This window comes from Genypterus blacodes, unplaced genomic scaffold, assembly GCF_046128005.1.
Source record: "Genypterus blacodes isolate CSIRO-AG114 ecotype Tasmania unplaced genomic scaffold, CSIRO-AGI_Gbla_v1 ptg000094l_1, whole genome shotgun sequence".
NCBI lineage: Eukaryota > Metazoa > Chordata > Actinopteri > Ophidiiformes > Ophidiidae > Genypterus > Genypterus blacodes.
In genome coordinates, this window is record NW_027466898.1 from 1,395,642 (window position 1) to 1,539,820 (window position 144,179).

The 144,179-nt window shown below is 40.5% G+C and overlaps 3 protein-coding genes across 7 annotated transcripts; 2 read left to right on the top strand and 1 right to left on the bottom strand.

The window, feature by feature from the left end:
* The first annotated feature begins 13,386 nt into the window (after window positions 1-13,386).
* On the top strand, window positions 13,387-26,609 carry klf15 (Kruppel like factor 15). Its single transcript, XM_076159253.1, has 3 exons — window positions 13,387-13,618; window positions 15,558-17,154; window positions 23,229-26,609. Exons 2-3 carry the CDS (start codon window positions 15,659-15,661, stop codon window positions 23,395-23,397), a joined length of 1,665 nt encoding a protein of 554 aa, XP_076015368.1. The 5' UTR covers window positions 13,387-13,618; window positions 15,558-15,658; the 3' UTR covers window positions 23,398-26,609.
* Window positions 26,610-69,841: 43,232 nt separating this feature from the next.
* Window positions 69,842-88,043, top strand: LOC143007872 (solute carrier family 41 member 1). Of its 4 annotated transcripts, none has more exons than XM_076159368.1 (11): window positions 69,842-69,995; window positions 70,528-70,843; window positions 77,328-77,435; window positions 77,976-78,047; window positions 79,185-79,329; window positions 80,238-80,384; window positions 80,796-80,940; window positions 81,059-81,138; window positions 83,406-83,540; window positions 84,138-84,286; window positions 85,056-88,043. In XM_076159368.1, exons 2-11 carry the CDS (start codon window positions 70,577-70,579, stop codon window positions 85,227-85,229), a joined length of 1,422 nt encoding a protein of 473 aa, XP_076015483.1. In that variant the 5' UTR covers window positions 69,842-69,995; window positions 70,528-70,576; the 3' UTR covers window positions 85,230-88,043. The 4 variants fall into 4 exon arrangements, with proteins under 4 accessions (XP_076015483.1, XP_076015482.1, XP_076015485.1 ...); XM_076159367.1 differs by having other exon boundaries at window positions 69,842-69,879; XM_076159370.1 differs by lacking the exons at window positions 69,842-69,995; window positions 70,528-70,843 and adding an exon at window positions 74,506-74,820.
* Window positions 88,044-88,680: 637 nt separating this feature from the next.
* Window positions 88,681-102,658, bottom strand: LOC143007867 (carbohydrate sulfotransferase 11-like). Of its 2 annotated transcripts, none has more exons than XM_076159359.1 (4): window positions 102,116-102,658; window positions 93,009-93,085; window positions 91,872-92,036; window positions 88,681-91,647 (listed from the first exon to the last, which is right to left on the bottom strand). In XM_076159359.1, the coding sequence occupies exons 1-4, from the start codon at window positions 102,207-102,209 to the stop codon at window positions 90,958-90,960; spliced, it is 1,026 nt and encodes a 341-aa protein (XP_076015474.1). In that variant the 5' UTR covers window positions 102,210-102,658; the 3' UTR covers window positions 88,681-90,957. The 2 variants fall into 2 exon arrangements, with proteins under 2 accessions (XP_076015474.1, XP_076015473.1); XM_076159358.1 differs by having other exon boundaries at window positions 92,952-93,085.
* Window positions 102,659-144,179: the final 41,521 nt, after the last annotated feature.

A 144,179-nucleotide genomic window follows, 5' to 3' on the forward strand; every position in this document is an offset into this window, starting at 1 on the left:
ATGTTTTGGGCAATCCATGTGTATGTCACAGGAAAGAAAAGTGTGGAGGACCTGGTCAAATGTTCATTGCAGCCAGTAACACTTGAGCATGTACAAACACACAGCAGACACACACACACACACACCTCTGTTTGCCGCACCCACCCCTCTCGCACAGCATGGTATCAGATTCCCCTCCTGCTGTTAGAGAAATGCCAGTCTCTCCGGCTGCACCGCAGAGAGGAGAAGGAGGAAGGAATCAAAGGCAGGACGGAGTGAAGAAGACGGAGGGAAGGAGTAAAGGAAGGAGCGATGAAAATGAGGTCAGATGTAAATTAAGAGAATAAATCTGAAGACAAGGCTACAATGGTGGAATACGATGGAGAGTAAGAAAATAGGCAGCGTGCAACTATTTAGTCTTTAGTTTGATGAACAGAAGAATAACTGTAGATATGGAGAACACAGGCAGCAGCAGATGAGTTGTCTGGGTTAGAGATAGAAATGAAAAGGAAGACACTGATCAGGCAGTGCATTATTAAGCCTGGGAGGAATGTGAAAGCTCTATGGATATGCATATCTTTGGGAAAGAATATCTCTCTTTCTAAATATATATATATAGATATATATATAAAGAGACATAAATGCACAGATTTCTCTGAAAAGCAATACTCCTGACTCCCGACTCCCAGTGTACTCTTTGCCCTATGCATGTCTCTCCCTCTCCCCTGTCATGACTTGACATTTTCTCCACAGGCAGGTTCACACAGCCACAGCCCTCTACAGAACAGACAAAGCCTGCCGCCTAGTGTTCTTCTTTTGCATAGCAGGATATCTTTATTATGCATGAGTATTGTACAGCACTTACGTTCACAGTGCATAAGCATGTCTGATGCAACCGTCTTTAGTATCCATGGTACACTGTAGGCGTAGCAGTACATTCAGGCACTCCAAAAGTTGAATTAGAACAATGACGCCATCTGTATTCTTATGTGAACTTTGCCAAACGTTTTGTTAATGTCAGTGTAATGGAGGTGGTTAGAGGGGTGTTTATGCTGTTTTATGTGTTTCTGTAATGTAATAATGTGGCTTTTATTTTCTATTTTTATATATCTGTACTATAATTACTTTGATCTTTGTGTGTACAGTATTTCTCAAGTTCTTGCATGTCGGGGTACAAATGTGTTACAGTGTATTGGTCAAGTTGATGTTAATTGTTGTCAACAAAAAAAAGAGAAACAGAGATATCTATACTAATATGCATTTTACTTGTGTTGCTGCACATTTTCATTTGTAAATTATGGAACTAACTTGCATAAATTTAGTAAACCTTTTAGGAAATGTGAAAAACATGTTGAGATGTGTATTTTTGATATATTGATATGATTTGGTTTGGACACAGGATCACGAGAGAGAAACATTTAAGCTCACTGAAAGCCTGCAGTATGTTTTTTGTACAATCAGAGGAGTTTAGTCTGTCTGGTATCTTTTTGTGTCCTAATCATACAATGGGAATACCTGCATATTCAGTACACGGATGTCAGTATTCAAGACATGTATGAATAACAGTATATGATTTGGCACTCAGGCCTTTTCAACACATATACAGCAGATAATACACATCATATGGTATTAAGCATTTTGCCATTCATTTGCTTAGAGTAGAGCTGCAACACACTTTTACAATGCCCTCTATATTAATAAGTCTATATTGTATGTTTATATGAATGTCTATATGGGGCGAATGTAGAAGTTTAAACTAGAAGTTTTAAACTTGTCAAAGACAGATAGCTTGTGTTTACTATGAGGTTTGCCTACTTTGTGTTTACTCATATCTATTAAAGCTCCATTATTATTAAACATAATCTGAATATTGTGAAGTAGTTGTTTGTACAGAGAATGATGATGATTTAAAGTGGCCGCCTCCTCCCGTGAAGAGGATTTTGGCAAGTGCACAATAAAGTAAGAAACATAAAACTGTAAGTAATGGGTACACATTTGTGTCAGAAGTTATTTACAGCAACCAGCGTTTCACAATAGATTCATTTTGTTTGTTCACTCTATCTGGGGCCATCTTGTGGTGCAAATATTTGACTGTGAGTTGCCATTGAAAACAAAAACAAAGCACCAAGTCTGGAAATGAGTGAGTGAAAAGTTTGACGTAATCTGAATTAGTTAGTTTGATCATTTGCTATGTCATCATGTGTCATCATTTTGTTGTAAATGAAATGATAAGCAGAATTATGACCCCCCGGGTCAGTCAAAATATGTTTTTCCCCCTTCAAAGACAAGCACAATATAACTCTGACATTAATATATAGACGGTAAACTGAAACCAATTCCCACATTGCTCCTTGTCACAGCTTGCCTCCCTACTGTCAGCCGGGAGGCGCAAACAGCCATGTGCTACTCCTGTGACATTTGATTTAATCTTCAAGTGGAATAAGTTAGTATAAGAAAAAACATTATTCTGACAAAAGCTAAAAGCTGAAAAAGTTTAGTTTTGAAGGAGATTTTAACCTCTTACTCTCTGGAGTTCAGGTTTCTGTAAATGGAGGAAACAATACATTGTTTGACCTATATGCTCTGTTTCTACCAGTGTTATCACATTATTAATATATGATATATTAATATCATATCATATTTAGTAACATATTTGAGAAACATAAGGAATTTCTCCTAGCCTGAGTAAAACCAACAAGGTTTACCTCTGATACTGCACTTAGAGAAAGGAAATCAGATAATTGTTACATGTTTACTCAAGTATAGCTCTAAACAGCACTAAAAGAAGTAATACATCTGTTTAACTACAGAACTTTCAATATAAGATCAAAGTCTGGGAAAAGAAGGTGGTGATATTCATCAAAGAAAAGGTAAAGTTAATGGGGTTGGCTGTAAATATGCCATCTTATTTTTCCGGAGTTTAGGGTCCACATGTGTTGTAGTGACTTTATTCCTACTGGCTAAAAGAAGAGAAGGCAGCTGGGTGTGCAGAGAGTGAAGGACAATGTGCCTAAATGAAATCATGATAATGTGATTGTTACAGTGGCTGAAACTAACTTTTCCCCTCGAGGCTGGAACGTTTCCTCCCTCCTCCTCCTCCTCCTCCTCCTCATTTACTGTAGGTTGCTACACTTGTCACTCATATCCATGAGCTTCAGGCTGAATATAAATGCACCAAGGCACTGAAAAACTCAATTTCAATTAAACAGTCATATGAACAAGCTTAGAAAATGTCCACGCATGTAGGGATTTTAAACCTATTAAGTGAAATGGTTGTATGTTAATGCATTTTAAATTTAATGGGCCATCAAGGTGGTCATATTTTATGCATGTTAATCATCTTTTGATTTCCCACCCTTATGGCAGTTCTGACTTACATTACATTACATTACATTACATTACATTAAATTACGGTCATTTAGCAGACGCTTTTATCCAAAGCGACTTCCAATAAGTGCGTTCAACAAAGGTAGATAAAAAAACCTAAGGTCACAAGAAATCGACTTCAGTGCAGAAATCATTTTGCATGTAAAAAAAAATGTAATTCCTGCCGTATCAGTATGAGGCAATCACACAACTCTGCACAGGAAAAGCAGGATGAATGGATGGATGGATTGATGGATGGATGGATGGACGGAGAGACACATGGATGGATGGACAGATGGATAGACATCTAAGAAGATGTGTCTTTCTAAGGTTCAGTATGTCCAACATAAAGTAACTGTTGGAGGATCTGATAGCATCTGAAAACTCTTTTCCACCTGTAACATTTTCCACAGTGATTGGCCAAGCAAGGTGAGGTGTGAAAGTTGGTTGGGTTTTAATTTCCCTTGCTTTTTTCTTTTATCAACACCTTTCATTCCTGACTGTGCTTACAACCCAGTGCTGTGCCTTTGTATATTGTTGAGAATACATAATTGTGCACTATTATCATCATTTATGTGGTTCATGGTGTCACAATGAGAAAGACAGAAATAGAATTCCTGTTACCAAACCCTCCTTTCCCTGAAGTTAATGCAAAATCAAGGAACCAGGAACAAGCTAAACAATCCCTGCTCACAACTCCTTCACTATGATAATGGAACTTTAAAATAAAAGAATAAACGTAACAATATGTTGTTTTACTGGAAATAAATGTAAATTATATGCATTTAACTGATAGGCCTTTAATGTCATAATGTGCAGACCCGAGTCTCCCAGGCCCACAACTCCCTGAACTCAACTGGCTGGTTCTTTTCCTGTAGGTACAGTCAGGAGCAAAGGGAAGAAAGGACTGAATAGATCACTGTTGTTACACAGTGCTGTACTCACTGTGATGGACTATTACACATCATCATTGAAAGAAAAAGAGGACCACCTCTCCCAGGATGTAAACACGTGTTTAAAGGAGGTGTTTTTAAGCAGGCGGAGATGAGAGGGGGCTCAGTTAGAGGGAGAGAGTGTGAGGGAGTGAGGAGCACCTCAGGAAGTGCTCCACTACGCTGCAGAAACAGAGTGACAGCAGGGAATCTATCAAAGGCCGATAGTCTTTCATCTAGGCCCACTTTCATAGGATGATTTCATTTTCATTTACTCCACTACACCTCATTCTCCAGCCGCTCTGGACAACAACAAGCAGGTCCTGATGTCATTACAGCGTTCTCGCTTTTTTTTTCTTTAAACATAATTTTTATGAGTACGTGGAAAGAAACAAGGAACAACATCTGGCAAAAACGTGTGTTTTTTAAAGGGACCTGAACAAACCAGGTTTTGTGGGGACTTTGGGTAATAGGTCAGGGAGGCTTAGCTCAGGGAAACTTTGGGCAAATATAAATGAAGCCTTCAAGCTAGACGAAAAAGGAGACACACTACTGCTGCTTTCAGGCTACCAGCATTTGGACTGAGTACTGTGAGACTGTACTGGTGCAGCAATGGCGTAACACTCGTCAAGAAAATTGCACTAAGTACAGGTCTCAAACACAAACCAAGAGCATGTTTTATGTTCCAACGTGGTTTTCTCCGAAATGAACTGATGTTTGAGGGAAGCACAAACAGAGGGTCGTAGGTTTTGTTACAGGAGTATAGAATGACTATGTTTAATTGAAAATGACAGATTCTACTATACACTGCTCTGTAGATATCAAACTAATACTAAGTAATAATCAACAAGATGGAGACGAACTAATGTCGAATTTTTAGAAGACTCAATAAAAGCAGCAGTAGTATTGCCCAATAACAACATTGTAGCCTTTCTGTTTTTCCACTTACCTCACTGCTGAGCACCTTTATAAAACAGGTTTTTGTTGTTGTTATGCTGTCACAGTTTTCAAGGTGCTATTGATGGAGTTTTTAAATGAAAAAGAAACATTGTCAAAGTCTGCACAGTCATGTCAACTCATGCACAGTCTGTCTTGAAGGGCTGATTTATTAAAATTATTGGATCTCTCCACACAATCAATATAGGCCACAAAGTGAGGGAAGGGGGGCTATCAATAACCAGTTCAATTTCATCATTGAGAGAGAGTCATCGTTGGAGGTCTGTAGGGTCTTGGCGGAGGTACACGCCTCTCTAGTTTGTAATGTATACACAGTAGATGTCTTTCACAGGTCAACTCAGTTTCTAGGAACCAAGACTCCAACTATGACCAAAGTTGGGCCAGGTCCAAATAAAACAAATAGTGTCCAGATTGGGTCCACTGCTACTGGTCTCGGGGTCCAAGTAGATTCCCTATCTGCTCCGATTCTTCTCTGGTTCTTCCTCAATTTAGGTCTGCTCAACCACATTTTAACAACTTAAATTGGACTTAACTTAATTTCTGCACAATGGTTTCAGGTAGGTTCTTGACTGGATCCACAGTCTTGAACCCATGAAAACATTGGATACATTGTGGTTCAATTAGGGGTAAATATTGTGATCCTGAAACGTCAGTGGCAAAGACACTTTGGATAAAATCCTCTTCCAAAAGGCCTCTGTGTTCTTCCACCAGTGTAACTGCAATTACGTTAACAGCATACTTGGATGACTTTGCAACTTACGTATTGTTTGTACTTCAATTTAGTCAATTCCCTTTAATCCTCTCAGAACTGATTATCTCATTGCAAGTATTACGGCACGGTCCAACTGGATGTTACATCTCTTCCGCATCATGTAATTGTTGAGTCTCCTGACACTGGAATCTGTGTGCAGACAGACATAACTAAACCATTAAATCACCATGTGACCACCGAGCTTACATATTTTTAGATCTGAACAGACAGAGGACAAAGGGGGTGTATAACAACCCCAGTTTGAATAAAGTTAAAGCTTTGTTCTCCGTGTCTGTAAATGGTTTGCATTAGGACGACAGCAGGGAGAGCAGATCCAGGACTTGGAGGCATAATATTCTCTGTGGAGCATGGCAGAAGCGACAGCAACCCTAAACACTGCAGCCTCTGTTTTGTAAAAACAGCCGTATCTGGGGCATGAGGAGTTTGGGGACATAATGTGGGCGATGATTGAATTGTATTTTCTTTCCCCTTTTGTCTATCAGCCTTATATGGATGCCGCTTTGTACATTGCAGCAGGGTGGGGGGAGGGGTGTTCCTGTTTAGCTGTTGTATGAAAAAGACTTGAGACCTTTGGCAGATAAACTTTTTCTAGGGTTTATAAACGATGTGAGCGAACAGAAAAGGCAACCATTTTTAAGTAAATGCTCTATTTTAGTCATTGGACTAACAAGTTATCGGTGCAGGGGGGGAACTTGGATTGGGAAGTACTGTCAAATGAAGGGAGGCAGACATCTTTTATTGCCACTGGTGCTCTGGCCACCAGCCAGTAGAAAGAATTATGGCAGCTTGACACAGCAAAGGAGGATGATAATTCTCACAGCAGGATTTATCAGGAATTTGCATAGTTTGCTGCCATCCATGAGCCTGGGGAAACTGCCCTCATTCCAAATTAATATCAAGTTAAAGACCCAGCAAGATGACACTTCACCATTAGTTCCTTTTATTGAAATGTCTAATTAATTCTGCCGTTGAGATTATTTCTGTCTCTGTTATTTTGTCAGTGTGACATCTGGTATAATAACAGTTTCCAAGGAACTTTGTCAAGAGTTCGGACTTTCATAAAACGTGCATTTGTGTGTGTAGTGCAATTTAGCTCAGATCAAAATATTGACCCACATCAGACAGATTACAATCTATGTTTGGACAGCTGCAACAATGGATTATCAAAATGCATCTGCCCACAATGTTTCCCTAAAGTGATTCACTGATATTGCTGGGACCTGCAGGTACATTCACCTTCAATGTCAGTACATTTGAAACAGACTTCAATAAATTGTGTTGTAAGACTTTTCAGAACTGCAAGAGAACAAACCAATATCCAAGACGGTCATAAGGTCTCATCTCTCACTCGTACCTACACATCCAGGGCCCTAGGATGGGACTTGTTGTTATCTGGGTGCTGTCTTCATTGTGATCAGATTTCACTGCCCATTCATGTCACAACTCCGCTTCAAAATAACTTTATGAATGAGAGCTAGCGGAGCCAGGAATATGAGGAAGGTGACTCGTGGGTGTATTTTTATCTCCTGAATGCATCCCAATGGTACATATTGCATTTCTACCTTCCCACTTGTGAAAGAGATCCGATGGACATGTGAGCCTAACCACATATGTACACACATGTGTGTGGTGAAGCACTCTGAGTGCACTTCATTAAAACTACACAAAAATGGGATTTGTGTTTATCTGGATTACAAGCACATATGCTAATGCAAAGTGTAAATGAGGCCCACGTGAAGGCCAATTGCAAAAGGATTAATTTGTAACTGCCAGTCAGAGTTGAAATTGGGCCTAATTAAGACAGTATCTGCTTACTGCAATAACAAGACTTCTAAACTATCAAATATGATATACTAGTGTAAACAAAACTCCCTAAAGCCATCTCCTTCATCAGATAGGAAACCTCTCAAGTTCTCCTAATTTAATGGATAACACTTAGAACAAAACCTCAAGATTCTGAGGAGCTTTACATATTATATCAACCCTAATGCAGTGCAGCAGTAGAGATCAGATAATTGAACTGCAGTGTGTGTGTGTGTGTGTGTGTGTGTGTGTGTGTGTGTGTGTGTGTGTGTGTTTGTGTCCGTAAAACCTTAACTTAGAAGGTCTGTTGACAAGAGAATTGTTACACGACCTTGAAAAGCAGCTGAAGAACTTTGGCCCTCTCCTGTTTTTATAGGTTAAACAAATGCAAAGAGTAGAAGAAAAACAAGGATGGGTTGAATGAAACAAGACATTTTTGCTTCTCTCTGTCTTTTTTTCTCAAATATGTAGAAAACTTACTAATGCAGCCATGGTCAGAAAGTATGTTTTAAAAAGAAGTCGTCATCTCTAATGGGTCAAACTGAAGGTAGATGGAGTTGGTTGATAGCAGAGGTGTGTTGAAAAGCAAACACTGTTGCATATCATCTGTGCGTCATCGTGACTAAAGCGGTGTCACTAACCTCTCGCTCTCTCTCGTTCAACCTTGAAACATTTGTGGACAAAAAATGTTCTGTCTTTTTTTTATTCTAATCACATTACCTTTGTGCCTTTTGGGGTTCAGCAAAGATGTCTGTCGCCTTCATGCACACCCAGATACAATACAGTAGACAAGTCTGCATATATGTACCAAACTGTATATCGTGCATTCGGGAAATGGAAATGTACATCAAATGCACAGTGAGAGCATGATGGAAAGACATTTTCAAAAACGTCTCTCAGTCTGAAGGTAACTTGTAGAGCTGTAGGTAAAAGGCAAGCACACTTAATCCATCAAATGGGATGAGACTTGCCAGTGTAACTAAAAGCCAACTAAGCTGTCTAAGAAGTGCATTAGACACAGAGGGGACGTGTGTGTGTGTGTGTGTGTGTGTGTGTGTGTGTGTGTGTGTGTGTTGGTGCTGGTGGTGGTAATGATTGGCCGGGGTGGGGGAAGCGAGACGGGTGAGGGTTTATTAACAACTCATTGCATAATTCTCTGAGGGAATCTTTGTTCCCGGCCACAAGCAAGCTTTTACAAACATCCCATGTTTTTGGTGCAGTGAGCATCTCGAGGGGGGGGAGACTGTCTGAAAATAGATGTGTGTGTGTGTGTGTGTTGGGCAGTTGTCAAAGACTACTTGCAATGGGTGAAGTGTCGTGTAATGATTTTAATCCTGCCAAAAATTTCACTTGCAAAACGCCTTTTTAATATCTGTGAAGCAAAAACAGAGTAAGAGTAAGTGAACTGGTCACAATCTGATTAGTGCATTTTCCTCTGCTTTTAACAAATGTGACAAATCCTAAAAGAGATTTATTGATGTGAAAGGTCCAGCGTCATGTAAGGTGATGGGGTGAATGTAATCAGCTGTGACATGTGAGTGTAAATTCAGCCGGTGATTTTCTCCAAATCGCCCGGTGGAGTGGCAGCAGCTTCCTGTTTACATGGCAGGAGTATAAAGCTGCTTGGTCTGGGTCAGCGGGTGAGGCTAAAGCAGCTTGGCCACGGATAAAAACAAACAAAAACAGCAGTTGTAAGAAAAGCCAAATTAGAAAATAATTAATCGGCATATAGAATTAGACTTGACTTGTCTTTGCTACACTGTCTGTTTGCATGCACACTAAATTCTGATTTAAGCCTGTACTGATATCACAGCATGTAACTTTTACAAAGAAAGATAAAGTGAACTTTACATCCTAATAGGAATCTGTGAATTATGTGCTTTGTGACAGTGATCATTCAGGAAAACGGTTTGAGCTCAAGTGACGATACACTTACTTGACTATGAATGGATTCAAGGACAAAGACGTAACAGCAATTGACAACCGGGTCTGTCAGAGAAATACCACTGCAGTGAGTGCTCATTGCTGCAAATGTTACAAATCCAAACACTACCCAACAGGACTTAACACTTAACTGTCCAAGCCACTCTTCATATTAGGTAACAACCACTCCACCACATTTCTATAACATGTTTTTGACAACATCTTAAGGTCTTAACGTCTCCTGCTCAGCACATGATATCACTTATGTATGAATACAAACTTCGGCAAGGGCAACTCCCATAATCATTACAGCATTGACAAATGTGCCCAAGAAGCACACATTTTCCCCATTCACATTTGGCTTGTTGCATTCTGCCATTACCAGAGGAAATAAATCAATTTGATTCATTAGGTCCATCTGGTCCTTACATAATATGCATATGTGTAGGTGTTTGTGACTTCCAATAGAGCCAACGAGCAGGAGAAAGCAATTACTTTTTTGCGAAAGAGAAAACTACCTCAGTAGACTACATTAGACTCAACATTTCCTCAAATATGACTCAAAATTAGATTATGAATTAGGGGATGGGACATAGGAAGGGTCAGAGAGATGTTATCTACAGTATGTCCTTGCCTGAAGGATACAAGGACTTTATGATGAACTTAACAAACTGACCATTGACACAAGCAAAGACATAATTTGTGTGTGTGTGAGAAATCTTGACTGGATCCAGTGATCAGCAGTGGCCCTGCTTCTCTTAAAGCGCTTTGTTACTTTTGGAGCCCTGGCTGCCTTCAGGTCAGCATCAACTGAGCAGGGCTGATATTTTGGGAAGGGAGCTATGGTCAATTTCACTTGTGGGGGAAGTTTACAGAGATATGCAGAAAACAGGCATTTCAACTGTAGCTTTAAACGCTGACAGCATATTGTTGTAGTAGTAGTAGAAGTAGTAGTATCAACATCTGTGTAGTGGCAGTGATTGTAGGCCAAGTAGAAGCAGAAGCAATAGTAGTGGCAATGGCAGTAGTCAAACTATACTTTGTATATGTTTATGTAACTACTATACATTCTTCATAGTGGTAGTAACAGTAGTACCAAAAGTTGTCCATTACTTTCCTATGGTGTAATAAGCAACTATGATGGATGTTGTTACCGATAATGTGCAACTTGATGAATCCCAAACTTGTAAGATTGACCTACTTCCTGCATGTCCTGAGCATTGGGGTTAGAGAACAAGGTGCACAATGTGCAAATGTGAAGCTACATTTGCCTGGAAATGTGATGCTTGAAGATAGCTTGGGTTTAGCATAAAGGAACGAAAAATCCTGTTAGAATTGTGATCTGCAAGCTAAGTCTCACAGTAGCTGTCCGTGGTTGGTCTTATAAGGTGACAACAGAGCAGAATTTGAGGATACAGCAATATCTTACTTTCTCTTCTCAGGTTCTAGTTTGACTTCTCGAGAATACAATGATTAATAGAATTTCTGAATTTCACTTTTTCAAAACATGGAAGAAAGTTAATAGTATTCCATAACATTTCCAGGCCAGGAAAACACAAGTCCTATTCCAGCACTTTCCCTGACAGTAGAAACCCTTGTAGTAGTAGTTGTAACATAATACTTACAAGAAAGTACTCACAGAGCGCAAACCTCTGCCAGGGTCAAACATTTCTCTCTAACCTGTCATAACACCCACAACATCGTTGCTGTGTACATTTGACTTTTATAATATTCTCCTTAACTTTGAAAACCCATAGTAACTTGAATAATATGTATTGTACTTTATTAGTTCTAGAGATAATTGAGGGTGGAGCTCTATCAATATCAAGGATAAATTATAACATTTTGTACTTTAATGAAACCTCTCAGTCTCAAGTAGTTGCATATTTGCACAGGGATCAAACATTCTGAATGGTTGTCTATGACCTAAACAACATCTTTAAAACTATGATCTGAATCCATGTCAACACACACCCATAATGCCAATAATGCATCATTTCACATTTGAATGTGTATTTACTGCACAATGTTACATTTCACCACGTACATTTTACAAAAAATGCAAAGATTGTCAAAATTGCGTGTGAAGAAGCAGAGACAGCCATTCTTCACAGAGCAGACTGGCGCATTTGCAACTGTATGTGCAGATATTAGTTTCTCTTTGTTTCATTAGTTTCTTATTACATATCAGGAGAGTGATGTGGGGAGCAATTGGGTGTAAAGAGTGCACGCTCGTCTCCAGGAGCTCTTAAAGCAACAGGGGCACACACAGAAATGCAATTCCGGAGGATTTCCTCTTCGTATAAGCGGATAATCAGGTTGTACAGGAATGTTTAAATCCAGCTGGCTTCATTATCAACATTGCATTATCACACAATCTGCAAAATTCAGGAAATAATCACAACAAAAATGTTGAAATCCTAGTAGTAGTAGTTGTTAGAGCAGTAATAATGGATGGAATTATGCCTGCTAGTAGCAACAGTGGTAATTAACATGAGGTTATTGATATTGGTTGAGGATTTTAAGAGCAGTAGCAGTAGAAGCAAGAGAAAAAATCACTCTGTATCCCCAGTGGAACATTGTGTATCCTTTTACACACTATAATAGTCACTCAATGTCTAATATATACACAATCAGAGAGAAACACTAATGTTTACTGAAAGTGTATCATTCATCCAAACACACTAAAAGGCTCTTTTGACTACACATGCAATTCTAATTAGGTTGAACCAGTTAAGCTACTTTAGCCCAACAGAGGTGTTTATACGAGTTCTGCTCAGCTGAGGTAAAAAAAAAAAGTTCTATTGCTGATGTTATTAGGCAGCATGTAAACACACTCACTCATTTACGCAACAGCTCCCTCCCTCACTCACTCACTCACTCACTCACTCACTCACTCACTGAGCCATGGTCACCTCTAACAGGTAACAGCTCAGTGTGCTGTCAAGGTTGAAGAGAAGAGTCATTTGAAGCAAAATGTTGACTTTCGTGCCTTTGATTATACACATTTTATTCAAATACTACACTTACTAGACGCTTGTACTCAGATCCAAACACATATTGTGAGTCGCTGTGGAAAGAATAATTATTATTTTTATCTTGGAACATGATAGTGTCACTTTATGTTCCAAACTCTCCAGATAAATAAACAGATACATTCACATGATATAAGAGTACTAGTAATGCAATCGTAAGCCACTTCACTGGGAATGACTGCAAGTAGTAATGGGAATATTCCAAAAAACATTATACCACAAGCACAACAAAGCACATTAAAGCACATGCCTGTGTGTAGCAAACAAACTATAAACCCTCGTGAGAACACTGTGGTACAGAACAACATCAATAAGACGCATAACAAGACGTCTATGAACTATCTCAGCCTTCTGCGGTCATTATATGTTTATGGAAGTGTGTTGTTTTTTTTTAAACGGGACTGACTAGCACACTTTGTTTCTCCCCCTCTCTCTCTCACACACACACACATACGTACACACACGCAAACATCCACACACTGAGACACACACCCTCGCTCCATTGACGCCAGAGCCCGGGGCCAGCCTTCTTTACGCCGAGAGCCAATGGAGACGCAGCGAGCAGGCGAGCCTTCATAAGCCGACCCCTAATTTGACTGCTATAACATACCCAGCAGCGATCATGTGACAGTAAAGCGAACTGCCAGTCCCGTGTGGAAAGAGAGAGAGAAAACGTGTGTATGTGTGTATGTGTGTGTATGTGTGTGTGTCTGTGAGGAGACGTACAGCTATGCAAAGCCCTTGTCGTGGAGTTATATTGCCATTACGCACGATTACGCACTGACAGCTACTTTCTCCGGGGTGAACGTTCAGCGCAAAGAACTGGAATATTGGCTTCTTCAGATACACAGGTGAGTACGTAAGAGACGTCATCCTTACAGTGGACGCGAGTAGAGACGTGAGTGTTTATGTGTGCGTGATCGGCGGTGTTGTTGCGTTGCATGTGTGGATAGGAAGCTTTGCGTTGCTTGTAAGTTGAGTTTTATTTGGGAAACTCAGGAGCGGAATCATCGATATTACACACATGCGAGTTTCCAAGCTTATCGTGATTATATTCTACTCATTAATGCCAAATGCATCTTCTCACCATTCCGATAGTAACGCAACTGACTGATACCTTAGCAGAGCTATGTATCGGTGTTTCTGTGATCTGAGTTGCAATACAATAATTCTCGAGTTGACTTCTGGAATGTGTGTGAGTCGCACAGCGTGGCGAGGAGCAGGAGCACATCAAGCTGTCAAAGCCTTTTTTGATGATTCAGGGTTACTGCAGGGCAAATGAGTGAGCGTTGGCCCAGGCGTTACCAAACATGCATGAATTGTCCTCTAAATAGCACCACCGCATATCTCCGCTTAGATCTATTTGTTTATTTTACTTAAATATCTAATTCCGCCATTGAGATATTGTTTTCGTAATAAGACAGTCAAACATGAACTATTATCTGTACGATCGTCTCATTGTGATTAGTACAAATCAAACTTTATTTTTTTGCAAGGGACCACCTGGAACCTCTTTGAGGACCCCCGGAGGTCCACAGAACTTTACTTTGGGAACGACATGTGCTTTAGCTCTACAGAAGAGGGCGCACGATCATTTGTTTGTTTTAGTCTAATCTTATTGTTCATTCAACATACACATATAGACATGTTTCATTTTGCAGTTTGTTTTCATCAGAATGCGCAATCATCAAAATAGTGTAGGATAAACCAGGGGGCAGTCATGGCAATAAAGCAGAGCATGTGATGATTGTTTGTATTTAACTTGTGCAAGGACATGCAGGCATTGTTTGTAGGTTGTTTGACAGATAGAAAAATAGAATCTAAATCATTTACTAGTAATGCTGCTGAAATCCACGGAACTTACGGAATGATCCCGGTGAAATTGAATTTCTCATTATCTTGTGTAGAATGTTACTGTGTGTGACTCACCGTGACATCAGATTGATCAACTATACAAATGGATCATATGAGGGGGAAGGAAAATAAAAATGGAAATAGAAACACAATGAAAATGCCAACACCAGTTAAAGCTAACTTTGCTGCTTAGAAGTGGTGAGAAATGGACAGATTGCAGAGTGCAGCAGCTGCAGTGTCCACACACACACACACACACACACACACACACACACGCAGGGTTCTCAAATTCCACTTTCTTCACACGTGGTTGACTTTCTTCCTACCATCAGCTGCAGGGCTCTTAAACAAGCAGCAGGCAAAGAAACAAACAAAATACAATGTAGGAATGCTATAGTGATGTTATAAAGCATGTCCAGTACCATAAGTTCAATTAACTCAACGATGGAAACCACAAACACCATCTAACAGCTTAAAGATGTATTATAATGACTTTATACATTTGCTTAGCAGTCTGTCTTTCTGCTGGTTTACACAATTTCATGTAAACCTGACTGTTGTGTTAATCATTAACCTTGTAGTTTCCAGTAACTTCTGTGTGCATCATGTTAGGTATTTACCCAGGTATAACTGTTGTCGTAGGAGTTTTGGAAACAATGTCCAGCCTGTATTCCATGTGAGTTAAGTCTTCTATTTCGTGTAGCTACAAATAAAGAGCATTATTGTTTTACTTTCATTTGCGGCCAGAGCAGGTATATGTTTGATTTCTGAAGACACCAGGGAGAATCTACGTTTTCCATTCAACGTCTCCTGTTTTAGTCTTTTTTGTTTTGTTTTGTTTTGTTTTGTTTAGTTTCCATCATACACTTGTCTCATATTCAGTCAAATTATTTCAATGTCTCCTCTGTGATCACAACATTCCTTCCTCTTTTACAGGAAGCACAGCAGAGGGATTCTCTTTAACATCCAGCCAGTCTCTACCAGAGCAGCTTGATCTTCAGAGCAGAGCAGAGTTGGGCTGCTTCATCTGCTCAGGAATGGTGGATCACTTGCCGCTTGGTGAGGAGACCTTCCTGTACTATACCACATCTCCTGGGTCTGACTACAACTGCCACTGCCGTCACGGCAATGGCAGTTTGTCACCCGGTGTCATGGTAACAAACAATTGCATCTACCATCACCATCATCATCAAGCAGCGACGCTCTCATCCTCACCTCGGCTCTCTGAGGATGACCTCAGTGACTCTTCCAGCCCTCGTTCTTCCCTTTGCTCTAGCCCGGAGTCGTTGTCAACGTCGTCGCGGCACCTTCTGGGCTCCAGCTATGAAAGCAGGAGCAGGAGCAGCGGAAGCTGTAGCTCCTCTGGAGGAGAAAGTCAGGACAGCCTGCTGGACCTGCTGCTTTCTCAGACTTCCCTCTCCACCCCATTAAGCTGTAACACCAGTAACATCCCTCTGTTGTCTCCTCATTCTTCATCTCTATCCCTGTCCTCGCCACCTTCCTCTTCCTCCACTTCTCCCACTACCCCGTTATTACCAATGGGCTTGGCCTGGGAGTCCAAGAAAGAGCAGCGTCTGGGTCTCCTCCAGCAGCAAGCCAAGGCGGATGGTTACGAGTTCCCTGTCTTCCTGGATGAGTTGCAGGATCCAACGGCGCTCCTCTTTCAGCCAACGCTCGAGGAGATTGAGGAGTTCCTGGAGGAGAACATGGTGGTAGCAGTGGGGAAAGAGGAGGAGGGGAGTGATGAGGAGATGTCAGCAACGTCATTGGACGCTGAAGTGGAAAGTCCAAAGACAATAGCAGGAGAACTGAGATCAGTGTCAGAGAACTCAGATCAGACTGTGCCTGTGGCCTGCAGTGCTGCAGCTCATTCTCCACTCATATCTTACACAGAGACCAAACATGCAGCATCAATTGACAATACACCATCAACACTGGATTCCAGTTTTCCAACTAGTTGTAGTTCTACCTGTAGTGGGATCAAACAGGAGGACTGCGGCTCACCATCGGCCTCAACAGATGCATCCAGTACTGCCTCCAATGTGCCTGTTATCTTACAAATACAACCCATACAGATCAAACAAGAACCAAACCCTAATGTCATATCAGATGCTGCCACCCAGCAAAACCAGTCCCAGCAACCCCAGACCCCAGCGGACATCAAAATAGCCCAGCTCCTGGTCAACATCCAGGGGCAGACATTTGCCTTGGTGCCACAGCTGCTTCCCACAGCAAACATTGCCGGCAAAGGTGGAAGCGCGAGCTCAACCAAATTTGTCCGGATAGCGCCAGTGCCGATTGCGGCTAAACCCATGGGGATTGGGGAAGGTGGGCTAGGAGGTTCGAATGCGGGGATCTTCAGTGGAGGCCAGAAATACCAGAAGAGTGCAGTAGCAGACCTTATCAAAATGCACAAGTGTTCTTTTCCTGGCTGTAATAAGATGTACACCAAGAGCAGCCACCTTAAAGCTCATTTGAGGCGGCACACCGGGGAGAAGCCTTTCGCCTGCACGTGGCCAGGCTGTGGATGGAGGTGAGCAGAAGCAAATGTCTTTACACAAGATCAAATGATTGAAAATAGATGAATCTGGTAATGACCTCTCAATGATAGAGGAATAGATGATTACTCTGTACATCCTGATTTACACATCGCAACTGATGGACCAAACCAATTGATGCATTGATATAAGAACTACTGAGTAACTGTCTAAATGAATGGCTCAATGAATGAATCAGAGATATTTTTGAATGAATGAACAGGCCAACCAACTCAGATAATAAACAACAATTATCTAAACTAGGAAGATTTCACGGGAAAGGGTTATCAACTTCCACTGTGGACTCAGACACAGAGACACTTAAAGGTTGTCTAATGTCTGCAGCTTTTAAGGAAGATAGCATGTCAACCAATAATCCAATAATAACCTAGTTGTCATAGTTTATCATATGACAACTAAGGTGATTATTGGACTATACTGCTCTTTGTTGCTGGACTATTCCTTCAGATAAGAAGAGATTAGACCACAAACAGAAGAAAATAGGACCTAATCTTAAAGCTTTGATTGCTTTTAACAAATTTATAGTTTTGTTTACTCCATATTGATGACTGTTATGGAGTCTGGAGAATGCCACAGGTACAGTATATGTTGACAGAGTTGTCTGTGGTTAAACTTAATTGAAACCAATTTCTTAAGTGATTCATTCTACTTTAAGCAGTGCACATATAAAGGTGTGGTGGGAAGTTGGATAACTATCATTAAATGAGTCAATTTCCTTCTTTAGTTTCCCTTCTGTGATTGCTTTAAAGATGGCTGAGCAGAAACAAGCCTCAGTTTATCTCAGTAGCTTATTCCACACAGGCTGCATCTGTCGGCCATGTTGCTCCTTGTTTTGGCAGAATAATGAGTTGTAGAGCAATGTAGTGGATTTCACTTAGGACCTCATTTAGTGTGCATAGCGGGTGCTCGTGAACACCCTTCGACACCCAGGATGATAAATGGGACACAAGCTGGGTCGCACGTTGACACAGAGGGTGACCATTTGGGACGGGGCAACTCAGTGTGCCTGTAGTTAGAAAAAGGAAACTATAAAAAGGCCTGTACCCCGTTCATATATGGTATCTTTGATGTCTAAATCGTTGCTTTAAGAGGATCAGGATACTGAATTACAGAAAAATGGCTCTACTGTGAAATAAATATGTGCGAGATTTACAATTTGAGGGTTTTAAATGACTGTTGTGCTAGTTTATAGATGGGATGGAATGGGAAATGCAGTGACCCATGTCTACGAGGATGTAATCGGTTTTTATACCATATGCTGGCTCTGTGTCACTGCTATCAGTATGTTGTTGTACCATGGTAAAGTTGTAGATTAGATAGAAGGCCTTTTGAAGTTGTCTACTTACAGACTTTGCCCCTCGCTAGTTATTTCACTTGTTTGCTCTCTGTCTGAAATCGCGTCATGCCCTCACACACACACACATTCACGCAATAGACACACACTGGATTATTGCAGAATCAAGTTCAAAGTTTTTCCTTTAGACAGGCTGTCAGGGAACACCAATTAATTATCAATCCATGATGCATTTTTTTCAAGCCCTGGGTTTGGAAAGTGACAAAATTAGCTTTAGAGTCCGTTCATCATTTCCTTTGCTGTGTATAACATCTCAGGAACAAATCCAAATTTAAAACCAGCCAACCAAAGCACAAACACATCTTTGAGCTCTTTTCAGGGAACAGACTGGTCAGTAGATTCCAACTCTATAAGTGCTACTGCTATTGCACAAGGCGGCGTATAGATTCTTGAGTGTGTCTTTCGGGATGTGCAAACACAGGCAGGGTTAAATTAGGGCAAACATTACGGTTAAGGTTAGATTCGGGTAATGACTTGACCTGAGGATTTTGGTTATAATTAGGATGTTTTTTAGGTTTAGGTGAGAGGAAGGAATGCACTAGAAATGTGCAATGTGTGTGTGTTCTCGCTGAGTGTGTGACTAGGAGAGAGAGTGAATTAGATAAGTGTGACTCAGCTCAGCAGAAAGTTCTCCCTGAGGTTCAGAGTTTATGAGTGATCTGGGTTCCCCTTGCAATGCCCTCATCCAGATCTCACACTAGTCCCACTTACATGCAAAATTAAATGAAAATCTTCCTGTAAGTAACTTTCCCGCAGAAATAAGGAGAAAACATGGGAAAGGGAGGGAAAGAAAACACTAAAAACTGAATTCTACTGGGTCTCTGTATGACAGCAGTCATATACTGTAGTATACAGTTGTCCTTTTCCTGCTCCTTTCCCTCTGAGGCAGGAAATGGAGGTGGGCTGAGGAGTCAGGCACCTCTAACCCTCTGTAACCTCAGAACAGATCCATGTGTCGGAGCCTCTGAAGTAGAGAGGATTGGTATTTCATTGGCTGAACTCCAACAAATAACTCAAGGAAAGTCATAACTTTCCATAGCCAAACTACTCCTTAACCTTTTTGCTCTTTATTCCCCCTTTTCTTTGCTTGTAGTTTATGGTTATGGTTCCTCTACAGATCCTAATGTCACATCTAAACACATAAAGAAACACATGGGCACAACACATGGAGTATTTTAAGCACAGACCTGCATGGAGACTCATGTGAGGTTTGTGTTGGATGGCTGGACTCAAGCCCAGACAGTTTGCTGTTATAACAACATGACGCGTGTACCTGACATCTGTCATCAGGACATTGGGTTGTTGTCCTTGTCAGCTGATACATTCATTGCTACAACACAACAATGTCTGTGGTGACGAGAGGCTAACATGTCTCATGGCTGGATTTATAGGTGCAGTGTTTTACTTTGTATACAGAGGTGTTGAGACAGAGAGAAGGTCAGGGGAAGCTTGAATGCTTAGATGTATAAACTTGACCATAGTTTATTGATCTTGTTGAGGTTTGGGTCATCTGGACTAGTGATTTCCAACCTGAAGGTCGGGACTGTCTGACTTTTGTCAAATGTTTGATTTTTGCAGTGACTCCTCAATTGTTTTACTTCATTAACTGCTCAAGTTAACCAGAGAGGGAAAAGTTACCCTTTCATTCAGATGCTTACCACTCATCATCATGTAGTTTGTGAGAGTTGTGGCCTCATTTAAAGGCGCACTGCACTGATTTTATATATAATATATATAACATTTGATTAGTCATACAGACACTATGGTCACTATTCATCATGTGAACCTAACCCTATGAAGGCTTTGGTGCAAAGTCAAGGAAACTGACCCTCATGACATTGCAAGGGTTACTTTGTGGTGGCTATACACAATTGTTTTGGCTGAACATTGCTTCCTACAACAAACTGACCAAAGTGAATGGTATGTATTAAGTTGGGGAAATTCCTTAATAGTCCCTAAATCACTTATCAAGTTTCCAATTTTGTTAAAATTGTAGACCAGTTTCATTTTTGATAAATGCACAAAAAGGCACATCATGTCTAATTTGGAACTTTCAACCAAGCAATAACACTCATTTGTGTGTGTGAGGAGACTAGAAGGCATGTGCATGTTTGACTGATGAGGTTTTAGTGGCTTTAGCTACACAGTCAAACTTGTGGGTTGGATCAAATTGGTTTTCACAGAATTTATTGACAATAAGAAAAAGGCCCAGAGGCTTCAAGGCTGGGAAGCAATGATCTAAGTGGAACTGAAAGGGCTTGAGTATCATGTTCCAGAACACTTGAGCAGTACAGGAGTAAAAGGAGAGTGGAACCCATGTCCTTTTGGTGGAGGCAAACTAAATAAAACATTTTTATGGTTGTCTCTATATAGGCTTTCATCCAGGAGGCCAACTTCTGTTATTGATTAGTGCAGTCATACATTAAAGTGATTTCCTTTGAACTTAAACGTATTCCAATCTGATTTGTTTATAATAGACAGAAGATGCGTTTGGCTCGAAGAGGCACAGCTCAGAGAACAGAGCCAAGGGATGAAAAGAAAATGTGACAGAGAAGTCAGTACACTATGTATTGTGTTGATATGTGTTACTGTACGTTTCCATGTGTATAACTTGATCACCGCACCTTTTATGAGGCTCTGTAGCCTGCAGAGCTGGGTTAGGGACAAGCTTGAACAAAGCCTGTGTATGGGTTTCCCACATCACCCACACTAATGTATGTGTTACGCTGCACCCACTCCAATCTGTCCCGAGGGTTTAGGGTGCAGTGTGCGAGCAAAACTCACACAGTTAGGAAACTACAGAGCTGCCCTTCACCCCAGGATCTATGAACTCACTGACCTCACCCTCAAATGAGTTGGGTCAGGAGAGGGGATGAGAGGGAGCCAGAGGAAGATACATAGCAGGAGAGAGTGTGGTTGTGAGATACAGATGGCAGGGCTGTGAGAGGGGACTGGCGCATGATCAGTCATCTAACATGCAGGGATTTAAAGAGCCATCAGACTGTCTATTTGCAAAAGTCTTAAATGAGTGTTTGGTTGAAAGAGCTTCCTCAAAACAGTATGTTATAGTTGGGCTGAGGCCCAGTTTGAGTCAGTAGAATAGCTGTACATGGTTTCTATCATGTCCCAGCTTGAAGCTGATATAGTACAGCTTTAAAGTGTCGTGTGTGCACACAGAGATTACAGCACAAAGAGCCAGTATACAGTCTCATAAAGTACAGTACAGAGAACGACGTGGTTTGTGATTTTTCATCAGTAATAATGAGCCTCTTGGCGTTCCAGATTAAGAAACCCTTTAGTATTTGTTTTATTGCACACCCATAATCATTCTCATATGAGAGACGAGTCCTTTTGATATAAAGAACAACACACAGTGGCAGCAAAAACTATTTGGCTGCATTTCTGCGTGTTCTTCATTTCTCTCTTCTCCTTTACAATCTGCATTGAAATAATACAAATGATAGGGGCTTCTACAAAGTAATCATCTTCGGCATGAATTGGCCTTTTGTGCAGAATCTATACTGCATCTGTGTTTCATTAATCACAATGAGACTTAATCCAGGTTGGATTTCTTCTAAATGATTTTAAGTTGAGCGCTACATAGATGGAGCCTGTATAAACTCGTCGCCAGTGAAGTGAAAGAGCAGGATGTCTTTCTCAGAACAATGCAAGGGCATGTGAAAACATCATCTTCTGCATGTCATAGGAATGGACAGAGTCGTTGCTAGGTGTACCTCTACATGAGGTAGAGTCAAAGTCTGATAAACTCAACACAGCCAAAGAGGATTGCTCAGAATTTTGCAGTGGAATAACATTTTTATATATCTTTTTGTATTTTCACAGGCATTCATTGATTCTCTTATCTTTTGACTCCTCTGATTAGAGGTGTAAGTGCAGAATCCTCAAGTTTTAGTATCTTCCAGTCATATTCTCTTCAAATCCCTTAATATTTGTCTTGTAAACCCCTTAACATTAGACTAACAATTGTTTGCATTTGTATTGGTAGGGCATTAATCTAATGAATGGACTGATTGTGTAATCCATGTTTAGAGTAGAAATACTTTGGAATAACTGTGAGTGCCGTCTTTACATCCATGCGAATTATCGCCTACATGGCTTCAGCTTGCTGCCACTTCTGCTGCTGGCAACGTGCCTGGAAATCAAGCCGTGTTACAGCTTAAACAGATCTTAAACAGCTTTACTAATAAGTAGAGATACATGCAAATACACAAATAAATAGATGCACACACCCATACACTATATATACAACAGACGCAGCTTTATCACCCCCTTAACCCTTCAGTGTCATCTGACCGAGACAAGCAAGCCAGAGCTTGTCCCATGGAAACCAGACCAAGAATAGACTGTGCTTGGATTTGCAGTGCTCATGTGTTTGGCTAAATATGGGACAAGCTCCTCAACTTCACAGAGAACAAATTCATAGCGTCACAACTCTCTGATTACAATGATATAAAAGCAGTTTGACATAGCTTTTTTGTTATTTGGCACCATGAGGCATTACTGCATCCTTTATTTTTATATGGGAAGTGCTGCACATGTTGGTTAATTGGATGTCAAATGTTGGCGGAATTTAAAATGTTTATGCAGAATTTAATAATTAAAATAATATTTTTATACCAAAAAATAAATTTATGTAATTATATCTTATGATGGTTTTCATTTTCTTTGCTCCAGGTTTTCCCGGTCAGACGAGTTGTCCCGACACCGTCGCTCCCACTCTGGAGTGAAACCGTACCAGTGCATCATCTGCGAGAAGAAGTTTGCCCGCAGCGATCACCTGTCGAAACACCTCAAAGTCCATCGCTTTCCACGAAGCAGCAGGACAGGACGCTCTGCAAACTGACCCCTCTGACCCCACCCTGACAGACTGACGCTAAACGGGGCAGGAGAGGAGGGGCCTGCTGCCAAATGTGTGTGTGTTTATGTGTGTGTGTGTGTGTGTGTGTGTGTCTGAAAGAGAGAGCGAGAGAGAGGGACAGAGGAGGGGGGTGAAAGTCCGAACATCCTTTAAAGGGCTGCGCTGGACCCTTTTGCTTGTGTGTGTTAGTGCTGTTTATGTTCAAATATGTATGTTTGACGAACATTCATGGTACTGTGATAATTTATTGGGTGGCAAGGAAAAGACTGTAAAAACTAAAGCCCGAATGAGAACAGAAAACTGTTACTTGACACAACACCCTCATAGGTGGAATAAGCTTCTTGTATATTACAACTCTTTTGGTCTCGCTCATATCAATAACAGATTTGAAGAAAGATTTGTTACTGAGAGTATTTTTACACTTTGAGGTGCGTATTAATGTTGGTGTACCTGTTTCAGTCAAAATGGTTAAAGTACTGAGGGGTCTGCAACTATTTAAACCCCCAGTGATTATTTTGGTTGTTTGTTTTACCTTAGTCGAGCCAAATGTTGTTGAAAAGCAATAATGACAATAATTCATTTCGCTTGATGGCTTGAATTCAATGTTTCCCGGCGACAAGAGCTTAACGGACATTGTAGTCAAAGGCAATGGGAACTGTTGAAGCGGTTTAATTCTTTCTTGCTAGACGAGTAAATGATGCATCGACATTCCTTTTGCTTTGCCTCTTTATTGCCAACGGAGGTCATAACACAGAAAAGACTAAACCTCAAACAGTTTAAATCGACATGTTTATCTTGTAGGCACTAATACAACACATACCTCTGCCAAGCAATTTAAAGCCAGATGTGTAAAAAGATTTCTCACCATCTTCTGCTGGATCTACTGTATAACTGTAACTCATTTGAAAATATGCCAAATCCATTTCATACTGCTCAGTCAGCAAAGTTATAGCTACGACTTGGTAGTGTGTGAGCCTTAATCTCTTAAGATACAGCAACGCCATAAAGGTGAACTCTGTCAGAGGATACATTTGAATCAGCCAGATGTGGATCAATTTCTGAACCTGGTAATACTTTTTTCAATCAAAACGTATTTTTTGAGAAATACACAGATATCGCAACAAACATGCTATCTCAAAGGATCAAGCATTAGACAAACGTTGGAGAACATATCGTCCTTGGCAGAGGTAATTGTTGTTAATCAGGATTATGTAATTATATAATCGGCTCCGGCACACATGAAGTATCTGGATGGCTGCCCAGCTACTGGCTAACCTAATGGTAACCCAATACAGAATAGCTATTGATATGTCACATGTCACACATCAGATAAAGAACAACAACTTTAAACTTGGTTATAAATTTGTATCATTTGTACCTACAAACACGCACAAATCATTTCGTAGGTGATTTTATACTGTATGTCAAATGCTGGCCTTCTTATCAGAACTGAGTAATGAGAACGCTTGTAGAATGATGTTTTCTTAACTCGTTCATTATTATGGGGTCAAGAGGCTGATTATCGCCACATCTTTGCCCTTTGAATCCAAACTAATTAAAGTCTGTACTGCAGCTAGACTGAGCAATACTCTTGACGTCAATCAATGTTTTTAAACTAACCTTGATAGCAAATTTGCATAAATGTAGCTCCATCTTGAACTCACGATGGGCTATTTGTCATTATAAATGCATAAATTGTCTTGTAAGGCATTTATTTCATGGTTGTGTTGAGCTCTGATACAACACTAGACAGGATAATGTTTAGTTTTTTTCTTTTTACTTTGTCACATCTGTTGACAAAGTGGCTAAATAACATCTTTGAAATTGAGTTTTATCTTGGCCAGCATTATGAAAAATCTCCAAGGCAGCACTTTTTGTGAAAAAAACAACAAACAAAAAAACAACAAACTCTGCTGCCAATTAAGTTTGCTCACTAGTTTGCTTTGGCTTTTAACTTTGGAGACAGACATTGGAGGCAACATTGGCATTGATGAAATTTAAAGCCTTAGTATCTAATCTTGATGCAGTGAAAAGGATTTATATTTGCCATGGTCTTGTTACAAGATTCCCCAAATCAACTAGTGGCAGAAAAATACCCTCTCAAGTAATCAAAGCAGGCTTACCAGGAGCATTGCTTTTCCCACCCTTGGTCTGACAAAAATTTGGACAGTCCAGAAGTCTAAATACAATTTGGAAGATAGAAAGTATCCCTGATTTCAAGGGTACAGTTATGTAGACACAATGTTTTGTTGTCATGTGATAGCAATTGACCAATCAAAATCTTGCTGTTGGACCACGAGTGGGATGCAAATACTTTCCAGTACAGCTCCTGTTTTGTCCCAAGCGATGCATTTTGGGCCAGTTGTTGATCTTTATTATTCTTAAAGATTCCTTCTTAAAGGTGTTTAAGAAAGGGCCGACTACTATAGGATAAGATGTACAAAAGTGTCAGTGGAGGGAAAGGTGTCACATGTAAAGGCCTAATGACACAAGCTTTAACTGGCACTTTCCTCATGTTAAAATATAAGATTATTTCCTGGATTTGTGCGATAGCAGCATGTCAAACGCTCAATTTGTCTTTGCTGCTTGTTTTCATCATATAATCTTTCCTATTCATTTTTATTTCATCTCGAGGACAAAGTGACTTCATGCCAACCTGGATTTGCTTTCAAAATGTAATGCATCAGGAACACAATTAAGTTTGAGTCGTAACATATCAAATCTCTTGCCAGGAAATGATATTTGAATGCCTTCGTTTGTACTGTAAGGGAACAGAGACTGCTTTGCGTTTTTTTTCTGGTGATATTACTTTTACATGTATAGATTGCTTCAATGTGCCATTTTGCATCTCAGTTGAATAAACAAAATGAGTATGAGGAGGGACACAAAATGCCTGCTGCACAAAAATCACAGATGGTTCCCTGTAAAAGGTAACAGCCAGCTGCCAACAATCATTACAGAGATCATCTGAAGAAAGAGATGGTGAAGTCTGAGTTGTTTTTTGGATGCGATTTGCCGGAAAACCTAAAACGATTGACAAACCACGAGTGTGTTAGGTTAACATCACAGTTTCCACGCATGAGGCAGTGTGTGAAGGGAGTATGCTGCCTTAACACACTTTTTGTCAGGCATTCCTTCCATAGAAGCAGAAGAAATGGGTGATGTATGGAAACCCATGAATGTATGTAAATATTGTATATGCATTCAAAAAGGAGAACATAAGTATTCTTCTAGTGATTTCAGTGATTGTGAAAATTTTTACGAATATGTAAAGACTGTACATAACATGATAATTCAATATATATTGTAAAGATGTGGTTGGTATTCTTGATATGCCCTCAAATTTTCCAGCATCATTCATTATGACACGTGATAATTCTATTTTAAATGTGCTTGGTAAACACATTACAAAGAAAGACTTGCTAAAAATGTTATATTTTTTGCTTTTGTTCATCTACTTAAAACACATTTACAAATAAAATTCCAGAAAGAAAAGTCATGTGTCCCGTTGTGGAATTTTTGTTTTGAATTTTGCTGCAAAACCTTTAGACATCTTCCTGAGATTACCTCAGGAAGATTTCTTTACTTTGGTTGAATTTGTACATGTATGTATGTAGCACAGATCTCTTTAAGTCTAAATGATTTACTTGAAATGATGAAAGTCAATGATACATGTGTTCTCTCTCCATCGCTTACAAGGATCCAGGTTTGCTTTTCAGTTCAGTCCTCCACTTCTACCCCCATGTTCCAGCTCTTCTTCTGGGATTCAAAGACATTTTCAGGCCAGATGGGAAAATCCCCTTAAGGTCACATGCCCAGAATACCGCTGACCCCCTACCCACTGAGGCATCCAGGCCAGGGGGGGGGGGTCTTTATTTGATGCACAAATCATCTCACCTGGCCTTTTGAAATGTGGAGGAGCAGAGCTTTGACTTCAGTGTACAGCATCTTCATCGGGGTGGATGCTACTCATTCACTTGGGCAACATCTGGACACTGGATTCACAGAGTATCATTGCCTTGTCAAAGATCGTAAAAGAAATGACTGCGTAGTGATTCATTGTACTGTGTGATTTAACCATTCAAAATAAGACTTTCTCCATCTCTTGATGACTAAAGAACTGAGGAATATGCTGTGTGGAACATTATAATTCAAAGCCATGCGCTCCTGTTGACTATACAAATACTTGCAAATAAGATCCATCGCCACTGTGGGAAAGCATGGATGTAGTTTTACCGACGGAGGTGCAATTATGTTCTATGACCAGAAAGGTGCATTTTGACCCAATTACCCAAGCCAGTGGAGATTAAAAACATATGACAACAGGCTGGAACCTTTCCAAATCACAGATTTGTCTAGAAAGCGATTTTGTAACATCTGCTCCATGCCAAGAGGCAGGCTGGTGAAAATGGCAAACCTTAAGATAGATCTTACTATTATACAAAATGTTTTATTTTTCTAACAAGGAAGCAAGTATTTGGTGTCATGTATGTGTAGTTAAATGTAAAACACATTTCTTATGGATTTTACTTATGTAAATTACACAAATAGAACACATTTAATCGCATGTTGAAACATTTCCAGTTTGAACAGATGCACCCTCCCCTGAGTGTGCACCTCCTGCAGAGAACCCAATTCTGTTCCGTTTGGATCCTTGCCTTATAAATTCCCTTTACGTTCAGTATGAGACCTCCTTATTATCATCTAAGGATAAATGATTTGTATGTTTTTTGTCATAGAAAAAAAGAAAACTATGTCTTACAACATGTTTCAACCAAAAAGGTCTTTATTAATCAAATTATGATTAATAATAAAGTATTTGTTTGATGAAGACCTTGTATGCTAAAATGTAAATAATCTTTCAGGAGTAAGACATGCTGTGTGACCACGCTTGTGTTTTCAGTTTAACACTGTATTTGTAACCTGATGCACACTATCAAGTTGTGCAATGATGTCATATTTAAGTCAGTGTCCAGTCTTTGTGATTTACTGTACAGAAATGGTGTTGCGTTCAAGTCATAAAAGCACAACCTCCGATCTTATTTCTGCTCTATAATTAATGCAGGAATTCTTCCAGCGTGGCACAAACTGCACAGGCATGTTGCCTCCTCTTTCGCTTCAAGCCAGTAAACTGCATTTAGAACACCAAGTGCCAAACATCATATGAATAGAAGCGAAGGGTCAGTGGTCAAATCGGGATCACAAAGTCAACCATTCAATAACGGGCTTCACATTTCAATGGGCCGCCAATGTTTCGATCAGGTAGATAATGCTTGTGCTTTCCTGTATCCACATGTTGCTGTGACCAAAAAAAAGCTGTTTCCCGTAAAGTTGCACAAGGAACATAAAGCTGGGAAACGTGAGGAATGTTGGTGTAAGATTTATTCCATATGGCAAATCAGCATGGAAATTACAGTCCCATTCTGCGCTCTTCCTTGACTCAAGCTCTGTTTTTCTCCATCTATGCTCCCACCCCACACCACACTTCACAGCTTATTTAAGAATGACTTTGAATATTTTCTGGCTCAAAGCATGTTTGCTGAGTCATTGTGTATAAGCAGAGAGGTAGCAGCTAACAGCACAAGCGAGGCCTGTGTCTGTCTGCGCTGTGTTTGTTATGGATGTAGATCATGTTGATTTATGAGTCGGCCTACTCTTAGAGGCATTCTGGGATGCAACAGCAGGATTTAATTCAACACATATGGATCGGAGCTACACTTCAGCTCTTCTGGCCGCTTTTCTCAGGTTAAGCATTGAGGCTTCCTTTGTGTAGAAGCCTGTGCATCTCATCACCAACACTAACTGTTTGGAAATGATGTGCTATAAGTGTATGCACATGCATCATGGGACTCCTGAGACAATATCACATATGCACATGGGGCACTCCAACTGTTTACATCTGACATACTCATTCTCTCATTTATTGGTTGGTGTTTTGTTGCTACAATGACATTTCAACCTCTTTGATTGATGGAATTAAATCCTCTGGCCAGAGGGAACCTTTGTTAACGATTGTGCAGAGGTGCAGATATCCAACAAAATGAGGAGGTGCAACTAAAATCACAACAGGAAGCTAGAAGGTTGAGGAGAGACAATGTAGGTAGCGGACAAAACAGGCCCAAGAATAGATCCCTGAGGAATGCCTTTAGAAAAAATGGAGAGATGATGAGTTTGAATTTTTGAAAATACAAATGGAAAGCAAGAAACATCTCAGCAGAATACGCCTTATACTGACAAAGTTCATGCAACTTTCATTAAACTATCCACATAGAACAGTATGATGATCCCGCATTCGGTCTGAAGATATGGACAACACATTGAAAAAAACCCAGAAGGCTTTATAATTTAAACAAAAAGGAATGAGATGGAGGAGGACTAAGGCTGCCTGGTGTGTTTACATTTATTTACATACATACACAACGTTATTTACAATAGTGGTTTGTCCAGTACTGCTGTGCTTGCTAAAATGGCCAGAGGCAGAGTTTGTCTCACTAGCAGGGAACAAGAAAGTGAACTTCATCCCTACTGTGCATTACAGCCAGTTATCCTGTTCCGCCAGTTATCCTGCTCACCGGAATAAGTACCTGTACTGAAAAAACATGCCCACCTTCAGCTAGTCACCATGATTGTTTATCATTATGTATACTTTAACACAGATCAAGATCTTAAATATCCAACAATAACTGCAGATACAGACTGATGCAGAAATGATGCAACTGTAGTTAAATCAGAATTTATGGGATTAACTATTTGTCATTTTGTCATTTCAGCACTCCGTTGTAGTATTGTAGTATTTGACAAGTTCATGAGGCAAGTTACCGATAGAGGAGATAAAACTGGATTGAAGAAAAGCTGATTAAATTAGTTTTAAAGTACAATTGCCTGCACATACACTGAAGCAATACTCCAATAATGCTTTTAAATGTTAGAGAAACCCTTTCAAACCCCCTGCATCAGATTACCAAATCAGATTATTTGGTCTCAAGAGAACCCATTTGTGCCTGTGATGGTAAATCTGTAAAAATGTATACTTTGGTGCAACAATGTACCACTGCTGGACCTGTTTTTTTGCATTTGTGGAGGCATTCTAATCGCTCTTCATCTGGCCCCTCAGCTGGGACCAATTTGCTTCGGGAGACCCTACCAGGAGCTAATGCCCCCACAGTTTAGCTCCCAGGGTCACAAAGACACCAAAACCTCACTACCACGATACAGTGGGGAATTGACATCTGATACTCAGTACACTGATAGCTTTGAGTAAATGAGAGGCAAAATACGCAATATGCACTATTATACTGTGACTGAGTGCTTCACATTCCTTTGGCATACAAGAAGTACGCTGCAGGAATGCAAAACAGATTATTTTGGAAGAAGTGCTTTTGAGTTTGGTTTCATAGATTGTGGCTCACTGGTTTGCCAAATAACTTTAACAGATTTTGTTTATTAAAAGTTATAGAAATCAAAAATGAATATAAATTAGTTGGGAGTTATCAGTAACTCTAACGTCTTGTTGACTGCTGTGTGTACTCTTCATACTGTGTGTCAATGTGTTAGAGAGCAGGGGATACAGATACTGTACACACATCTGAAGGTCAGAGGCAAGTTACCTCTCTTTGTGCTTGTGTTTGAGAGTGTAAAAGAAAAAAGAAAAAAGCTTGTGAAAGAACAAAGCATGCAGCAAGTAATTTGTAATATTACAGGCCAGGGTACGGCTTACATTTGATGTTGACTATGCTGCAATGTGCATGTGGATCCTGACTTCTTATGCATCCTCGAGAATTAATGCTACACCTTACCCATTAAAAACACGGGGCAGTAATGTCAACTTTTGTGCATAGCAACAACGGCATTTGATATATTGTTATAAAATATGTATTTAAGCATTATATTGTTCAGAAAACCACCTTTAAATGCACATATCACCTATATAAAATAAAACTTTAATATTTCACTGATCTGATTTATCACAGAGGTTGGATGATTGACCAAAAAGAGTTAAAATGTATCCATAAAATTGCACACATGAACCCATTAGCAGGCCACATATGGAACACAGTAATAAGGTTGCTGGTTACAAAAAAAATGCATTTTTAAAGACAAAAAATGCAACATGTGTTTTTGATACAACATGCAGATATCTCATTTAAAACACATCTGATGTTTGTCTTTCATGATACTATAAAGAATCATAGCAGGAGAAACATGACAAAGTGTTTTCCATATGTTGGCGGATCTCAGGCACACAATGTTCTCCTACACTGCTTGACGAGGCAGCTTAATAACAGGCCAAAATCAGCACACACACACACACACACACACACACACACACACACACACACACACACACACACACACACACACACACACACACACACACACACACACACACACACACACACACACACACACACACACACACACACACACACACACACACACACACACCCTGGGCTGAGATGGGTCTCCCGGGTAGAGCAAAATGCCAGCACAGTTCATTGCTGAAGACTGTAACAATAGGATTGGTAAACGGCACGTACAGGAATGCAAGCAGGCATACCCTCATACACACACACACACATACTCACTAGCAGGCATGCACAGCGCAATATATATAAAGCAAGCCACACACACCTAGTTGCATGCCAGGTATACATGAGTAACCAGACCACTGTACAGTACACAACTACATACATATGCAAAGACACACTCGCAATCACACACATTCAGAGCAGCAACAGCGTCTCCAGTTTCTCAGCAAAGCAAACCATCCAACTGAGAGCCAGGTTTCTGACAGCGGGAGGAGATGGACTCCTTTCTCCCGGGCAACAGCACTGTAGATCTTCACATGTCTGGGTGACCCCTTGTGCCTTGCATAATTCCCTCAGGATACTGCACTACACAATGGGTGGACAGAGTGTAAAGTATGTTCCTGAGGATGGAATCATTGTAGTGGACAAATATCTGGCTCTTACCTTCTCACACATGACTCGAGCTCTTCACTTTCCTCACTGGCGCTGGTACATTTACTGTTATATACATACAAAGTCATGGAAGAAATAATTAAATCCTTGAAGGTAAAGAGTAGTAAAGCTACTAGCATACACTAGCAGTGTACTTTTTGGTGGCCACGCCTTACAGTATTTATTATCAACGCAGGATTTCAATTCTCCTCTTCTGTACAGTTTTCTTTGCAGTGCCAGAAAATATTCAGGAATGTTGATACACTTTATGGCACTGCAAAGGCAGCAGGCCCCATTTTGGCACTGGGAGTATGGATGGATGCTTGACACAGCCAGAAACTGCAGGGTGGAGCTCACAAGACCAAACTGATGACTGGTCAGACACAAGCTTGCACAGGTGGACAAGGGCCCTTGAGTATGTCAGTTTTTGGACATAACCAATCAAACCATCTAGTTTACTACAACCTGGAATTATTACTAATGCAAAGCAGTGCCAAAAAAGACTATTAAAAAACTCAGTAATCACAATAATTGAAAAAGCTTCAACAAATGTAGCAGTGCATAGTTTGACACAACAGAAGCTATTCTGGGACACTGAGCAGCATCGTCTAGCACCATCAGCCTGAGAGAGCTGGCAATGTCTTTGGAAGTGACAGCAGCACTGAAAAGAAGGATGAGGGGGATATGACGGGTGTGTTATCTGGTGGCAACTGTCAGTTAGAACAATCAAGGGAGGCCATCCGAACTGTTAAGGGGTTTATTTGTCTGTTCTGTAATTTAACGAGGGAAACGTGCAAATGTACTGAGTCACTCCCCACCTCTACATAGAGATGAACCAAGAACCAAGCACAGCCGCCTCTTGTGTAGCTATAAACCATCACCTTGTAAAAGTCACTCTGTTGTGTCTTTGTCTGCGCCAAAAAAATCCGAGTTCTTTTACCACACGTGTTATTGTGTGGGCCTGAGGTGCTGCTGCGTCACTTTGGCATCATCGGCTGGTAAAGCAGGTGTGTAGCTCGAGAGATTCTGATCCCAAGGGAGATGACTCAACATCAAGATTCTCATAGATTCTCAAAGATATGTGCACAAATGTTCTTAATCAAAAACTCTTACCTGTAATTATCACACTTGCTTCCATTAAGACTGAGGAAACTAGCCTGAGGGGAAAATGTTCAAGACGTTTTTAGGCTCTTGGTTTGGTTTTGCAAATTAAATTTAAAAGGGTCTGTGGTTTGTACCAAGTTTGCAAGTTTTCCAACATTTTTCTGAGTGTGCGTGCTATTTCTGTTTAAGGATCCTGTGTTCATACATGAGAACCACAGTGCAAACCAGCATTCAGCGGATTTAATATCTGTAGAGGATATAAAATGTCATGCAGGGTTTCCTCTCTCGCTTCCTTAAGCCGCTGTGCTGCTTACATACTTCTCACTTTGATTGACTTTGAGAAATTTGACAGCATTATAGTGAAACAAACACAATCTGTCAACCTATTGTCAACTCCTGCCATGCTGTTATGAATTTTTATGGCTTTTCTTTTCTCACTCTTGGAGCTCTCACATTTAAACATGAGAATGATCCTAGCATTCAAAGCTTAAACAAATAAGAGACAATCTCCCAAATCTGCTAGTATTTTCATATATAGTATACTATGAATATGGTATACTATTTGTATATTACAGGGTGTTAGTATCCATTCATATGAAGTAGAAAAGCACCTTCTGAATGTCAAATGTGACACTTGAGAAAAACTGCCAGCTCCAGTAGAGCAATGCCGGCAATGCCTTTTGCATGGTGGCCTCATAAGGATTACATGTTAACTTTCATTGTGAAGTTTATTGTGAAGTTTATTGTGAAGTTTATTGTGAAGTTTATTGTGTAGTTTATTGCAGCGAGTTCTGAGGTTATTGACTAAATTTCACGGTTGTTGTGATAGTGCCACCATCAAGTCCACTTTCTTTTTTGCATAATAACTGGGAGCAAGTGTGCACAAAACGTGGTGACAGTAGTCTAGAATTCATTCACGAGATTTCACTTTTTGTAGAATGAGCCATACACACTCAACTTTGATCAAATTCAGCTAGAACCCTAAGAGGAAATGGGAACAAGCTTTGATCCAAATCACATTACAACTGTCCAAGTTATTGCTTTGGCAGACAGACAGACAGACAGACAGACAGACAGACAGACAGACAGACAGACAGACAGACAGACAGACAGACAGACAGACAGACAGGCAGAAAGGCAGACAGACAGGCAGGCAGGCAGGTAGGTAGACAGACAGACAGACAGACAGAGGGCACACAGACAAATACCAGTGATTACTGGCATTACACCTGCTCAGCTGTGAAAATGACCCTGCATGTGAACAAACTCAAGGAGAGGTTACATTCATTCAAGTGTCCAACTTTTGATTCTCTGTCCTAGTCTTACAAATTCTAGTCATGATTTCAATTCATTTTCCAGCCTCTTTGCCTTTTGCATAGAGAACACAAGGTGTATTTCTACAACCTCAAAATGTATCACTTGAGAACAAAACTGCCTAACAAATTGAAATAGGTCAGAAGCAAGCAAAGTTATCTATAGTTACTTGTTTCTGATTTATTTTCTAGCATTTGTATTGATTTTATGTCGGATCCCCACATGATATTGACTGATGTACTTTTTGGTGCTGTGGTAAAACTTAGAATGTCATAAACTGAGCACCTGTTTTTTTTTCCTGCAGAGCAACAGACAGCCACAGTCAGGTTGATTATATAAGCTAACAGAGAACCGGTGTGACTGGATAGTTATACGAGTCATTAGACAGATGATCAGACCGTGTTCAGACGGCTGTATGAGTGAAGCCTCAGACATGCATGTCTCAACACTGCCTCATAGTACTAATAGCTCCTTCATATAGTCTTCTCTCTCATACATTAATTGACACTGTGGCACTCTGTTCCTTGAATGATTTACTCTGTTATTTATTTTTTATGCATTATTTTACTATCATGGCCCATTTGGACTTTTGTAACTTTTGTTTTGTGCAGATATGTGTTGCAGTTGTATGACTATCTTGGCTGTTTTGTGTTTTCTTTTCACTACACAGTCTTTACAATTGCCCTTCAGGGATAAATAAAGACACAAACATACACCACAAAAAAAAGGTAGGAAGTTGTGTATCATCTGAGTGACAAGCGAAGGCAAACCTCTTAAATGTGTGCAACTGCGTGCTCCTGCCTCAGTGATCCAACATAAACTCTTGCTAAAGTGTAGTTGAGCGCAGTGACAGTTTGGCTGAGAGAATACTGACACACCTGCTGGGAAGTGAAGCGAAAGTCAATGAAATTTGCAGTTCAAAGCCAAAGGAGGAGAAAAGCAGGGCGGTATGCAAAGCAGTGGGCTGTCAGATCAGGCATTCGTCCCCCTCAGGCCACCTGCCAAGCCTGCAATTCACCTTGTAAACAAGAAAAGCACTCTTCACCTTCACTCACTGCCTCTGCTTTTGTTCTATATATACTATATATTATATATCATCTCTGCGTGTGTCCCTGTCTCTCTGGTATGCTTTGTAGAAGCCGTTTTCAATGGAATTATTTTACACTTATCCAATGCTATGAAAAGTCATACTTCCTGTATATTTCAGCCAGAATCCCACATTGCTAAATAACAACTTCTGTTACCACCATCTCTCCCTACATCTTTGTTTTGCTGCCATCTTTTTCCTTGTATCTTTTTACATAACCATGTGTTTTAGGTTGTAGGCATTTAACAGTGAAGGCAGAGCGGAGAGGGGAAATCAATCATTTTCTTTTTCTTTCCCCAGCTCTCTTTATCCTTCTCCACTGGTTTGTTCTGCTTCATTAAAATCACCTTTAGCTCTCTCGAAGTCAGTGGGCAGAGGGCCAAAGAGGCCAGGCGTTCATGAGGTTGGGATTGAAGCGTGACCGCCAGACCACAGCTAAAGATTTTCAAAGTGTTTTTTGACATACTATAGTAGTATTACTGGGGAATGGAATTTGCAGTTTTACTTAAAACCAGTGAAAGCTACTGTAACTTTAAGTTTGTAAACCATGTGGCACTTGAGCATTAGAAAACCTAATCACCACCAATAGCTACAACAGTTCAACAAGCAATGATTCTATTTTTAGCAGCAAACAACAATGGAGGGTCCGGGCTCTATTACAGATATGTACTTGAGAGAGAAATTAAGTTGAAAATCATTAAGAGGAAGTTTTAAATAATCATCTTTACATTGAGGGGGTATGAGTGTAAGTTCAGGGAAGGACACTCATTACATTGATTAATCTGAAATTAAAACATTTGCTGTGAAAATATATAATATTTATAAAAGAATCAATTTTAATTTCCCCAGAATTTCTTTTCTGTGTATAAATGGGAGAAAATTATTGTCTACCCTGAAGTGTTCTTTCATTGGATTTACAAAATCACGACAAACATCCATCACTTTCTAGTAAATGAAGTAATACACAGAACATAATACAGTGCAATAAAAGTACTAGGTAAATAAACAATGAAAGAAAAAAACAGAGAAAGAAATACCAAAATAAACACACATAGCTAAAGAAACACAAACCTAATGCTGCTTACATCAAAGAGACTCGACAGAGAATATGCAAATCTAAATCCAACAACGTCACAGGATGTGAAAGGACTTAATACACACATCAAGAAACCACAGGAATTAGAATGAGTGTTTTGATATTTAGGAACACACTTCCCTCGTGACATTTGTGTTGTAAACAAATGTGGAATAAGACACGGGGGCCTCAGCTGACCTATAAAGGGAATTACCACAGGAACTTCAATAATGTGCATCAAGGGCATAATGAAGAGCTCGGGATCAGCGTTTTACTATGCACATATTTTAGTATGCAGTATTGGCTGAGGCTTTCAACACAGTACACGTGATATGCTTGATCTAAATAAGTAAATCAATTGTGTACACATAAAAGGGCGAGTCATCTGACTTGAAACAGCAAAATTCTGCAGCACGTGGCAACCCTGGGTGTCATAATCCATCAATCAGACTAATACTGGTGGTGTGACTCTCATCATCGAATGACAAAACATGTGCTTATTGACGCACACGCAGAGAATGGGCAAGAGAGAGAGAGAGAGCTGAGAAAGGGAGAGGGAGGGAATGAGAGAGTGAGACAGAAATAGAAGGGGAGAAAGAGAGAGAGAAAGAGAGAGAGAGAGAGAGAGAGAGACAGGCCCTCACAACTTTTTGTAATGTCAACAGAGACCTTTGGCGTGAAAAGTTCTTGCTGCATTTGCCAGATGTGGAATATCCACATTCTTATCAGAACCACTTTAAAATGACACCTACTGGACTTAATGAAATTTTTGGTGGGTTGTCTAAGCAAGGAAAGAGCCGACATGTCATGAAATGTATCCAAACGTGCTGCAACTTGCTTGTTACCTGCAATCATATAGTGGTTACATGGCTTTGATGAGATCTGTTATATACTGTCTGAATATCAGATTACAAGAGATGGAGATGGATTCTTTTCACTGATTTGATTCTTTTGAGCAATCATCATTATTATTTTTGTATTATTATTTTTACGTGGCAACATAAATGACTTCAAGCGCACCCACACAACTGATTAAATTATTCAAAAAACGTAAGCACACTCACCCACACATTGACACTCATTACCACTTGTCATGTCAACACGGAGGTGTGTGATGTGCAGCTAAAATATGACAGTAAACAGTTTTACTCGATATTATCATTCACGTGTGATTTCCTGCTAAGCCTGCTGAACTCATTGAATGAATGATTGAATCTGACAAAGATGAATTATAGCGGCTCTAATCACCTGGATGTCATTCAGCTGCAGAGCATTCTAAGCCTAGTCATTTTGCAGAGATCATACTTGTAGATCTACCAAGTGCTACCCTCTGTTTGGAAAGATTAAAGAGGCTTACATCAGCCTCTAGCTCTTACAAAGCATCATCGAGTCTTGTTTTAGAGCACCTTAAGATTTACACATCTCAGCATTTTTGTGGTTGGACAAAAGTGAGCCGGGCCTTTTGAGAAACTAAGTATCTGTTAATAAGGAGCGTGACATGTTTCGCAGTCAGGTATCATTGTCATCTGATTCTCCCACACATACAGTACTGTCTAGACAGACAAGTAAAGACTCACTATTATGCAATGTGTTAATGTGAGCGCTGGGTTAGGTTGTGTGTGAATTTAACAATCATGACTCATATTCTTAGAGAGATGTCAATGATCACTATGATTTGTCCTTAAACAAGTGCAGCAGAAACAGACATGCTGGCAGAGGGCAGGGTGGGCCTCTGTTCATGGACTGTTGCATGATTGGTGTGTACAGGTACATCTTCATGTGAAAGCTTTTGTGTACTGAATATCGGTTTGTATGTGTGTGAGTTTGCATGCACAGACTTGTTTGTGTGCACTGTATCGCCTGTCATTGTCACTAGTAAAACAGCGTCCTTGTGTCCTCTGTGAAACCCCTAAACGCATTACAAAGGCTCACTTGGCTTTCACACCATTTAAATGTGCTTCTGATATAGCCAAGTGGTATTTTAAGCTTATTTCTGTGGCCTCCTCAGCATGAACGATTATATTCATATATAGTTGTTTTCCCTGAGCTACTTCTTCTTTTTCTTCAATTCAGTGACCCAAATATCAATGACCAAAGGGGATCATTATTAGTATTCTAACAAAGAACTTATAAAGGGAACTTCACTTTAGAGTATTATTTACACATTAAGTAAGGAGAATATAGCATTTTTTAGATTGAAAGATTGATTTAGAAGTCGTGGAATACATAATTATTGTTGCCATATCAATATACAGTATCTTGTTTGTGTTAAGCAGGTTTCCTTCAAAACAGTCATCAGAAATCTAATGTAATAAGATATAAATAGACCAGAGGGAAAATATCATGAACTCTTTGGAAGAATATGGAGGTGTAATTAAACTAGTGACGCATGGAAAAACATTGGAGGCATAATGTAAGGTGACGCCTCAACCTGTTGCCAGAAGTGATTAATTACCTTCGAGTTTGGATTTCTAGGAAAAGGCAGAGAGGTGGGGGAACTATGGTAGACTGTACAGTATGCTGTTTACAAAGATAAAGGGAGAGGTGGAAGGAGCAAAGAGAGACAGAGCAAATTAAAGAAGACATCAATCTAAATAAGGTGTTTTAGTCAGAATCACAGCACGATCTCTTCATGTAAACCACCCAGACTGTTTCTTCTGGCCTCTTACAGGACTTGTTTCCAAGCGTCAGTGTAATTTATTAGCTCTGAAAAACATACAGACCTGACTGAATGTTAGCTGGCACACAGGCAAATTTGATCTCTTTTATCTCCGTATTTGGAATAGCCAAGTCCCTGTGCCCCTGCAGTCCGGGTCACACTATATAGTCTGGTGTCTCTTGTTACTGTACTATGGCACAGTTCTTGGACAGCAGGATTGAGAACCTCAGATGGTGAAACAGTTCCTTTTAGTTCTGATTGTCTTGCGCAACTCTGTTATTTGTTGTGCACTTTTAACACTATAGATGTAACAACAACACGCAAGTTTGTGAAAACACCATATGTGGATAATCCTCACCCGATAAAAAAAGATGTACTGGGCTGTGTTAGTTCTGTTACAATGCATCTATCAGAAAATATACAGAAATGGTACAATTGTGTCTTAACAATAACAACTTTTCAGACATTTCTTTGTGTTTTGGGGGGATTATCTCATAGCAGACCTCAATTTAGGGTTGCCATGTTTGAGTTGTTGTACTGACAATCATTTTAAATTATTTACAAAGGACTGTGTAGTTGATGAAAGGGGATAAGGAAAAAAAGCCGGGGGGCCAGAAATAGAGAAATAGAGAATGACAGAAGTTGTGTTTAGAAAAACAGTTAAATTGTAGAACTTGAGGGGAGGAAAGGAGTGTAGTTTGAGGTTTTGTGGTAATTTTGTACCTGCAGTGTCTAAATATCCAAAAAGCCACCATGAGACGGAGGACCCTTAACCTCAACAGACACACAAATGCACCGAACCACACACACACATGCACCCACACACACACACACTTGGTCTCTCTTATGGAATCAGCATGTGCCTTTAGGTAGGGGTGCAGGGGTGTTCTCCTAGGATATGTGTGTACATGTGACTGTTTGTCAGTGCGTGTCCTTGTGTGTGGCTTGGCTAACATACATAGTCTAGGCACATGGGAGTCGTATCTATAAAAGCCATACATACACTGCCCTCCAACCCTTACCACCTTTTACCACATGTTATTTACGGCTGCATTGAAACTCTGCGGCTACATTACACTTATTTACACTTACTCTAACAGCACTTTAAGAAAAGGAGCTATGAGTTAGAGACACACACACACTTCTGAAAGGCACAGGAGGGCATTGTAAAAAAGGAGAGCAGGGGAAACATAACACACTTCTGTAGCACGCTCTCATTCCAAGTTGCCCTCAGGTCTTGTGAATGCAAGGAATTCACAGCGAGGGGTGGAGGAAAAAGCTGCTTGCAAGTGCAGTGTGTGCAGATGGCGATGCGTAGACACACATTCAATCACAGACATGCACGCGCACACACACACACACACACACACACATACACACACACACACACACACACACACACACCTGGCATGAATGTACTTGTGTACATTTATGAGAATATACACACAACAACAACACGTACACAAATACCACACAAGTATGCAAAAGTAACTGCGCCTTTACACAACAGGAGGCTTTTTAAACACCATAATAGCATTCATCATCTGGTTTCATCTTGCATGTTGTAACATAAACTCACGTCCGTCAGGTAAAGCAAGATGAGTACAAGGCAAGACATGTTACAGCTGAAATATTTCTTTTAAAAACCACAATTTGTCAACCATTTTAATATTACTATTTAATATTACAACACTGATACTCCTATGCTGTGCTGTTTTTACCAGGCAATACCATGAGCTCATTTTATGCTCTTTAAACTCTTTCTATTTATGTGTTCTATTTTCAGGTGAGGCCATTAGAGTTGCGAACAGAGAGTCCTGATGTCCCCCGACCCACCTGACTCGCAAAAATAGGTTTGTATTTACTCACGCTGGCAACTTTAAAGGGGCAAGACACCCAAAATCTGAACTCAGATACACAAACAAGGATCAAAATATACCCAATCTATCAATTTACCACAACATAAATGAACCTTTGCTGCCAGGGCTTGTCTGCTTTACTGATGCTGTGGGACGGATGAGTTTTGCACGTTGTCTAATATTTGTTTGAGGTTTTAAGTTGTTGTTGGATTAGTGCAAATAATTTGCCCCAGGTACATTTTATCCCTTGGTAGCATTTGTCTGGGTGGGTCAAACACACTTGGACAGGATGAAAACCAAAGCACTTGGGCCGGTCACAAACAAACACTGGAGTAGTTTGTTTGTGGCGTAAATGTGATCCAAACTCATTCAGAACCAACTACATGGGACATTCAGCTATTTTGTGTTACATGGCGCCAGCAACAACAACAGCAACAAACTTTGTATTGGAGTTTTTATTCAATGAGGAGCAATTTGGATTACTCGCACGATTGGAGGACACAAATGCTGTGAACAGATCGCAACATGTCAATCTTGCCTAACCTGTTTTGGGATTGAAATGTTGAAGGTTTCCATATTGTAGTATGTTCTGAGTGAGTTCTGAGTTGCGTAATGTCTAGAAGAGCCATTTCCAACATTGTTACAGGTCCTTTACACCCCATTTACGTTAGTTAGCTAATCCTTCTTGAGTATGTTGATAATGTCTGGCCACATACATTTACACTTGGTCAAATTGAAATATGATAGATACAGTATGTTGCGCTTTAACACTCAAGTAGGCTGCTCAGGGGACATTCTGTATTGCTCTACTATCTTATCAGTTCCTTAGCTAAGCCAGGTGATGGTAATATGATATCACACACACTCACCTCGGAAGCCACCAGCTCTCCGGCCTCTGATTGCAGGGCCGCCAATGCGGCTCTCCACGCGTCAGCATCTGTGCCACACTCCCGTGTGGTAAGGTCGCAGAGGAAGTAAAGACTAGACAGACTCCTTCACAGGAATGTTCTACTCTCTTTACATCTTGAGGTACGTCTAAAAACCATTAAAATACAAGCAAATGTCCAAATTTCCTGCAACAAGACACTTCCTGTCACATGATCAAAGATGGTTCCAGACACCATAGACCTAGAACACCTAGAACTGGAAACATTCAACTTGAAAATGCTCAGTGTAATGACTCCCAGTTCCTTCTAGCTGGACTTTACTGAAGCAGCTGCTCTCACCATTCTTTCATACAATTTCGTTTTGGAAAATGAAGCCAAGGAAAATTGAGCAAGACACCAAATCCAGAGCTTCTGTTTTGCAGCTCCCCCTGACCTTTGACATCACTGTGGAGAGGAACACGAACATTTCCCCATCTGGATCAATAAGGTATTATATCACTCCACTCAACTATTTATATTCCATAAGGTTACATGAACCATTTGATTTTTGTGGCTGGATTGTCCCTTTATGTTCATAGTGTACTTGTTTCCATGACTGCTGGTTTGTTTTTGCTACTGTGAGCCTGAATGTGGTGAAAAATACAGTCAAAACACAAGCGTCCTTTTATAGTACACCTTGGGATGTTTACTTTTCCTGTGTGCCTGTGTGTGTGTGTGTGTGTGTGTGTGTGTGTGTGTGTTCATGTGTGTACGTGTGACAAAGACAGAGATCTGTGTCTTCATGCATGTGTGGTTGTTGGTGAGAGTCTCTGTAGGCAGTGTGTATATAAACACATATGGGGGGTAGAAGGAAGGGAGCATTTTAGCTAATAAATCTCATCTGGTCGACTTCTGTTACGCAACGCAAATTACCTCACAGATTACTGCTGCCTGCACTGAAGTTGAGCGTAAACCTAACCTGTCGGAAATCGCAGGAAAAACTAAGCAGCTACCCGAAACTAAGTCTGTCAGGGGTGAAGTTGTTCCCATGCCTCCACTGAGATGCCTGAGAAAAAAAGTTGTTTATTTTCCTTTATTCAGTTTTTCATTTATAAGTGTGAGCGGGAAAATCAAGAGAGCCGAGATTTCTCAGACCCCCTGCAGAACGGTGCTTTTCTTTGGCTCCGTTTACACAAAGTCTATCATCTTGAACCGCTGCTTACAGTGATTTCTCTCGCAGCGACCTGCCAACAGCAGATTTTCCATTTCTCACTCCATGAATACACTAAAGCTTTAAAAGATAAAACATGAAACTCAGCGACGGGGTTCGCCAACAAGCAAAGCAGCGACAAGACACTAACTGAACATTTTGTAGCCGCCGACTGACTCACATCTCCCCTGTAAAAATCCCTTTTGGTGATTTGCACCTCCTTGCTTTAATTGAAGAATTACATGGTTCTCAATGGATTGCGAGATAATATCACCCTCGGGCTTGTGTAACCAATTCAAGACAGTTGGATAACATCGTGCACTTCTTTTCTCCGTCCCGATAAGCTGATAATGCCGGAGAGACACAAACAGGATTCTGCCACAGCACAATAGCATGTATTGATAAGATGACAGACACAAAGAGATAACGTCTAAAGAAACCTGTAACTCTCCCAGGAACAACAACATGTGGTGAGTGAGTCATACTGATCTTTGATGCCAGCCTCTCTCAGGCTGCACTTACTGTGTACATCTCAATGTCGACAGACCAATATTATCAAAGACGTTGGTTCTTCTTTGTGGTTATGTGCGCCAAGACACATTTCACACACTGCAGCCTCAATTTCCTCTTATCTGTACATCCTTCACTTTCTGTATCGGCTGTTTTTCACGAGCTTGTAATAGCTTTGTTGATACTTGACCATTGCTTCTTGAGACTTCTCCATTTGCAAAACTGTGATGTGCTCTTGATAAAATGTGTGGCTTTGTAGGCGACACTCTTTTCTTCTTCTGTCTGTTAACTTTATGAAAAATATTCATCCCTTACACACAAATGTAACTTTTGAGCTTGGATGAGATTTGATTTTCTATTTTGTTTTTCATATTGCTCAGTCTTTCACTGTGTTGTGAACAGCGCTCAGTGTTGGCCTCCTCCAAACTCTATAGTGTTGCTCAGAATGCAGTCACAGACGGATTGAAAATAATTTAAATGGCTTACAGTTACAAACTTACCAAGGACTAAGGACAAAATCATCATTATCTGTAGCCATTGAGGTATAAGCTGCTGTGCTCTAGCTATTGTGTGATGAATATTATGAATCACCCTGAGTTCAGCTTTCACTCCCTATCTTCAAAGATATCCACACAAGCTGTTTGGAATCCGTTTGCCAAGCCACATGTGCAACATGTGTGATTACTGGTGGAAACACACACACACACACACACACACACACACACTGTGCACAAGAGGAAATGCCACCCACACAGAGTTAATAATGCAAATAGGTTTGATCACAACATAGGTCCTCTTTAATCAGAAATAACATGAACTGTACGAATTACGTTCCATACTTGCAGACACTAAATGTCTTACTAAAAACAAAATAACTACAAAATCATTCGTTTTCCTTACCAGTATGATGCAATCAATGTTTTTACGCATTTCCATGTTATAATACTAAAATCCTGCCATGAAGCTGTTTACAAGCAAAACAGTGGATGTGTGACGCTACTTGTCCGTCTTTATTGACTTAGCAGCTAAATGACAGTAAAAACCTTCATTGAACTCCGTGTTCTCCATCCAGAACGCCGCGCCTAAGTGGTCGACCACACCCGAAGAAACCAATGACAGATTTGTAAGAAGACTCTTGTGGTTCGCTGCGCCCCATGGCCGGACAGGGCCATAATTGAGGTGTTTATTGGTAGTCATTAAGCCCAAAATGGAGGAGAATTATTGGAAATTGCAATAATGAAGGTCATTATTTGGATCTCAAGCTCAGTCAGTTCTCATAACTCCAACAGGGAATCTGGGGCTGACTGTCAAGCTTTCTGTACGGATAGACACAGAAAGCTCGACAGGCATACACGTGTATACACAGACAGGTATAGGTGTCTCAATCAATCCAGCTGGTGTCTTTGTGGGGTTTGAATGTCCTCCCTTTGTCTTAAATTTACTTTAATAAAAGAATAGTCAATATCAAAGTGATTTTACTGTATCATTGAGGTAAAAGCAGTTGAAAGCACAGGCTGATTTCTTAAGTATGATGGCTGGTGCTTTCATGTGCTGATGTGAAATCAAAGTTTGAAGTCCGTGCAGCCTGTCTGTGTTGCAATTAAGAACACATGCACTTGCATCAACCCAGACCTTTCACAACAATCTACTCTTTCATCTGCACAACCAAACAGCTGTAACACACACATTACAACATATTAATGGAATATGAATAATATGAACAAATATGCTGATGATAAGTCTCTGCATGTCGACTGACAAGCAGAAAGCAGAGGCTGTCTGTGAGGAAGAAGAGCGGTATTCAGAAATGTGAAATATTACAGCACGCTCTGGAAAATCGTCAGCACTCATGGAAAGTATGTGAGCTAGATAGATAGGGACTAAAACAAGCACAGCAGTATGATGCTCAACCTTATTTCATAAATGTCGTTAGAGGAAACCTTCAGAAGAAATATCCACAGTTTGGCACAATGCACAAATCACCAAACGAGAGAGAAGGAGAGAGCAGGGTGATGGTAACCTGCCAAGACTGTCATCTGATCAAATGCGAACTGTGTTTGTATGAGTGAAAGGATGTTTGTGCTTGTGTACGTGTACTATGCTTGTGTCCCAAGTATCTGTGTACCGTGTGTCTCTGTGTGTGTGTTTGTGTATCTGTGTGTGTGCAGCCTCAGCGGTGCTTCTGCCAGGTCACTGACACAGTCATGCAGCCAGGAACATTGCAGCCCTCAGACTCTGAGCCGTAGGGCGACACAGCCAATGACTGTTGAAACAAGGTCTTTTAATTTATATTACTATATCGACTGCCATTACACAAAGTCAACAGTCATCTTATCACAACCCAATTTGTTGTCCTTTGCAGTCATGTGCTAACTGTGCTGGCTCGCTGATTCTGGTTACTGATTCAAAGCTGAGGACCTCTAGACAGAGGACCTCTAGACAGAGGACCTCTAGACAGAGCTCAGGGCAGATCTGGGTCTCTTGGAAGCTGAGGTAGACACATCAAATCAGGTTGCTTCCTGGACATGTCCAACTGGGAGGAAGCCACAGGGAGGACACAGAATACGTTATTTAATTCAGCCATTTTGGGACGAGCCAGGAGCGATTAGAGGACGTGGCTGGGGAGCAGGACATCTGGGCTCCTTTACTTTGGCTGCTGCCTCGGTGACCTGGACACAGACACACTCTGGAAAATTGACGGATGAATGGATGTACATTCCAGTTCCTCTCTTTTAATCCAATATTGTGGCATGTCATCATATACCATCTGGTTTCACCTCATCACATTCCCCATCTCATCTTGTCCATGTTTCATCTTACCTCATGTCGTCCCAGCTCACTTCATGTAATCCCAACTCCAATCCAAATCCCAATTTAGTTTTATCCAAATTATAGCAAAGCTTTGTTTACTCTCACTTCATCATATCACATCTCACTCAATCACGTTACATTTTACCTCATCGCAACAAGATCTGTCCCCAGGAGGAGTCCCTTGTGGAGTTTACACCAGGAGCCTCGTGTTTGGACTCTTCTCCCTTGTTTCCCCTCCGACCCACGCTTGGTGCGAGGCACTGCTGGGCACAACAAATTTAACGCTATGCTTTGAACTCCCAGTCGGGTCAAGATACTTTGCAGCTAGAGCTCTATCGACGGTCTTTAAAGCATAAATGCGTTTTTCAGAGTGTGTCATTGAATCTTTTACACCTGGTTGAATACCAGTGATGATTTTGTTACTTTGCATGTTGGCAATACTTTGACAAACTGTTTCTATAAAACAGTTCTGCTGGCAACAGACTACCATGAATATTACATGCTGTTACGGATTTGGAAACATATCGGTATAGTCAGTGGAAATACTTTGCGTGAGAGATAATTAGAGTTGGCCTCAAGTCATCTCATATAGAATGATTTTATGTTTAGTACTGTGTGTGTGTTTGTGTATCTATACTTCTATTACACCCATGTGAATTGTATGCAAACTTCAAATGAGGTTCCTGGCTAACTCCAAACCTCACTGTATTTACGGCTTTAGTTTTAATAGCATTGTTTAATAGGGACAGCAGGCAGTGTGTGTGTGTGTGTGTGTGCTAAAATGCAGAATCACCATAAAAGCATGACGTGTACAGGGCCTGCACATAAGGGCCCCCGTGGACAGTAAACATGTGAAGATTGTGCAGAAGGTTGAGATGGAGACAGTAAACAGGCAGCAGCACTGAGGAACACTTTTATTACAACTGGAAGAAACTCTACTGGCTACTGTAAAACTCAAAGGTACACTCATTTATGATTAATGTCAAGTCTTTAGGTTCCCAGTGGTTTATTGTACAGGCAAGCATGCAGGATGATCTGCCAGGAGCCGTTTGTCTCAATAATTCATGGAGCTAAACTGTCTGTTTCCGATTTTTCTTTAATGAAACAACGATCTGTAGTTTTACATACAGTATATACTCTGCAGCTGACAGCGATTATGCTGATTTATTGTCCAAGAGTTGCTCAATGTACTGTTATGCACCAACATGTCTGCAGAGAAAATGGTAACGAACTGCTGAACCACTCTAACGGTATATTATAAGCGGCACAATCTGCTGTGTTATGGGGCCACGCGGAACCTCCAGCACCCAAAACATCAGACCACGCCTCCCTTCTGTGTGCGGCAAAGCAAGTTGGCTGAATTTGTAGAAGCCTGTGACATTCTGTGTGTGCCTAGGATTATAGGTATACGTCTCCCGTGTCCCCGCAGTCTCCCATAAATCCCCAAACAGGATTTGGACTCGGAGTTTGAGCCTTGTGTTAATAGTTGACTTTTTCAGAATACAGCTCAGGGCCTCCCAGGTGGGTTTTTTTTTTAAAGAGACAGAATCTGGAGCCAAGTCCAAACAACTCCACCCTGCAGTTTAAAGGTGTTAAAGCCGCACACACAAATACACACACACAGTGGAGTTAAGTGAGATGTACAGTAAATGGAATGATTGGGTGATTTTTGGATGCTGCTTTTCTAAAATCCGACACTGTGCATTACATTTCATTACGATCATTTAGCAGACGATGTGCAGCTGATACAGCAACAGATACGCGGTGTAAAATTCAAACCAGCGTAATTATTTAGATTGCCTCGTGTCGGCAACATGCATTAAATCTGATAAATGTTGTCAGTGCAATCTGGCTGTAATTTAAATGTGGTCGTCATTACCAAATTCACTATGATTTGACATTCTTGCTTCGCTCTCCTCAAAGTAAATTTTCCTAGACAACTCTGTATTTGTTTTTCGTCCTCACACATTCACACTGGATTGCATGCACATTTTGCCCCAATGGAGATAAGTATGGGTCAGTTGGTTGGTCAGTCTGCTAGTACATGGTGACCTTTTCCTTTAATGCCACAAGCAGAACAATATTTCTCCCTTCACTCAGGAAATATTAGTTATTATTACCAGAGTCCTGCCAAGAAGGACAAATGAGTCGAATCACCCTGAAATCCCATTTTTACTATTTGTACTGTGTGCATGATTCAAGTTAATCTATTGTATTTATGTATTATTGTATAAACCAATGCAATTTGGTCATGCATTTTGAGTTGCAGTCCATTTTACTCCCTTGGCATGTGGCTGAAATTAAGAAAATAAAAAGTTATGCATCTCTCTCTTTGTCTACTTTATCATTCTACAAAAAATAATGTTGTATAACCTTCCTGGCAACAAATATGGAGATCCAAGAGCTGATTTGGACTGATTATAAAGTCTTCACCTCCATGTTGTAAACAGCAGGGTTTGGGCTCAGAGCAGCAACAACACTCTTTTATTCCAGCCATTAAGCAGAAAGCAACAGCAAATTAAAATCTGAATGGCTGCCATGTTTGCAACACATATTTGTTCTTTTTCATACAGAGATCCTGTCATTATTCTCACATATACATCCAGCATCTGCTTTCCATTTGTGTTGTGTGGAGAAGATGGTGAATGTGGTTCTTCTCAGCTAAGCTTTTTTTTCCCCCTTTGTTTCTGTATTTCTATAGTCGGTTCATTACTCGACAGAATGTGTGTGTGTGTGTGTGTGTGTGTGAGGCCAGAAGAAGAATGACAGCACTGTAATGCTTCTATTCTCTGTTGGCAATCACCACAGAGCAGAAGAAGGAGTGGAGGAAACAGTGGATATTTCACTCAGCAGAACACAAAAGATACTGTGATTATTAAATTTCTCAGCTTTTCTGTCTCCGTCTGTTAATCTGCGCCACCATATAAATACACGCCAACGTTCCAACAAATCGGCACAAACACAGTCGCAAAATACAAAGTAAGAAATAAGAATTCAATATATGGAAACAAATGGAAAAGTGACTTCTCAAAGCAGCAAATCTTGTATCTTATATAACTACGCAGGGAGCCAGAAAAATAGTCATCCAAGGTCTTTTTTCACTCTAAAGAGAGTTCCAGAAGAAGCAGGGAAAGAGGATCATAGTCTAAATGATGATCCTCCTACAGGGAAGCCTTTGTGGATTCTGTGGGAAGTCTGGTTGATTTCCAGCAGTGACACGACTATCTGTTACAGTTTAACAAAATCCCAGTGTGCTTATTTTACACACATACGGAAACATTGAAGGAAGCACAAGCACAGATTCACATATACAGGTGTAGTGCTTCATGAGTTGAGGCTACAGGAACCCAAAATGAATATGGTAACAATAATGGTAATAACACAGCTGGTGTTTTGGTGAAATTCAAGTAGAACATAACTTCATTTTTATGTTTGGCTGGCAGGTTTGTGATGTATGCCCACGTGGGTTTTGTTTGAGCTGGTCTGAGTCTGTTTTTCATTCCCAGTCCATCTCTGCTGTTGTCAGTGTTTGAATTCGGAGAAAGCGTAATTCACAATATTGGCACCAGCTGACCAGTTCGTTCTGTGACAGCAGATGGTGAGCAGATGTTTATCAGCCCGTAATAAGGGAGGAATTTAGTTATTCTAGGTGGCAGGCTGTTCATTTTAAATGTTGTCACATATTGTCATGTAGGAAATTAATTTTAAATTTGGAATGCCAAATGCCCTGCGCTCGAGAAATCTCTGTCATTCCGCACCTGTCCACCAGCTGTCACCACTGAGTTTAATACCCCCACCAGTCACCTGACACAATCACCTGCTTCCCATTCAATCAGTGCTGCGTCTATATATGCTGGTCATTGAAGGTTGTGTTTTCGACCATGTTTGTTCGCCCGCCTGTCCATTTGTCCATCCAAAACTATTTTTGTGAAAATCTTTGAATTTTTGGGGCAAAACTCGTTCTACATTCTTGGGTCAATTATGAATGAATGTCTTAGCAAGCCAAATAGAAGTCTTATCTTTGTGTTTTGCAATTCTTTATTATTTTGATATAATATGCCATGAGCTTTCTGTTGGGGTGGCTCTGCTCTCATGAATGAACTTGGTGGACACTCAATAGTGCACTCACTAATTCTACTAAAAAAATGAAACATCAATCGACTCAATGGTGGCGCTATTGCAACAATATTTTGTCAATAACTTTGGAACTGGTTACCTAGTTTGACTACTTCCTGCACGTCAATTTCTCTCTGCTGCCGCCTGTCTTTTCAGAGACTACTGCAAACCCCACTACATCACCAAATAATGCACATTTTATACTTGTGCATGCACCAGATCAAAAATGGTCACCTGGTGGAAAAAATATGCCCATATAATCCCAAAATTACTGTTTTCTTTGCAGAAAAATCTGAAAACTGATTTCCCCTAACATAAGATCATTTCTGCCTTCTGTTTGTAAAGCTGAGAGGCCAATCAGGAGCCAGTCAGTGTGGCCTAAGACATCTGTCTGGAATAAAAATATGGCACATATAAAAAGCTCTCTATTAATTGTTCAAAGACATGTTGTGAAATACAGTTCATTGGCAACATCCTCTTGGTTTGCTTTTATTTGTTCATGCAAGAATGCGACTTAACGTTTCACTGGTGAGAGAATTCATCAATCATTCATCAGCTCTGTATTTTATACCAGACACAGCAAAGGAAACAGAGGGGGGTTGGGGGAGTGAAGCTCAACTGATGACAGAGAAGCAGCAAACATGGCAACAAGTACTCTCCTACTCTCTTTTTCACAGAAACACACACATAAATGAGCATCCAAACACACATAGCCAAGGTTTAGCAGGCATTTTTCTCTCTCACAGACACCATATCATTTGTGGTGAAATCTAAAAAATGGTCTTCTGAACATTTTTGTCTCCTGCGGAGGGTAAACAGAGTCATATTGTGGCTGGAGAGGAATGGAGGGAGGAGGACGGAGGAAGCACGAGGGAGGCTAAAGAAACAAAAGAAACAGCTGAGAGAAAATCTTGAGAATGAGAGGACCTAAAGAGGAGCTTTCATAAAACTGCTGATGAAACACTTTCATAAGTCGGGCTACTGTTTGTCTGGGTTTTAGCGGAAATGTTTAGGACAGCAGTGGCATCTTTACAATGTTTTGCAGGCTGTAAGTGTCAGGAATGTTAGGAGAAATTAATGTCTCACCATCTTCGAGAATTATGAGAATGAATGAATGAATAACAGGAACAAAAGAAAATAGAAATACAGGATTGGACATTCTAGCTCTGCAAGTCATCGCCACCTTTCGGCTGCAGATTGACCTGATCACGCCTCTGACTGAGCCTGAATGTATGAATGATGTGTTTTGATTTGTCATTTCATGTGACGATTACCTGTGTCAATCATTTTCATCCTTTTGTTTTGCAGCAAGAGTGCTGATGATCAAATTAAACTCATAATAAATCTAATCTAATCTAATCTAATCTAATCTAATCTAATCTAATCTAATCTAATCTAATCTATTTGTACTTAATTGACCCAATCAAATTTGAAATGTATTTAATTAAATTTAAGACACTGAGAATATTTGATCATTTGATTTTCTTTTATTACACAACCTAAAATGGAATTTATGTTCCTTCTCTGATCCCTTTGTCATCACATATACATTACACAGTGTTACTGGTTGTGTCTACATGATATACTGTAAAATAAAACTGTCATCAAATCTGTGTTTGATGATTTCAGTCATTTGATGGAGAGGGGAAAGAATCTTGTTCTGCTCAGATATATTTCATTGTGAGTAACGTTCTGGGATGTCCTGCTGTTTGTTTCTGGTGTATTGTAATCAGAAAAGGTCTTGTTGGACATTTTACAACACATCTTACTGTACATTTCTGATTCCACTGTCTGAGGCTTGCTGTTGGAGGCAAGAATGTGGTTAACCACCGCAGAGTACTGCCAAGCCATTGTAATGTTAAAATAACCACTGCATTCTTTGCACAGCAGTACGAGTGCTGAGCCAGTTTTGGAAAGTTACTGACTTGGGGCCCATAGTTTCCCAAAAGCTTCTTGGAGCTGAGATAATAGCTGCTCTGCTGTTAAACTAATAGATAAAGATCATTTTGGAGGGCAAAGGACTTTGGGAACTCAGAATCTTGTGTTTTTTCCAACTTCATATACTAACAGACTGCAATACAATCTACAGTTTTGACACATTGATGCAGCACTGTACTCACCCCTCTCACTTCAGACAATGCTTATTGACACCCACATCACCGTGCATCTTAGCAATGGACAAGCCATGCCAGATACAAAGTCTTGTTTATGATCCACACAAGTGTGCCAAGTCCAAGAGGCCATAAAACAACAAGACTAAGAATAGCAACCACCTTCGAAATGTCCTTGTCTGAAGCACTAGATAACACTATTTGTTTGAGTTGCTATGAGAGCTTGGGGAACTGCTCTTGATAGTTATTTGTTAAATTGTAAAATGACAACATTATAATAACACTAGGACAATCTTAATCCTGACAAAGCAATTCTGCACTTTTTTCTCATATCATTTGCATTGCTGTAAGCACAAAGAACAGGATCGTATATGATCACATTGTTCTGCTCCTATTATAAGTTTCCATAAAAATATTTGTTTTGTTCCCTCAATATATTGCACCTGATCTTGTGACCTTGGAGTCATAGCGCTGGACCAAACATCTATAGACAGACATCCATATGAGTACCTACAAGAATTCAAAGAAACACACTTGAAATATCTCAACAGAATGAATGCTATTCTGAGACATTTCCCAGCATGCACCAGTACAATTGTTATGAGAGACTTATTTCCATAATCTTCACTTACTTCACTTAATCTTACTTGAAGCATGGTGGGAATATGAGTAAGAAACTGCTTGAAGGAACCGCGTAGCTTCTAGTCCTGGTTCCGGATAAAGTAGTTCCTAAATGAGTTCCAGAGTATACAGGTTTCAAAGCGCCTGTTGCAAGGCTTGAATTCAAGACGAGACAAGCTGCTGTTTCCCATCATTGGGAAAAGGTTTTTACGGCCACTAAATGGCGTAAAGCTTATGGCAACGTGTTTGATACTCAAACGATTTTGGATGAATATGACTATTGTGTCAATTTGGCCACCATTCATCACATTGGGTCTGGCTGAGGAAAAATTGAGCAAGCTTTTCTTTTTGAGGCAGCCTGCAGCCATAGCGCTTATGAATGATTGTAACTGTGTGTGCAGTAGGATGACTTGAAACGAATCACAGTTGTACAAATTGTTCCATCAAATGCAATGAAACTAGATAATTTCATAGAGTAAAAAAAACCTCACTCGGGTAGAGAGTCAAAACCAACCGCAGAAGGGTTTAAACAAGCTGGGAACCTTTGAGTGAAGATACAGTATGAAGGAAGAGTGTGAATTTCTGAAACGCATCGTATTAACAAATCAAAACTTTAATGGGCTAAGTGTGTGCGTGTGTGTTCTCCATCATATAACTTTCTCATTAACCTGGGATTTGAAACTGTGACCTCCCCTCAGTCATATTTCCAGCATGCTGCGCCAGCTCAGCTAAGAGCCCAGCTGACTAACAAGCTCAAGCCCACTTTTTATTACTGGTGTTGGCATCGGCATTCTGCCATGCTGGACCTGGAAACAAAATCTCCTAATCTAAAACTGTTTTACGTATATAGCGGTGTTTACAAGCCACTGGTGAAGTTTTACTGTATTTTGTTATGAATTGCATTTTCTGTAGTAAGTAATTTATTTTCCTATCGTAAAAAGGTCTTTGTTCGGTCAGTGGGAATGTGCTGTGTGTGTAAGACTCAAAATGGTGCTACACAAATATCCAGATGCATTTCTGGATATTTTATCAACATCCACGCTCTATTTGCATACAGTATGATCTGTAAACACATGAATTGAATGAATTACTTTGGATTTGCGATAATGCCATGCGTGTAACTGTAATTGAGCTTAATTTCCTGCTTGCTGTCCAAAATCAGATACCGCAACTTTGACATTACACACACACACACACACAGTCAGAATCTGGCAGGCACACAGTGGTACTTTGTGTCCACTGAAAAACCTGGTCCAAATTTCACTTTAGGTATCAGTTGGGGCTCCTTCTGTCTCAAACAGTGCATCGTTTAGGAGGAAGAGAAGATACGTGTATCTGTTCACCCAACAAATAAACACACAAACTGATCCCTTTCTCTGTTCCTGCCATGTCTCACTTTATCTCTCCCCTTTCTCTCCCCACCATTATCCTCCTATGTATCTATCATGTTAGCCAAGCCCCTCGGATAAGCCACACACTCGGTCCATTCACCAGATCCAATTGAATCTCTTTTATGTAATTGCCATAGCATCGTGTTCTGCCAAGTGTTTGTTTGAACTGGAGGAGTTTTCAGTGCGGTCACAGTAAATGATAGGCAATCCCATCATACCTTCCACTCGCTGCATTCCTCTTTAAAGGCCCAATCCTCAATCCAGACAACTACAAATAAAAACTAGAGAGCATGTACAAAGAAAAGATGTACAATTGTTTGGATTGGCTATTTTTATGATAAAAATCCATGTCTGATCCATGTCTATCTTTAAACACAGCATACCTCTGGCAACCAAGATTTTTGGAAAACACTGACAGTCTGTCTTGGAATATTCAGTATTAAGTTATATATATATATATGCCAATATTAAGTGTGTATAAAGATGTACTTTTTGATAGAAACAAAACAAAGAAGCATTTAAAGGGCAAATCAAACCCAAATTTAGTTAGAGTTACAGAACTTCACCTGTCCACCAGAACAAAGAAGCACAAAATGCAGTAATAATCAGCACACAACATACAAAACTATTTTATCTGTGAAGCCCAATTTTCAAGGACATATTAGTTGTATGTCTATGACAGCAGATGAAATGAAAACACGAGAGTGGTGCTTTAACCATTGCTTTCAGGTAAATTAGCTGTGGGTGAAGAGGCTGTTTGTTTCCTCTCTGTGTTTTGCTTTTAGGGAAATCAGGCTGATTAAGGGGAGTCGGACAGAGAAGCCATATACTTCTCCTCCCTGCCCTTTGCATTCAGAGCTTTGCCTAGACCTGCAATCTAGGTCCATTAGCTGCTCCATTCAAGAGACAGACCCGTATTCACCTTTACAGGATGTCCATTTAAAAAAAGGGCTGTCGGGTATCAGCTCTCAAATCTTTTAACGGCCTACAATCTAAATTAAAAATAGACTCTGTGCCTGCAGTTCATTCTGTAATCTGGTCAAGTGCAACAAAGTTGTCAGATTGTCAAACCGACAACATGGACTCAAGCCATGATTTCCCTCACAAAGTTTTGTCTCATAGTTGGGAACATCAAAGTTGATGTGCTCTTGCAAACTACATTAATTATTGTTGACAGGAGATCACAAGTGACAGTGTGCGCTGACACCCGGGATGTGTTCAACAACATGTCCATGCAGTCTCCAAACCACATTTAGTCATGCAAAGGAGACACACAACAAACACAGGAGAATGGTATCTGAAAATTGGATATTATATAAGATGCAAGTGATCCAAGTGATACAAGAAAGAAGAAGAAGAAGAAGAAAATCTTAATATGGAGCCATGCTTGTTAATGTTTTGTTGCAGGTATCACAAGAGTAATACACAGTGTCTCAGGTTAATGGAGACAGACTTCATCATTGGCAGTCGAAGTGAGTCAAATAGGAAAGTGGGATTAGGAGGAGAATATCACCACTACTCACCAATAAAGATACTTTATTGAATACAACTGCTGGAATTGACACAGTATTGAGGAGCACATGGTATTAAAATCCCTCATCCAAATGTTGTGCAACATTTGGATACACAGCAAGGGGAAGGAAACATTTTAATGCCTTGTGTATCGGAGTGTCTGTTAGTGAGCATAACTATTTCCCTGCCATGCAGACGGGTCTTTCATCTTAGTTTACGGGGCTTTTTACTGGGGTGGCTGTTTTAATATTGAGGCCTGGGATAGTGTTTGTTATAAAGCAGTACCACCTCTGGGATATCTGCTTTCTCTGTTACACAGGAATGTACAGAAACTGAGACCTCGCGACGACTTCATGGTAGGCCATCGAGGAGAAAGGAGAGAGGTACACACACACTTTCTCAGACACACACACACAGGGAAAGAAAGAGAGAGAAAGAGAGAGAGGGCAGGGAGTTCTCAAAGTATAAGTGTGCCTGATTTTTGTCTTAAAGACAGAACTTTAAACGTTACCACATGCTGAGAACCAAGCAAAGAGCAAGAGACAGCTACACTGTGTGTTTGTGTGTGTGCACTTATGCAAGCATGCACACAAGTATCTGTGCATGGCAGAGTGTGTTTGTGTATTCATGTGAAAAAAAGAAAGTGAGTGAGAGTTTACTGTAGTTTTATTATCCACTGTTGAAGGCTCAGACCAATTATAAGACTGATTAGGTTGTGTTTGGCAGTCACCCACAAGGCTCCACTTGCCTGCTTTAGGTCAATAAGAAACTTAGCCAACGAGTTATATTTGTGCTTTCTTTAACTCAGGCGCTTACACACACAGAGACAATATGATAAACATCGAAACGCACAATAGTTCTGTGGGAGAATTATGTAAGAAAATTTGAAGCCACTCGCAAAATGTGTTTTCCAGAAACTGTCATCATCTCCAACATTTCCTGGTTATCGTTACAGTTCATTCTGTGGTCTGACTATTCTCTGGCCTCATGCGTGTGTACGTACATGTGTAAGTGTGTAGTCTCCGGTTAATTTCCCCCTAACTTTTATATGAATGTCAGACCGACCCTGGACATTTCCAAGAGAAACCATTCATTCAGCTAACCGATCCCACATCACGTTCCAGAACCACAATGGGACGGGAAAATAACATCCAGCACATCTTTAGGGCTGATTGTGTTCAATACACTCAATAGTAGGTCCTTTATGTGAATGCAGTATAAAAGTTGGAACATCTAGGCAATGGGGAATGTGTTTTTTTGTGTGTTTGTGTGGGAAAGTGCTTTTGAGTGTTGCACACGCACATACACACATAGTGCTGTTAAGTCTCGTTTGCTTGTTTTCACAGTTTTTGCAAAAAAAATACCTACGTGGAGCCAAATCAAGTGGGTTAAGGCGATCAAGCTGCAGGCAGCGGTGAAACACACCTGACCACACATTGAATATGACTGCAAGAATATCAATCAAGATAAGTTCCCTTTGTTTATGTTGGATTCCTTTACAGCAGTCACTTTGACATTAACAGTTGGAGAAAACTTCTGAAGCCCATGATATATGACATCACCTTCCCCCCCCACACACACACACACACGTGCACACACTGCCTGATCGTGACTTTAAGAAATTGGCCCATGAGACCATCTTGATCGACCAATTGTTGATTGTTTGGGCAATTATTAACAACAAACAACTGCTAGTAACACTGAAATGTGCAGCTACTGCTGAGTCAGGGTTCAAACTTGGCTTCATTTGTATCGTATCCTCTATCCTGTCTGATATCTAAGATCAAAATACAGTATATTCTGAAAAAAGCAGATTATCAAAATAGAAATAGTACATACCTCTGTCTGTATTTAGTGAACTCTATATTATTCAATGTGACTGATGTGTATGAATACTGATCTTTTATTGTGATATCTGACATAAGAGTCATGTTGCAAGGAGCAAAGCAAAGCAACAAGTTGAGACATCTATACAAAGTATCCAAAGAACTCCAGCAGTTTGGACTAAAGGTGTTTTGTGGCACTGATCTACGATATTATACAGAAGAAAGAACAAAACACTTCAACAGATTAATATTGTGATAAAAAAATAGTTTTAGTGCCAAACGTATATTCTGCAGATGCAGTGTTGTTGTTGATAAATGTTTTTTTCTGCAAACACACATTGGGCTTATTGATGTCTGGGGCTATTTTAATTATCTTGAGGTGTGAATGTTACCAAACTGCAAATGTAAAACTGAAGGATGTCTTGCATTCTTCCATCCCTGAAACTGTTTAGACAAAACAGTTGGACTTTTCTGTGGTCAGACACCTGAACTAAATAAGGTAATAAAAACATAACACCATAAACAGCAACTGCTTGGTCTTATTCAACACTGCTGTTGGTTCATTGTATTTGCAGGACCCAGTTGTTCTGAACGTTGTGTTTTTGCTCACTGCTATGTGGCAAATCACAATGAGGAAATACATCTGGTTGTATGGTTTGAGTGAAGTTTGCAATCGACTGTTCAGATCCAGATCTGGTTTTGCCATCTGTGAGAGAGTGAAACGGAGTGTGTATGAGCATTTGCTTTGCCAATGATTATATCAAGTAACAGCCCAAGGTCAGTCTGGCTTTGTGAATGCTGCTTGGCAACATGAAGATGATATTTCTCTTTCACACACACACACACATGCGTGCGCGTGCATGCACACACACTGTGTCTCTCTCATTCTCTTTCTCTCTATCCATTGGCCACATTCACTTTGATGGCTCTCCAAAATGTGAGTCACTGTAGACTGAAAACAAATGTCGGTTCGATTACTTCTTTTGCATCATTTTGTGCACTTTCGCTTGCAATTAAACAAACATATTCAAACACACAAAACAAGAAGCCATTCACATTATGGCACACACATTTTTAAAGGCAGAATCCACTGAGGTCGACCGCCTCAGAATTATTTTGCTTTGCTCCCACCTTGTTTCCTGGTGGTCTGTGTGTGTGTGTGTGTGTGTGTGTGTGTGTGTATCAGTTGGTGCAGCTAAGCTTGGAAGCAAAGGCAGGCACACGTTTGTCTCACAGATGTTGATACATCACAGGCCTTCAGCAGTGGCCCCTCTCCCTCTGGACATACAATCTTTCCATTACAGTATGAGCACGCCTGTGAACAGGAAACACTGCTACCACTGCACACGCAGCAACAAGGGTAGAAACTTTAAACAATCTAATAAACAACATCATTATTCTTTACTGATTCATGATTTTGTTTTGTTGTTTAATGATACTTAATGTTTGTTTACGACCGAAAAAAAGGAAAACAGAACTTCTTTTCTTCTTCTGTTACAGTATTTGTGGTCTCCAGCACATGCTGCCACCTATAGACCTGGAGTAGAAGACATTGCCACGCCACTCAGGACTTTCTGCAGACAAAAGACGGCATTTAAAAAAAACAGAAAAATTCAGGAATTTCACTTAGCTGTAAAACTATGATACACACATTCACCATTATGGGAATATTGAATTTGTCAGTTGTAGTTCTTGCAGTTCAGAACCATGAATGTAAAGTACATTTGCTTTGGATTACTTTAAGTAAAGGAGCTTTAGTACAAGTTGATGCACAGCTGTCGCACAAGGTTGCTTTATCAAGCCTTGTTGACAGCACACTCATGGAAGCTTGTTTGTAGATGTTTTTCCTGTGTTGCCTTTTACAGCCTCTTCTGCTCTCTGGCCCGATTCTCTTTGCTCTCAGCAGGTCGCTTGGTCTGTGGGAGGAATCAAAGACTCTGCTCACTTCATTACAGAAGAGCACTGCTGCTTGTTAGGAGAACCCCTTAGCTGCACTCAGATGTTTGCTGAACAGCAAGAACTAGGTTATTATTACAGGACTGCATCTGCCACTACTACAAAAACATATTGAGGATCTTGGTAGTAGAAGTAGTCATTTGTAATATTGGTAGCAGCAAGTGGTAGTGACACAAATAGCAGAATTAGCTGTAGATGTAATAGAAGTAAAGGCAGTAGTAGTAGTTATTGTTGGTGGTGGTGGCAACGTTGTAATAGTAGTAGTAAAAGCAGCAGTTGTTAGGTCATAGCAAAAGTAGTAGTCGTAGTAGTTGTAGTCATGAGTAATTCTATAAGTAGCAGTAGTAATAGCTCTGGTGTAATACCAGCAAGAGAGGAGTAGATCAAGATGTAAACAACGTTAGCAACATGAGCTGTTATCCAACCACCTGTGTGCTCAGAGCTCTGTTACCAACTGTACAAGCAAGTGAGATTTACAAGGACAGTGGATAGAAATAAATCACATGCTCTCTCTCTCTCTCTCTCTCTCTCACACACACACACACACACAAGCAGACGCACCCGCGCACACACACGCACACGCACACGCACACGCACCCGCACACACACACACACACACACACACACACACACACACACACACACACACACACACACACACACACACACACAGGTTGCTTGTCAGGACACATATGAGATAATATCAAGATTCTGCCAGGCAAGATGTAATGAACGCCTGGATGTGGAATAACCAGAATTTAAAGGCCACGGCTTTGAATAACAGCCCAGATGTTTGTTCAAATTCTTTTCGTCTTTTGCATTAGTTTTGACTCAATGGTAAATCTGTCTGACTTGCGAAATACATTGGTATGCAGTAAAGAAAGAAGAAATAGCCGTTCCTTGGTCTTTGTGCCGTAAGATCTGTGAATTGGAATAATAATTAGATATGAAGTTCTGGAAAAGGGTCAGAGACAAAAACAAAGGTGAGCAGTGAGTAAGTCTGTGTGCGTGTGTGTGCGTGTGTGTTTATGTTTCCATCAATTAACAGCCTCAGGACAAGTCAGATGACCTCAAACTAAACGACTGTGAACTCGACACTTTAGCCTCTCCACAGATGCTTCTGCACTCAGCGCCATAAAGGGACCGACTGGACCTTATGTCTCCAGAATGCAAAACACCAAGGTGAACAGCAACATTGTCACTGCCATGGGGAAACACTGTCAGAGTTAAAGTTCTTGCCCTGCAAAATATCTCCTTGCAATTTTTGTAAATTTACAAATTTAATATCAGTCACAATTGTGCATAGTCTGGATGAAAGCCGACCGATTCTATTCTCACATTGATGATTGACATGTAAGAAGCTTTGGGGTCCTCGTTTGTCAGATTTGTCAGTTGCTGATTTTCAATAAAGCTTTATTTTATTCACTTTTCAGACTTCTCATATTGCAAGACAGCCGAATAACACTCCTGACATGTCAGAAAACCATCCGATTACCCAATTGCTCAGTTGTAGATCATTAGTGAGTCTGGCTTTCGGGCCCTCCGCAGCACATCACACCACCAGCGGCCGACTCATTCAGCAATTGCCAAACCCAATTACAACACAATACTGTACAAAGTCAGTTTTGTGTTGTTACAGAGAATCAACCAAGTGTAATTTCTATGTATATATTTTCTTATCCTTGTTTCAATTGATAATACTTTACTTGGATACATTTTTATTAAGAAAGTAGACTGTGTTTGCTTATGCTACCTTTTTGTCGTCTGCGTCTTGTAAGTTGCTTGGAAGTGTGTGATGAATCATAGGTGTTGGACACAAGGGCCTCAAGTGGGCCTCCAGTGATGTTTTGCTAGTTATGTTTGGAAACTATACATCAAAAAGAGGGTCTCTAGGCCTGAGGTAAGTCTATAGAGACTTCTTAAAAGCTTTCTTATTTTTTTCCTGGAGAAAATGATGCACAGGCGTAAGAACTGGGTCTGCATGAGCAGTGATCACTATCAATCAATCAAAGTAACAAATATTTTTGAATCTTAAGTCAGCAGGGTGAGGTATATGATGTTAAGTAGTAACACTATGAAAATATACTGAAGAAAAAGAATAATGCCTGATGAAAAAGCCTGAAGCGAAAGAAAGAGTTGGCACACACCACAACTGTGAAAGGAGCTCGGGTCATCCATCATAAACTTTACAGGATTATGTAACACTGTGACGCTCAACAGCAGCAGATCAACAGATGGCCCATCTGCAGTCATTCAGTGAAAGCTGACACACACATGCACATGCCTGGTACACAGGCACGTGCGTTTTAGATGCATCCACATGCATGAACACTGTATGTCGTCTATATGTATCCTGTCAGTGACAGCATATGACAGCTGTTTCTAGGAAGAAGTTGGAGGCGATAGAAACAAAAGTCATCATCAACTCTTGTCTTGACAATGTTGAATTTTGCACATCAAGTTTTGATTACAATTTAAATGCACAGTACATATATAGTATATATATATCAATAGATATATATATATTTATGTGTTGACTGTTGACTGTATGATTCCATGTTAATATTAATATTAAGTTGCTGTTGTCAAATTTAAACAAAAACAAAATAATCAGAATTTGGGCTACAAATGTATCCATATAGTTTGTATAACAGAAAAACATTTGAAACTGGAATGCATGTACAGTGTGTCTGTACAGATACAGAGATCAACAAAAGGTGCCACTATAATTTGGCACATCACATCATAATTCTAACTCAGCTCAGCAAAGATAAAGTAGCATACATTGAGGGAGACGACGACTGATGAAGATTCTGGTGACTCATCATTATCTAAAATGGTCCTGGATAAGCAGTTCTCTGAAAACAGTGAGTCATCACTGAATGGATGAGTAAAACATCATTTGCGACAAAAATCAAGGAAAATATATCATAGTTATAAGTAACCAACCCATCTCTGCTGACAACATTTTGGCAACAACTTGGACCCAGATAAGCAATGGAAAATGCTTGCACTGATGGTTGGAAGGATGAATGGATGGATGGATGGATGGATGGATGGATGGATGGATGGATGGATGGATGAATGGATGGATGGATGGATGGATGGATGGATGGATTTTTGGATGTTGTCTTTGTGATAGGGCCATAGTAAAGGATAGTAATATAACCTTTAAACACAGCCACCACTTATAGTCCTGCTATGGTAGAAGCAGTGCTGAATTTTACAACAAATTCTATATTCAAAAAATATGTGCGTGCTGACATTTCCCCATACAGCATTTATTATTAATTTTTACTCTTTGTAGCAGTGACATATTGCATTGAAGTATAATGGCTTTGCTTTAAATAATGATAGAGGTTTTTACCAGAAACAGATCCAGCTCACGTACTTGGCCTTGGTCTGTTCTATCTGTCCGATCTGAATCCAGTGCTGGCTACAGAGCACACAAATGTCTGCTTCTGTGGTTATAAAAGCAGTCTTTCCCTGTATTTCTTTCCTCATTGATAAGTGCATGCTGGAAATAACAACCAAACAAACAAAAACAACACAGAATTTGACATTCTACTGTAAAGAAACTGTCAACAACTTACACACAGAGAAAAGATAGTAACAGTAGACAGTAACAGGAGGCAGTAACAGGAGATTACATCGTTGTGACATCGTTGTAGTTGTGACCATTAGGATGTGTTGTGAGAGGGGAGAACACTGAGTTTGCGTGCATGTGAGCGTGTGCATGTGTTTGTGTGGTTGGGAAGATAAAATGGGAGTAATGCAAGGTCAACAGCTGCTGGTGTGACCTGCAACAGGTGTTTCAGGTGTACAGAGAGAGAGACAGGCAGACCATTGGAAAGAGGGCGAGACACATCCATTGCTTACCTTGACCTAGTTTGACCCAGTCCACCTCAGATATTCAATGCTCCTCCCATACACCATCAAACTGTAGATTTAAGATTTAAGATTTAAGATTTAAGATACTTTATTAATCGACATTTTGCATGCAATTCACAGCAAATCGCATGCAATTGAAATTTATCTTGCACCCCCTCATATCACATACACACACAAACACATGCATCACAGATTAGTCGGCCCAGAGGAATCATTTCACTTACAGGCTTCAGGTGTGACAGACTGTAAAACTATCTCACCTAAAATACTTCTTCAGGCTTTAACAGAGAGCTTTAGTGTATTGAGGTCTAAATGCTGCACAGACTATAATTCTAGAGAAGAAAATGAATCCATTTTGGTATGAAAATGCATTTCAAGTGGATAATTTCAGAAATATATGCTGCATTATTGTAAACATTGGCATGAGAAGGATAAAATGATGAAGCTATAGGAAGTATTGGCATACAGAAATGCTTTGGCCCTTAGGTAGACAGAGGGCAGATGTTTCACAATACAAACAGATGAGAGAAGATAGAAGGGTATGGACGTATGTATGCAGACAAATGGCATAAAGATGGAAAGACAGAAACAGTGAGACCTGATTCTTCCGACTGACTGACTGACTGACTGACTAACTAAAGGAGTGACATGATAGCCAGGCTGGCAACAGAGAAGAGGGACATTTATTTATAGCAGCATTGCAAGTTTCCGCGACAGTTTCCACCGTGCAAGCCAGAGACTCTGAAAACACGTGACTGATCTATCAGCCTGTGCTTATCGACACGACGAGCGCTGGCTCTGCTCTGTCTGCAGCGGCTTAGAAAACACATGCTCACTGACCCAGAGTCAAACAGTATTTATTCATTTTAATTTTGGAGCGGCTTGTGATATGGTTTCGGCACAAGTAAGCAGAGCCAAAATCTCTACTGGAACATTTCATTTATTACACAAGGAAAGCCCCCAACATGACTTGTAGACGTGTGTGTAACATCACGTGGCCACGAAAGTGCAATACATCTCTTTGACATGACCACTTACACAGGATTAAGATCTTGCATAAAAGTGAAATATTGAAGTCCATACCAGAGGTTGCATAGGATCAGACACGTTTTTCTTCCTTGCAGGCAGCTCTATTGGTTTCCATTCATTCCCCAATAAGTTGAAACATGCTTGACTGGTGTGTCAACCTGTCAAAGCAGGTGTGAAGCCTGCATTCATTTTTGTCCTGTGGGGTTATTTTTGTGTGGTTCATCATTTGTATGCGCATATAGATAAGAAAAGAGACCTGTGCATTGTCTTGTAATAGTAAAGTCACTTTGAACATAAGCTGATCTCTGACAGAAAGGCTAGAAAATGCAAAGGCTGAATTGTTTGCGCTACAAAGAATAAATAAATGTATTGTCATTAACAGCGCACTCTTTTCTGGTAGATTGGCTCAACCTTCGACTTGTAGTTGCACAAGAATCCAAAATGTAGGGTTTCTTTCTTTCTGCAACATCATGTCATTCAGCCATTTCACATTTGAGTATTTTTGTGTATGTGCCCGTTTCTCTGACTGACAGGTGTCTCAAAAATGAACCGACTTGGCATTTGTAGCCGCATTTTGTAGATAGGTGGAATATACCATATGTCAAGAAAGAGTTGATTAGATTCTAAGGCAAATCGGATCCAGATGCCGGAACTCTGTCACTCTATTTAACATTTAAGATATGGTGTTTGGTGACATTTTCATCTATTTGCATGTGCAAACATGTGTATCCTCTTATGGACTATCAACAGGCTGCAGTGGAGCTCAGATCCAGATATTGATCCAGATCTGGGGAATGAAAACATATGTCCTGACAGAGCTCATATTTTATGACATTGTCACCACCAGTGTCTGATTCCACAGGATAACTATGATAGCTGACACATTTCAGCAGTTAGATATAGAGAGATATAGAAGAAGACAATGGCTGCAATACAGCTGCACGATGACTTTACACACTAAATACTTGGTGGATGTGTGCTCTGATCGCCCTTGTACTTGTTTTGTTTTTGTTTGGCTTCTTAGTTTCCAGTCGCGTGTTAGAGAAGTCTCAGCCTTATATCAAGTGTGGTTAGAGGGAATATCAAAGTAGAGCTATAAAGCCCACCACCTCCTGAGCTGTCACTGCCTGACTGTGATGCATGTGTGAAAGAGATTTGTTGTAATCCTGTACAACAACTTATTCCAAATCTCAACTTTTTCCTGCAGCACCATTTCATTTCACAGGCCAAAACAGCTCCACAGTGCAAAGAATGCCCTTTATTGTGTGTGCCCGTGTATCTGTCTGTGCGTGTGTGCCTGTATGAGTGTCATGTCTGCAGAAAGGCGTTTTAATGAGGTGCTGAAAATGCCAGGGCTCACTCCGCTGTGCTGAGCCGAGGCCAAAGAACACCACAAAACACACATACTGTACACATAAAACATCACAAAAGGCTGAAATATATCGGAAAACATATGGAAAGATAATCTTTGTCTTTCCTGGTTTGCATTATGGTAAATGTGAATTCAAAATAAACAATGTGGGGCTGTAAACCCGATTTCCATAACCCCCAAGGGTTTTCCACCTCTGAAAGGCGACTTTAAGGAATCTATAAGTATAACATGGATCGTGTTACTTTAAACTCAAATATGACTCGTACTTTCAGTTTGCTACAGACATATCATCCTAACAGACCACCATGTAGATGATACCAACAAGAATAATCACACTTGAATGACTGTTGTTTCTTTATACGTCTTTTAGATCTTGGAAATTTCTCATACATGTCAACTGTAATATGTTTTCGCAAAGTGTCTCTATTTTTGCAGTTTAAATGAGGTCTAAATGTTCTTAGAAACACAGTGCCTCTACTGTGTTATGTTTTAGCTTCAGTATATCATGTTGCATACAGATGGTAACTTTTTTTAAAGTCATAAAACTAACAAGAGACGTTGCCAGAGTGATGTTTTCCTTACCTTTAACCTATGCCACCATCTAGTGGTGAAATAGTATAGTAAAATATCACCCGATGATAATATGATACACCATGAAAAGTTCATAAGTTCATACAAAGTGCTGCGATTCAACTTCATCATCTGGCACTTACTCTTTAAATCCACTTTTTATCCAATTTAGTTAAGTTACAGTCATCTAATGTGGAGTAATGTCAGAAGCCTAAATCTTTACCATCTGGATTTATAGTGACTCACGGCTGCATTAGATGTTGATCCACCTACAGCCAGCTCCACTTTATGTACATTGCCAATTTTGCTCTATTCTAGAACATTAGAGAGTGTGAGAGCTGGTGATTAGGTTACACCATTTATTATAGACTATATGCAGGCGAAAAGGAGATCCAAGATGTGTACTTACATGAAATAAGATAAGATAAGATAAGATTGGAATGTAGACATAAACATCACATAACATAAACCTAAAATGTCAGATTCCATTGTGTAATCTGATATTGTAAAAAGATTCAAAGGTCTTATTATGTGTTTGCATATTACCCCCAGCAGGTTAGCTGACAACAGATGAGACATGATAATAACAGCAAAGAAACACATAAAATATCATAATGCATTGAGAACTATTCTACAGAAATAGTTTATTGCTGTAGATGTTAACTTATTTTTACTTCTTATAAGACAATCGGTCATTTTAAGATGGGATGATAAGAGGTTTTATTTTCATGCATGTTGGTTTGTTGAATGAATTTAGAATGAGACTAGAGGGCTGTAACCAAGACGATGGAAGGTTTGTAGAGCTATTTTTAAAAATGCTTGAGAATGGGCATGCAATATGAATCAATCGTGGTAGAATGAGTCATTCTCTCTTGTCCTACTTTGAGTGATGTAGATTCAAGTTGTCACTAGATGTAATCTAAAATAGGCCGTCATGATTCTGGCCTCTGGAACAAAGGATTTGCGAGTCCAGTGATGAAGTTTAAGCCTAAAGTTGTAATTTTGCCATTTTATTTTTCACTGAATTTGGCTTTTATCTGACACCTTTGAAGTTGTACTAAAAAATTGAATATTTGACATTATGGCCTCATCTGTGAACCACACAGAAAACACATGGGGGGAAAAAGAACAATCTTAGTTTTTTGGTATTTTGGTATATCAAAAAAAAAATTATATAAGAGTCATTTTTAGATAGGATTGGACATTTTGATTTGATAAATAATTTTTTGGGGGGGAGATTCCATAATTAGATTTTTGATTAAATGTTATTTCATTATTATATCTTTTTTATATCTCTAAAAAAAATCTTCCTTCTAGAAATGTTTTGGATTTATATCTAACATTTGCTCATTCACATTATTTTAAGATTTGTTGTATATACGTCTTCCTGATAAGCATTTCTTTCTTTCTTTACATTGGCAATTTTAGGCAGATAATACAAACTAAATTCAATGAAAAGTAATGTTGCAAGAATGGCTTTATCTCTTCAGACAACCGGTCTTATAGATTAGAGAGGAAGTGTGAGAGTTAAGTGTGAAAGAAGTGAGGCTGCTGCTGTCACCGCTACTGGAGAGACGGAAAGAGACAGGAGGGGGATATCCTAATCTGCCAATGCCATGAAATTCAACACGGTGCATGTTGCATACACACAGATTCCTACTGCATACACATACACACATAAGAGAGCTGAACACATACCATATTCACACATATGTGCAAATATACACAGCATAGCAGGCATGTAAATTTCAAGAAAACATAATATCCACATAGCCCACATATAGACATACATTTACACAAACACATGAAACCACAGACACTCACATGCACACACTCTTAGAATAGCAAACATACACATTCACACACACACACTAACACACATACACACACACACACACACATACAGTGTCATCATAGATCAGTTATTCTTGGGAGCAGGTGTTGGGCTCAGCTGTGGACCGACTTGGCCTCACAAGCTCTGAAGGCTAAGGTAAGGAGCAGAATAAAATCTCAACTCCAGATAGATCGACCTGTTTTATCTTCATTTGGGGTGTGTAGTGTGTGTCTGTGTGTGTTGACTGAGCATGCCTCTTTAGTTTCGGCAGACTTGAAGTTGCTCATAATAGTAACAGTGTGTTTACTTAGCTGGTTTCAGTCATTCTTGTCCCTTCTTAGCTCACAGCAAAGTAAGGAGGAGTTGAATTGTATCTGCTGCTGTTACAGCACCAAAAGTAATGTATTTGTTTTTCATTATCCCATTCATTACTACTTGTAGGTTTTGAGAGGTTTGGGCATGAATATAATGTTTTTGTATCTTCTGTTCGAAAAGCGTGTATACTGATTTCTCACCGTGGTGTTATCAGTAATGATGGTGCATAGTGATCAGTTTGTTAAAAGCTGCCAGTTTGTTTACTTTAACACTAACACACACGCCACTGAGTGTAATCAGTCCCTATGTAAAGCAGCTGCTCACGCTCTCCAGCAGGGGGCGGGGCTACACGCTGACACTTTTATACTCCAGTTTTGGTCCAATCAGAAATTGCCTCGTTGTGTAACCAATAGTTACCGGGGCACTTCTATTATGGGGTGTGCACATGGCAGCCTTTACTAGCAGAATGTATGACAACGGGAGATATTTATTCTTAGCTGATGCGTTGTCGTGACGCTCAGTTGATGGATTTGCAGACAAAGTCCGACATTACGCGATATTTCCGGGACTCTGCAGTCGATACTGTGTGTATACGTGTTTTTGCGTTGTTTTAATATCAGGATACTATCGATGATAGTCGATCTGCCAACAAGATGTAAACAGATACGCGGCTCAGTGTGCTGATTAGACGTTTTCCTTTCCAACCGGTTTTAATTAAAAACAAATTAGAGATAATGCAGAGGAATGCAATGTTTGATTTTTATCTATGTTTGTTTATCTCTTTCTCGTCGGCAAATATGCAGTAATAGGGTACATGAATATTGTCAGAAAGAATTTATAAAGTATGTTTTTAGTATTTAACATAGAAATGCACAGAGCTGCACTGCAGTTTAAAGATTTGTTGACAAGTGGTGATGTGGATCTTCTGTTTTCACTTAATCCCATCTGTGTGCGGCTTACTTGTTGGTTATTTCACATTTGACTTCTTTAGTGTGTCAGTGTACCTGTTGGTGACCATGTTTCTCATTCGGCAGTAGTAGTTAGTGTGATTCAAACAACAACTAATGCAAATCAAATGTCCCACTAAATTCACTGAATGTCTCCTGTCCTCCCCAGATTAATCCACCACCCTACTCATCCATCCACAACCATCAGCACTGACATAATGCCGGGCGATAATAAAACCCCACCACTGCCCCGTCAGAGGAAAAAGAAGAAGTCCCACAATAAGGAGAGAAGCCCTGTTAAGAGTTCCAGCCTGGGAGAAGGACAAGATGACCTTATCCTGCAGCCACCTCCTAAAAAGCCAGTGGAGAAGAAGCCTGAACCAGAGGAGGAGTCGTCCATAGCGATCTGTCTTCAGGTGGTCTTTCCTTACCTCCTGGCTGGGATGGGAATGGTCATGGCTGGCATGGTGTTGGATGGTGTCCAGGTAAGACCGCAGTGTTGACAGTGGGCATCAGATGTGTTTTTACTAGTTATGCAAGTTGGAAACATCATGGAATCCCAGTAGAGACCTGACATTACTGTGTATCGGCCACCGGCTATATTCAGACCTGGCTCCTTTGGGGATTATTCACTAACCTGCAGTGCCCCCCCCCCCCCCCCCTCCCATCAGGTATCTATGGATTAGATTAAATTCAAAAACAAAAATGCTAATTTGAGAGTTGGACATCTTTTTCTTTTGCAATTTGTTTTTATTGAAGCAGACATTGTACATGACATTGTGCATACAGGTATAGGATATTTTTGAGATAATTTTTTCCAAAGAAAGGGAGTGGACAGGGGGGGCTGTATCTTTATCTCTGCCAGGTGTCCCTGACATTTAGTTGGCACTCAGCTGTGATAAGAGAAATCAGACACAATGCTGTCTGCTTTATGATGAGCTGAGGTGTAGGGTACCTCTCTCTCTCTCTTAGTCTCTCCACACACACGCAGTCTGTCCTCATCTGTCCTCATGCAGCCTCTTCTTCTCCTCACTCAGTTTGTTCCTCATCAGTATTTTCTCCATTTCCTCTCTGCGTTACCCTCTTGTGGCAGGTGGAGTGGTATTAGACACGAGTTTGGCGAAGCTCTGTGAAACACAAGGACACGGAGAATAGCCTGAGTCTGAGGCGAGGGAGATAAGGAGGAGCACACACAGCAGCAATAAATATGCCTGATAGCACAGCCGGCAGGGTGGTTATATATTCTATAGTACTGTGGAGATGGGCCCCAAGTCTAAATGTTTGTCATCATTCTTGTTTTACCCTACATATCTGGCACTACTGCGTGATAATGCTGCATTTATGTACAACAATTCCAAATGTCTGTCTGGCATATAGGATACAGTAAAGTCATTTTGCACACGTTAACACATGTGCTTTTATCTCAGATCGTTATAACTTGCTGGATCACTTTAGGTGCTGTTCCAAACATCCTCACCATCAAACTATATTCTAAAATAACAGTGTAATTATCCAATCAGAGACCTTATCCAATGGACGTGTGCTCCCAAAACACGTCAGCAGTTTTATGTTATATGTGCTGGGAATGACCTAATGTGACAGATTTGTAGAGGTTAGTTGTAAAGTATGGATCATGTATGGAAATTATTGTTATATATTGTATCATTTTATACAGTCCACTGCCTCTGGTTTTATTACTTTATGACAGTTTCAATTTGTTTTTTATCTTGACAAGAGAGGAGGCTGTGACTTTGCAGTGCCACCAAGAAAGTAATTACTTCCTGATGGAAGTCAAATGTGCTCCTAAGTGGGAAACTGAACACAGGGGTTTGGATTCATCAGGAGAGCCAGATTGGGGTGAGATGTGAGCTAAATGCCTCCTGTCTGTATGCAAACCATCGTAGAATAATTTGTTTTTCTCTTTGCTTGTATGCTATATTCAGAATATTACTTCATCAAGTTATTTGTTGCCTTGAATTAGACTTGGTGCCTTTGATCACTCATCATCACCAACTCTGTAACACTGAATGAACCATTTTCTCTTGACTGTTCAAAAGAATACACCTGGGATAGTATAAGTAATCTTACTGAGCAAAGGGACCAACTGAGCCAAAGACTATGTTTACAAATAAATTATTTACTCATGGATTTGAGGAGATTGATTACTTTTGTCAGAAGGCAGTGTAGGTGAGATAAAGTCTTGCAAAATGGCAACAGAAACACATTTTGTGGATTTGTCTAGTGAGTCTTTTTGGTGTCTTTGGTGTCTTTTGATGTCCTGTCCTGTATTTTTTTTAAACGTGGCGTATTCCAAATGAACGGTGACCTTCAGTGAATGGCCAATGCCAGATTTGAAGATATACTAATAATTAATCACCAGAGAGCTACAAGATGGCTGAAAGTCTGCTCCATGTTTGCAGGGTTTGTGTTTATGATGAGATAAGACAACAAGCATGCGAGATGAGCCATGCAACTCCCCATCTTTATATTCAATGGCACCACCTACTGTTTAGAGGTGTGCGGTGTGGAAATAGGCGAGAATTATTTGCTTAAAGTTCAATCGATGGAAACACTGACAATTTGTGTTTGACCTTTGAAGGATTGGTGTGTGTTTTGCCCAAAACTGGCATTTTAAACCCAGCAGTGATTAGCGGCATAATTAGTGCACAGCTCAGCCTTAGTGGAGGAATACACTCTGGTCATCCATGTGGTTTTAAAGGGATACAAGCTCCTGTGATAGCAGAGCTGTACAACTATAGCACGTAGAATGGACATAAGGAGGGAAAGAAGTGATGGGAGAGAATGAGTCACGATACGGAGTCTGAGAGGGGGAAACGCAGCCGTAACGACAGCAGGGAGACGGGGTGGGGAAAAGAGATAGGACGCAGTGGAGGAAAATGTAGAATGAGAGGAAGACCTCGCGAGAAATAGTAAAAGAAAGAGAGGATCAGCTGCTAAAGCGGTCGTTTCCCTCATGTGAGGCAGTCGCAGACAGCCCTCCCTCCTCCTCTGCTACGTCACAGCGGAGCCGAGCGAAGAGAACAGGACTACCCTGATGGTGAGAGAGAGAGAGGGAGAGCAGACACAGACAGAAAGAAGCAGTCCAGCCTGCCAGATCCTGGCTCATGCCTTATTGCCAAGGAGGATCTTTTTCGTGTGTGTTTTCCTATTCACTCATTCATGTGGAGCGTTCCAGCGGGCTGAATTTAAAGAAGACTACAAGAACTCAGCCAAATAGATTCGACTGCTTCTAACTTCCAGGACCTTTTGGACTCATCATCTTTAGTTATTCAGCTGTCAGAGGCATCCCAGGCCTTTGGATGCTAACCAGTGTCCCTCACAGTGGGTGAAGAGGAGGATTAGAGTTTGTCAGATTTTCATTGCACTGGGTCAAGTGGATTACAGACTGGATCAAAGAGACTGAGGACTTCCTACAACAATCACCAAACTCAGCAGAAGGAACTCTTGCTGGATACTGAGCCCATCAGTGACATTGGGCCTACATACAAGAACTCCAGCCTACTAATACGTATTTGATTACTTCATGAATGAATTTCCTGTCACTGTTTATTTCTCATTAATAGCCTGCTGACGCTTGTATGTGAAGAGAGCGATGCTTGGTCTTTGAGCTTCATGGTAGACAAACGCTGCTCTTCAGGCTGATGTCAGTATGTCTGACCTCAGAGAACATTGTCACCTCTGAGTAAGAAAGAGTGTTGATGATTCTGTTCCCCACCGGTGCTGACAGCCAGATGCCTCATCACGACTCACTCACTGACTCACTCCACCGGGCCAACGAAGTCATGCTCTGCTGTTCTCAGTGTGATTCCTGTAAGACAAAAAAGTGAATCCATTCAACAAGGAAACATCAATTTTGAAGTCTTTTACTTCACTTTTGCCTCTTGATACCTGGCAACTGGATTACACCTGGATCAGTCAATCAGTTATTCAGTTTTCTAACCTTGTGCAAAGTCAAGACTGAGTCAAGAAATATGACATTTCCTTATTCTTCCTTTCTTTCGATTTGGCTCAGTCATTTATTCAACACAATCATCTCCTAGTTGAACTTGATTGATGTGCTCTTCAGCACTTACGCTCATTTTCTAGTCTGTTGCCTGTAATGTAGATGTAATCTGCTCTAGTCCAGTCAATTTGGACATTCCAGAAGTGCGTCTTTGACCTGGACTTGCTTCCCATACACTCAGACTGCTAACCATGGGATAACTATGCCTCAGCAATTTACCGTTTAAGAAAGACCTCAGTCAACATGGTGGTGACTCGTCTGGAGTTGGAGCTACGCTACCAGGGCAAGAAGCTGCGAGGTGTGACCTGGAAGTTGACGCGCTCAGAGCATGGTTTCCTACCAGAGAGCTCGTGGCTCATTGCCGCCCAGGTTATAGTGCCCTACCTGGTGTCAGGTCTTGGAATGGTCTCCGCTGGCATTGTTATGGACCTCATTCAGGTATGAGTACCCATGCTAGATGGGTATATGGATGAAGAGATGCACAGTTAAAGGTGTGAATGTATGTAACTGGTGATTTACAGCTGAATTTTAGAAGTACATCTACATAGATATAGATATTCAGGATGAATATCTAGAGTAGTACCTGCTGCAAATGTGCTATAAATCTGTATATAGAAACACATCATCAACCTGTCCTCCATTGCCCAATAGTTTGTAGACATGGGTGATAGCAAGATTGCAGCAGAGAGATTTCATGGCATAGTCAAAATGTGATCGCTAGAGCTCAAGATTGGCGACATCAGTGACCTCTCAACCTTAAGAGCCTTAGGGGTAATGAGTAGAACTGGTTCTGGGGGTGTTGGAATGGTTTCAGTTTGCATCATTTTCATATCTTAGACCAACCCTAACGAAATGCACAGGGTGCATCCTGTCTCTTGTCCAGTGACTGCAGGGATCAGCTGGATTAGCTCCCTGCAAACATACACTGGATAAGAGAGATTAGAGGATGGATGAATTTTTACCAGGCAGTCTCATCCACCTCCATGATGACTAGGCTCATGTTTGCAGCACAGATAAGTGTTTGCAATTATGGATAGATCATTCAATCAACAGAGACGGGATTTTGAGATTGAAGATGAAGAAGAATGTTTCTTTAACACAGGCGATGGATGGATGCATACAGGTGCATACACTTGTTTTTATTATCCCTGCGCCGTCTCTAATGACACTGCTGTGTTCTCTTCATCAACAGAATAAGCGCCCACCATTCTGAGCTTTTCAAATCAGATTTAGATGGGGGAGAGCGAGGAGAGCCTAAGGATAAAATTGAAGAATTAATTCAATAAGAGCTATAGTAGGAGGAGGATGAGCGGGAGGGAATGGAGAGGATTCAAACTGAATAAATTTGATAATACAGAGAGATAAAGACCTCAATAGTATACCCCGTAGTATTTTTCAATATTTGAGATGGCACTTATTCCCTTTTATGCTTTGTGGTCCATGCTGCTGTGCTAAATCCATTTGTGACCGCTACAACTGCTAACGGCTAATCTGGGTTGCTGGAGTGGGACCAGAACGGTTGCCAGCGACTTCTGTCATCAAAGAACCTAAAATGTTGGACAGACTATTCTAAAAGGTAACAATATTACTTCAGGGGAGACAGTGTTGTCTGTCCTGGTGTCTAGCCAATCAGACGCATGCAGCAGCAAGAGCTTTCGTACAGAAGTGGGCCACATCCCAAGATAGCCTCCCAACACGACAGCCGTCAGCTAGCCACCAGTCTAGAAGCTGAATGCAGTGAGTATAAATAGAAAGGCCCCCGTAGAAATGCCTTTTACGCTTCACTCCCATTCATCCCTCTGTCCCCCCAAATGGTCTTTAAGAATAGAATCCAGCTTATTGTTCTTGAAGTATTGTCCCACTTTTTTTCCTTCTTGGCAATGTATAGTCTGCTATCAAGTTCAGAGGTCATTGTTGATAAAGCCATGCCACAACTCTCCACATATTAACGTAGTAATTTAATTGAATTGGCCTGAAAAACAGACCTAGATTAGCTGTTATAAGTCATTTTTTGTCAAGAATGGTGTTCCTCGTGTACCTTGTCTTGTAAGCCAATTGAGCAATACTTCCTGTGAACAACAGTATCCTGATCATTCCAAGGAGGTTTTGTACTCCACATTTTTGCTTAATCAGAATCATACATTTCTGCACAATGTCTTCACTGTTTTTATAGTAGTCGGGACTTGTATGCTACTTGAACTCGTACAGCACCCAGTAGCCTCAGCAACCAGCAGTAGTTTTTTTTTCAGGCGCACCTGCAGGTAAGCATTGTTTGTGATGCAGTCAGCCAAATTGCAGTATTTAGACATAACTCCTCCATCATTGCTAAAATCTGGTCCCTTTTCCCAGCTATCATGTGTTTAACGATCATTTTCCTCCCTTTTCTCAGGCCCTTCAGTCAGCCCTTCCTCTCCTTTTTCATTTCCTCCCTTCTTCCTTGCCTCTGCACTGCATCTGTCTTGGCAGCATTGTTTTTTTCCCTGTACACATGCATCTGTTTTTGACAGCGAATCCATTGTGAGAGTGCCAACTGGAGATGTAGTCAGAAAATGCCAGGCAGACTCAGTGACCTGCATGTTTTCTGAACCCGTTGATCCTGAGTGGTACGGTGTGGCATCAGACAATGCTCAGAGATGTGGAAGTGAAAAAAGTAGGCTACTGGGTTAGTCTAGAATATATGATGTGCATCAGTGGGTCAAAAGATGGTTTAGCATCTGAAGATGGAATGTGTCTTGTGATGAAAGATGAAAGTATTAAAGTAGAAATGCACAAATCTCCTCAGTTGATTAGGTTGCTGATTACCAAACATGATCATGAGTGATTATAATGACAATGGTGGTTGAGTGTAATTATCTGTGTGTTTTGCTTTCATTTAGATAATTGTTTGCAACTCTGTGTGCCCATTTATGAGGTGTTTAATTTCCTCTGCCTGTTTTGTCTTCCAGCACTGGGAAGTCTTTAAGGTGATCACAGAGATTTTCATCCTGGTGCCTGCACTGGTTGGCCTCAAAGGAAACCTGGAGATGACACTGGCTGCTCGCCTCTCCACTGCCGTAAGAGGAACTTCACATTTAAGCTTGTTTGTAACCCTTTAAAGGTCTCAGCTGGAAAAGCAGATTTAAATATTTTTTACATCTATTTCCATAGTATGGTTTAAAATGGCTGATGGCAATGGAAAATGTATTTTGACACTAATATGTTTTTATTATCTTCAGTGAAATGAAAGCCATTTTTTTCATAAACGCTCCCAGTTCATTTACTGAACTTGGATAGTGTGTATGTGTTAAAGGGCCCTTTAAAGTAACTCGAAATGATGTCAGTGAGGCTAAATTATTTAACGTGCTGTTTTAACTCCCAAAACTCAGATCCACTGTAGCTGTTTCTGTCTGATTCTTTGGCTCAAGTTATGCTTGAGTGGTCATTCTAATGTGCTATGTAGTCTTCCATATTTCTATATCGTATCAACATATGGTATCAGCCGGCGTTTGCAAATACACATGCATCTGACAATTTTAAATTGTTAATCATACACTTATATATATATATATATATATAATATAATTGACACCTTTCTTTTTTGTCAATGTTTATAGTCCAACACAGGTCAAATGGATGACCCTGATAAGCAGTGGACCATGCTGTGCAGCAACCTGGCACTCATACAGGTAAAAACACTTTGTCATCTATCTACCTTATTGGGTTCTGCAACGTGTCTATATGTTTCTCTTCCAAATACTCAAGGATGGAACTTTGTCAGCACTGAGAAATCATATTAGAAACTCTGTTTGAACTGTAATCCTCTGCATTTTTAGTTATATACATTTTATGTGATTTGTATTTGTCTTCTAATGCTCAAATGCACATGCAGCTCTTGGTGAGTCAGCATAAATATAAACAAGCATTGATGTGTTAGCTCTGCACTTTCACAATTACAGGATGAAGACAGATAAGATAATAATTATAATGATCATGATCAGGACAATTGCTTGGTTCATCTCAATCATCCAGTAAAACATCTGGGAGGTTATCACAGTAATCACTGGATGAACGTCTTGACTGAAGACATTTCACTGTTCATCCAAAAGACCTTAGACTTTAGTTCAAACTAGTTTGGGGAAATGGTGCTTGCATTTATAGCCACGAGGCGGCCATAGGCACACTAGGGTCAAGTCTGTCCACTGTGGAATGCAAACGTAGTTGAGGATGGGGACTAAACATGTCCACATTATCACAAGATCCAGGTGAGAGGGCTGCAGATGGTTTGGGGGAAATGCTGGCCAGATGGTACTGTAAGGACCCAGAGGCAGGACTTAGCAACACACTTTTACTTGGACACACCACACAGCACAGACTGGCATCGGTTCAAATGGAAGCTTGCTAATTACTAGAGTCAGGCAGGTCTTTAAAGAAAGAGACTAAGATACAGAGCCCAAAAGGGGCAAGGCAGGATTTGCATTAGAGAACTGGTGGTAATGAGTAATATTCAGATGGGACGTGATAAATACCAGAGGACTGATGTTAGAGCATCCGCTTCCTCTTCCCTCCTTGCATTTACCTCTGTTGCAGACAGTGGGGTTTCACTGAAGAGCTGGCGCCTGATTTTCTCATTGATTGGACACAGAGGCTGTAAGGTCTTACTGCAGGCCAATAATTCATATGTAAGACAGGGAGATCAGATGGTTTGTACGAGGTGTAAAATGTCTTCAATCAAAATGTCAGTCCAGTCCACTTAACCTCCTTAACCATGTTTCACTCTGCAGTAGCTGAACCTTGTATATTGTACTCTGTCTCTTCATATGCAGGTTCAGGCCACGGTGGTGGGCTTCCTTGCAGCAGTGGCAGCAGTGTGTTTAGGGGCGATCTCAAGAGGAGGGATTGAACTTGACCAGGCAGCCGTCCTGTGTGCCAGCAGTATCATCACTGCCTTTGTAGCTGCTCTCTCCTTAGGTTAGTGACCTATCATACACTCTTGCATCTGCAGATGAATCAAACTGTCAAAGTAAATCATACCAGGGGAGTGTGAGGATTAGGCATTTGTGTTTTTGAACTTTGATCTTTGACTTAAACATACATCGTCAACATTTGCAGGGAACATCAATGTAAATTCAAATTGTAATCCTATTAAAGGCTTCTACAGATTTTGTCTGTTGCAGTCAAAAGTTAGCAATCATGAGAGAATCAAGATCAAAAGAAGAAAAAAGATAATTTTGGACTCATCTCTCTGTCTTATCTTGTACAGTGAGAGCTAATATGATCTGTGTTATTACATTTATTGCAGGAGGCAAATATGATTAGAATGATGATGTGCATAGACGAGTGGGTGTATTTTAATCCCAAGTTTTATGGTTATGTTTTGAATTTCCGTGCCGTTTTTCCACAGTTGCCATGCCTCTGAGTGTGGGCATGGCTCACTCTTAGCCTTATATTGTAAAATAAAATTGTCAGGATAGTCATTGTCTGAGCAGTCTGCTCTATAGACAGAGTTACTGGATGTGAGGAAATGATATCTGCACAGTCCACCATTTATGATGAACATGTTGTAGTGTTCAGTAGCTTGACAGCTGAGGAAGTAAACTGGATCAGCTTCTGTTTTCACTAAGGTCTGGAATCAGGACCCAGTGGGAACTTTAAACAGCTGCGGGTGTGAGGGATTCATTTTCAATAAGATTGCTTCCCTGCCATTTTTCTTCTTTCAACTGTCTTTTTCATGCTTCATTTATCAACCTACCACTCTTGAAGGCAAATTATATTCAACTTACTTGGTACACAATAAAGTAGATATTCAATACAAGCTTCCGTCTGTTTTATAGTTTGTGTCAAGTTTAACCTTGATTGACTCTTTGCTCCTCCTTTAGGCTTGGTAATGATTGGTGTGATCGTCGGATCCAGGAAGGTGGGAATCAACCCTGACAACGTGGCCACGCCCATCGCTGCCAGTCTGGGCGATTTGATCACCTTGTCCCTGCTGGCCGGGGTCAGCACAGCGCTTTATGGATACATAGGTGAGGAAAGGAGAGGAGAAAGAAGAGGCCAGTGGGGTCATGAGTGTATGATTGTCTATCTGCACGTTGGTTGCATAACCTTGTTTGGATTAAGAATGTTGGATAATAGTATAATATGTGTAAATAACTGTGATTGAGCACCATTGTCTTGTTTTGCATAAAAGGCAGACATTTTTTAATCTATCACACTAATCCACAGAACACAAGGTGGCAGCAAAAGTCTGCTTTGTGTGTGTGTGTGTGTATGTGATAGGAAGGATGGCTTGACTCTTTTGTAGGATTAATATAGTCCTACATGCTTCTGCTGCCATGCGTGCAAGTCTTCTGGCTTTCTATTTGTGTGTTTGTAAGTGTTTGTATTATAATCTTTGATCTTTTCCTCACTGCTGTTTCCTTTTTCTACCCAAACAGACATCTGGTATCTTTCCCCTCTGGTGTGTGTGGTCTTCCTGGCTCTGATCCCAGTGTGGGTAGTAGTGGCTCGACGGAGTCCTCAGATTAGGGAGGTTCTCCGCTCTGGATGGCAGCCTGTGATAGTAGCCATGTCGATTAGCAGGTACTCTCTCACACACACATACACACACACACACACACACACACACACATACACACTTGACTCATCCATTAGTCAATTTAATATAATGAATTGGCACTGGGTTGTCTGTTCTCTTTAGCTTTGGAGGCCTTATACTGGACAAGACTGTGAGCGATCCCAACTTTGCGGGCATGGCTGTCTTCACACCGGTCATAAATGGTAAGCAGACTTGTGTTTCTGCCATTTAATTGGTTGGTTTTCCTCCAGTGTGACTTGCAGGGGCATAAATTAAGCTTCATTTGAAGTTGTAACATGAAGGACCATGAAAGTTTTATTGTGCTGAGCACTGTGAAGTTGTTTTTGGGCAAACACATGCTGCTCTTCACTGTGAGGCAGTTGCGAGCACAGTAGTAATGCTTTCCACACATATTCAGTGAACCCCCTCTCCAAACAACAGTACGTTCAAGGATTTCCTAACATCAGTAAGTCAAACACTGTAAAGCGTTGTGTAAAGAGTTACTCAAAGCTAAAACAGACCCTGCTCTGGAGTCAACAGGTCCCAATTTTCATATATACATCCAAAAGAAGCTGACAGTCTTTTTTACATGTGCTTATAAGGTAATTATAGAACTCTGGAGTCTAAATCAGAGTATTCAGCCTTGGTGGAGGTATACACTGTGCCATATTGTTAAGAGTGCATTGAAGAAACAAAAACTATAGAATGATTAAACTGGATTAATAGATTGATTTTGTCTATGGAAACCCATTAACTCAAACAAGTTCAATCGTCAATAAAACCGAAGAGGCCAGAGAGGAGAGCATGGGGATGTTGAGTGATTGAATCAAAAATTAAATCTTGTTGTTTTGGCATTGAAGTGACGCATGAAGGGATCTACTGCGAAGTAAGAGAGCAGTTGATATAAACCCCACATGGTACACACCCAGTGTATTAACGCGACTAACAAGGCATTTAATAACCACACATGGTACATTACAGATCATTTGCTAATTCATTAAATCTCTGCCTCTATTCCTCAATCTGTCTGCTGTTCATTTTTCTCCATCTCCATTTCTCTCTCTGTCTGCCTTTCCTAAATCCTTTATTCGCCAGTCTGGTTTGAATTTCCTATCATCTCGAGTCCACCTTCTCATAAAAGAACCCGCATTGAAGTAAATAATTATAATGCAATGAGGCACAGATATTCCTTGTCACCACCAAATTAAAAATGGGCTGGGTGTAGCATTTTGCATAAATGCGACTTTGTACCATGGATGAAAGGCTCAACTCAACACATCCCAGACTCACATGTCCACAGAGACACAGGGCGAGTTGACCCAGCATCTTAAAAAGTAGAAGAAAAAGGTTTATCACTTGCCATTTTGTGAGCACATCACCTGTTCTCTGTGTCTTTCAGGGGTTAAATTCTTACCAAGACTTCTATGACGTTGATATACTTGAATGAGAGCTCTATTAATAGTAATGTGCATGGTAAACTAAGTAAGATCAGGTAACCTCTAGTAGTTCTTTCAAAGATTTTGCAGGATTATTTAGGTAGCACATTTAGGTAGTTCATTATAACTATGATTTGTTTTGTGTTTGCTGTAGCAAAATCCACTCTGAAGTCAACTTTCTATTAACTTGACAGTCCGTAGTTGACAGAGATGAAAAATGTCAACGGATACAACAGCCAAGCTCATTACTGTCTGTCACAATTTCTCCACAGGAAAGTACTTCTGGCGAAGTGTAAAATAAAAACTAAACAGGAGGAAAAAAAGGAGAAAGTACAGGTGGAGTAAACAGCTGTAAGAGAGTGATTTACATCTGTAAAAGAAGAAAGTAAAATCTTACGATACTTCAACCGACAATGCAGTACTTCAGTAAATGTACTTAGTTACGTCACTCTGTACCCAAAATCACTTAATGGGTTTCACACAAGTGGAGTCACATTTCACTGTTGGAACCACTCAGCAGCATCTGGTTGATCTTCTTTCCATGCAGTGTTGCTGCTCTGGTGCGTTTGTGAGCTACTGAGTGGAATTTGATATTAATTTTATTTTTTTTTTTTTCTTCAATGAAGTGACTCCTCTGTGCAGGGTTTAGCTGTATTCCACTCAGTAAATCCCATCCAGATCCTCACTGAGCCAGACTTGTCGCATTACTTTTCATAATTCGTGGGCAAACGCATTGAAGATCAAGCGTTGCTGTCCCTCTTGGAAAAGAACATTCTGTTTCCCTTAAGTATGATAACAAAATCAATATCAAAGTAACAAATCAGTGTGACAGTGGAAACGATCATTCTCACACACATGCACACAATGTTCTTTTTGTAGAAATAAACCTGCAACCACTGAATGAAAGTGTTGTGGATCATTCTACTAATGTGAAAAAGCTGCAGGCAATATTCCACCCCTCTATTCATACACACACTTTTGCTAATCTGCTCTGTCAGTCAGTCAATCAGTCTGTCCTTTTGTCCTCTGTCTAGGTGTGGGTGGCAACTTGGTGGCCATCCAGGCCAGCAGGATCTCTACCTACCTTCACTTCTGGAGCATCCCAGGAGTGCTGCCCTATAAGATGAGGCAGCATTGGCCCAATCCCTGCATCACCTTCTTCTCCTCAGGTAACACACGCAGTGCAAGGCATGTACAGGGAATTGCTCTTACATTGCTTTAATATGTAAGTGTTTGCAAAATTTGTTGTTTGGAGTGAATTTTGTAGACTTAATTTTCCTTCCGTAATGCTACAAGGGAAGTCCCCATGGAAAGTATTATATTGTCCCTTTAATGGAAGCCAAAGTACAGAACTGATCCAGGCATATTACTTCCAACATATTTGTGGACATAGAACTGAAATTATTTTCCCAAACCTCTTTAACAAATTGTTGTGCTTTCTGAAGTAGATGAGACTCATAAGTAATTGTAAGGGAGGATCCGTCACCGTCTGCAAAAGCCCCACAAAATATTGATGAATGGTGGTGAAACATCTATGGATATGACTTCTGCTGACCAAAGTGACCTCATCCTGCATTTACACTCCAAATGATGGGATATCCTGAGTGGGATATCCTGTTAAAAGCCTTATAGGACCTGAGGGGATGGACATACGTAGATAACTGGAAGCACTTGGAACCTTCTTTTTTTTTTTTAAATGTGACAACAATGTCCTTAGGTTGACAGTTTGCCTCTGATGAACGCATGGCTTCTTCTTTGTGTCTCAGGGGTAAACTCCAAGTCAGCACGGGTCCTGCTGCTGCTGGTTGTCCCTGGTCACCTGGTCTTCCTTTACGCCATCTCTCTGCTGCAGGGAGAGGAGGCACCAATCAGTATAGCCTTCACCACCTGCTACCTATGTGCTGCTCTCTTACAGGTAAAGAACAATGCAGTTTGACACACACACAAACACACACACACACACACACACACACACACACACACACACACACACACACAGGCGCATAATCTTTGGGAACGTTTCAATTTCAGTGTTGGCTGCCATTGATGAATAACAGAATGGTTCTACTAAATCTTGATGGCCCTCATTTGGTTGTGCAAACATTCAAATAAGTTTCATGTGACATACAAATTGAGGACAGTAGCTCTTCAGGAAACCAGCTGTCAGATGATTCTCCATAATAGAGTGTAGGGCTGGATAAATAAAACAGTGCCACCTGCAACCTAGCCAAGAAAGAACCTGTGCCAGTCTGTGTTTCAGCGTCTAGGTGAGGAAGAAGGTTTGTTCCAGACCAAAATCAACAGCACACAGCATTTGTGCACGGTTACCTTTCTGACCTCGTCTACAATGTGATCTCTTAGTGTTTGAGGAAACCTGAGAATCATCCTAAGATTTGAAGACGTGTTGAAGATCATTTACAACAAACAGAGGAAGACGTAGAAGGGTGTTAATTAGATATTTTGGTCTGGGCTGTGGCACATTCTGTTGAGGAATCTGGTCTGGTTTGCTTCTAGACTGTATACGCATTGTTTTCCCACTAGCGGTAAAATCTAACATTGCAACATTTTGTCTCAGATTAGCCTGTGGATATCCATTGTCCATAGAGGATTGATACCGTTCACCTCTAGCATCACTCTCAACTATTACTTTATAAAATGTAATGCCGTATATGTTCTCCATCCAGGTGAGCATCCTCCTTTACGTTGCGGACCTGATTGTCCGCATGATGTGGAGACGAAGTCTAGACCCTGACAACTTCTCCATTCCCTACCTGACCGCTCTGGGAGACCTGTTGGGCACCGGCTTCCTGGCCCTCTGCTTCCGCTCTGTCTCACTGATTCATGGTTTAGGTCTCTGAAACAAGTTACTGTGAACTCTTAACCAGCCACTGTCTCGCCGCACCAATTTCAATATTGGATTTATAGAGAGATGCTATAGATCTTGCAAAAATAAATAAATTCCTGAGCCTCATCGTTAGGACAGCTTATACCAAGAAATCTGGACTCGCCACAAATTCGGTACAATACAAAACAGTTGAGGAGACAGCACGGGTTACATATACCTTCATTTCTTCTGCTTAAGGGCAAACAGGCCTTAGAGAATTTAAAAGCGATTCTCTGTCAATTGCATCTATTGATTTGCACAAAATATTATCATTCCTCTTTATCTGTGTTTTGGCTTTTCCTGGGCTCACTTGTCAATGTCTCTAAGCTCGCTTTTTTTTTTTTTGTTTGTTTGTTTGTTTGCCTGAGCGGCGCAAAATATAGCACCATCAGCTTACAACTGACTGTGGCAGCAAGGCAACACAATCATTCAAATTTGTGGAATGTGAACAACATATTTGAAGTTGTAGACCAGACAGGCTTAAAGTAGTCTGTGGTTGAGCTTGACTTGATTCATTGTGGAAGTTCTGGATGTTGGAAAATGTGATATTTTGTCTGCAAATCAGGTCTGTGCATGTATCATAGGGAAATGTTTGTTGTCATCACATGAAAACCCTGTAATTCAATTGTTCTCCATGCATTGTTTATACACTTTAAGAGTTTAATAAGTCTACAATTTCACCATCATACCCCCTGTGCTTTTTGCACAGTTCAGCAGTTTTGCAAAGAGGAGGCTGAGTCAATAATCTCTATTTCTGTAAACACTACACCCTTGCCAAGCCTATGCAGGTGTTAGACGGATTTGAACCAAATCTTAGATAACTCTTTTTGCCAGTGTCCAAAATAATTTTTAACTTTTCGAGGTGGCTCGGTAACAGAGAGAGGACAAACAGATGGGATGGGATAATTGTTATTTCCATTGTACGACACACGTGGCGTGGCAGTGGAGTGGAAATGGACAGATCTGGCACTTAACACACCAACGTTGCCAGATCCAACCAAACCTGCAACAATCAGTTTAATGGAGAAACAGTCGAGGAAAGATCCACCACAAAAACACACCACTGCACCTAAAACATATTAACTTTACAGATAATAAGTCTCATCACGTGGTTGCTGTCAACGTTGTGTCACATGTACCTGTTTCAATGTGACTATAAGAAGAGGTTTGACTGTGGGGGGATTGATGATGTTGGCTGTTTTGGATAAGAATTAATCACAACTTGGTGCAGAAAGTAAATTGTATTCTTTTGAACCAAAATTCACTTAAAGGCATTGTTCCTCTCTACTGCAAAGCCCTGAAAAACTTCTACAGCTCTCAGAATCTGTTAACCTGTCTCATTATTTAGCTTCAAGTTCAGTTTTTGGTGTATTTTGTCCTGCCACACATCTAAAATCTGATAGCAATTTCATGGTGGTTTGATAAATACAGATTTGATTTTTCTGTTCTTTTTATAATTTGACATCATGTGTATTTGACACTAACAGTCCCTTTATTGTGAGAGCTCACAAAGCCTTACTGTTCATCCTGACGTGGTCAAAACCTTAAAACCTCATTGATACAGCAGTGATTGCATATGTTTGCACATGGACTTAACAGTAATTTAATGCACCTTTAAAGTCATTTTACGCACATTTGTACCATGTATCTGCATAGCAAATTAATAAGGGAAATATTATGGATAAAAAAAGACGTACACTTGTTAACATTGCTACTGTATATCCTGGTAACTTATTTCTTGCTATGTGTCCAAAATAACAGGAATTCTCATGTTCTGTGTGTTCTTGCTGTTGGGTATTACTGGTTGCAACTATTTTGAGAGAAAATCCTTAATAACACAATAAATGGGTGTCACACAATCATAAAACATGGAGGGGCTTCATTCTTCATCTTACATACAACACAGTCCAGACTTTAAACAGCAGCAATATATGGTTGTGTTCACATGCTCTCTGCAACAAATCTGTAATTATCGGGGGCATTCACTTATAAAAATGCCCAGATAGAAAATATTTGCTTTTATGAGAACAAACTACAGAAGAAGTGGCTTTAAAAAATAGATGAAAATGTGTCTCAGTAAATGCTCTATCATCTAAAATCATTGTAACTGGCAGTTATTTGAAACCTCTGTAGTAGATCTTCAGCCATGGGGATGTATATGGATGTATTTCTGGTCATCATAGCTGTCCTTGCAGTAGTCACAGCGTATAGTCCCTTGTGCTTTGATAAAAGCTTGTATTGTGACGCTGTTACACAGTAGTTTCTACACTACAGACTAATAAGATATAGACACGTATAATTTGATTTTGCAAAAGCTAGTCTCACTTAATCTTCTGAGGTATCTGTGTTAGTGTGACACTGAGAATGATCCCTCAGCACAGCTTGCCTTATGTCTGCACACGTGTTCATTATGCTGCCTCTCAGAACAACACATCAGAACACAAATTTGTCCTTTTTCCTGAAATATGTTGGTGTTAAAGTTTGCCTTGAAAACAGTTCAAGTTAGCTGTGTCTTATTTACCACGTCAGTGTCAAAAATTGGTAGGTTTGTTTAAAATATCACAATTAATTTGTTTTAAATGTTAACACTGCCACACAGAAACTTCTTAATGATCTTAATGAATGTGTACTATACTTTGAAAAAGCTTTTTTTTCACCTGAGCCTCCACGCTGTTATGTCTTATATGTGTGTCTGTACAGATGAATAGTGGAATCAAAAACATGACAAATCTACTGAGTGTTTAAGTGATGTTGTGGCAATGAACAGTTCTATTTTAATAAAAAGCAAGTGGAATGAAATAAGATTTGTGTTTGTCATGATTTTAGCCAATTTGTGGGGAAAAACTATGAAATTAGTTAATTTACAAATTGTTAAATGTTTTAAATGGCCGGGAATTAGCTTTTTTACACAGTCATTGCCACTTTTGTTTGAGCTTTACAGTATAATGCGTTACTCCATCTCCTTGAGTACTTGAAAATGACAAGTTAAGACATGTCTGTATTTTTAGAAACATCACTACTGCAGCCTCGTTCATCCCAACCATGTGACTGGCCCTAAGTTGCAGACTGGGAAGTGAAACAAGGTCATCTTTGTTTAGTTTAACCAGCCACAGAAGGAAAACTCGACCAGGAGAGGAGCACTGAGCCCACATTTACACTACATGGCTTTTTGACCAATGACAGTGTGTTATGCCTACATTTACAGTCGATATACATTGGCCCATATCTGATATCTGTAATTGGTTCAGATTTTTTTCATTGGTAAACAAATTGTTCCTTCATCTTTAAATGTTCACAAGGATGTAACTACACTGCAAGGCACAGAGGGCTGAGGACATGTGTTGCTACTATGTAGTAGCAGAAGAGATACACATTCACATTTTATGCAGTGTGAGTGAGAATTCCAAGGAAATGAAGATCCTTTGTTTAGATGAAAGTTGCATTGCAGATTTATTCCCACATATGCATCATGTGACCCAAAACAGATCTGACAATAACAATACTTCTTTTCTGTTTACACATTCAAACACATACTGTCTCATGAGAAAAAAAGATACCTTGAAAACTTAATCACACACATACACACACACGCCAACGGTGTTAAGGGATTGCATTTGGTGTAACTCAAATCACAATCAACCATTACATCAGCAAGTGCACATCAGTTATCACATTCATAGTTTTGTGGTGCAGGCAGGCTGGTGCGTGACAGATTGTGACATATTGTGCTTTTTTTCCACTTTCTTACAATAACTCACCAAGTCACAGGGGACTGAAGGTACATTTGAAGAGAAATGGCTGAAGTGGGTCTAGCTGTGTTCATACAGCAGCGTCAGGTGATTTGTGATGAGCGTACGGTGGTGCGTCTCTGAGAGAAAGCAGCTTTGTCTCATTTGTATTCTGTATTTCCCTCCAAAAAGATAAAAGACATGAACTGGTCAAGTGTTGTGCAGTGTGTCACCAAGGCAGCAGGGAAGAAAGAGGATGTAAAGGATGAGACTGAGTTTGTTACGTCACAGCCTCAGACTCCAAATTCTGACTTGATCGGCCCGCTGCGACTCAACAGGACATGAAAGATGAAAACCCTGCGATCCAACCGGGAAACATGAAATGGTACAAATATTAGGCTTGAATAAAAGATGAAGTCACATGTAAAGACACATCGTGTAACACAACTCACAAATATTGCACTTTGCAAAGCATTTCTACAGGCATAAAAAGCATTTCCCCCCCAGTGGGCCAACACAACATACTACATATGTTGTGTTGATGTATAGAATTTCTAAAACTCTTGACTGAACCACTTATCTCATATCATAATATTTAAATCATGTGTTTTATAGGAAAATGTAACAATTTGACATTTGAGTCTATTGGAACACAGGACATAATTGACCGGTCGGGTCGGATATTTTTGCAGAGCGCACCATTCATAAACATTTCTGTCTTATTACCATAGATTCCGTGTCATTTGCTGAACAAGACCCTATCATGGCAAAGTGTGGGCGGTTTAACTCTTGGTGTGCCTGCATTCACCCTAACAAGGGGAGCTCTCACCAGGGCCAGAGCTGGTCTAGACCCAGCCCTTACCACAGCTATGTGGTTGTTTGTTCAGCCGACCTGCCCAGAGCTAAATACAGACACCGATAGAAGGGAGATGCAAGCTGGAATTAGGGAATGAGGGCGAGTTTCCCTGAAAATGACTCTCAGGTATACATGTAACAAAGTTCAAAGGAGAGCCTTGAAAACTCAAATAAGACCACCGCTGGGTTTGATCAAAAACTGTAACTGTGATATGGCTGCAGTGAAGTTTAATTCTCCACAATTAAACATCACTTTATGTGCAAAAGCCACGACAGCAACTGACTATCCAATGTAGGAAGTATTCACTCTGAAAGAGAGGGCCCTTTCATAAGAAATGACATCAATCTATAATAAATACGTTAAGCTTTGACATACATAAATAAAAAACTTCCAGAGATGATCTGAAATAATCTGCCGTCTTCTATTTCACAGTGAGAACATTCACAGGGTTCCCATGTAAGAGAAGAACCTGCTTCTCTTAGGCATGACCTCCACGTGTGGCTCATTCGCTCTCAGAAGAATTAGTTAGGACTGATTTTGGATTGTAGTGGGAACTGTAGGACTTCTGGCAAGGCACATATCACCAGCTCAATCACATGTAACAGATATAAAAAGCTGAGAGCTAAGAGTGAAAGGAAGGCTTGACGTAGGTGTGGAGAGAAATATAAATGCAGAATTCTCACATAAGTGAAAAACCGACCAAAGAACTCATTTGCAAGGAAAAACAGATGTTTCACCTGGATTTTCAGAAATGTGTAAATGAGAAGTAATGGCTGTACAGCATCCCCACCTTTCATCTGAGCCTGACACAGGCACTTTCCCTGCACGTTTAGCTCAACTATTAGGCTTTCCATTCACAGAATACAGCTCAACTCATTCCCTTAGCCAGTTTTTCTTCACTTTAGTTTTCGTCATGGCGACAAGTCAATGATCCTGATAGAGAGAGAACATATTAAAAAGGGGTCAAACAAGGCTACGAGTCCACGGCAATCAAAAAGTGCAAAATGGCATCATTAAAAAATGGTGTGAATGGCAGGAGGAGAGAGATTTCCCCCCAGCTTTTAGCAACAATTGTGGGCAAGTTCCTTTCATGCCATCAATGTCAGCCCTCCTGTCGCTCACCCTACTCGAGTCCTGAGGTACTCTGGCGTGGAGTAGTTGAATAAAAGGAAGTCCATCCGGTACAAATTGAATAGTTTCTTCTGATAAAAGGGACTGATGTGCTTAAAGAAGCGTGCTGCCATGTTGCCATCAGTCCGCGTGCTCTTACCAGAGTTTGGAAATTGAAGTATGTCCTCCACTCCGGCTAACCTGAGCACAGCCTGTGTGTCCGGATCTAGAGTCTCGTACTTCCCAACCACGTCATAGTGGATCTGACATGGGTGGCAGAGGGAGTGCACCCGCTCCCAGTGCTCGTTGAAAGGTTCCTCTCTCTGGGTCCGAGGGTCCACGAGATACTGGACAAACTCCTGGAAGGAAACGTCATTCCCCTTCTCCAGTGCTCCCGCTTTGGGGTCGAGTCGATGCCGACGGATGATCTTGGTCCCGTAGCGCTTGTGGAATGCGGTGTTGTAGCTGCGGGTGAACTTGTTCCGGTAAGCAGACACCAGGCGCTCGAAGGGCTCCCGCACAAAGATGAACTTGAGGTAGCTCCGAAGGCGCTGGTTGATCTCAGAGACGGAGAACTCGGAGAGTGTACGGAGATTACCTGCTATGTGGGCCTCGTTGGCAGGGATGGCAAGAGGGTCAGTGTAGCGCCCGTTACCAGTTAGGACCATGAGGACACGCTTCCAATTGGTGCAGGCTACCTGGGAGTCATAGGAGAAATTGGATTTTTTTTCAAAGGGTCTTCCATATATTGTTACAGAGTAACGAGCTCGGAAAGACATTATTCCGTCAATATTTCAGCAAAGTCTTTATTAAATCCAATTGTAAATAAGTCTAAATGAACTAAGTCAGACTTCTTCCCTTTGACAGACAGATTGACTAAAGGCTAATTATGATATGGCCTATAACCTCAACTGCAACCAACCTTGGGCACGTAGCAGTAAATAAGGTTGTGTTTATCATCGACGATGAGATGTTTGAGGTCCTCGGGCGCAAGCACCCGCCGCTTCCTGGTGTGGCTCAGACACGCCTGCTCCAACGACTCTCTACGGCCCTGCAGAGATCTCTGGGCTGCCAGCAGCTCCACCTGCTAATAGGGATGGGATGATGTTGATGATGATGATGATGATGATGATAATGATGATGATGATGAGAGAGAGTGGATTAATGACGGTCAGAAGAGGTTAATGAAGTTACTTAGCTTGGTTATCTAATTACAAGTGGGTCAGAGTTCAGATCAAATTAAAATACATAGATGAAATGTGTTTTTATATACTTTTACTTAACAGAAAGAAGACAGAGACCCTGCTGAGTCGGTGCTCACGGAAGACTTGGTTGGAACTTGTATCAAAGTTTTGTAAATTGACTTCTGTATTGGTTCTTCCACTAATTCCTCTGCAGTTAACTCCACATTTCTCAAATTAACCACTATGACTGCCAACTCCTCTCTCCATTGATTGTGTGGCTGGTACATCGGGTACATCATGTTCACTGGCCTGATCTTATAAGTATACTGGGGAAACCAATTTGTATGTTCTTGCCAGGCATGGGTAAATGGTAGCAGTGATTGTGGAAGTCGCACTACCCTCTTGTATCAGCACAGGAGTTTCCACATGCTGTGTGGGCGGGTGTAGTGAAGAGGAGGTTGTGTACTCTACTGAGTAACTGGATTTGAGGGAAAGACCTCTGACTACAGTGTGACTCAGTTTCAGCAAAATTACAACCAATCAGCCTGAGTCAACAGTACCAGCTCAGCACAGTTCCTCTGCGTTGATACTCTGTAGCACCAACCTGGACTGAGATATCTAAACTGTCCCAAAGTCATTTTCTGAACAAACAAATCTAGGGCATGGAACGAAATTCAGTCAATAATTGCAACATGGGAAATGTCATGTTGGTGTGTAACATCTGGAAAGACTGACAACTCTGTGATGGCTGAACCTCAAAACAAATATTACTACAGAGCAGGACAAAGTGAACCCTATAGAACCACAACTTCAACTACTTGAATTTGCAGAGATTGTGTGTTGGTCCTCTGGTGCACGTGTGTGTGTTTCCTCACTTGGTCACCATTGTAGAGGGTCTGCAGTGGGCTTCTCCTACTTTTCCCTGGTCTGCTGCCTCTCTTCACAGCAGGTTCTGGATTTAAAGAGAGGGACATTAGAGACCAAAAAGTTACATAATTAAAGCTACTTGTCATTGTTGATTGCTTGTGAAGAATTAAAAAAGACAGGCTTTAGTAAACACCAGAGTAAATGCACCATTGTCAAGAAATGAACCACTGATTTGGGGCCAACAACAAAGCCTTTTGTTTTCACAGGAGGTTATGTTTACCACAAACCAGAAACATTTTTAAAATGTGCATTCAATTACACTATACAGATCTCCATACAGGGTTACAGGGGAGATCAATCGGAGCCAAGTTTCCTCCCCTTCTCTGGTCTGGCTTTGTTGACGTGATCCCCATACTCCTCCCTCCTCTCATCTACAGATCCTTTAGGAACATCTTGTTCCTTTCAAATTCTCCTCTGTACCGTTTCCACTGTGCTTCTCCAGTCACCCCTTTTTCTTTTTCTGACTTTGTTCTCGCTGTCACATTTGTTCTTTTCGTGTGTTTTTCCACCTTGGGAAATTCCGTATTCTATAGCAAATTAAGTCCAAGACAAAGACCAAACAGATTGTGAAAGACCTCCAGAACATACATTTCCCAATTCCTGACACTGATGAGTGTGCATCACTGATTTGCCTAACATGTGATTCCAGTGATGAACGGGGGTCAGTGGGGTTGAAGAAGTTAAAATACCTGGGATGGATATTCATCTATTGTCTGTCCTCCCTCCTCCTGGCTGTATTAACACGTGTCCTCTCCTTCCACCACCCCCTCTCCCCAACACTATGCAAAGATTGACAGCAGGTCAGCGCTGGGGTCTGCAGCAAATGGCACTGAAGTGATTTGTTTTGCACATGTGCCCAAAGATGCCTAAGAGGTACGCTAAAGAACTGGTGGCTTCAAATTTCACAGGGAGATGGAGAGATGAATTGGTGCACACAGAGAGAGACAGCAAGAGATGGTGTATAAAGAATATGATCATCAAGGAAATAGTTTGGAAGACGGCCTACACATACACAAGAAAGAAAAACACAAGATCATATGGAAAATATATCGGTCTGCTGGCAGTGAAAAGCAAGATGAAGGGTTATCCTACACAAGTATGCACTCCAGAAGGAGGCAGAGTTCTCTCTCTCTCTCTGCTGCTGTCCCCCCTCTCTGTGAGCTCTGATTTCACCAAAGCCAAGTTTAATGTTTCACAATGGCTACCAAATGTAAGAAACGTATGGGCTAACTTGAATATGTGGGCTTGAGAATCTTACCCCCTGAAACAAACATATGGTCCCTCTTATCCCGACCAAAGGGCTGAAATCAACCACTGATTCAAACCAGTTTCCTGCATTTTGATGAAGCAGAAAAGGAGAAGGAGAACATGTCAGTAACAGTGACTAAGAAAATCACTGAGGTAAGTACTGACCAATACTTTACTGAGGAGCGACTGAGACGGTTGTGACGCAGAGAGTCCCAGACCTCCGTCTCTCTGCATGAGCTCATATGACTCATCAAAATCCCATACTTCCTCTGGGAACATCTGTGCCAAATAGGCAGGGATAGAGGTACGTACACAATTCACATCAAATCTAAAGCCATGTAGGATATATGTGCTGTACTGTATACGTATGAATGAAGCAAGGGCATAGGTTTGGTTTGAACTTAGTTGTTGTATATCTGAACATGAAACTCCAATAACATTGTTACTCATTTAATAACTTGAGGCTAATCTGTAGCAATACTTCATCTATATGTTTCATTCTGCAGTTTGGTAAACATGCAGTCAATCAAACTGCTTGGTGGGACTGATTTGTGCTGTCTGATTCAGTAGAAGGAGATTGTGGGAGTTAGCCAATGATTAAATGAAACAACTCCAATAAAGCAACTGGCTGGTGGCTTATATAAACACTGAATGGAACACTAGCTCCCACTGCGTTTGAAACATTTGAGAAATGTTTGTGGTTGTGGTTTTTGCCACTGATCACAAGAAAATAACACATCTGCTCAGTGCTTACAAACTCCAGGTAACGGCCACTCAGGTCCCGGTCACATCCCTCTGTCCCTCGCTGCCCAGCTCTCTCTGAGACGTCACCACATATCTCTATATAAAAAAACACATCTCAGAAGCTTCCCGTTTCTTAGGAAAAAGGAAGTTGAAAGAAATAAAATCTGCAATACAATGACTTCTCTAAATACAAGGTATATTCTGCTGTGCATGAAAATCCAGGCACAACTGAATATGAAATGAAGAGGCGTCTACACACTCAGTAGCACTGTAGATCACATCATAAGTAGCTAAGTCCTGTGCAACTTCCGCATGCCGCTGGGAAGTAGGTCAAGAGACATTAGTGAGGCCTCCACTCACATTAACATTGTCTCTCTTCAAATATAAGCATGACACAATGGGAAGGAAACATTAAGAGTATTTGATCCAAAATAGCAATGCAGCTAATAAAAGCTGAATACTTCTTAGCCACTTAAGCCTGGAAGGGGAAATATGACTGTTGTTAACGGTTTGAACAAACTCATCAACTGTGGTTTTGTAGTGAAACCACGTATCGCACTAAGATCATCCGACGCGTCACTCGTCACACATTTCCACACACAGACATTCTGATGTAGGCCGAGCTTGTTTCATTTTAAGATTACGAAAAGTTATCTTGTTATTGTTGTAATGGTGGAGATGGATTGCATCATGATCACGAACAAAATCAATTTGTGTGTACTGGCACCTTAAAACATCACCCAGCCCTGAGGTTTCTTGTTGTGTATACAAAGTTTAGCCCTTTAACTTTAAAGTAATGATTTATAAGAATACATCAGTGATTCATTCTGGATTCACTCTGTCATGTTTTCTTAGTTGGATACATGTTATTGCACATACAGAAACAAGTGTCAGAAACTACCACTTCCTCTCAGACGCAGGAAGTGATACATCACAAACAGCACGCATAAGTGCTCCTGAGTTTTACTACACAGCCAAACAGACCCATGTAGATATCAATCAATTGTCAATCTGTCTGGCGTGTGAAGTGGTGAAGTTCATACAAACAAGGTTCCATTTAGCCTTGACACTGGCCTGCCTCATAAACACACAGCACTTACTATCTTCTGAGGTAACAGATGAGCAAAAGTGAAACACAGATAGGGAGAGAAAGAGTTAAAAATGCTACGTGTGTGGGCACAACACAACACAGCTAAGTACGATCAAAGCAAGAAAGGATGTGAGAGTTGAAAGCACTTTGTTGGTTGAAATCAGGATCTGTCTTTCTGATGGTACTGTCAGGGGAGTTCTTTTTACGAGTTAAAAGAAAACCAGGATGTAATCACGGTAGCTTTGCCCAGAGTCAGTGAGAGTGTGTTTCACAATACAACTGCACAAGGCTGAAAAAGGGGAACTAAGATGATACAAATGATAACAACTAGAGAGAGACAGTGAGGTATTCAGACATGCCGTACAGAGTTGTTAATGACTTTAGAGCTCCTTTAAAATCAGGAGCTTTACTGGCAGTTCCATTTATCCACATTCCTGGGCAAAAATAGCAATAAGAACAGCATCCTTGTACTGTACTACATCAACAGGACTTTTTTTGTTTTCCTGGAGCGCCACTTCAAAAAGTTTCTATTCAAAATATATAGATGACAGAGTTCAGCTTGACCTGTAATAAATCTTCAGATCATTCCCGTTCTCCTTCAAAAAATGTTTTAACTGCTTTGGTCCAACACGTCACACGATGACTCAGGTTTGACATGAGAGGCTCCTCTGAAATGGTGAGGCCCAAACAACTTCAGGCTGTTAAAGTGGAACCAATGCATAACACTCAATGACATAACAGAGCAATTGAGTATAATTCAATGGAGTATGTTGGTTGGAGCCCAGTTTAGTAAGTACCACCTTATTATGACCATTTTGCGATGACCACTGCACTCCTGCCTCAGAATAAAAGCAATTTCTGAAGCAATACCAGGACTGAAACATCAACTGCATCAGTAGAATACACAGATGCTAATACCATACAGACTATTAGAGGTTTCTGGCCTGAGTCACATTTAAATGCAGGAAGCACTCGAATTACAGCATCTTGTTCACGTCTTCTTCACTTTGAACGCCTCTTTACAAACAGGCCTCCAGCTCCAAACAGTCAATTAAGCTTTACTCTTTCCTCCATTTAAACAATCCCTAGTTCTGGCTGTGTGAAAGAAGGGGAAATGCCAGGAGGGGACTGGTATAACAAATCACAAGATAAGACATTCTTAGAATAATAACAAATATGCTTTTGATGTACCCTGCACAGTGAGGACAAACAAATGACCAGCATGTGGTGCACCATGCGCTCTATAGGGCTGCCAAGCATTGTGGGGGAGCCTGAAGGCAACACAACACGCTGTTTGTTTCAACAACCACATTAATGTCTGTCGGATTAAAAATTGCAATGTGCGTGTGTATAACATCAAAAAGTAGTATGCATGCATTTAGTGATTAATATTAAGAATAAATAAGCGATATATAAGGAAATAACAGCATTATTGATTGCATTACAGGAATATTTGTGCATGCATGTTAACAGTTTGCTCCTGACTGACTGTGTGTGGGCCAGACACACTGAAGCCTTGGTGATGCCTTCATGTTGCTTGTTTAGTTCTGTGTGGCGGGATTCATCAGTCAGAGAAAGTAGTGTGGAGCTTCTCTGGACTACATAATTGAGCTTCGATGAAATCAAGTAGAAATCATTTTGATAAATAATAATAACAGCATTTTTCCACTGCTGGGTGAATCCTATCTGAACCAGCTTGAGCCGTACGAAGGCGAACATATCAGTCCTATCCACTTCTTCTGTTTCTGCTTCTGAGCTTTATTCTTTTATAAACCAGTTGTTTTTCTTTTCTCCAACGGCGCTTTGAGGATTTCTCCATCCCCACACAGAGATAAAACATCAAACCAGTACGTGAATTCCATCATTATAACTTACTTTGTAGAATCTATGTCTGCGCCTATGTCTTTGCTTTTCAGGATGACCTATGTGAGCCAGTCAATACCCCACTACAACAGAAATGAGCCCAGATGAAGGCAGACATCAGCACACCTCCACCCTAATGAGAAACTGGGCTGAATATTTGATGTATTTTTGATCCGTTTCTGTAATAACAGCAGCGAAACAGCGTAAAGGACGCCCATTCAATTTAGGTTGAATTGAGTTTTTCCTGTGTGTATATGTGTGTGTGTATTTGGGGGGGGGGGGGGGGGGGGGTTGCCTTGTTGGGATTCACTATTGTCTGTGATTGCTGGGAACAAGAGAAAAGAGTTTTCCCATCCTCTGGTATGAAGAGTCATGTGTAGCTGGCTGCATAGCAAATGAACTGGAAAAATTAGAGAGGGTGACTTTAGAGCAAACAGCAGCATGTACAGAGAAGACATTCAGGTCTGAAATGATCATCACCCCACCAATGGCAAACAAGTTCAGAGACTAGACAAGCCTTGGTTCTCTGGCTTTTCAGGCAATATTAGTCCATGATGCCATGAGACATAATCCACACAGGCTGCACAGGCCTTAGAACATTAAGCAAGTTTGGTTGGGTTAACAACAGAAGGCTGTTTCTATCAGCGTAGACTGGGGAGTTGTTGAGTGTAGATTAGAACTACATGCTGACAAGTTCACACCACCACTGACGATTGCATACCACCGTTCAACAATCATGTAGGATACGGGACGTACGTAACACAGACACACACGCACGACACTGCATCACAGTACTGCATCACGGCACTGCTGAGTCAAGGCAACCACATAAAAGAAAAACTGAGAGGGAGACACAAACTTGGTTTTCATGTGACTATTTTTACCCTAATTATGATGTATCTAAGTACAGACACTGGATAGGAATATTAAACATCAGTAAAATCACCTCAGTATGGCAAGAAATGTTTTACTTTGGCAAAAAAAAAATATGAAAGCGCTTCATTCTACATTTAGTATTGGATTTGCCCCAACCCAGGTGATGAAAATGCATTTTTCCCATTTTATTGTAAATTGAAGGCTGAATGTAAACTAAGCATGTAAAACTAGGTACCATTTCTGTCAGCAGTCCGTATTCTTTATTCATTTCTCTATTGGCCAGCACTCATTTGGTATTTTGGTGACTTGCTGTGAAACTGCAAAGAACCATGCAGGAAATAATCAGCACAGTTATCAGCTATAAGCATGTCAAAGACACACAATGCAAAGCAGAGCCGTGTTCTTGGAGGACTTTAAATCTATGCATAGACCGATCCATCTGAAAGGCTCACAAATCTTTGATATCTAGACGTATACTGTATATAAAATACTGTTTATGGTTGAAACACATATGTCTGTTTCCTTCGGTGGTTTACAACAGCGGTTTCGAGTTACCAAGTCATACGTTAATCTGTCAATTCTATCATAAACAACCATAATTTTAGGCTTTGCGTGCTGTCTTCTAATAAACCTCATACTTTGTGGTCCTCAACATTCAATGATCCTGAGACCACATTTTCAAATTAAAGATAACATAATGTAACATGTGGTAAGATTGCTTCTGGAACATACCATTAAGACCTTTCGTAATGCAGCATATGACATAAGGGGCAATTTGTACTTGTGAAGAAATGATTTATAGTATCAGACATAAGGTTCGCAAACCTCAGAAAGTTGGTCAAGCCCTTACAAAGATCTGTTTCCATGCCTTGCACACTCATCCCAAGCATCTGTAACTGAGCCATGTGTCGCTCATTCACAAGTTTGGAGACCCTTACTGTTTTGGTTTAGATTTTGACACTGTGATTATTCATTATTTTTTGGTCATCTGGCTTAAATGTGTAATATCTTGACGAGTGATTTGGTTTAGACAAGACCTGAAGAAACAATGCATCTCAACACAGGATTCTAGAAAATTTACCAAAAAAGTTACATTTTCATCCCTAAATCACTAACTAAGGAGGGCACAAACAGGATTCCTTATGTAAAATATCAATTGTTAGAGCAATGAAGCTGAACTCGTTTGATTCTGTAATAGCTTATTGGATAGGCTTCATATTCTTTCCTGAGTGCCAAGCCCATGCGTTAGTACAGGAACTCGGCAACGGAAGTTTAACAATAATATGCACTTCCTGTCCTGTATTAAACAGTAGACTTGTAGCTCTGCAAGAGGAGATGGTGCTTGTCTATGTCATGTACTGTAAACATGTGTGTTCCATCCATTTCCTAGTAAGCATGAATCAAGATTTATTAAAATCCTAGTCTAAGAGCATGACTATGTACCGTCCTCTTCTACTCCTGATGTAGATGTAGATGTAATAATAGGAGATGACATGAAAGCATGAAAATGTAGTGTGGTAATGACCCAGCTATTTCGCAAACAACTTCCCACCACGATGACTGGTTTAACAATTATGTCTCTATCTTCATCAATACCTGTCTCCATGCATTGCTTCTTGGCATCTATGTCCATGATTTACTTCATACCTGAAGTAGATCTGATTGGAGAGATTATTTCCGTAAATGCTATTAAATTTGGTCACACATACACATCTAGACATGGAGATTCTGCCAGCACTGTAACCTCTGATGGGAGGTTATTAGCTCGGTTATCCAGGTGCAGGTATCCATTTACATTGACGTCATGCCAACTCTCTCTCCATAGAATATGTAAGGGGTTTTGATAGAAACTGATTCAGATGTTAAATAAGGACGATCTGTAATATAGTAATATATGAATTATAATTTGGTTGATCATTAAAAGCAATAGAAAAGGAAAAAGTTGCAGGTTTTTTGGGGGTATTTTGATTTTTAAGCTCACTTTGTTGTGATTTAGTATTTAAGGGACCCTCTGGCTTTATTGTCTACCTGTGAATATGTCCTTTCTAGTGAGCCTCCTCATGTGGTCTGCACAGCTAATAGTGTGGCTGTAAAGCACACAAGACAAGCCTAGGCAGGACAGACACTATGAGTATACACCTAGTATGTGGAGGGGTTCAAAGGGCGTATGGTAGTCAACCAAAAGTTGATTCATAGTGTTCTTAATTTGTTTATCATGAGAAAGAGATTAAGTTGTGAAATGAAATCTGTAATACTGGTAAACGTGCCTCACAAAAAAGAAGGCTGTGCTCATCCCTACTTTTTCTCCACCTCACCACATATTCACTTATGATCTAATATTCTCCTTTCCTGCCTTTCGTCTGTTCTTTTTTTAATATAAATCCTGGTTCTCTTTCTCCTCCTCGCCCATGTGCCATTTTGCTTAAGCATGGATGGTGAGCAGAAATCAATCATCTGCCCTCTTTCCTCCTCTTTATTTTGTTTAATACTGACTTCTCTCCCTGCCAGTCATTAGTGCCCTGGGGACCAATATGTCTTCCTATGTCCAAGACAGACTGTATAGGAGAGGAGAGAGGAGAGGAGAAGAGGAAAGGAAAGGCAGAGGAATGCAGGGGGTCTCAAGGAGGGGGGTTTCAAAACATTCCAATGTTCACAGTGAGCTTATTCATACTTCATGTCATTCACATTTCATTAGATCACTGCACATACCTTACACACATGGTTTAAACACACTTTGTGCTTGAACTTATTGCTTATTGTGTCCACTAGATATGAGAGCACACAGGCTTGAGTGTTGCATTGCAATTATAAAACTGCATCCAAGACCACCCGGCTACTTAATTCCCTGGTAATAACTGATTCTTAATTAAATCGCTATATTATTCTACTATTTCTTCATTTTTGCACTATGTTTTACTACAATTCTAAAGCACCCCGTATGTATCTGGCTCTGCTCATTTTCCATGGCATATATCAGCATTCCGGCTGCTAGTCATTATCATTATAAACCGTGACATATTAATCCACAGGTGTCAGTTACTCACAAAAACAAACACAGAGCCACATTTTGATTTACGAAAGAGTAAATGGGGATCACTGGTACTTCTGACTTAATTAAAACATTATAACTTCGAGCCGGCATGTACACACAGTTGCAAAGTTTCACTCCATTGTGCTTTGTTGTGTGTGTGTGTATGCGGTGTAATGTATAAAAGCTTATCAGCGTGATCTCACCTGGCTTAGTGATGGTCTGAAAGTAAAGCACCAGGACGAAGAGCGAGCAAAGGCACATCGCCAGGAACAGGCGTCCTCCTCTGGGTATCCTCATCCTGAAGCCCCGGTCAGCTCGCGGAGCCCCCTACCCCTCGTCCTTCCCTCGAAACGGCTCATACGAGACCACCCGGCGGGTTCCGCTGAGATTTAGAAGCCAGCTTAATGATTGTGGTGACCGGGAAGCATCCAAAAAAAGTAACCCGGTTTACGGTGCGATGCCACAATTCATCCGTTATATCGTGACTGGGGAACGAATCCAAAACAGCTCGCTTTGGTTTTCGCCGGTACTCGGAAAATTAAGCCAAATTAACCTGGGTCAATACGTTTGACAAAATTAATCAAAGGTTTGTTGATTTTACTAGCCCTCGGCAAAATGAAAAAGGGTTAGTAATGAGATAATTATGTTTCCCCTGCAGTCCAAACTGACGACTGGAGTTTAACTTGTAGCTTAACAAACTTCTTCTTCTCCGCCAAACATGGACGGGCACCGCGCCATGACGTCACGCCCACCTCTCTCTCCCCCATTCACTGTTCGCCCAAACTCTGTGTCGCCTTCAGGTGCTGTTGGAAATAACATACACCAATCGAAGAGAGCCGGGTTTCCTATGTGACGCATACTCAGCTGTGTGAAGTAAGAAGTTTGGCATGTAACAGCATTTAGGGGACATGTCATCAGTAAGTAACGCCGTTAGTATTTTGTTTTGATAACATATCTGTCATCCTATATGCCCACTATATACCCATAACATCTCTGCACTTAGCACAATCAGCAGTTTACTTATATAGTCTGAAATTCAGAAAATGTTACAGTTCACTCTTCTCCAGTACAGGTGAAACCAAATACATTGCTGAAACTCGTAGTTTGAGGCTGATACGTTGTGATTTTTGTTATTTCCCCTTATTTGTATAGTGCATATTATTTGGCTTATGTGTTAAACACTGTCAAAATTGCAGAACTTGAGTTTCATGCCAATACATTACATTACATTACATTACATTACGATCATTTAGCAGACGCTTTTATCCAAAGCGACTTACAATAAGTGTGTTCAACAAAGGTAGATAAAAGAACTTCAGGTCACAAGAAATCGTAAGCACATTTCCTTCCTAAACCAACAGCTAAGAGCATAACTAGAGTTAGAGTAGAAGTGCAATAAGTTAGGTACTATGATGAATGAGAAAAAAGGACAAATTAGAAATGAAAGATTAGAAAACAAGAGCATCAGAAGAGCTAGGACAGAGTAGGTGATGTCCTAAGAGGGAGGATCCGGGTAGTATTCAGTAAACCAAAACCATAGGTCCTGTTCTGTCTGACTCTTTCCAAATTCAAGTGAAATTGGACCACTTTAACAGGTTTACCTCACCTGGTTAGAGAAGGGGACCTTAAGAAAAAGTAGCTTCATGTTTTCAATCTGTGTGCACAGTGCTGCTGGAGCAAAAGACAGGTCAGGTAGATCAGCGTGTTTTCATATAAATCATTGCAAAGTTTTCAAAATAAGAACATGAAAATATGTATAATTGTCCTCTTTAAGTAACCAGCCTACCATAATTAAAGTGTATTCAATTTTAAGTTAAAATTCCAAATAAAATAAGGCATTAAAAAATATACACAGTGAGACGTAATGATCAAAGGTAAATATCTCTATTAGAAGATGTTTTGTGAAAAATTTAGTGTGACACTGCAAGGCCAAAACCCTATCCACCCATCTGGATTTCTTTTTTTGTAATTTATGACAGTGATCATCTCTGTCCATGAAGAAAATTAAGCCAGCTTTAAACATGTTTTATTCCGTTTGGCTGCCATTAAGTACTTGCACTAAAAGCCCACTGTGGAACTATTAATCTCAAAAGCAGGGGCTTAAGAACAGCACTTGAACGCAGCATCAAAGTCATCAGCGTGGAGAAAGAGGAACAGTATGTCCTGCCCCATGCAAGACTGACTGTTAATTTAGCAATAAATGAAACTGACAGCTAAAGACTCCATGAAATTCACTTACAAAATGAAGTATTACAAAATCAGAGGCATACACAGATTTACTAAAGAGGGCAGAACTATAATGTAGACATTGTTAAAGCTGTGACTATCTGACACACTGTAGACAGTAAATCAAGAGCATTGAAAGATGTTTTTTCATTTCAATACAAATTGAAATTGCTGATGGATCGGAAAAAAAATCTTATGCTGTGTCACTGTTAGAAAGGTATTATGGCTGCAGCACTCTCTGACCCAGTTTTCTCTGGCTTCATGCAGTAAATAGTATTTTAATTCATTTAGTCCATTATAAAGATATAATACACACAGTGTGTCAGAATTCAAAGTAAAGCTCCAGTAAGGAGGAGGTTTGTGCTTTTTGTGCACGCCACCTTAAAAAGTAAGTTGATATTTTGTGGTTTTGTGAGGCAGATTGATTATGGCACACAGAGCTTCTTTTACGGACTTCCTTTAACATTTCAAGACAGGAACCTTATCAACATTGTCAATTCCTGGATAACTTAACTGATCAATCAAATAAGGCACACGTTTCCAACAAGGAAGTATCAACAGATGCAAAGTTAGACCAGATCGCTTCAGATTTAGACTGATCTGACATCTGAAAAAATGGAAGAAAAAAAACCTCATGACAAACAATTCAGAAAGACAAAGAAAGATATTCTTGCCTTTAATGGCCAGTTGCACAAGAGGAACAGAAGTGATACAAAGTACATTTACAATCATGGAACCAGAATCCAGTCAGAGCGTCTTCAAGTCCATTTGCAATCTAGTAAATCCCAAAAAGTCATAATAAACTTTTGGAAAGGGTCCAGGGAAGAGAATCCATTGTATGGTCACAATAGACAAACAGCCGTATTTTACTAGAAACTCAGATTGGTTTCTTATTCACCATACTATCACAAGCTGGATATTATCATATTCAACTTTCCTAATGTTTCCAGACTTACTATATCCCCAAACGTGTATGAGGCCAAATTTTTCCCAAATTTTTTCACACTGAAATGAAAGTCTCATCCTTAGCGGGAATGCCATGCTTTGTACTGCATGCCAAGTCTTGCAGAGGAGTTAATGAGGAATGAATTCAGGCAGGCAAAGGTTTAATTCCCTTTTACTGCCAACAGGGAACATTTTTGACAAATTGTCACAGAATGGAGGATGAAGAGAAATACATCAAGTTAAAGTCAGATGAGTAAAACACAGCTATGACCTGCAGGGAGTTCTTCATACCTGGAAAATATAAATATATGTATAACTATGAAGAGTGAGGCATGCTGGGATATTGGTGTTTTTAATGCAGTAACGACAGTGCTCATTACTAACCCCTCTGCATGACTAGTACTTATGGAACATTTTTACAAGATACAGGACAGGTGACAATGTTTTTAGAATAGCTGACCTATTGTGAAACTACAGAGAACATAATTCTTCATAAGGTCTATCCTTCTCTTTTGTCATTACTTAATGAAATGCAAATCAAATTGTATTTATTATCTAGTTTTAAAAATGCAGCGTAAAGCGAGTTAAATTCTGCCACATAAAATGATGTCAAAGGTTATAACCTTCGCGTATGCCATCAGTGCCCCCAAATCACCCATTGTGTATTGTGCTGTGTGTGTTTTCAGTGTGGAATACCATTTAATGTCAATACTGGATAACACGAAAAGGGACACTTAAGGGGTTTTGGGGTAGCAATTTCCTTGTCAAACTGCCACTAAAACAAACTTGATACTTGCATTGTGTACACAGTGGTCAGGGACCACAGATGTCTGGGACCTCCAGGGCTGTTAATAATTGTTCAGGAAATGAGTGCACACAGAGGTCACGGAACTCACACCAATTTGGGACCATGATAATACCAGTGCAATGAGGAAGAAAATAATTCCTAAATAATAATAATAATAAAATGTTTTTAAAAGTCCCAAACTAACGGAGTCTGTGAAAAACCATTGGGATCTCAAGGTAACATCCCACGTAAAAAGGGAAAGTGCACTAAGGAATTTGAAGTGTCAAACCTGAATAATTGAGCTTATCAGTAATCACAGTTTATCTTTCCTTGTTTTTCTAATGTGAGAGTCCAAGGACACCACAATGGGAAAGAAACTAAGTGAAATAGAGAATCCAAATTTTATGGGATAAGCAGTGTGCGTGGCAGATAAGTGTTCTAAAGGTAACAACAAAGCTGCATCAATGTTGCAAATCTAGAAGAATAGAAGAACAGGAAAAGGAAAAGAAGTAGAAGGATAGACAGAGAATGGATGACTGAGGATAGGTTGAGGGAGGGGAAGTAGAGAGAAAAGCAAACTACTGGTGGTGTCTATGTGTCCACTGCTAAGGTGAACCTGGACCTGGCCTGCCCCACCCGTGTTCCTCCATCAGTGCAACCCCAACCTGAACCTGCTCCTGCTGTGGTTCAGCCTGAAGCTGTGGCTGCACCGACACCATCACAAGCTCCATCACCCATCACCCCGACTCCAGTTATCCCACCCCCCTTCTACTACACGTCTCCCAGAGAGGCCCTGCAGTAAACAAGTTCACAAATCTACACTGAGGTGTCAGATGGCTCAATGGGTAGTCAACAAAGACAACGCACAGGAGGGGATCACTGCCCTAAACCCATGGGACAAGACCCCTCTGTCCATGTGTATTGGCCGTGGAAAATCCAAGAATTCTGAGACAATTGCAAAGGCTCAATGTACTGTTTTCACCACCATGAAAACAGTACCTGTCTTGTCCAGGCTCTGATGGTTATTGTTCACACACAGGAGTCTCCGTGGGAGCAACACATGAAGTCTGAGTCATGAGTCTGCATGAGGAGGACTTACCTTCAATCCGCAAGTTATTGTTATGTACCAATGGCTCATGATTTCCTCCTTGGCAAGGATAGCAAAGTATGTGGGTAATTAAACCATTCAGGTGATGGTGGTATTTCCCTCTGATAATATGGTTCATCATTTTGGAACCTCAGACAGCATGGGCGCTTCCCTCTCACACTGGTTCACTGACTTAATGTTAAGATGGGTAGGAGTGTTAATGGGGCAAGCTTACCAGTATGTGTATGTACCTAAAGTACTTCATCTTCAACAGCTCCTAAAGATTGGTCCCCATGAAATGCTTTTTTCTGATTTTGATTCAGCCGATCCCAGAAATGAGACCATGACCTTTGACCCGAGATGAGTTTGGTCCCAGGGAACCGTCCTTCCTCTTAACTCTTAAGCACATTATAACTTGCTCCACTTATCACATCAAGGCTGAGACAGAGGACAGCATCCAGCTGTGCTTTTCCTTGACACTTAGGATTCATATGAATTACTTTTGATGCACTTGCTACAGTTTATCCTTTGAAGAAAATGCATTAAACTTTCAAGTCTCTCAGGTTATTATAAAGCGCTTAAATGATGATATTTTATGGTGTTCTTTATCCCTCTTCCCTTTTATAAGGGGTAGAAATGTGAAATAAAAATGTGAGCAGGTGTTTTCCTTTTGCTCGTTGATAAGTGATTTCCTGTTTTGAAAAAATAAGAATATCCTCTGTCTGAACCAATGCTCTGACCTTGTACTCACAAATGTGCCTTGCCGATCACGCTGCTTTGCTTCATAGAAAATTACTCCCTTATTTTGTTGAGCATTGGTCAGAGTGTCCTGCAAATCTTAACTCTGGTCAAGGAACATGACAAAATATAGAACTGGACTGTGATCGGTTACACTACATAATGCATTCCCATATTATGACATATGTGAAAAACAGACTCGAGGATCGGGGAGGCACTCTCCTGATTGATGAAGTTTGTGTCTGGGTCTCCTGAATTATTTTTGACACTGCCACTTAAATAATGTATACTTGCATAAAGTATTGCAGCGTTGATGTGTCCAATGTGTCACAACAGGATTTGGTAGATAAACCCTATTCCATTCCCATGTCCTTGTTTTATGCATTATATGCAGATCTAAATTGCAGATTTTCCATCCTGAATAGCTAATATGTAGTCTCGGCCTCATGACATTTTCAGCCTTTGGGGTCATTTTTGCATTGGAAATGTGATGATGATGATCCTTTGAATACTATTCAAATGATTTCCCAATATTAAAGCAGATTTTTGTGTAAATGTATGCATCTTCATCATTAGTTCAGCAGTATTTCAGAGTCAATTCCTTCTGGAAATGTTTCTCTTCAATAACTTTTGTTATTGTTGACTTATTTTGCAGCTATTAATTGCGCATAATATGATACAAATGCCTAAATGTTTTCTTTGACTGATGATTTAGGAAAGAGAAAGAAATGATTGTAATTCAACCTTCATTTGGATCAAGTCTTCCATGACCGCAGTCCCATCTATTTACAAGATTTCAACCAAGAACAGTCTATTTGTATTTAGTACATGCTGATAAGTAGTGATAAAACAAGAAATACATTTTCAAAAAGGGAGCACATGTGTCTTGAGAGGAATTAATGATGAATGAAAGATGAATCAATGCTGGAAGGATTCACAGCCACAACATTTATAATCTTGGACTTGGGCAAATTCTAATAGTATTGTGCAGTCATCCTTGATGGAAGACCTTTAGTTAGTGGTTAACTCCGTTTGAATCCTTTGATCTTGTGGTTTTGGGCTTGTGGTGTTGGGATGGGCCGGGATCACTGGCCTGGTGTGGAGGCATCTCCTGCTAAATTGGAAGACATGCTGTAGAACATGAAGGGACATTTTCCTGGACATGACTTTTAGAAAGGATTTAATCACAAGTCTGTCAATCCAGCCTGTAATAGAATGACCATACCTAAAATAAAAGCAGTAGGTCACACTAGTGAGAGGGTCATGGAGGACATTCGGTACATTTGCCATCATCCACAATTTGCACAGCATGATCCACTACGTTAAAAGCAAACAATTATGTGTATTTTTTTTTGTTTCAAAGATAGACACAAACCCCAAATTATGAGAACAAGGCCTAAAAACTACTCCCCCTACCAGGTGTTCGAGTGGGAAAAATCAACCTTGATTGCATTCAATTGTTCACTGCATAATGAGTGTCTAATTGCATGGAACAACATGCAAGCACAATCAAAAATATCCTCCAATCCTTCCTGTCTGTGTCTACATTTGACTTAAGGTGAAAATGTTGGTGTCCTTCATTTTTATAATCCATCTTTCGAAGCTAAAAGTTTTGTGGTTACAGTGCTGAAATAATGACACATTCACTTGCATCTTTTGTTGGTGACATCTTCTAACTGAACTCTAGCTGCATATCCACTACAGGTCTTGATAACCAATTAATTATGCATGTTTGCCTGTATCTAAATTCTGATCTGTTTGTTTAGCTGACAGTCAAACTGGTAGATAGATATCCAAGAATATCCAACACCATGTTTCTTTCCATCTCCACAATGAAAAAGTGGGTCATTTGCACATGGGGGTGAAAATGTTCTCAGAATATTATCTGACAAGGCCTTTAATTAAGCCATCCTGTACTGTAGGAGAATAGTAGACCTGTGAAAACACTTTTATTGAAGAATTAGCAAGATGGAAAGCATGGATCATTGTGTTGCCTTTCACTGTGGTGCATATTAATGCTCTGCTGAGACATTAAGCAAATAGCTCCCTGGACACTGTTGCCAAGAACCCTAAGAGAATATTTCTAGACAGCGCTGTAATCTTGTAAATTACTTGCAGCTGACAAAATACAACATGGTCCACATTATATGTCTTAATGGGGTGCTGTACCGCCGTAAGATGCCAAAACACCTTCAACGTGTCTTTCGTTAAAGATGCAACACGATCCTCCACAAGAGATGACATCACCCAATGTTTTGTTGATGAAGCTGGAAAATACCTCCTCTCATGGCGCAGTGGCTAACTCAGAAGTGTTGGGCTGCGTTTTGTTTTGCTTCTTATGCTCGTACAAACAGTTGGTGACCATTTGTGTCGCCGCCGTGTCAACTTGCATCGTGACTCAAATCACCACACTAGAGCTAATGATAATAGAGCTGGGTGTGTGTGTGTATGGGAAATGGCCTGAAACGTTAATTGGAGCTAGTTTGTTTACCCCGGTCAGTTTTATTTGAAATTTGTACTTGCCAGAATCATGATTTTTATAATGCTTTTCTCCTCTCATTGGAAGTCATTTTCACAATTTTGACCTGGTCTTCTTTAGTTTGACACATTGTTTTGTATATCACAAGAAAACTATTTGATGGTCTTGTTTGGTGATCATGATCAGTCTCTTTCCCTCTCCCCACTTTCCAGTATCCCACTTATTCTGGTCTTGTTTAGTGATTAATGTATCTCCTGGTTTTCCATCTTTCCTCTCTTCATTTTGTTTTGCTTTTCTGTTGCTCTTCTTCCAGTGAATGTTTCATTATAATGCTGCCAGACTGCCCTCATTCTAGCTGCCTCACCATCTCCCTCTCCCTCCCAAATTGCCTGAATAACCAAACTGCCCTCCCAAGCTCTCAGCCACTTCTTGATCCACCGTTTAAACTGTGTGCATCAGTCATCTGCCCACATTTTGTTGTAGCTTCTAATCAGAAAGTCTTTCTTCTACAGTTCTCCTCTTCTTCCATGAAACACATAGTGCGGTGAAATAGAATTAAAAAGTAAATCCACTTCGAAAGTATAAACTTGACATGGACAATTAAGCACAAAGCAGCTCAGGTTACACATTCAAATCTATACACAAATGTATCTCACACATGGGTGTGAGACAAACAATAAAATAAGTAACATTTTTATAACCTTGTTTGTATTCTAGGAATGTCAGTGTGAATAATTTCTATCTAATTTTCGGTTAGGCCCGTGTTTTGCCCCGGCTTCTAAACTGGAGACATTAAGTTGATTTGATTTGATTTGATTTAATTTAATTTACAAAATCAGAAATGGCAAATAATATATTCAACCACTGTTTTGTAAGATATTGTAAGCAGTCAATGAGACAAACAGCATTCATTACCTGGCAATCACAACAGATGCATCACTAAAAGTGCATGTTTTTATTTTCAACAATCAAAATATCTTAACAGATGAAATTCAAAGTATAGTCACGGGTCAGAAATACGTTAAAATACACTACAAGCATCGCATCCCTCCATCTATTTGCTTTTATTGTTCTCTTCTGTCCTCTGACTCACCTGACATACACACTGAGGTCCGATTGACGTGACGATGCATGATGTCATTTCCACAGCCGTTTCCACACCAACCTCATTTGCTGAAATGCACTGCAGATGCACAGTGATCCACAGCAGTAACTGCAGTCTAATATTACATGTCCTTCCATGTGTAGTATTTGGTGGAACTGTGGAGCAGAATGTGTATAATTTGTTATAGTTTAAGATATGTGGTTCATCTTTAAAAATGTGTCTCATGTATGGTACTTGGTGAAAAGTGGAGTGGAGTGTGTGTAATTGTTTTTATTAAATTAACCTGGGGCCATCATTGTTATATATGGTGGCCACAAAGTTTGGGATTTAACGAGCGGATATGTGGAGTTGTGGTGCTGAGTTCACTGGCTTTTGAGCTTTTAAAGTTTGGAGAGTCACATTTTATGGCAGATCTGGTTCTGGTTTTGGCAATAAGCAGGATGTTCCTTCCTTCAAAACAGCAGCTCAAATGTGTGCTGATAGATGCTTCATGGCTTGTATATGTCTGCGTTTATTCAGTGTAATCCATTCCCCATTTTTTCAGCATTTTTTTAATGGTTACAACAGACTGTACCAATCTTATAATCCAATTTCATATTATACAGTGTAGATGGTTAGACTGCAATATCAAATTTGATACATGTTAGATCTGTGATCTAGGATCATCGCTTTTGTTTGACAACCAAGTATTTCATTATGATTCTGTCACGATACTTACCATTTGGAAAATTGGATGAGCTCGACCTGGATTTGCTTTGACTAACTAATCTGGGTGTTATGTGATTTCTGTGCTGCATGATGGAGGTTCGTGCCTGAGACGCAGCAAGAGGAGAATTTCTTAATAGTACCAACAATAACAATTGAAAGAACCCAGACCAGCTGCTGGGGTAACGATTCATCACAGTGCGATTGTTGTAATCATATGGTCTTTTTTATATTGCCTCTTGTAACACAAACTTTGCACACAACATCCCTCCCATTCCATTTTAGCATTCATGAATTCTGCAAGTCTATCTTTCAACAATGCACAAAAGGGAACTATTCTGACATTTGCTCATTTTATTTAATCTGATGTAATTGTCTAGAAATTATTTTCTTTCTTAAAAATACTTATCTTTCTGTTTGCTGCTTCAATGTGTACATTAAATGTCTGTGACGGTAGTTCATCAAAGTAGTTTATGTATATTTACAAAATTTAAGGCACCTTTAAATCATTAACTCGTTCATCGACCATTGAATGTTTGTTTTGACTGTAGAATGGAAAACTATTCAACATTCTACATATTGTGCAATTCTGCAGATTCTTACGTCAACAAACATTACTACAGAAAATAAATTCAAGTTCCACATGCTGGTCCAGCATTTGGCATTTAACAGAGCTCTTAAACCAGAAGAATGCAATAAGTCATCTGCCAAATATGAGCTCAACATTTTACAGGACTGTTTAACTGCAGCAGGCGACAATGCCAAATCAAACTATTAACACCTCCTCACCAAATACTAAAGGACATTAAGGAAATGAAATAAGACACACATTTAATATAAAACACACTTGATTCACCTCAAACTTGAATATAAAAGGATTTAATTGGATAAAGCTGAAGCTGATAGTTATCGAATTGAAATACAAGAACATTTTTAATATCTTAGTTTGGAAGCTTCAACATTCTCCAAAACCTTTGAGAATGCTTCTACGATCAAGGCCTTCCCCATGTGCCGGTTTATGACTTCATAGTAAATGATGAAAAAAAAGAAGTATTTTACTTAAGCACATACACAAACACACACCAAAGGACACAGATGTCACAGTGTCTTGCTTTGATTATCTCTTTCGCAGTAATTGCTGTTCTCCAGCATGGTTAGGTGATCCTCAGAGGGGAGTAGCCTCAACACAGCTGAGTGCTTCCACATGCTGCATCTTAGCTAATGGTTTGGCACGTTGGTTTTAATGAGAGCCCAAGGCTGGGTAATCGTGCTCGAGGTATTTTCTACTACGCCACATGAATAGCAAGACACACGGCTGACTTTCAATGGATATAATCAGGTTTGGAGAGATTACAATACGCTTAGTATGCCTTTGATTTTCTGAACATGGTCTTTGTGTTTCCAGACTGAAGTAGAAGTTGTGTAAGATAATTCACAATGACGGTGCAATGCTTCTGAATTTCACTTCTAAAGATTCAGCTTCTTCTTTCCCTATCCAGCTGGAAGATAAAAAGCTATGAGGTTGTCTTATCAGTGTAAAAGCCATTTTTAGAGTACACATCTCTACACAGGTGGGGCCAAAATGTTGTTAAATTCCAAGTCAGAAAACGTTGATGCAATTGAAATATTCCATGGGCGCTTAAATAGCTAAGTACAAATCAGGCATTGCTCTGCATCTCCCGCTTATGTCTGTTCCATGCAGATTATGTGAACTGGAAAATCTAACCTGCCAACGAGTATGCCTGTGTGATGATAAACCAGTCACCTGTCCAGGGTGTTACATGCATTTCACCACTCAAACAGATTAGGATTCTGGTTTTGGGTATCAGACGGGAGGTGGATGGTTGTTTGAACCGTTTTGCCAATAGACGACTGGCTTTATTGCCGTGTTCATAATAAGTAGCTTGAGTTTGTAGTGGTAAGTAAGACTAAGTGTCAGTGAGATAGAGATTGAGAAAGCTTGGACTTTCAGCGTAAAATCCTTTTTATGTGAGAACACACTCACACAAACCTACAGTAAGAGCTATAGGCTCTGTGATATGTATCGTCCATTATTACACAATAACTGCACATTCCAAAGGCTGCTGCCTGTTGTGAGTAGCTAGTGTTTCAGAGCCCTATAGTCTGGAACATTGATGCCATCTGGCCTGCAGAACCACCTGATTCTGTCTTCAGGGTCAGACATGTCAAGTTGACCATTATGCAAGAGTGCCCTCAACACTTATTGAGCACTGACATAGTGGGACAGATATGAGCCCTGACTGAAAGACTTTCAACTGTGTATGTGTATGTGTGTCCTAAAAAACATTACAGTTTATTATCTTCTGTTTCACTTTCACCAAAACCTCTTATCTCTTTATATATGAACTAACAGTGTCACCCTTTTCAAGCATTTTACACAACTCATACCAATATCTACATGTGTGTTTCCCTGACAACAACTGTCAGGTGATATGGATGTGAGTGCCCCATCAAAAGGGTTTAAATGTATGACTTCCAAGGTTTATAGAATATTATTATGATGGGCCTTAGCATCGACGTTTCGCCTGTATGGATCATTTTTCCAATTCCATTTGTAGCCTCCTTTGTTTATATGTTGAATACAAGTCATCAGCTAGTCCAAAACCTCCACATTTAAATTAGCAACACTCTTGAGGATCAAGTCATCATGTTTATTAAAGACCAAATACAAACCCAGCAGCCACTTGTCAAAATGGATTGTGTGTGTTGTGGAATAAAGCCTTTCCAGTACTAATGAGGCTGTTATGGATATTTAGCCTATCTGTAGATAAATTAATACACCAAGGGATATTCTTTCTACATGGACAAAAATGAGAGCCTGAGGCTGATCAGCTAAATCAGGTGTGTTTCACCAACAATCTGGCACCAGCTACTCATCAAGTGAACACACCTGATTTGGCAAAGCAGGGGCCTCATTTAAGGAAACATTGTGTAGAATCCTGACTTAAACACTGCGTCAGGGTCAGACATGTCGTCACACCTCCCTCTCTCCCTATTAAGAATTTACAAGCCTCACTCCCCTCCGTTCAGAGCCCAAGAGTCAAGAAGAAAACTAATAAAAACAGTTATGTATAGATTATATCTTCTACCACACAGGAGGAAATGTATCTCAAGCTTCCTGTTTGATTTATGGATGAACTGTGGAATCAGATCAGCAATAAACTCAGTGCATGGTTGAACAGAAAAACAATGTCACACCACTGAATAACATCTCATTTAACACCCTGTACGTTTTATGTCTAAATGTTACTTTTTATAATGTGGAATTGTAGCACCAGCATCCAAACCAAACCAAAATTTCCCACAGGGACAAAAACACCACATCTCCATCTTGATCCCAGCTTAAGGAGACTTCATGGTCTGTGTAACTGATAGTGGTCCTGGTCAGGATTAAGTGTAAATTTGTATGTAACATTGTTTATGTGTGTGTTATCCAGGCATTAGAATGGCAATTTGTCTCACTCAATAAATGCTGTGATGGATGGAAGGAGGGACGGATGTTTTCAATGACTAAAATGTTGAAGGTTTAAAATGTTAAAGGTTTCTCAAATCATACACAGCCACACTTCAGACACACTAATGCAATAAATCTGATTCATGTGGCAGAAAACATGTGCTCACAACATGCTTCCCTGTTTTCATGAGCCAACCATGAGCTGACCAGGATAAATGTTGCAAAGGCACACATGCAGTCAACCAACCTGTAATAAAAACTTTTTGGCAAGACTGAATTGTGAGGACAATAAAGGAGGCCAGGGACTGTTTACAGAGTTCCTGTTGACATAGTGTTTAAAGAGGAACACCAGCTTTATGTAGTATATGAGAGAGCAGGGCAGAAGAATGGCCGCTAATAAGAGACTGATAAAGTGAAAACATGACTAACGATTTAAGTTTTTGTGCAGACAATATGCAGAGATGATTGCTAAAAGGTCAAACCTATTTACAATGACTTCAGGTAAGTGAATTATGGATGCACATGACTTGACATTTGTGCAAAAGTCAGTAAAATTAAACACAAATAGACACAAATAACTCTGTCAGGCCCAGAGGCTGTTAGATACAATTTGCTTCCATATTCTTTCAGACCTGATTGAAGGCCAGGTTACCTCATTGATGCCAAAACAAATGTTTACATCTCTACAAAAATAACAATTTGGATTAACTCTGACCATTGGTGAAACACGAAATGTAATTATTTTATATGATTGGGGATCAAAACATTTGGCTGCATTTTGTTCGGTTCGAGGTGTAACTCATTTATTAATTAACTTTACATACTCTCTCTCTATTGTGTTGAAAATGTAATTTTCCCGCTTGGCCAGCAGATGACAGCAGCTGCATCTGTAAATGTTTGCCGCAAGGTCAGTTGGGCTCATTGTTATTTCAGGTATTGTCACTTGAACCCCTCCTCATTCAAAATTGCACGCTTTCCTGCTTAAGTATTTTTTCTATCTTTTAATAGTTTTCATGGTGGGTTGGGGCAGGAGCATGTGACACGTGTAGATAAATTTTGACAATTTTTGATTCCCAGTCTCATTGACATTTCTGTGGTCAAAATGGTGTGATAAATTGTCGACCATATGCGAGGGAGTGCCTTTAACACTTATTGAGCACTTACGTAGTGGGTCAGACATGAGCCCTGACTGACATCCTACTACGTGTGTGTGTGTGTGTGTGTGTGTGTGTGTGTGTGTGGGTGGTTGTGTGTGTGGGTGGGTGGTTGTGTGTGTGTGTGTGTGTGTGTGTGTGTGTGTGTGTGTGTGTGTGTGTGTGTGTGTGTGTGTGTGTGTGTGACCTATTATTTTTCAATTCATTTTCACCAAACTCTTAGTTTGTCCAACACATGAACTCTCAATGTCACCCTGATTTCCCTTTGCAAGCATTTTACACAACTCATACCAATCTCTTTAGTATGTGTCCCTGAGTTGTGAGCAGTGGGTGGGATTATAGTTATTAATAGTAATACAGTAATTAGTATTTGGTCTGTATTTGTATTCAACCCAATTTATTTTCTATCAGTGTGTTTGTTTGCTTTTTTAGCAGACAAAACTTGATGGAATAGTGGGGATGAGCCAAATCACATTTTGGTGCCAAAATGAAGCCATGGACAAACAGAAGATTTACCTTAAATGACCCATTACGTTGGGAAATAGAAGATTCTTCAGCTTACAGTTAGGGGGCTAAGAGGACATTTCTTCATATTTAAAAATGAATCATGAAGGCGAAAAAAGAAAACTAAATGAAAACTGCACAGAAGTTTGTAAAAACTCACACTTGGTCTTTCCCTTGCACACTTCATTAAATATTAAATAAATTGAACATTAACCTTCCCTGGTGGTGGTAACGCCTTTCTATAAATGAGCACCAAAGACAAGCTGTTTCAGCTTGAGTGCACTTTGTAGAATCACTGGTCCAGGCCCCATTAGTAGATATCGGGAATTTTCATGATGATGGATGAAGCTTATAACTAAGATTTGTTTTCAAGCTGCACTAAACATCATTATAAACCAGCTGGTCAGACTTCAGATAGCTCATTTGTGGCCATATCATCAAAAGTCTTTGCTTATATAACCATGAGAGAAATGTCTAATCTTTTCATTTTGCATTCATTTGCCATTTGCAAAGGTATTACACAAAAATGTTGCAACCTTGACTTTAAAACTACTTAGCGGTCCTGCACCACAACAAAACAAGATTCAGAGTGGTTGCTTAGCAACAGATATATCACTCTGGCCTTTCTCCAGCAGCAGATGCTGTTGGATGTTTTTCAGCCCATCACAGGAAACATGTTGCCATGACTTGGGTGAGGTCCCTTCAGACAACACACATTTTGACACTTTATAGATTCCTGCAACATAATTTCCTTTAAACTTGGGAGGTCAGAGGTCATGCCGTAGGCTTTCATTGGATGTGAAACAACTCCTAAACAGTGGCATGATATTTCAGTGTCAGATGGCTGAATCCTCTACCTTGCTGTCAAATGCCTTTCATTACTAGTGGCATAACTGCATTCTGAAAGAGAAGTCACCCCCCTCTGTATTCTGTGATTTTTATCTTGTATTGAAACAGAAAATCATTGACTGACAACTGGATTTATACCTGTCTTGTCCATATGGTGGCGGCATTGTTTCATGTGACAGATGTTCTTCCAGCTTCTCACAGGTGAGACACTGCTTGTCTTTTTTTGTTGCAGTGCACATGTGAAACTAACTCCCTATTACATCACTGGTAATCATGGGATTTTCCAAATACAGACTTCGATATGTACCCTCATATTGCGGCTTGAGCACTTAGGCTAGTTGATCCTTTGATGTCCCAGAAATAGGCTTGGAAGCAGGTATCATTAAGGTTATGAGGAGAGAGCACCTTCTACCTTGCATCAAAGGCATATACGGTAGCCTTTGTAATGGAAACACCAATGAATGTTGCACTGAGGGAGTACAACCATACTAGATTTTGTCTTTGAAAGGCAAATATGAAACACTAAATACAAACAATGTTCCATCTGTTTGCTGTTGACAGTTCAAATGAATAACAACAGCAGATAAACTAAAGAAATTAGAGATTCAATATGTTTGGTTGCATCACGCTGAACCTAAATGAGGACAGGCAGGTCTTCATGCAAGGGAAATGAACATACGAGGCATAAACACACAAAATAAATGTATCATATATTATTATTATATTGTTATTGAGAAATGACTGATTTTTAAGATTAGAATAATTTCTTTTCATTGCTAATTTCTTTCTAACATCAGACTCCTTTACAGACACACAATGCAGTTTTGAGCAATTCTCTCCATTTCCATAAACACAATATCTTAATTAACACACCAACAATAGAACAGAACCTTAAGGGTGCGTGTATTATACATGCTAAGAAAATATAATGAAGCAATTAAAGAAAAAGCAATTTGCTAGCACTCTGGATAATTGGAAAATAATAAGGCAGTGTTTCAGAAGACAATTAGATGAATGAAATTTGACATCAAAATGTTAATGAATGACTTCTGTTGTTTGCCTGAGCTGTAAATTGCAGCGTTATGTTATTGGGGCGGGCTTACACCTTATACGCTCTGCTTTGCGTCCGCGTGTGTGTGTGTGTGTGTGTGTGTGTGTGTGTGTGTGTGTGTGTGTGTGTGTGTGTGTGTGTGCATCTATTCCCGATTCAGACCCGAGCTCATAATATGCCACCACAGCAACGTTTTCAAAATCCAGGCACCTTTGGGTAACATGAGATGAAAAACGACAAGAAGGTAATCTCTGCAAAGTCGTGTGCACTTGCGTGGGTTTATCTTAATTAGGCTTATAAATCTGACTGACATCTAAACGTAACTGTTAGTGATGCTCAGACAATGACTTGACATATTTCACATTTTACCCCCAGAATCAGCAGGGGAGCCTCCTGGAGAACATAATCCTTAATGCTGCCATTTATCAAGGCCCAGGACAGTAGCGACGACTCAAAGAAATATATATATAATATATACGTTTATAGCAGAGACTGCAAACTTTTTTGGGTTGTTAAAACTCTCAGCTTATCCATTTGGCATCGAGGCCCTTTTGCTCTCGACTCACATTTGTACAATCCCTTATCGTGCTCGCGGTCCAGACGTGCAGCAGAGGGAACATTGAGTTTTATATAAATCAATACTATGTCCCCAACACTTTGCTGCTTCTGGCACCCCAGGGGAAGATTATAAAGCGCTCGGCTAGATCATCTCTGCCCCATCATTTCTGTCTGAGGTGGGAACTAAGACGCTTTGAAAAATTATTTTTTTGGGGGGGTGGAGGGGGGGCAGCCACAGTGAGACACAAAGACAAACACTGTTGTTGTTTGCGGCCGTGTAATCTCAGGTCCGGTCAATTTTCATTATAGACAATGCTTAAGAATGAATGTTGTTACTGCCGTTATGGAATGGCTTCTGGAATTGTTTGTTTCTATAAAACCATCACATTAATAGTGGGTCGTTCCCTGTAGTCCTGCTGTGAGACAAGTTGTAGCTTTAATGATGAATAAGCTGACACAGTGTTATTGAAATCTTAGTTCAAAATGATATTCACAAGACTCAAGGCTAACAACTAGAGAGCTTAGGCAGCCTTTCAATTCGACAGGTATTCAAGACTTCGGGGAGATGGGAACAGGTTGGATTAGATGGGATAGTCTGTTGCCTAAGCAACTGTTACACTCGGCTGTGTTCGGAGAGGTTGCTTTATCTGTGAGGATTACACAGGGTGCAGGGAGGAAAAAAAAGCTGTTTGCTCGGAGTCAAACAGTTCAGCTCCGAGGCCAAAAGCTGTGTCAGTGCAGGGCTAAATCCTTACTTGGTTTTAAACGGCAAACAAAAGAACTGAATGTGTCAACAAGGAGGGAAGACAAAGTCAGCCAAGTCAAAGAAAAGGTGAGAAGAAAGCGGGAAGATAAGAAGCGTAAAATGAGGCTGATGTATGCTAAGTCCACTCCTGACAAAATTATCAAGGAAACAGGAGCGCCACATACCTAAGCTTTTTATGCCAACAGCAGCTGGATTATACATTTTTTTCTTCATATCTGACAGCTGGAAACAGTGACGACTCGTGGGATGTGTCACAATCCCCAAGAGCTCCCTCAGATACTCCGGCAGCGAGGTGATGCTTGTTCGTGTTATTTATTTGCATCTTCGTTTCATCTCGCGGTGCACCTACATCACTCCAGCTGTGGCTCGTGTTATGCTGACGTGCTTTATGGTTATGTATTTCCATAAGAAGATTATAAAAGCTTGTGCGACGATGACAGAAGGCTAGAAAGACAGAGACGACAAAGTGACCCTCCTTTCATCTCCCAGTGTTGCAAGCTAGAACTTTGACAAGAATTTACTTAACACAGCTATCCACCCACAGCACTACAAGCTCCTCACACACATTTAAGATACCTCAAAGGGCCATATTATACTGGATATGTTTGCTGTTTTACTCTCAAACTAAATAACCAGGACAATATTTAAAAAAACATTTCAAGTCATATGAAATCTGTCCTTCTGCAGTGTATTCCATTAAAATTACAGTGTGATTTCAAAAGAAAGAGACAAATCATTCCAAATAATGATCTCAATATCAAGGGAAAAACAACGTGGCATTGTGACCAATATCTGTGTATAGACTACATTTCCCATAAGGCTAAGCAACATGACAGGGAGTTCAGTGAGTTACTGCAAAAGCTACATTTTGTTTTCATAATAACCGAGATCTGGAAATCTCCTGGAAAAGCTTGTTGATTTAGTAGTTTAGCTACTTCTACATTGGTAACCCCCAACTTTGACTGCTTGCTTGATCTCATTCAGGAGGATTAAATAGAAAATCCACCTGGGGGCAATTTGAGAGCCAGAACATCGATTATTTCTGCTCATTTCTCACTCCAAAATAGTTTCTGATTGCTCTAAACTGAGCAAATTTAACAGCTTCCCTTCCTAAACCTTACTCGTTTCTCTGGTGGTCACTGTCATAGCATTGCTCTAAATGCATTTTTGCAGGTATTGCATGTTGTGAACCAGCATTACTTCATGCCTACAAGTATTTAATGTATTGTGGGTTAGGGTTAGGGACTTGTTCCTGTTATACAACCAGCGAGCTCACACTGATTTCATTTCCACAACTACAACTAGATACATAATTATTTACAACCCTTTTTTTTTTTCGGTAATTCAGCTGCAGAGACTAGTTGTCCTTGTACTACTTAATGTAAATATATTCAGATATAACAATATATTATAGGTTAGCATCACCTAGGTTTAGTTTGACCTCTTCGGTGAACACGTTTTGCTCTGTGCAACACTTGTGTTTTCATGATAGATGTGACAGATAAAGAAGTCTCTACATCTGGTGAAGCCTTCTGCTCTACAGTTTTATGAAAAGGTGTTTGGCACATCAGGCTTAGTTGTGGTGATGAAATTGTGGTGAGTATTTCACAAAACAAGATTGGAAGAGAGATGCTACAGCCAAAACACACAGATTATCTGCTTCAGAGGGGTTCTCACAACAACTTGTGTATGTGTGTGTGTCGGTCTCTGTGTGTGTGTGTTTGTTAGAGTTGTACTGCAGGGAGCAGAGACACTGAAAAGAGCTTCTTGACTCCTGCCATGACTTCACAGCAGTGGGAAGGCTACTGCGAGTAATGACTGGTGTGTGCTGTGTACACATCTCTGCTGTGATTGGACTCACCAGAGAGCATTAGATGTACACCCAAACGGACATAGTCACACACATGCACACATACAGTATTCTGCACACACACACACACACACACACACACACACACACACACACACACACACACACACACACACACACACACACACACGCGCTATTTGAAACATAGATGAATTAAAAATCCCTAATGAAAATGAATTTTCCACTGTGACGGTGCGACAGCGAATGCTCCATGAGTGGTGTGATAGGGCCTCCGGTGAGATGGTTGAACCCTGCTTGTTGTATTTGTTTAGTTTGATTTGTTGTGATCTGGTCACAGCAGTGGGATCTCCATTTACCCACAGTGCCTGGCAGGTCAGTGCATTAACGGCAAAACAACCATAGCTGCAGGACACAAGGCCAGCGGTCAGAGAGGAGTAATTTGAAATGGTGCAGAGCAGCGGATGTGTGATATACACATATAGTAATAAATACACACACACAAAGTCTAAAACTAGTAGAAGGGAGTGAAGATGTGACACAGCTCTGCAGTATGTGTGCTAAGGACTAAGTGTGTTTTCATGCCTACGGGGATTGAGCCACGTTAATTGGGCCTGGGTTTGTTTTTTCATTTGAGTGAAGACCAACCGACACACAACAACCACACCAAGACCAGTCTGAAGACGTGAAGGGTCCAAACGAACTCTGAAGTGGTTTGTTTGCGCTGTGAACACAATCCATGTTGGTTTCACAACAACCACACAATCTCTTGATTGATGTGGAAGAATAAAAATGAACGTCGGAACTCTGTAACCCTAGGAGAATAAGTGTGTATTTAAGCGTATTTATATATGTACTTTATGTGTTTATGAGTGTTTTTAACAACAATCATATAAATGTGTAGTGTGTAGTGTATTTAAGTTATTAATAGTTTGGTTACATGTTGAATGTGTTTGATTGTTGTATATTTATTTATTTATATTGATGGCGTTATAATTTGGTATGCAAAACTAATGAAACAAAAAAGGACTTATTTATATGCATACGTTTAATTGAATGTAGCAGACTGAGGTTCCGGGGGAGGAGAAACGGAAGTACCGGGGGGAGAAGAAGAGAGAGCACACGTGAGCGGGCAGGTAGAGGGAGGGGCCGAGCAACAAGCCGAGTTTAGCCATAAGGTGTAACATGGCTAACGTTATAGAAAACTTTACAACCACGAAGTTGTCAGTAGGAGAGCTTTACTTGGGACCTGGAGGCTAATGGAGCATCCACCGGCTAAGGGAGGAAGCTGCGGCTCACGTGACCGAATGGACCGAGGAGCACCGTCTGGAGCCCGGAACCGGAACTTCCCTGGATTAAGCAAGTTAGTATTTTATTTATTACAAGGAAGGTCTTTGTTTTTAGGTCCGACATACTCGAGCATCATCCAGTCCTGCAACCAATTGGACTGAATGAATATTATACGTTGTTTACAGTTTTGTGTTAATTGTGTACACACCAATGTATTGCAATATATTCATCTAAACATTTAAAATGTACTTTTGCCAGGTCATTCTTGCTTATATCCTAATTAAATATAACATATTTATTGAAGAGAATCTAGGGGGAATAAGGGGCTATACCTCGTTTGGAGAGAAGCATCTACAACTCTTATCAACGTTTAATTTGTAGACAGAGGTCACGGGTGTTTACCGGTTGCTGCAGAGAACTGAGAGGCTGCAGGGTTTCATCTGATTATAATGATCAGAGGACTCATTAGATTAGGCGTAGGTGAAAGGTTTGTTTGGCTTGAATGCCTCTCAGCCCTCTGTGGGACATGAGTTATAGCTCCATCATATGATCTATGGACAGATACAGAACACCCCCGTGATCAGAGAGTATGTTTCCATTACCGTCTTACAGCTATGTGTTGAAACAAACCCCCTTTTTCTGCTTTGACTTCCACACAACACAAAACACAATGAAATATGGAGTCCAACAGAATAAACAAATTCTATCTCGCTGCACCTAAACTCCGCTGTCATGTTACAAAAATAGGATTCAGTGCCGTCCAAAAAACAAATGTAGTAATGCAGCTCTTTGCAATAACTCCTGAGCACAACATCAAGCTCCTCTCCCTCTCTCGGTTTGTCAAAATAAAAACCTCTCCACCGAGTCACTGCTCACCTCATAAACCATTACTTTGGTCTCTTCTTTTTTGCTCTGAAATTGGGTTGTATCTGCCCGTAATCAAGTACCAGCATGTGTCTTTTTCTGCAACATTCACAGCAAACCACAGAATAATACTGTGGATCGATGCGCTTCTTGATTACAATTTTCTCCGGGGAACAGTGCTCAATATATATTGTTAAATTGATCATTAACGTCATGCCACTGTTGGTTATTTGCCAGAGGTGGGAAAGACAAATGAAGCTCTGGAGAGAGGGAGCTTAAGGGAGGGAGAAAATGGAAAAAATGCGCATAAGAAAGCAACAGAGAGCTATTCATTTGTGTGAAGTGGCTGAGTCTAACAGTAATCTATTTGCCTTGCATGGCGTTGACAGGAGTGGGAGGGCGTTCGATATTGTAACAGTGCCGAGGTGGAGCAGGCGAATCCACCTTTTCTCTGTCCCCGCTGCCCGTCCACTCAGCTGTCCATCCATACATCACAAGGGAGTAAGGGGTGGCTGTGGAGTGATGCCTGTCGGTCAAGAAAGGAAGGAGCAGAGGTGTGGAAAAGAGGTGCAATGGATTGTGGAGGAGAGAAGTAAAGAGGAGGAGGAGGAGGAGGAGGCTCTTGGTGCTGTGTGAGTTCCATGTTCCTCACAAGGACACTGATGCGTGTTGAGGTTCATTAAGCCTTGAAAAAGCAATGCGTTGCTTTGTTTGTTATTGACGGCTGCATTAACCGTCCACTTCTTGTGAATGCCTGTGGAGGCTCTGTTGTGGCTGTGAACTCAGCCTCGGGCTTATTGACAGCTTGCTGAGATGACTGACAAGCAGGGAAGTGCTCGCTCGCTTTAAAGCCTCTAGCTAGGTATTGTTTATCACCTTAACACACTGTGTTATATAGTATTTCACAGGAATAATGATTTATTTAGACATATTAGTAAATATCATGAACACGAAAGTCGTCAAAGTAACTAAAGTGAGCTTTGATTTACACAAATGAATGAGTTCTGATTATCACACAGCTGTAATGTCATCCTCAGTTCTGATATGTAGACTACCCAGAGGATTTAATGGTTTGTCTTTTACGCTTCACCTTCTTTTCTAACTGCACGGAAGGAACTAGTTTGGGAAACTAAATAAATAAGGAACCAGCGTAATGAGACTCTTTTCACAGTGTTAGACTTTTGTTTTTACAGATTTACACCCACTATTCCAACTTTCCCACCATAAGTCAATTCAAAGACCTACAAGCCGAGAAAACAACAACGGCAAATGTCTCCAGAAACAATAACAATGTCAGAGATCTGGATTGCATGTAAATGGCCTGAACATGATGAATCTTATGGTAACTGAAATGAGAGATGCTCCATTGTGTGTTTGGCGTTAAGTGCAGAAGGTGATTTATATGTGTGGGCGACTGGGTTTTTAGACATTGTAGCCTGGGGGGTAGAGCCAGTCCTCCAGTAATGGTAAGGTTGCTGATTTGAATGCCGTTCTTCCTGTAGCTGCAATGAACGGCAGCCTCACTGCCATCTGTGTGTGAGTAAGTGTGTGAGCGTGGGTAAATGAAAAGGATTGTAAAGCACTGCTCTCAGGATTAAGGTACTCCATTTACAATGTAGAACACTATTTGACAGACTGCTTATCATTCTGGTGACAGGATTCTGGTCACTTACATGAGATAAATGCTTCCTCCACACCATCTGTAATTAAGTGTCCAAATGTTGGGACCCAATTTTCTGTTGGAAATATTATTCATCTCGTATTTTATTCAACAAGACAGGCTATTCCTTGGATGCAACTCACCTCCCCTCACACGGCCACAATCGGTCATTACTGCTTATGTCTATTTCAAATGAATCCACACATTCATATGGATTAAATGGGAAGTCAGTCAAAAGCAAAGGAACCCAAAACGTGACATGTGTGAGGAGAAGTAATTGTAATTCTGAGGGGAGGAGAAATGGCGATGAAAGAGGGCGAAAGAAGAAAAAACTTTGAAGACGAAAAGAAAGAAAACGGTACACACATCAACAAGCAGATACACACATCTATATATGGATACGACTCTCTGATGTTTGGATTGTGACCATGCTGACTTGAGTGTTGCAGATTTTATTTACCATGGCTGGATGGCCTGGTGCTACGCCATGAAAAAGCACTGATGGGCTGGTTTCAAAGAGCCTTCACCGCTCTTTTAGCATCTGAAAGTGCACTTAGGAGCCTCTGTCATTTGCCGTTCCTTCCCTCTGTTCAGGTTGGGTTATATTATGATGAGCAATATTCTCTCTGTCTGTCTCATCCCCTCTGAAGCACTGTCTTTCATCCCCACTGCCTCTCCTCTACATCCATCTCACTCCCGTTTCACACATGCTGAATGTCTGCCGCATTAATAACAAGCCTTGACGTTTCACGAATATTACAATTTCACTCTTAACACTCTCAGCATTCCTTGTGCCGTTAAAATGCATTCATTTGTAATCAGGGTTTTATGCAACAACGCATTGGATTCAGGTGCGGGTGCCTTGAAGATGTAATCACTCAAACGATCTGAGCTGGGAGTCAGACAACCATTTAGTCACATTAAAAAACAAAGTGTTAAAAGACTCACGCTTTGATGACATAGATAATCAATTGTAGACTGAACCAGGAAGAAATGGCGCATGCACAAGTGAGAGGCAGCTCAGATAGCAACACAGATATTAGATATTAGATGTCTTGATCAGTCATGCATGGAAAACAGGCCACATGGCTGTTTCATAGAGGACCTTATGTTCTAAGAGCAAGAGACACATGAGGGAAAGCCAATTGCTGCAAAGAACATCCAATTTCAACAGTGTCAATTAGAGATGTTCTATAATGGCTGGTGAAAACGTTATTCAGTTCATCATAGCGCAAAACTGAAAGCCAAGTGAAACGGATTCAAACAGAGATCAACATTTATGAATTGAACTCCTTGGCGCTTTTTGTTTGGCAGTTTTGATACTAAAGAAATCTCAGGTTTAGTTGTGTTATCGTTCAAAACTTTCATTTGTTTATAATTTGGGTTGAATAAGCTAATATAAGATAACAATAAATGTGTGAAATGTGTGGTGTTTTTTTAAGTTAATGGCTGATTAAGTGAGCGGTAATGAAACATAGCTTTTTCACAGCTGATATCGTGAGTCATTAATGTATCTAGCTTGGGAACAGGAGGGTTGCCGGTTCAAGTCCCCTACGGACCAAGGAAGTGGACTAGCAGTTGGAGAGTTGCCAGTTTGCCTCCTGGCCACTGCCGAGGTAGGTGCTCTTGAGCAAGGCACCGAACCCCCAAAAGTGCTCTACTGGCACGCAAGAAGAAATTTCAGATTGACGTGTACGCATGTGATTTGAGCCAATAAAGCTTCTTCTTTTTCTTTTTAGACCAGACCAGAGCGAGCAGTCAGCACACGCAACAACAGGGAATCAGCAAATCTAACCTAAATGGTATGCGGCCAGCATTAACAGTACTGATTATATACTCAGTTTATTAGTGATAAAACCAATTACATGCTGAAGTTTCAACACTTCAGAAAATAATCATAGGCATTACACATTCTTAAGAAAACAAAGTAGGAGAAGTTTGAATCTCTGCCTTGGCCAAAAACGCGTGAAAAGTCTCAACATTTAATGGCAAAACAATAACAACAGTGAATTTCAGACACATTAATTGCTTAATTGCCAGTATTATTTTATCCACCTTATTAACATAAGCAATTTCTTTGGAAGGATAGTGCTAGCATAGCAGAAAATTGGCCTGGGGGGCTTTTGGGAATTAGAAAGGCAAACTGCATGAAAACTCTAAGCTAGCGGAACTGACATTTAATTTTTTCCCCCTCTAATTATGATCCTTCTGTGGAATTTTTAGTCAGCTCCGTTTCCTTCAAAAATCTTTTTCAGAGCTTATTTCTTTCACGTGCAAGAGATTTTTCAAGCGGAAAATAAGCGTCAGTGTTTTATCTTTTTTTTATTTTTTCTCCCCTGAAGAAAATGTATTCTTCTGTTTGTAAGAGGAAATAGCTTGACCACTAACTTTCTCCCAGTGTCAGAAATGGGAAGTGAACATAAAACTTGTTTGAAGTTCTGCTGTTTTACTTTCTGCCACTGGTGACCTGTCCAATGGTGTTTCCTGCCCAAATGCATGATGGGATGAGCTCCAGTCCTCATTGGCCTGCAGACTTTCTGCTTCATACATTCAAAATAGAGCAGGTTAGTAAAACATCACACCTTTTCTGTTATTATCAACCCTGTGATGCTGTTTTGTTGCTTTTTAAATAATTTTCTGTCCTGTTTTCTTTCAAGTCTTAAACCCTCACGTTGTCTGATTAGGTGATTTTCATTATTTCACTATTAACACGATGAAAGCAAAGTTCCTCCCACTGAGCTTATTTTACTATATTAAAGTTTTAGTTAAGTAAAAATTCAAAGGTATATACATTCAAAGTATGTTTGTGCTTATTTTGCACTTCTTCTACTGTGGTGGATGCTTGGTTAAGAATATCTAAGACTTATAGACGATGGAAGCCAAACACAAATAAAAAGAAGCTCCCAATCCCTAAGTTAAGGTTTATTATATTTTCCACTTTCATTTCTGTTTGATAAAAGCCAAACTTTCCATTTTATTAGACTTGGCCTCTGCTTTTTCTTTTTTCATTTCAGTTTCTCCCACAGTTCCTTCATTTTCCCCCCAAACATTGCCCATTCATGCGGCGTGAAACAAAGAATGAAACCTCCTAAACGAGATCACCCACCATGTAATCTCAGCAAACAAATGACGAACACCCCACTGCTTTAGCGAAACGATGGCCGAAAACGACTCCCGCTGTCTGGGATGGCAGTTTGTGTGCACGACTAAACGTGCAAGGCTGATGCCAGGCAAAGCGCGGCGAGACGCGCCGCTTTCATTTCCATTTACTCTGCACTGTTTGCTGACTCCGGTGGTGCTAATATTAAAGGGAAATAGAAAGTAATGAAATGCCGAAGGAAGAAATATAACTGCCCCTCCCCTCCTTCCTGCTCCTATTTTTCTCTACCTGCTGCTAACATGCACATTACCGCGCTGCAAAGCCTGTCCCTTGTCCATTCCACCTCATTTCAATGATAAAGGTGTGTGAAAAGGCCTCGTCCTGTCAGCACTTTCCCCTCACACACAAGGCCGCATTCAGAGTGTTTGACTTAAGTGGGACACGTAAGTGGGGCCTCTTACGTCAAAAGATATGCAGGGAAAGTCGAGCGTATTCAGAGTGAGTGGAGTTGTGCGGCCGCATGACTCGATTTTAGGGGCCTGCCTCACCTGCAGGTTATTACAATCAGCCTCATCCACTCCACGCCTCTGAGGTTGCCAAGAATTGCTCGGTGTTCAGTTTTCTGGGAATGAGGTTTTTCCGATGTTTCCTGTCTCGTCCCCTCACAAACAAACATCTGTCTTCTTCCCAGAAACTGTACAATCGGAAACGTGGAGGCTGAGGCTGCGCTGAACGTTAAAGAGGTCACATCAGAATCTGACAAATAAAAACAAAATGATCACCCCTTTATCTGAGTTCTATGTTTAGAGTCTGAACAGGAAAATGGAGACTGAGGGAGAAATACTGAGGGGGAGAGAGAGAGACAGACAGACACACTGATGGACGGAAACACATCAAATGTTTTCCCCTCTTTTGCGGTATTCAGGCTAATCATAATGATGATTAAATGATTTGATGCTTCCACTAGAGAATGTGATGTAATATTCATAAGATGTAAAGTAACATTACCCAGTTTGCTCATGTAAATATTAAATTTGTTCCCCCAACAAAAGCAGAAAAGTTGCAGGAAATGGCAGAGATCAGGGATGGCTTGATCAGAATACATAGATCAGAGGATCACTCAATCAGTGTGTTATGCTGTGATCCAACCTCATTGTCAGGCAGTAGGAAATGTTTTGTAGCACATATCAGAGAGCTACATGAGACCTTCAGGTCCGTGCTGGAGAGGATAAATGCATAAAAAGTACTTCTGTCTGAATAGTGGGTAGCTGGAGACGCTTCCCGGTTGGTTGAAGCTCCACCCCACATGCTTTTAGGTCCTCAGGTAAGTGAAGTGTGAATATTTCATTATTCTCCGTCTTACACACACGTATCTCAACTCCATATACACAAAGTCAGTAAATCTGCCATTTCCTTTGTGTCTCCTCTCTTCTCTGGTATCAGTTGACCTTTGTCTCTTCATCTTTACGCTTGTCAAAGGCTGGAAAAAGAGCAGCATATTACAGGTGATTTCCAGCACAGACCTAAATCCATCTGCTCAAGCTTCCACACTGCTACTTCTTAAACCTCCTCCATTCTTTATGCTCGCTCTTTCTTCTTAGTTATTATTCTTTGCCTTCTCCCATCACATTTCTCTTTTATGTGAGGTTCAGAGAGCACTTCGTCCGATCTGGAGAAACAACAAAAGGAGCTTGAAAGGGATGATGTAAAAACATCTGAGCAGAGAACGTGCATCTTCCACTAAGTCAGCATGTAGCAGCATTTCTGAACCTTTTTTCTCCACATTTCAGAAGGAAATGTTGTGCTCTTTGCACCGTTGTGTCTATGACGAGTCACATGTGAGCCATTCCAAGAAAGTGAAAGTACTGATGTAGAGATGTCAAGACATTTCAGGTGGATCAGGCAATGATGATGTCATTTCACAAATCTGTTTCCAAGCTGACATACTTTTTTATCAGTAAAAGAAGTTTATGTGATTTTAGCAGGTACTGCAATATTGCTCTTGTAGATTTACTCCAGTCGGTCATAATACAAAAAAAAAAGTGAAGTCAACCTTTATTTTACGATTTAATTAAATTGTTTTTTTTTCAGTAGAACTATCCAGAATTGGTGATGCAAAGTTGTTACCACAGTTGGGTGAGAAATCTCATTCAAAGTGTAATTGTCATTACTGATGCATTAACATTTAGCCGATTCAGTTCAAGCATAAGTAATGTAACACTCAGAGTATTAGGAGAGTGTCATTCTTCACATTCTTTATGTTTGATTGATGATTTGATTGGATTTTTGCTTTGGTACATTTTACTCCTTTTGCTTGTTTTTAATGCACAACTTTAATTTTTGATTGAGTTAATTCCAGCTATGGCTCAATGTGTTCTAATGTGATATTTGTCATTTGTCATCACAAGATGCTATCTGATGTTTTTCGATGTTCTGGGATAATTGCACATCTGCTCTTTGCCACAATTACCAGCTTGCACACCTGCCATCAGTATTACAGTCGTCCTTTACAAAGATATATAACAACTTAAAAAGAGATTTGCCTGTTGTGTTGTACTTTAATGGTTGATCCTCTGAATTTCCTCAATCCCTGAGCAAATTATTTCATTGTGTTAAAAAACTGAGTGCGTCAACAAAATTAAAACCCATCCTCTGGCAATGCCTGTACTCCCGTTCTTCCCTTTCCTCCTCTCTCAAAGAAAGACAAATTGTGCAGAAGGCAACAGTAAATAATTGCCACCAGTTCAGAAGGTGAAGAGACGTTCAACACATCACTCCCATCTATCTCATAAACACACCTAAAGCAAGATTAAAGATTTTACAATGGAAGGGACAAATCCTACACAGAAACAGCAAAGTGACCAGAGCAAGCATGAGAGCAAGGCAGAGGCCGTTGATTGACACAGAGCTTTGGTCCTAATGTGGAAGACTCAAGCTTTAATATGCCTGATAAATCTGTCACTCCATGAAAGCTATATGGGTGTTCTTAATTGCCGCGTTGACACATGACTGCTTTATGTTAAGTCTGTTTTTCTTCTCATCATTCATGCATAGAGTCTATATTCCACTGTAACATCACATTTACAAGGCTAGCAGGGCACTCATTATAGGCCATACCTCCACCAAGGTCAGACAATCCCCATTTGTAATAATATGCCAGCCTAAAGAGAAAGAAACACCAATCTATAAAACCCAGATTCCCCTGCCCCCCTGTCCAAACAGATATATATGATTCATAGACTTGAAGGTTGCATGAACCTTAAGGTTTCATGGTCATGAAGGATTCATGATACTGCATCTCCTAAAAAAGGTGTTGTTTAGTACACGAACACCACCAAATGCTATGCAATGCTACAATCTGGCATCACCACAAATTTAGGGCTCAGATTGCACTTAGGCCACCCATGCTGAAAATGTATGCACTCATGATGGTGCAGGGCACTTTGGACAAAACCAGCAAACAATTGGTACATTATGAATTTCATCTATTAGAGGTTGGAGACAGGACATGCTGCAGAGAGGATTTTTTTTGGGTCCCTATAAGTGAGGGAAGGATTGCCTAAATGGCCATTTGGCAGCACTCTTCACATTTTGGTCCACAGGTTGTAATGATATTCTGCAATGTTGCCAATTGCCTTCACCTGCAAACCGGTGGAATTATATTTTTGCAGAGCATCGCACACATGACTCTGTGACTAACATTCTTTCATACTTAAATAGAAATAGTAGTTGTCATGTGTCTGTGTGTCTGTGTGTCTGTCTGGGGTAGGTATTGTTTTCAAATGAGGGGGCCCTCAAACACCTCAATTATTATAGAATTTGTTTAGCCATTTTAATACTACAGTGGTAAATTCAAAATTAATTATGCATGAATTTGATGCATAAATTAAGGCTTGGGACATGGGGGAAGAAAACCCAGATGAAAATGAAAATAAGGAGCTATCAAAGGACAATGTCAAAAATCCTTCAGCGTGTGCAAGAAGATGGGAAAATAAATGTTTATTTTCGGGTCACTGGGGATGTTAATTAGAATAGTGTTTCTTTTTGTCTTCTCCCCAAGCATGAATGGAGCTGGTCTCGCCACTGAATGGGATCGCCACCGAGGCCCTCTGATGCATTGTAAATGACAGCTCGTCAACTTAAAGGACATTTTCAATGACAGGGTGTGTGTTCCTCTGAATAGCGTGAGCACCAACTTGCTGGTTCTGAGGCGAGGTGATTGTAGTATTATTTGGGAGTGCACAATCCACAAACTGGTGTTTTCCCTGATTGGATATGTGGAGATTAAGCTAAATTAGCAGCATAATGGATTTAAATCTATGAGTAGACCATTAAAATATACCATTACAAGACTGCAGTAGATTATGTTTCCTGTTAAGCTGCAAAAATGTGCTGGGGAAAAAAGCATAATCAGTCATAAATTTGCAGATCAGTCGACGTAGCTAAATCTTTCATGCATGGCGAAGGATTGCATAGCTACTAACTGTGGTTGTGTGTGTGTGTGTGTGTGTGTGTGTGTGTGTGTGTGTGTGTGTGTGTGTGTGTGTGTGTGTGTGTGTGTGTGTGTGTGTGTGTGTGTGTGTGTGTGTGTGTGTGTGTGTGTTTGTGTGGTCCTAAATGGGTGCTTTATTTCAATTTCCATCACAGACTCTGATTGCAGGCATAACCTCTCAGCGAGCAGCCGAGGAGAATGTTTCCTCTCTGTTTGTCAGCTCCCTAATGAGACGTTCATTTGATAAACTGGACACAACGGCGTTTTTACCAAACATGATGGTCATCAGGCAACATGCGTTTGCCCCGCTGTGCCTTTTGTCCTACACTTGTCGGGGAGATTTCCCAGTGTGCACCAATCCTCCTCTTTTGTGTGCAGCGCATGTATGCAAGATGGTAAACATGAACACTGCTGCTTTAATATTTAATTCATCATTTTCATTATTTATCAAGATTTCTTTTGCATGCTGAGTCTAAAATGAGGATGTTTGGTCATTTTCACGAGTGTAGATACAATATCTTTGGGTGTTTTTAAGGATGTTTTCTTGAAAATTGGTATTATTTCTATTTTTAACAAACTGGGAAGTTGGCACGTTCTCATTTTCCTCTCCCAGTTAAAAAACATGCAGAGTAGGTGAATCAGAATCGCTATATTCCCTGTAAGCTTATGTGAATAAGTTTGTGTGCCTCACCATAACCTTCCACATAATCATCAAGTAAAGATAGATGATTATTGTGAGCGTAATCATTTGTTGAAGCCTTAAGCATGATTCAATGTTGGACTCTCATTGCAGCAGCAGGGAAAGCGCATGAGGGTGGTGGGGGGGGAGTGTGTGTCTGTCCTGGCCAAAGAACTACAAGCCCAGCAAAACCTCTATTCTGATATCAATAGAAGGTTAAAGTCCAGTTTCTTTTTTGCCACGCTCCATATTCTCTGCAACGCGCCTGAACAGGAACACAAGCAAGGCTTTTACATGGTTGGTTAGTTCAGTACCCCTGTTTCAGAATCATTTATCATTGCGTAGACCGTTGCTTTGTCTCCTTCTCAGCTTTTCTAACCAGTCCCCGCTTCTGCCACCAGCATCTGTGTGTTAAGATAAAGTGTTTGAGATTCACTGGTCTGCCACCAAATGCTGATCTCAATAATATGGAGCTTGTAGTTTGCCCGCGGATTCACCATCTGTTTCATGTCGGCCACTCTGCTGAAAGGCTTAAATAGGCTGATTATAGACATTATCTGTAAGTGCCACCCATTGTGACAACAGATGTGAATCGCTCTTGCAATGCTAGTAAAATAACCCCATCTATGTTGACTAATAGCAAATGTAGTAGTGCCCCCTTTTCACTCCAAAATTAACTATTTATTCCCAGTATAAAACAGGTATGGTATCGGCGACCGAACATGTGAGAAATGAAAGCAAAAAAAGTACACCTAAGCAGTTACCGTGACCACAGATTCATGTTGCCTCAGTGCAACATAATAGCTGCCACTCTGACTCAATCAATACAAATCAGTAAAGACAGAAAAAAAACATGATTCCCTGCGTCTCTATCCTTTTATTGGTGAGCATTGATTTCACCGCCTATCCATTTCCAGACACCTTAACCTAATTAGACTCTCAAAGTACAGCAGGAGACGACTATCTGACAATTAACTCCACAACTGTGCTCCTATGGCATTTACTTTTCAACATGTTCCATTGTTAGGCATTGACTAAATGCCACGTGGGTATTGATTCCCCTCAACCATTAGTATGCCTTAGACCCTCGTCTCACAACGCAGGGTACAGTGTGTTAACAGTCAGATGCCTTGAAAGGATGATTCGTTGTTGCTTGTACATTAACTATCTCTCATATGTTGTAGAAGACCCCAACACAAACACTTCTGTTTACTGGTAAGGACTCAATCTGGTGTAGTGTCCACTGTCCAATACATCTTCAAATGCTGTTCTCCCCCAACAAATTGACAAGACATTTTATTGCAGCTTTTGTAATAAAGAAGTACCTCGGGGTAATAATGTAACAGGACTTAGTTTGTCCCACTATGGCTGCCTCAGAATACATTTAGATTTTTACAATGCAAAATTGCTCCCATCATGTCTTCACTGTCATCTTATGATTAAAAGGGAATGGTTGGTTTTCTCATTTTATTAAAAGAAGCACACCAGAATGTTAGATGTTGTGGGGTGGGTGTTAGCTGATCTCATTCATTGTCATTCATTTGTTCCCAAAACGTTTGCTTGCATTGCTCCTTTTATGGCATCCGAATCAGTAAATGGTGTTACAGCAGCAATCGGCAAGGTTAGAGCTGTTATTCTTCAGTCCCAATAAACAATTGTGGTAATTAAAATGTGGCTTACCAATACAACATCACCATCATACCACAGTGGTACTCGGAGACAAATCACGTGAGCGTGATGTGATTTGAGTGTGATGAACAGACAATAAGCGTTTCCATAAAGGTATGTTCAACTCCCCGGGCACAGCAAGAGTCAGCAGATCTTGGAGAAAAAGAAAAGTGTTGGATGAAATAAAGTAACGTAAGAAATCACACACAGAGGCAGTGGTGCATCTGTCAAATCCTTTGCTCAGCTCATGTTACCATAGTTACAGTTGCACACAGAAAAAAAAATTCAACAAAGCTTTTTACACCCAGTATTTGGCTCAGATACTTGGAACCAACCACCTCTTCCAAGGGGTCCGGCCAGTTGTGTTGCACCACACCCGAGCGTGTTTGCTGCTTTTTTACCTGATGATACAAACCACACCAAGGGGGTAGATTCACCCATGGTCTGATACAAATGGACTTAATGCTGCAGGTGTGAAAGTGGCCTTTCCAAATCTGGCTCTTAGACTCTCACCTTGGACCAACTTGTCAACTTGGCAGACTCAACCAAGAACTATTGTTCAGAACATACAGCTGCCAGCTCCTAATGGGGGCATGCAAAGCCCACTGCAGTAGTGTGGTTGGCAGTCGGTAGGATGCTGTTGTTTTTTAAGATTTAGACTGAAAAAAGAAGAGAAAAGGTACTTGGTTAAAAATATCAAATAGGCTTTTTATATTATCATTTGTCCATGCTGTGTTAAAAGGTTGATGGGGCTGAATGTGAAAGATGTGATTTCTGAGGGGTCTGTGACATCGGCGTCATCGTACAGACACACATGTGAAATCTGTGATGCAGGAAGTGGCATCGAAAAGGGACTCATGTCCCACAGTGCCACTAACCATGAGAAGCTGGGCAACTGCTATCACTAAAACACACACACACACACAAACTTAAACAACCCACACAAATACTCTCTTTTGCATAATACACGTCCCCTCACCCTATTGCGTTACATTACACACACTCACACACACGCACATAAACAACTCCCAGCCAATTATTCTCCCTTTAATTATTTTGCATTCTGCCCTTTATGGTGATTACCATGACCTTTCCTTCCAGAGCATCTCCTCTATTCTGCCTCTGCCAGCACACCATCTTAAATGCTTTTAGCCCCCATGTTTCAGCACCCCGCACCCAGGGAGCCACCCCCTAATCGAACAGGCAAAAGACTGAGACCAATTAAAAGTATTTTACCCAGCACTTACGGCTGACAGGAGCTGGCACACTCAGCTCAGCAAATGCCATTTTAACAGCAAATTCATGAATGTGTAATTGTTGGGCTAATGAACCTGATGGTTTGAGTGTTGTAATAGAGGAAGAGAGAGGACCCCACATGTGCCGATGAAGTGCCGCACACAAACACGCAGAGAGAGAGAGAGACAGATTTATGCTGGTTTTAATTCATATTAAAAACAGAATATTAAATATTCAGTGGCATTCAAGTGGCAGAACCAAATCTGTTTATTTTTTACTCCTATTAATCTCTTTATTAGATACATGAAAAAATCAAAATGCAGCAAAATGCAAAGAACCTTTTCATTCATATTATGCAAGAAGACATTTCTTTGACTTAATATTAGATAACTGTAATGAAGTACAACATGCATATATACATGGAAATAAAGGTATCAGGTATTAAATGTGCAAAGGGATATTGTCAGGCATTGCTGTCTCTTCCAGTTGTTGAAATTAACATAAATCAGCTGTAAGCAGACGAGGGCTTGTGCAGTTTCATCCCTCTATCTATGGAGTTGGCCTCCTGAAGGTGCACCGAACTCCCATTGAAACGCGCTGAGCTCATGCGTGGTACGTATCTTGACTCATAACTATGATGCTATGGAAAAAGAGACAAGTGGAACTTCTCTATAAATCCCCAACAACAGCTACATCAAATATGTTGGACTAACAACAAGGCAAATCCAATTTATTTTAGTCAGATATGGCCAGATGGAGCCGGAACCCAAATTGATCCAAATGGGGTCTCTGCCCCCCCACACATCCCCTCCCTACACACCGGGAGGGAATCACACTGTAATTTTGCACACAATTTGTTCACATAACTGTTCTTGGTCAGGATAGTTCATCCACACATTGTGTTGATTTCACCTTTCTCAACACTAAAAATCAACAGCAACAGTGTAGCATGGTCACGTCCCCTGCTTGTGCGTTCAGTAGGCAGTAAAGCCCTTTCACGTGGTGGTGGTGGTAGTGTGAGAATAGAAGAAGACCTTTAGATGTATGGGGGAGACTCCATTGTGAAATAAGGTGTTTGTGCCTTTGTGTCAACAATCAAAAGGTATGCATTTACTATCCAGAAAGTACATGTTGGACTTTCTTTTTTCCACTCTGCCCTCGTTTGTCCCTCACTGAGGTTATTACACGGGCCTCCACCGTGCTTTGTTTGGCCTTCCAGAAGGTTCCAGCAGGACCTAATGACTTTCATTATCAGATGGGAGGGGGGGGATTTAATTTGAACTACACTGCTGTCAGAGATGAGTAGCATGATATGGAGCCACACAGGAGAAAATAAAAGGGTGAATAATTACTCTTTAGGGATGTGGGTGGGGTGGGAACAGTTTGCGGGTGACGGAAACACAGCAGGTTGCGACACAGAAAGAGACTGAGAGTGAGTGAGGGACGGAGAGACACTGGCAGGGCTTATGAAAGAAATCAATAGTGAGTTGCCAATGTCAGGTTATGAGATTTCAGTTGGGATCCGTTCCCGTACCGTGACCGGAGCAATGGTCCATGATATTAGCCACTGGCCTGCTCGCAAACAAAAGGAGAAGCCGTGTGGACAAAAGAGCAAGACAAGACTAGAAGGAGACGACGCCTGAGAAGAGAAACCAAGATAAATATTCATTAATTGCATTTGAATTTCCCTAACACTTTGACAGGAAATGGTGTTGGCAACAGTTTCACAACTCGCAACATCTTACTGGAATAATTAATAGACAGTTGAGTGAGACGATGCGGAAATGTGCTGCCTTTTCTTACGCCATTAACAGTTAAAGCAGAGTCGTGACGTTATTTCTCTCACCTCGCTGGCAGCCCACTTTGGCAGCGGAAAGAAGTGACACCATGCCGCCAACCTTAATGAAGACAAGAAGAGTGTCGTAAATGAAAATCTCTCTGAGGTGTGCCATTGCCAGCTCTGTTCTCCACTCATGATTGTTCTTCCAGCTTTTAAAATTCCCCCATCTGTCTGCACAGGTCTCTCCAATAGAAGGATGTGTCTGCAGTGCCTGTTTGTGCTTCTTAGCCAAGTAGCAGTAGCTGGCAAGCAACATGGGATAAACAAAGCTTCTACAGTGGACTGTGGCGCGTTACATTGATGTGTGAAATACAGATTATTAATTATGTATTCTTCTTCTAATGGACGCATTATTGTTCACAGATGGTATTGATTCAGGGGAGCAAAGCCAAAGTCAAGTCATTCACCTTTTGATGCTTGATTAATCGGATTCCATCTCTATAACAGTAGCTGCTTACATTTCTGCTTCTTCAGAATCGGATGTTTGTTTGACATTTATCCACCGTCTCTCCTCTCAGAGTGCCTCACCTCACCTTATCTCCTGACCTGTCCGGTGAGCGGCCACATGTAAATGCAGTCCAAGACCCATTGGAGAACTGATTGCTATCCGATAGCTCAGACCACATCAGGAGGTCAGAGGTCATAGGTCTCATTACACTGCATTCTCAATCCTTACCTCTTCCAGATTGAAGTATGTTGAATGGGAAGTTTTAACCTCTGTGTGTGTGCAGAGAGAGGTAGCTACAAGCGGTTAACTTTAAAACCTCAGCATGCAGATGATTATTGATGGAACACAAATGACAGCAATAATGCTATTGCAAGACAGACTCACAACTTGAGTGTGGCCACAAATCACAGCTATAAACCAATAAGATGGAGGACACTTATACTTGTTTAAGTGCTACAGTTCACCTGACATATTAGAACCGTGTGCTTGATTTAAAATATGGATGTCCATGCTTGAGCCAGAGAAAGAAAAGGTGAAGCTCAATCGCTCACAATGTCGAACTTCATTGCTTTTCATTTACTTCTTGATTCTATCATTGTTTCTGACGGAACAAACAACCCAAAATGTCTCAGCATCAATCTAAAGCTCCAAGCGGCAAATTTATTCATGAGAGCACAGGGTCACAGAACTGCGTAGACAAATAAAATAAGATATATCCTATTCTAATATTGACATTTTATTGTGGAGATGCAGCATTGTTTCATGCATACTGGTTCCTATATTTCCAGTTATTCTCATGGTAATAGTTTCATTTTTGTAGCCAGCAGAGAGCAGCATTGCTTTCTCTTTGACTAAATTCAAGGGTTTGGACTGAAGAAACGTCTCACACTGTCCAAGCGTTCTCTGCTATGGATTCGGTGTGGAGCAGAGAAGGGAGAAGGAAAAAAAAAAACACAGGAAAGAGAATCAAAGGAAAAAGATTGACAGATGGGTGAGGCAGATGGGTAATCTTAGGCATTGTTATTTCACTGCAAATCCGATGTGTGTTGAAAGATTAAAATTAAAGTGCCTAATTTAATTTGTGTTACATTCACAGCCACTTTGCACTGTGTTTCATTATCGGCGGGTCGTGTTCACCAGAATGGAAGTTATCACCACCACCTCCTTCCTCACACAAAGTGTCAACATACCCACCTAACACATACAACGAGGTGCCACAGTGAGACATTTAAATTCACTTAACATAAAGTTAGAACTTTGTTTGCGTTCACTGACTCTCCGCTGCAATACTGCAAATCGGCTGGTCTAAAGAACAAGGACGCGATGACACTAATAACCAGTCGCACGGAATTATTTACTGTCTCAGTCTATTTCAGAAACGTCTTTAACCTGTCTCCTGCCCTTCATCTAAATCTCCTTTTTATGAATCCACAGTGATAGCTCTCATTGCAACCTATTTGATGGGGAAGAGAAAGTGGTTTTGATAACCTGGATAGTCAGTACTGCTGGGCAAATTAGCCCTGTGCCTGATTTCCACTTTAGAAACCTCTCATGGGAAAAAAATGAATCATAGGAGACAGTTTTCACCACATCTTTGCTCTTAATAAAAGCTGGCTGCAAACAATGTCTTCAATTGTGTGGCCATGGTAAGATGCTTAAAATTAAATATTGAATCGTGACTCATATTCCAAGATTTGAGTTTATTCCATCTCTTGGCATTTACTGCATTAGATTTCCATTAAACAGCGAGACCGTTCTGACAATCTTTCAGAATGAAACCCACTGAAATTTCAAATTGTGCAACCGTGTGTGATGCATGTCAGATCTTCGTGCTTGAAAAGGTCTGATGATATGCACAGAAAATGTCATTGTTCACTATTATTATTGTGCTCACATCCGGCACCAATAACAGAACAAAAGCACGGAACAAGTGTGTAATGCTTTGATTCAGAGTTCTCATTATGTGGAATCTGCTTGCATTCTGGTTGAGTCAGGCCAAAGTGTGTGTGTGTGTGTGTGTGTGTGTGTGTGTGTGTGTGTGTGTGTTAGCAAGATAATTCCAAAGCTTCTTCACAGATTGTTATAACATTTTGTGGAGAGTTAAGTCATGGGCCAAGGAACATTATTGTAGACTCGGTGGTGGATGTTTGGCCTTGGAGCTTTGGTCTCTTTGAGTGCTTTCTTGTTAAAGTCTGTGTTTCCTGATCACACCTTGAACAAACTTCATCCATTTCTAAAGTAAATCTTTTTAAAAGACGAAGTCGGAGTTTGCTGTCATTGTTCACCTCCAGTTTTACAAGTTTAAACTATGGCAAGCTACAAATGTGACTCATAACTTCGATTAACAAGAGCAAGTAGAACATTTGTTGAGTGTATTTAAATCTTCTTAGTCCCACAGATCACATTTGAACAGCCTGGCAGGTCAGACTAGCTAACCTAATCACTTTTACACATAACCTATCCAGATACAGATCAATAAGTACAACAGCCCAGCTCCAGCCCGACCTTTGATAACAGATTAATTAAAGTCCTCTCAACAAACAGTTAATTATAATTGATTTGACTTTTTCTGAGAAGCCAATTACAAGTGGACCTAAAAGAACCAAAAAACACAAAAAAAACAAAAGGCAAAACTGTAGTTTGAGCTGAGGATAATTTGTGTGTGTGTGTGTGTGTGTGTGTGTGTGTGTGTGTGTGTGTGTGTGTGAGAGAGATACAACCTTTGCCACTGCAATATAAAACGAGAAATCTACCCTTGTCTCTATTTTCTATCCAGAGAAAAGACGTTTTCGCTTAATTCTTCTGAACATTTTATTAACTGCTTGCTGAACCGAGGGTCAGTGCCGATAACGTTGTGATGTATGGTGTGATTGTGGAGAGGCTGGCTGTCTTTGTGCGTTCTACACAGTTTTATAATATGACCTTGTTTGAGCGCTGTGTGCCGTGTGTGAAGCGAAGATCAACAGCGGCTCCACTGATTCAAACCCAACATCACATCAAGCCTTCTTCTTTTCTCCTCTCTCCTCTTGTCTACTTATTTATTCCAATCGCAGAACACCATGTTCCCAGAGAATATTTCACTTGAATATTTCACCACAGTCTCTCTCTCTCTCTCTCTCTCTCTCTCTCTCTCTCTCTGTCTCTCCCTCTCTCTCTCTCTCTCTCTCTCTCTCTCTCTCTCTCTCTCTCTCTCTCTCTCTCTCTCTCTCTCTCTCTCTCTCTCTCTCTCTCTCTCTCTCTCTCTCTCTCTCTCTCTGCCTGTCAATATATTTATTTATTTCCGGAATAATTTTTCAGCGAATTACAGCAAAATGGCTACAGCTGTAATCAGCGGATAAGTAGCAGCCGACATGGCAGGTGTTTGAGGGGAGATAAGGAGAGAACTATTGTGAGACTGTTGCTTCACTTCCATGTAAATGTTTTGGGGCTTCGACTTCCTTGTTTGATTTGTTACCTGCAGCTTCCCTGTGGGTCGAGATAGCAGGAGTCTCTCCTTAATGTGCTTCCTGGCGTGGCTGTGTTTATGCCGTCCTTCAGATGTTTCGGGGGTTAGATTTTGGGCATTGGTGCGCCAGTGCGGCTCAGATGAGCATGTGTCAATGGTACACTTCATTATTCCGACAAGAAAATCCCGGTCAAATCACGTTCGCCTTCTTAACTTCTCAACTCACTAAGTAGGAGGGAATAACACGCCAAGGCACATGTGTGCGTGCACGTGCGAGGGGGTGGAGGTGTGTAATAGACTGTGTAAGCCCACACGTTTGCCTTATACACTCATACACACCAACAGTATATTATACCCACACCAACACACAGCCTTGTCTTCTCTCTGGAGGTCTTTGTTAATTATATCTCGGTGCTGTTCTGTTCCAACAAGTTCTCAAGAGAAGCCAAAGCCAATGTGTTCATGTTTGATTTTTGGCTCCAGCACTCATAGGGAGAAAACTGTTTCCACCGTGCCCTTAGTCCTCCATTATTAAGCCAATAAAGAAGCATGCAATTCTTTGTGAGGGGCGTTGAGGGAACGGGAGCTTCCTCTGTCGAAGCTGCAACTGTGCAGAAGTCTCATTTTTATGAGGTCCCCAGACACAATGGACGCAGAGAGAAAACATCAGAGCCTGTGCTGTCCTCCTCGCTCCCTTTCTTCTAAATTAAAGTGATATCTCATTGCTGTACTATAGAGCAACTGTCTAACAGCCCAGAAATTGAGAAGAATGATTGTGACGCCTGCTGTTGTTGAAAAGATGTCTGCTTTATGTTTTTTTGTGAATTGATGCATCATCTTGTCGGACTGTTAAGCTTTTAACTCGACCCTCAGTTACACAGCACTTTAAACTGAAACAGTAGCAGATTACTCATAAATGAAGTTATCTTATCGAAGGTTGAAATGTAATTTAACAAATCAGCAGTGTATTTTTTATTTGAGTTTGGTAGTTCAGCTCTGACAAAAAGAATGTGATCCTAGATGCACACCTAATGAGTCTCAAACCCAATGAAACGTTTTTATGAACATACGGTGGATAGGAAACTATTTTGAAATAGAATATGTAATGAAAGTCAGGTAATATTGAATGATCTGACAATATGAGGTGAAAATCAGCAGATATGGAAGGAAATCTGACATTTTGATCGCAGTGTCACCACTAGGTGTTCCCGTGTGTAATGTTAGTTAAGATCTTACAAGTCACGTGACTGCAGTGTGTCATTTTTTCGAACGCTACCCTCTCAGCTGA

What these genes read in the sequence shown, in the direction of transcription:
- klf15 (XM_076159253.1), top strand. Translation starts at nt 15,659, where the DNA reads ATGGTGGATCACTTGCCGCTTGGTGAGGAGACCTTCCTGTACTATACC. An exon ending in TGGCCAGGCTGTGGATGGAG is followed by an intron (nt 17,155 to 23,228) that starts GTGAGCAGAAGC and finishes TCTTTGCTCCAG; the next exon opens with GTTTTCCCGGTCAGACGAGT.
- LOC143007872 (XM_076159367.1), top strand. Translation starts at nt 69,857, where the DNA reads ATGGCAGCCTTTACTAGCAGAAT. An exon ending in TGGTGTTGGATGGTGTCCAG is followed by an intron (nt 70,844 to 77,327) that starts GTAAGACCGCAG and finishes TTTGTCTTCCAG; the next exon opens with CACTGGGAAGTCTTTAAGGT. An exon ending in TGTAGCTGCTCTCTCCTTAG is followed by an intron (nt 79,330 to 80,237) that starts GTTAGTGACCTA and finishes CTCCTCCTTTAG; the next exon opens with GCTTGGTAATGATTGGTGTG.
- LOC143007867 (XM_076159358.1), bottom strand. Translation starts at nt 102,209, where the DNA reads ATGAGGATACCCAGAGGAGGACGCCTGTTCCTGGCGATGTGCCTTTGC. An exon ending in TCAGACCATCACTAAGCCAG is followed by an intron (nt 93,086 to 102,115) that starts GTGAGATCACGC and finishes CTTTAAATCCAG; the next exon opens with AACCTGCTGTGAAGAGAGGC. An exon ending in CACAATCTCTGCAAATTCAA is followed by an intron (nt 92,037 to 92,951) that starts GTAGTTGAAGTT and finishes CATCCCTATTAG; the next exon opens with CAGGTGGAGCTGCTGGCAGC.